Source organism: Centropristis striata, chromosome 16 (assembly GCF_030273125.1).
Source record: "Centropristis striata isolate RG_2023a ecotype Rhode Island chromosome 16, C.striata_1.0, whole genome shotgun sequence".
NCBI classification, from domain to species: domain Eukaryota; kingdom Metazoa; phylum Chordata; class Actinopteri; order Perciformes; family Serranidae; genus Centropristis; species Centropristis striata.
Window position 1 is genome coordinate 22,871,199 of NC_081532.1, and position 121,896 is coordinate 22,993,094.

The window sequence follows — 121,896 nt, forward strand, 5'->3', positions numbered from 1 at the left end:
TTCTTCCTCTCTGCAATCATCAATGGCATTCTCCCCCTGACCCACTCCTCTCTCAGACAAACAAAAGACCCCGCATTCCAGTGTAGCCTGACCGGCCAACCAGCCAGCCATCCAGCCACGGTCCAACCACATCACTCTCCCCGCTGGACCAAGTTTCACCAGAGGGGTGGGCTTGAGTTGTGTCTGAGGATACTTCCAATGCATCCTTAAAAAGCCCTTCACATACAGCTCTCCCATTGTTATTTTATCACGTCATCATATGACTATTGCAGCTCTAGATATTTAAACTCACCACTTTGTTCTTTAAGTTAATTTTACACACATTTCTACAAATTTTTGCTAAATATTTGGTAGCTGTGTAAAGCTTTGGGTTTGAAAAAGTATATGAAATGAAAAAAATGGTGAGTTTGAACAATATTTAGCTGCATGGTAGCCCATAAAGTTTAAATAATTTTGTTTTTCAGACACAATCCTCTGTTTATTCCTATTTAAATGCATCTGTAATGACTTTGAAGGAGATTGATTTAATAAAGTTTTGAGAAGATATACACTTTATCAGTCAAGAATAACTCACAATGTCATAATCATTGCATGGAAAGACGTAAAAAATATTTTATTCTGACTATGAGCAACAGTTTAGATTGATCTATCACAACAAACCTTACACCATTTGAATAAAAAGAGCATATTTGCCCTTATATTTCTTCTTGGTTTGTGATTTTGTTATTTTTTACACTTTCTTTATACTGTATTGTAGCATTATATATATATATATGACCTTTGTCAAATATACTTCAGTAAAGTGTCTAAAAGGGTAAAATATATTAAGATTTGGAGCTCTATAAAAAAAACAGAATTATTTAGGTTTTCCTTCTTGAATCCATTACACGATGCCGCAAACTCTCATTAAATCTTTAAATCCTGAATATTTGGGACTGAATGCAAAGCTGCATAACAGGTGGGTAATGCATCCTGGAAAATAATGTTTTGTAGCAACATTGCACCGCAGTTGCCAGGAGATGCCGTATTGGTCAGACCCCCCACCACTTCCTCCCTGGCCCCCCTGCCCTTCTGTGTCTAATTGTTGCTGCTGCATGTTATCTATTCTCCTTCAACAGCCCATTAGCTTCTGTTGTGTTTGTTCGACTCTGAAGAGGTACTGCAAGCGGACAAAAAAAGAGATCAGATGTGTCTGTGACAGGAAAGACATTATTACTTCTTTTTGGCTCTTTGATGTTGCTTTGAACCTGCAGAACAACAGGGTCGGGAGGAGGAGGAGGAGGAGGAGGAGGAGGAGGAGGAGGAGGAGGAGGAGATGGAGGAGGAGGAGGAGGAGGAGGAGGAGGAGGAGGAGATGGAGGAGGAGGAGGAGGAGGAGGAGGAGGAGGAGGCCACTGAATATCAGCAGCAGAAAATATAGGATCCCCTCACTCGGCTCCGCTTTGTATGACAGGAACAGCTTGGCAAGGCTGACACATAGTAGCAGCAAGGAACACATTACAGTGTAAGTGACAAAGAGGGGAAATGACAACAGAGGAGGCAGAGAGACAGAGGGCAGAGGCCAATAAGTTTTTCATCGCAGAGGGAACGTTGGCAGCTGTCCCTGCCGTCCTGTTCTTGTGACATTATTTATCAGTTATTGCGCAACCTTTTCACAAGCACTGTCTTGCATTTTTATATAATTTGTAGATACACTTGTGGCAAAGCTGATAAAGAAGACATTAAATGTCTCACAAATCACAAATATAACTGCATATAGAGCAGGTTTATAGGAATAGTTTTAATTTGGTTTGAAGAGAGTTTTTATAAACATTTAATGTGATTTTAAAACATATTAAACCAAGTCAAATGAAGGCTTCTTTTGGTATTCTGACATCCTTTGAGTCTGACTGAGCTGGCCTGTCTGTACCTGCTCCAAACTGGTTTAACTCCTACCTCTCTGGCTATAACAGGCAGTTATCATGTTTTATCCTTTTGCAGTTTCATCAGGATGTGTTCCATGTTCTTTCACATCTGTCCTGATACTATGTAACTTTATGGTTGCTGTATCTCCTAATTGATGCTACTTATGACATTTTCTATTTGGCTCTGCAAATAACACTTGACACACTGGCTTAAGGTCGTTATGACAGGCCTAGCACCTGCACACCTGCACGGTTCACCTCTTCACAGGCTCCAGAGCCACATTATTACATCACTTTGTCAGTATATGTCTCCACTCTCTCAGCAAACATAATAACAACAATGGTAGACTACATCATCTCTTTACAAATGTTGCTCCTGGCAATGTGAGCCTACATTGGCATCCAAATATGACATGTCCAACACATTGGTGCTGCTCGTCTTGATCACTATGGACGAAGATTACGTTCTTATTAACAAAAACAACAATGTTGGACTTGAACGCAAGCCTGTATCAGTCATATTGCAGTTAAACAAATAAAATAAAAATGAATGATACACGTTTTATTTGGTCTTGTTGGTCACTATAACCAGAGGCTCCTGAGCCACAACATAACTGGTTCGTGGTTCAAGACCCTCAAAGAGTTGGTGCAGCTCTGGAACCAGTTTTCCTGGCCGAGAGCAGAGCAGGCCCTGGAAGCGCCTTGGTTAAAGGGTATATGTGCTCCACCCGGACAGCCCAAGTCAAATAGACACTTGTCATTTGGATAACATCAGCATACATAGTACCCAGAAATGATCACTGCATAACTTTGTATGACAAAAACACAAAGAGAATAAAAAAATTCTAATTTCATTGAATTGTTTTCATACTTTATTTTTTATTTCATGTAGAATAAGCATATTGTTTCCATTGTACATTAATTATTTTTACCAAAAACAGTGGAAAAAAAACCTTGATGGAGATGCCTTTTTGAGTAGTTTTATAGCCTTTTTTGGGTTTATTCTATAGTGGCAGAGATACAGAGGCGAAGACATGCAGGAAGCCCCAAGCTGGATTTGAACCTGGGCCCACAAGGACTGTGCTTTAATAGTATGCACTCTACTCATGAGCCGGCAATGGCATCATTTTTAATTAAGCATAAGTTCTTTTTTTAAACATATTTCTGAGGTGGCAATTTGAGTCACTTGCAAGGGGCCCATTCTCCGCCCAGTGCATAGTTGGAGGACCCACACCATCCAAAGAGCCGCAGTACTATTTTTTTCTTCATCGGTGGATGCAGCATTTATAATGGAGACTGATCTATCAATAGGCTCAGTTTTTGTTGTGATTACACTCCATCCGCTAATGAAGACCTTACAGCTCCAGAAAAAACGTGGTCATGTCTCAATCAGGATAAAATTGATGTGCTGAGGTGCCAAAACAGAAATAATGGTTGCAAAAAGTGCATTGAGTAGGATTTACCCCCGGCCACAAAGTAATAACTCTAAAGGTTACGTTTCAGTCTGAACTTTACTTCATGGCTGATGTGCCTTTTTTGTAAATGTCAATGGCCCTTTCCACCTCACAACAACTCACAGCAACTGAGTGCAAGAATCTCTTTTTTTTTAACATGACTACCATAGTTATTTTCCAATCAGATGTCTTCAAAAAATTAGCCATAAATCAACAACCTGAAGCCTGCTGCTGAAGTGCTGACAATTAAATACACACCCACACTTCTTACAATGTTCATCTGTTAGTTTTTTAAATGATTTTGTAATAAAAATTATTGTATTCATGCTAGAATTCATAGTTTTAGCCTGGCATCTGTCTGGAATATTTCACTTTTTTACTTTGTTGTTTGTCTTATTCTTCACTTTTAGGTTTGATTTGTCATTCTTCAAAAAAAGATAGACACAAATAAATCTTTAAAGGCAGAGAGCACAAAATTGACATTATGCAGCGCCCCTGACTGAGACACACTATATATATATATATATATATACCTTTAGATAATTCCACTTTCTACGCTGTTTTAAGGTGATTATTTGTTTATTTAAACATAGAGTATTCTATGCATTCTATGTTTGTTTGTTTTTTTGTATAAATTGAGGCTGAATTTTGCTGCTTGGAGTAGCAACTTACTTTTACATGATTAAGGACTTTTGATAACATGTTGTTATAATATAATTTTAAGGTTCTTAATGCTGATTCATCAGTTGATGGTTAATTCATTTTGATAATAAGTGCTCACTGGTTTCAGGTTTTCTTAGGGAAGTAAAGTGAATTTGGGGTTTTATAACAATTTATGAGATATATACATTCACTGAATTTTTGTTTATCATTAAAATAAGAACCAATACACCAGCAACTTGCTAAAAAAACAAGACTGTAATCTGCAGATGAATCTATAATAAAACTGCTAAAGCTCATTGTACAGCAGGTGGAGAACAGATTTCTCTCATAAGATAAACTAAGAATGTATTTAAAATGTAAATTTGCATTTTTTTTAAAAATACATTATATCCTTACATAAATATATAAAGATTATAAAAACACCTACATGGCTGATATTGAACGTTTTTGAACCTTCACTTTTAATCATGTTAGCACATTTACACCTCACACCTTAATTTATTGTCACCTGCTTACTTGTACAATAATAGTTTTTTAAGTCCCTATATTTTCTAAAGTTTGTATATTTTCATAATCTTGTATATCCTGGTCCTTGGTCCTTGAGTGGATCATGTGTGACTTCTGTCAGAAAAAGTAACAAAATTGTGATTCCATCAGAATAACTGTACATGTGTCATTTAAAATCTTATTCAAAATAAACAATTTGCACTGAAGGAGGATTTATTTTTCCTTGACAAATAGCATGTTTTTATAGCAAATGTATCTGGATTCCAATAACTATTTGTCATAGAAATCATTCCAGAATTGATTTAGCCAGGGGACAAAAACAAACAAACTAATATCTAATATGCCTGTATATTTGTAGATATAAAAATGTGACATTTCATGAATATACCTTTACTCTACATGTGTCATTTGAAATATCACAAAAATAAACCATTTGCACTGCAGGAGGATTTATTTTTTAGGATGTACAGAATTTTAGGAATTTTATGATCTAAAAATGCATTGAAGAATAGTACATATAGCTGCTGTAAAAAGGAACCCCCTTTAGGCTCGGGCTAAACCCCGAATGTTCGCAACATTTGGCTGTGCCCCTGTTGCCTTTTTCTTTCTATTCATTGGTGGAGGAACTGTAGTGAAACCAAATTTCTCTCTGGGGATAAATTAAGTATTTCTTGTACTTTTCATTGAAGGTGTGTTAAATATTATCCTACTCATCTGGCCCTGACCCCATCGATTCAAAAATTAAGTATATAGTATTTTATGCTAAAATGCATTAATTTATATTTATATATATATTTAAGTTCCCTGTAAAGGACCAACCTTAAATTTGATAAATTCCCAGTTCATTCCCTGTTTATGCCGGCATCAAATTCAAAACCCTATCTGTTGCTTATAAAACAGCAACTGGCACAGCTCAGCACACAGACTCTTCTCCTCTGTAGTTTCCTGGTGGTTGAACCAACTTCCAAATTCCATCCAATCCTCTGAATCCCTCTCAATTTGTAAGAAGAGACTGAAAACCCAACTCTTTACTGAACACCGTCACACATAATCAACACACAAAATAATAGAAAATTAAAATTAAAAAATTAAATAATAATAATAAGAGCATTAAAAACACTTTTCGCACTGTCCTCACACACTACCTAAAAGCACTTACGCACTTACACGGAATGTAACTAAGTACATTTACTCAAGTACTGTACTTCAGTAAAATTTTGAGGTACTATTACTTTACATGATTCCACATATGCAACTTTATACTTCTACTCCACCACATTTTAGAGGAACATATTGTACTTTTTACTCCACTACATTTAGCTGACAGCTTTAGTTACTTTTCAGGTCCAGATTTAACATAAAAATGTGATCAATTTAAAAATGACTATGCATGTTTATAAATTAAACCACAACAGTATATTAAGAAATTCAAATTACCCCTACCTGGATAACATTAAAACACTGCTTACATAAAAGCACCAAATAATAATACAATAATATATTTGTAAAATATTTGCCAATCTAAGTGGGTCCATTCTGCATAACAAGTACTTTTACTTTTTATACCTTAAGTACATTTTGATGCTGGCACTTTTAATCTTTTACTTCAGTAAGTTTTGAATTCAGGACTCTACTTGTAGTGGAGTAATTTCACATATGGTATTAGTACTTTTACATAAGTAAGGGATCTGAATACTACTTCCACAACTGATCTTTACTTGTGTTGTATTAACTCTTAAATGTACGCTTTGGATAGAAGCATCTGCTAAATGACATTGGAGAATTGGAGAATTATTCTCATAAATTCCTGTTAATTCCCATGGAAAGTTTCTTACTTTAATAAATATAATAACCCTAATAATAATTCTAATGAGGATCCCCTTGGAACATGACAGGGTCCTCTGCAGGACCCAGGACCCCGTTTTGGAAACCACCAGCACAGATAAAACAACGCAGAGACCATGCAGCAAGACCATGCAGCCCCGAATAAGCCCCTATAGCAGGGATGGGCAACTGGAGGCCGGGGGCCGCATACGGCTCGTACCCTCACTCAAAGTGGCCCTCAGTACAACTACATGCATTTGAGCATGAAATCTTAAAAGTGTAAAAATACACAAAGTTACTGCACTGCTAACATATTTAAAATGTCAGTTTCATCATATCTGGTTAAGTGCACGGTCTTCTATATGGCCCTGTGGTAGTGTCGATGAAAACTGTGGCCCCCTCCAGCATTTAAGTTGCCCATCCCTGCCCTATAGAAACACTCCAGTTTTTTTTTTCAATGGGACGGCTGACAGCACCACCACTCCTCCTGTGAGTGAGTGTGGAGACATAAAATTTGTCGGCGCTAGGACCCGGGAGAGCGGGCTGCCACAGAGGCATTGCAGACAGCGCGTTAGGGAGGAGGTGTAGTGGAAGAAAGGCAAAGAAACGGAGTAAATGAGAGCACTTTTGTCCACATTGTTGAAGGACTTATCAACTTAATATACCGCCGAAACAGCTCACTGTAATGAGACGGACACATTGTTGAATCCCTTTCCAGGTAAATGTCCGCGTTTCCTTCGCATGGTTAACTACAAGAGGTCGACAGCTAGACAGGGTAGGTCCCCATTGTACTTATGGGATGCGGTTATTCTCACCCAAGCTGCCCTGCTAGGCCCCATATCCTTTCTATCGCTACATGCAAACCTGAAATGAGCTACTTTCCTGACTTCAGAAGTTACCTAGCTGTAAAGTCAAGCGGCTTATAAACGCCTAGTAGTACGTACTGTGTTTTTCTACAAGCAAACAGCGATCCTCTCTTCAGTTAACCATTCATTTTTTTTGACAATGACCACTTTTGAAGACACAGCCCTCAGGCCAAAATATCTGCAGTCATGTTACTTTAGACGGTTCACCTCGGCGAGAAAGTTGTTTTCGCTTGTACTTTGTGACCCGGGAGGCAAATGAAAACAAATGAGCTCAACGAGAGAGCAGCTCATTCATTGTTAAGAGCTACCACTGCGTTTGTTTACTTCTTTGAACGAGAAATGTAAGGCCCAGACACTGGTTTAGTCGTTAGCTTTGCTAGCTTGTTGCTGTTCTGTGGTTAACATTGGTGCATTCACGTTCAGTGATTCAAAGTAGTACATCTTTGTTGTGACTAGATGCCACCTCGTAGAGCTTCTCAAAATGGGGCCCAATGACCTTTTGGCTCCACACAAGGGAAGGTATAATATATATAATATAGTTATATTCTTATTTTCTTCCCTTGTAATCAGTATAATTGCTTAATGTATGTGGGTGGCTGGTTTGGTGGTAGGTTTTACTGTTTCACTATTATCATCCCACCTACAATGATGCATTTCTTTACTAAATCAGCAGGAATCTTGTCAGTAAGGTACATTTTTAAAGAGTCTGGGATGTCAAAATGAAAAGTTAAAGGACACAAAAGATGCAAACATCACTTTTTAAATTTTTTTTTACTGATGTTGCTTTTGCTTTTTTGGCTTCCAGATGTTACATGTCTGGAATAAGAGAACCTTGTTCTCGGGCATGTTGTGCCCGTAACGCCTTTAGTGTCAAAATGTTTTTGTTTTTTTTAACCAGTCATGAGACTACGTCTGTCCAGTGTGTGTATGCAGGGGGACTTGGCATGTGACCGGGGGAAGACGCAACAAGCTGGCGTAATGATGCAGTCAGTGACTACTTGGCTCTCCCTGTTCTATTTAGAAAATACCAGTCACCTCCCACCCAATCCCCTTTGCAGCCCTGTTGACGCAAATGTGCCACCAGTTGCATGCAGAATCTGAGGAATGTTGTTTGAAATTTTGCCTCTGTACATGGACGTTCTTGTTGTGGCTGCCTGCTCCACAGGAGCTGAGATGTATTATCACGAAAAGGCTTCTAATAATGCCGGTAGATCATCGTCGGCATTACACAATGATATCTGTGTCACGAAACTAAGAAGCCGGACATACTTTTTGTGTCATTTGTGTTGTTTGTTAGTTGCTCACATCAATTGACAAAAAAACATTTTCGGTTTATAAAAGAGTATTCTTTTAAAGGATGGAATGAGTATTTATTTGAATAAACCAAGTTTTGTAATATATTTATAATTTAGTCCACAGCTTGTCTGAATAGCATGAATACAAATACATTTTCAACGTGAGTCATAGAGGGGGTTGCTGTTTGTGTCATCACAGGATTAATAGCAGCGAATCGACTCCGCTTTCAAGATTACAGTAGCTGTGGTTCAGTTACACATACCCACAATATTCTTATCATTAGTGATGTGTTTTCAGGGAACTTGAAAGAGGAACTTGGCACGGTGTAGTAGATCACACTAGTACTGGTTCCACTCTGGCATTTGATCGCAAACCAAGTGACTGCTACAAAAGATTTTCCAGCCAACAGGTGAGCGTATTTGATATATCTCATTACGTTGCTTCATTTTGAACATTTGAGTGTGATGTTTTATCTCTGTAAAGAGCTGCTGACTCCATTGTTTACTCAAGCGACAGCAGAAAATAGAGCAGAAACAGACTTGAATCTATCGATCTGTGATGAAGGAAGTAGTGTGGTGATGTCGGCCTGATTTTATGCTTCCTGCTGTAAATGCGCTGGACTGGTCTGTGTGGCCCAGTGACAGGCTCAGTGTGTGGCATCTTTTTTGCAGCAGACACTGATTTGCATTGAATGGGATGGCCCCTGGTGCCAGAGCCAGAAAGATGAATGATTGAAAGCCGCACTGACAGCAGGGCAGGCAGGCAGGCAGGCAAGCAGGCGGTGGCCCAGAGGCCTGAGGACCATGTGACCCGCTGTCAGGGTACTGGGTTCATTCAGTGGCTGCTGGCTGCAGCGCTGGCAGCAGCCCAGCTTTTCCACACAGGCCGCAGTAGCAACAGGTCGCTCCCATTAAAACAGCAGCGCTCTGTTGTGGCTCCAGAGCCGGTCTTGTGCATGTGTTGCTTTTTTGGCTGCGGTGTGTGCGCTCAAGTTTGTTTGTGTGATGTATCCCAATGTGTATATAATGTGTGCGTGCCTGTGTCACAGAGTACACACTAAAATGCCGGAGAGATCCAACGGTTTGTGTGATCCCGAGTTTGAATAGCACTCAGTGTGCTTTTTTTCAAATCCCTCTCCAAGATCCTCCCAACATCGACTGTGTGACACAAGCACCACAACCCTAGTGCAATAAACAAAAACACTGAGCAAAAATAAACTGCGCTCTCACAAACTCACTTGTGCTCATTGATGGAAGCGAGCAGAATGGCAGTAAAAGGCGTGTTGATCGCACATTCACTGACAGATGTATTCGAGCCTGGGGCTGCACTGATATGACTCGAAGTCTGTCAATAGTCACATCCACTTCCTGTTGTTGTCCTCCACCAGTAAACTGGATGAGGCTGCTCAAACAGAGCTCTCTTTTGATGGCCTTAGTCTGACGGAGCAGCAGCAGGCAAATTGATTTCAGTTGATGGTCAGGGATTGCCTGGTGCAGTATGTGACATTTGTGTGAACAAGCATGGCAAGTGATCATTCTTTTGCTTCTGCCCTGCATTCAAAGCTGTCTTTATGTTTATAAAAAAAAGTACTGAATGAATCAAAAGGTCAAGTGTTTTTGGTTATGATATCCTGCAGGTTTTTTAGTGTGTGCTGTTGATGAATAAGTCTGTGGTGGGATTCAGCAGTGTTTGGTTAATCTGATGACTGTCGCTGTCTTTTTCATTCTTCTATCATACATGCTAAGATTATTGTTGTAGCTTGAGCCTTTACCCATAATTGGTTTTAATGCTGCACGTTGCTCATACATCTTTCTGAGGAGCCTTTCACATATTTTTTCTGTGTAAGTGTGACAGCAGTTTTTTTTGTCCATGTGTGAAAAGGTGTTTGTTTTGTTGGTTAGACGTGCACCTTCACCTCACTATTTATTTTTTTCAACTTGATGTACATTTAGAAGCTGTTTTGCCGCTTTTAATCATACCACATGATCTCCAGGAGCAGATAAGAGTTTGCCTAGTTGTGATGGAGTTGAAGGGAGGAAATTATCTTTTTTTTTTTTTTGGTGATGTAAAATCAAGATGATTATTTTACAATTTAAAAAAACCCATTTCAAAGTCAATTTTGTAGCCGTTCTGGAACATTTGATCATCTCATGTTCATCATGTGATTTGATATTTGCATGTCAACTGTATTTTTTGTGTTTTTAAATAAATAAATAAACAAATCTGGTTGGGTTACACCTAGGGAAATTTGCATTTAGCACATGCACTGAGTGACCACAAATCTGAACTGTATTTTGAATTTAATTTAATTTTATTTAATTTTATTTCTTATGCACAAGTTCAGTTTAGATTACACTATGAAATAATGAAAATTAGCACATTTTGACTAAAAAGGGACATTATTAATTATTAATAACCATTATTTGATTGAATACAGGTAAACAACAGGAAAGGCGTAGTGCATTTGCTGGAATGCAATCCAGGAACCTATTGACTAAAGTCAGGAGACAATTTTACTTTTTATTAGCTATTTTCCAAAAAGATGTATCTGCATTCATCTGCAGATATTGGATCGTAGAGATGAGCTGAAATGTCTTCTGGAACTAGAACAACATCAGCACTGTGTCTTCAGTTGCTAATCAGGCTTTAAACAATGACAAGTGGAAGTCTTTGTTGTCCATCGTCAGATGACAATTTAGTAGCCGGAAATATTTATATATACCATTAAATCAACATCAGACCGATAGCCAGTTGGTTCAGAGATTTGTGGTTGATTACCTTGGTGTCCTTTGGTTGCTTTTTGGTATTTTTTTTAATGACAATTCAAAATGATCATAAATGTATAAAACAGTGAATTTATTGATCAATGTCTAATCTTTTTTCAAATAAATAGTAATTAACCCGAAAGTTACGTTTTTAAAAAAGTCAACAAAAATGAACTGTTTTTCGTAGAAAGAAACTGTAAAAACGACATTATCGCCGAAATTTGAACTTACCGACAGTCCTTGAACGTGTCATTGGTTTAGAAAGTTTCTGTTAGTATCAGTAAACAAAACGAAGCTTAAAATTGTGATATTTCTGTCAAAATCACATTATCCCATATGTCTCATTTAAAACGTCTCCAAAATATACCGTTTGAATAACTAGATCCTTTGAAAAACATTACATTCATCTCCTCAGTGACACTTAACAAGACTCCTTAAGCTTTGAGCCCTGTTGCTACCTGCTTCTTACAGGATAAAAATCCAACAAATGAGATAAAATATGATTGAAAGCATACCATTGGCTGAACACTCAAATGCCCATGCAACTGTAAAATAAGTTTTAAAATCCCTCATTGAGGCATCCTGTGTTTATGAGAATTGTTTATGTCATTATTTTTCTTATTCACTATTCGTGAGAAGAAAAACTATCAGGAATGGTTATGTGTGAACAGCATGGAATTTTCCAATGGGGGGAGACTTCATTGCGGTGCCAAAAACCACGGCCATGCACAGATATTTGAACCGTGCAGTGTTGCAGGTTCTACATGTGACTGCTCTGTGGTTTAAGCATATCCTTCACTAACTGGGTCATAAAACACTTGAATCCTCTCGATTCCACCGCCTCTCCTCCTCTACTATGTTGACCTGAGGGTTAATATTCAGACAAGTGGAAAAAAATCTTTTACCTCAATATGGGGCTAAATTTTTACTCTTCTTTTGACTAATAGGTAACCACCATTGAGAAGGCGGCTGTAAACCCCGGGACCTCGTCTCCAGGCTCCTGCACAGAGCTGAGTGAAGGAAACTTGGGAAACAAAGCTGTGTCTCTCCCTGTGGGAAACCTGGATCCTCCACCCTGCCCACCAACATGACCAATGTGGTGATTGTCAAGGAGGGGTGGCTGCATAAAAGAGGTAAATGCACAGACAAGTCTGTACTATTTAGCTTAAGTTATTATCCATTTTGATAGCCGCTTTGATTCAAATGTAAACACACTTGAACTTTTGCTGTGCTAAAAGTTGAATAGGATAGTCACTGTTTGAACCTCATTATTTATGTGCTACGGTGTCTTTTTGTGGGGGTTTTTTACAGTGTAGTATAGGTGTCATCATAAAATGTACTTGAAGACAAATTTGCGCAAACATGCTGGTTAATCAACAAGAAAAGTACATAAAATATGCAAAGACCCTCAAATATGTTAGTTATGCACAAATGCAAAAAAATAAATTCAGTTTTTTTATTTAAACTGCAAAGCAAATACTTGGTTTCATGGAATACATGCAGAAGACATTTTTAATTACTTGGTGATGTGCAGCATAAATTGTCCACACTTTAAATAATAAATTTTTACTCCAATGGTTCAAATATTTCACAAATCCGCATTACCTTCATTCCTGATGTGCTTAGATTAGCAGAAGTTTACTGTAGTACATTATTGACCGATTTCTTTTCTAAATGCTGCAAAAATGTCTTTATCTGAATGACATACGTGCACAGTGATTGATCATTACATAACTGTATTTAACCAGGCTGAACCCCAGATCTAATGTAAAGAACCATCCAGTTGCAGAGTCCCCAGTGGGCCCCATTTAGCTGCTCTGACAGTGCTGTGTGGCGTGGCACAGCTCAATGTGGGGTGTGAGTCCTGTTGTTTGGACGAAGAGGCATTCCTCACATACCTGCTGGCTTTGAGCAGCTTTATGTGTGCATACTAACTCTGCCTTCAAACTGCGGCTGCCTCACAGAGCCCACTCCATCACTGATGCCGCCTCCACCACCAACAGGAGCAAAATAGGATGAGGAACTTCTCCAAAACCACTGGAGGCTCCCAGGCCTCGTGCCAAGAAAGCAGGCTTTTACTGGAAAATGGGGAAAGACTCAGACTCAGGGGATAAGGTGATGGGAGCAGGTCACTCGGAGAGTTCCTATCAACTCTTTGGGGGGGAACAGTGTGCTGCTGTGGTGTGTTAGCCCATGCTCCCCCTCCTCAAGGCTTGGGCTAAGAGCATAACAAGCTGCTGTTTTAGGAAAGGGTCAGCCTGGTTCGGCTCAGTTGGTCTTAGGAAGACACACCCTGGTCCTTCCAGTAAATGAAAGGATAAAACATTATTAGTGTTTCATTTGTGTTCAGTCCAATGCTGCAAAGTTAGGAAGTAGTTGACAAAAATGTATTTTTATCCAAGTTACAATAAGCAAAGTCAATGTAATTGATGAGATTTGTGATACGTGTCAGAGGCTTTGTTTTTGTGTCTATCTTTCGGGAAAAAACGAGAACAGGAACCTCCCTTCTTTGGAAGGGAACATGTGAAATTGCATTTGTTAGGCATGACATTCAACGGTTTGTCTTCATCATTCTCTAAATTTGTATACTCATCTATTTCCTGTTTTTTTTTATTTTTATTTTTTTACTTTTTCTGTATATTATTTATGCCACAAAACTAGTACGTCATTTTTTCCCCACACCAACAGCAGTGCTGATAAGAATGGAAGATTCTGATCAAGAGCCAGTGTAAAATATAACTAAGAGTAGTCAAATAGTGACTGGTAGAAAAACAGTCTGGATGCGTGGCAGTGGTGCGCTCATGCGCACACACAGAGTTATAGCACCCTTTTAGTTGTTTCTCACACACACACACACACACACACACACACACACACTAAACAAACAACCCTTCAGGAATAGTGAGTTGGCATGCTGTCGCAGCCCAGCAGCTGTGCCCTGTGAAATGTCACCCAGAGCCTCTGTGTTTTGATTGGAGGGCGTCCACCTGCCTCCTTGACAGGAAGGCTTTTAGTGTCGCGTCACTGTCATGCAGTCTTTGCCCCAGAGCCACGGCACAGAAGGTGAACCTGCAGTAGCCCTGTCTTGCTGTCCATCACCTCAGCCAGGCACCCCCCACTCAACCACTATCATCCAGCTTTGCACCTTGAGCGGAGCTTTTCTTGTGTGGTGGCGCCACCCAAGTGACTCACATCTCCATGTGGGCGTAATAATAAATGGCTTATACTGCTTTCCAAGTGTGTTCAGCATGCTCATTACTCCCATGTGTGCACTCAAAACACCAATTTAATGTTTTACAAAAGATAGCCCTCCATATTTCCTTCACCATTTTGTGTGTGTTCCGCGGACACAGTCAAACTCCAAACTACATTTGTATTGGACTTAACAAAAGCAGGTACAGTTAAAGCGTGGCCTTTTCTTCCACTAATGCCTGTTTAATGGTGCTACATGATGAATGGATTTCATGGTGGGCCAGTCACATGCACAGCACAGAACAGCAGCTCCGGCTAAACACATCCATGTCACTCACTCACTCTCGCTCTTTGATTCCTGTCTGATTAGTCATGTTCAGCATGCACATGTGAACTGTTTGGAGGCTCCTGAATGAAAGTAGAGCAAGCATTGTGCCTTAGTACCCTTTACGCCCCCCCCAAAGCTAATGGAGCTAATCTGTCATTAAAGCTGCAAATTTCTCAGCCTTGGAGTGCTCTGTGCATTTGTTCCAGACAGGCTGCACTCAGTGAAATGATCTCATACTGAAGGATACACCTTCATACCTTCTCCTTAAGCCTTGCACTGCAGTAATGTGTCTGGATTGTGGACGCTGCCTGGGATGCGTTGTTGTGACTGTTATCTTGGTTGTCTGTTTTGGAAGGACAGTTTTGGAATGCAAGACAATGCAGCCGAGTAGGACGCAAGTTGGTGTGTACGTACGTCTGGACATGCATATGCAAATGTGTGAGTGTATGGACAGTGTGAAGCATATTTATTCAGAAGTTACACTGCCAGCAGGACATTACACCGTGCCCTTATGCACAGACCGCATTGCAAGTATAGGCTAGCAGAAACACTGTAACTTTGTTGTTACTATCATAACCAGTTGTTATGCGTCCCCAAATGGTACTTCCCTTTTAGATCCTTCACAGAGTGCACCCACACACTTAGAATGTGCCTACGGCCTCTAGTGGCCACAGAGACCGAGCAGCATGTTATTTCTTTTTGCAAGTGTGTTTTTCCAAAGTTTCCATCAAAGCCAGAGCATCATCAGACATCAAAGAGGCAGATTGTGGGTTCCCTAGTTTCCAGGGAAGTGCTGCGGCCAAGAACCCAGTGAAGCTCAACAGAACAGCGCTCACTTGTCCTCCCCTCTTCCCTGGCCCTTGTTTGTTTGACTCATTTGCTCCCTGACAAGTATAAAGAGCCGGCCCCTTCGTTAGGCTAACGAAGGCCACAACAACTGTTGGATTTGGGTAGCACGCTCAGCTGGCTCCGACTCATGAGAGTGGGAGGTGTGGGCTGAGGGAGGGAGGAAAGGCAGAGGGCACACCAGCGGATATAGCGAGGGAAACATAAAGGGGCAGGCAGAGTGAGAGAGACAGAAGTTGAGCAGCGTCTTTGTGATGTTCCCAGAACATTGCTCAGTGACCCAGTCGGCCTCAGGAGAGTGGATGGATGTTGTGTGCGACATGCCACAGAGACCCTCTCGTGGTTTCATTTGGAGCTCATCAGCTGGTCATGCGGCTGAAGGACACCCATGAACTGCTCCTCCAAGTGAGGCAATGTTGGTGGTCCAGGAAAGTGCATGAGACACAGATTGGGAATGAGAGAGGAGAAAAGCATGCATGGCTTTTGTGAACCAGCAGACACAGTAGTCTGTGTAGATGAAACATTTTTTTCATCTTTTGAATATCTGTGCCTCGTGCATCTGGTGAACAGGCGTCCAACGATTCAGCCAGCATTTTCCACATTTGTTTTAGCTTTCTTTCTGTATTAGTGATCTCAGTAAGGGAATGTGGTGTTTCCTGCACAGTTAAATGCTCTTCAAAGGAGCAGGCCCACCTGATTAAGAATGTCTCATGATGCTGAAATGCTGACTGTCTCAGGACTTTGACCGGCTGCCAGCTCTGCTGCTGGGCTCACCCAGGCCCCTACACATCCCCTCATTATTGCTGTCATGGGCCACACACTGCTGCAGCACATGCACAAACACACGCATTATGTACTGCAGAGCTGGAGCGATAGCTAATCCAATCTGTAAATAGTTTCACCTATATTGTGAGGCTTTTACACATAAAAAAACAAGTATTTGGAGGATATAAAATTACTGATTCCTTTTTGATAGATGGACGCTAAACATTAAACACCAGATGTGCAAGTATTCAAACCAACAAATAATACAACTTATTAAACTCCATTCAGCCATTGTTTCAGAGGTTTTGCAGATATCAGTGGTAGAATGATTTCAATCACTTATATAGCAATTGTCAATTAAAATGGAAAATATATAGTATTAAACAAGAAGGTATTTATTGTTATTTTTATATTGTGAACCTGGGCTGCACAATTCATCAACCTTTTATCCAAAATTGTAATATGGACTAGTGCAATATCCATTTGTTAAAGCAATATTGGGCAACATAAAAAATTTAACAAATCATACAGCTCCAACACTGACCAACAAATTAACATCAGAGCTGATGAAAGAGATCAGGTTTAGGCTGGATAAAGATTTATATGCAGGAAGGTCAAAGCCTGATTTTCTCTACAATATTTATTATAACCACTGAATAATCATGAAAGGACTTTGAGTGTGAAAGACAAATCATAGAATCTAGGTGAGAAATACAAGGGAACTGTGAGTAAACTAGGAGATTTGTACGTTGTCTAAAATGTAATTAACATAATGAGCGAATTGAAAGCTGTACAAAGATGACATTTAAACTGAGAAACCTTTTTGTTAGTGTAAACTCAGATTTCTGAATTATTTTTCTTAACTTTTTTGTTGGAATTGCTATTGTATTCCTTTTTAAAAAGTTTTTGCATAACTCAACTTTGTTGATTAAATACTCCGACACAAGCCAGGAGTGGAAATTGAAGTGCCAGCCCCATCTCTGAGTGGAGTCCCTGTAGGCAGGGTCCAGCAGCAGAGGGTGTCACACCGGGAAGCCAGCGCTCTGGCCGGGTGTCTGGCCGTCAGCGCGGACCCCCTGCTCTGGGTAATGGGAAGCAGTCTTCCTGTTAAATGTGGTGGAGAGAAGTAAATTACTGGGGTGCAGCTGTTTGCAGACAAGCTGGCTGGGATGGTGGGGGAGACCAGGAGGCTGAGGGAGGTGGCACCTCCACCGCTCGCCTCCTCAGCGGCAAGCCCGCTGTGTGCTTACTTTGCTGTGCAGAGTCCGCCTGCTCGCCACAACTGTGGCACTCTGTCTCTGTTACTCTCTTCCCCTTTTTGTCTCTGTTGTTTCCTCTCTTTCCTCCTAACTGTTCCTCCTCTTGTTCTCTTCCTTTCTCACTCCCACATTCTTCCTCTTCTCCTTGTCTCTTTTTGACTCACATCTTTTGTCTCTGCCTCTGTCCGCCCCCACAACCAGCTCCCCCCACCAACCCCCGCTTCCAGCGCACACTCCTCACCCACAGCCCCACCATCCTGTTGCTAGGATAATGACCCTGCTGACAACTCAGACCCATGGCGGAAGCAGCTCTGGACCAGCGAAAAGCTCCCAGTCTGTGACATCAATCACATCACTGGCACCTCTCTCTAGTTTAGAGAGGGAAGAGGAGACGGAGAGATAAAGGGGATGCTCAGCTGTCTGCAGACTAAGAGTTGACTGTATGCTCAGATATGTTTTCATATCCTCCATGTCAGCTTATTGTGCTACTCAGAACATATTTTACAAGTTATTAAGAGGCCATACAGGAAGGTTGACCATACCTTTCCAAGGAAATTGGTCTTTGCACAGCTGGAGACTACCTGTCTCCAGATAAATTGATCCTCTGAAGGAACTCCTTGGTTGTTTTAGGGTGTTTGATCTTACACTGGTCATTGAGAGTTCATTGGCACCAATTTGCTCTAAATAATGTGTGTTTATTTGTTTGCCATGCAGTAACCTAGTTAACTAATCCATGGACTGCTTGTTTACCCAGGGAGAGGGGGCAAATCTCAGCGCCAGTGTGGCAGGGGGGAACTTCCCACAGTGTCTCTATGGTAATCAGCAGGTGTCACTCACCACGGAGAAGAAGTGAGGGCTTTCTTACGAGCGTGAGAAAGAGGGGCAGCCTCCATCGCACCCCCTCCACCATCCCCCGTGCTTTTTTTTTCCTGTTAGGGTAGCAGCGGCAACTGCAGTGACAGAGAGAAAGAGAGAGGGATAAGGGGACGAGACAGAGAGGGCTACATTGGAGGCCAGGGTGGCCCTTCCCCGCAACCTGTTGATGCTGCTGCCAAAGCCCTGGCAATGGAGTCCCCCATCCAGCTGCATGGGAGAGAGAGGGGCCAACAAAAGAGGTTTGGAGTGGAGGGGGATGTCAGGAAGACCTAAAGAGAAGGGGTGGGGAAATGTAGGAGCCCAAACTCCTGGACAGTTTAGGATGGCATTTGAGCCTGGCACTGCCTTATATGGTCACAGCTGAGAGGGGCAAATGGGTGTCCGGGGCAGCACGAGAAGCCCAGCTCAGAGCTCTGCAGCTCAGAGCAGCGGATGGTGTGGGGCGGAGTTTGTGGTTGCTGGGGCTCTGTGGTGACCCCTACATCAGCGAGCCCCCTCTCCTCTGGAGCAGGCAGCCCGTGGCTCATTGAGATGCAGGGCACAGGGTGGCAGGCCGCAGCTGCAGCCTACAGGCAGAACCCGGCAGAAAAGGGCCGAAGGGATGGCGGGGGCGGCTGAGGAAAAACCAACAAAAGGCGAAGCCCGCTCCCCCCACCACTCGCTTTGGAGTTCTAATTCCCTAATCCTCAACCTCCGCCTACCCCCCCTTCCCATCCGATTCTCACCACTCAAACACATACACATGCACAGTTCATGCAGTTACCACTGGCTCCCTTCCTCCCATCCCCAAGCCATGAATGGCCAGACGGGGACAAAACCCAACAGCAGCCCCCTCAGGAAGTCCAACCACTGGGTGTGGGCACTGAGAGGCGCATTTTGTCTAACCCTCCCTTGGTTCCTCTCTCTCTCTCTCTCTGCGTGCGTGCGTGCGTGCGTGCGTGTGTGTGTGTGTGTGTGTGTGTGTTCAAGTTCAACCACATGTCGTGTGTGTGTGCATGGTTTATCTAGTACCAGATGACTAAGATGGGCCTCTCTGTTAAAATTATTCCTGAAATTTTATTAAAATCCTTCAAAATAGAAAGAAACCAGATAGAACAGGAGAGAGAAATTAATGACGTGCAACATAGCTGTTAGTTTGGACACATTGTTAAGACACTGTGGCCTCTTCTTTTGGGGGCCACACGATGAATGCTGCATGATGTGTCTTATTAAAAGCCAACAAGCCACAGCAGCTGGGACCTCAGCATTCCTGTTGTTGTAACATAGAGACGGATAGAACAGGACGCTCCTTGGAAACAGCTACTAACCTCTGTCACTCTCTCTCCCCCTTTCTGTCTAAAGCCTTCCACATTTTTTCCTTTTATGTATTGACCCTTCAATGAGCCTTCCTTGCCAGCCTTTACTGTTAAAGCCTCTTAACACAAAGTTGATTTGCCAGTGGTGTGAGAGCCGATAGAAACCATGGGTGTAAATTTAAATCTGTGTGCTCTGTGTTTTTCTTGCAAGTCTGGACGATTTTCCAGGTGAAATCTTTAGATTTTCAAAGTTGCACGCAGACCTCTAGCATCTGAAATATAATATTTTTTTGTAAAGATGTTTAACCCTCTGAACCACATCGTCTATTGTAGAAACAAACTGTAAAAACAGGCAATATTGTCAAGATTTGAACTTACTGTCAGATCTTGAATGGATCATACAAAAATGAAAGTTTCCATTAGAAAAAGTTACCAAGACGAAGCTGAAAATGATGTGATATTTCTGTTAAAATCACTACTCTCTATATCTCATTTAAAACTGTTAAAAAATATTCATTTCCACACTCCTCAGGGCAACTAGGAAGGTATGACTGATTCTGCTGAGACGAACAGTCACATGACAAATATTCACTGTAAATCAGACAGAACTGCAGGTTGTTTACACAGAGCAGAGAGGAGGGTACAGTAGAGGAGAGCTGGAAGTAGACGGTGTAAAAATGCAAATAATTCAATATGTATAGCATATTGGGACCCACACTTTTCCCCCCAATATTCATGACACTTGTGGGCACTTGGAAAAGTGTTGTGTATATATAAATGTATTATTTTATTTGTTCCATTTTTAAACAATAATTTATCAGATATTTCTTTTTAATGATTTATGTAATTATAATGTATTTAATTGTTATAATATATTATTCTGCACAAAAGATATGTTTGAGTTGCTCACACTAGCCATTATTGTGCTGATTCCATAGAGCTGCAGGACTTATTAAATTATATACATTTTATATATTGCAGTGAATTACAAGGCCACAGTGAGTAAAATGTAAAAAGAGCAAAAAACGCCCTGAAATGGCTTGGGATTTTAGGCAAAAGCGGGTTATTTTCAGATTACAATCTAGTACGTATGGCCATACAGTGCTTATGTTTTGTCACATACACATGCATAAGTGAACAGGATGATGCTCCATCATGTACAGCTGTGGCACTACCTTGTGTGTGTTGGGGGTATGGAGGGCGTGGCAGTGGCAGGCTGGAGCTGTCCACATGCGGGGCCATGCAGCAGTTGGCAAATAAAGATGAATTCTGTTGTGTTTGGCAGCGGTTCTCCGTTCATTATTTTCCACTTTGCCCAGCGCGCATCCCAGACCTCAGCAGCTGCTTGTCATGTAAAGACACTCTATCAGGCCCTGACAGCTCCTCCCATGCACACACACAGTACGCATGGCTCATACACACTTCGCTTGAGCTCACACCCCCCCAACACAGTCCTACATATGTGGGGAACATATGTAGTGATCTGTCTCACTACCACTCCGCTCAGCACAACTCTTTGCACACTGCGTAGCTTTCTCATCCCCCTCTAGTTCTCTCATCTCTCATCTGGTGTCAAATCCTTCCCCTAATTTGGTGGAGTTCAGCCACATGTCTGCTGTCACACTTGACTTTTATTAGAAAAGCTTTGATTCTGGCACGCAGATAGTTAGTGGATTTTATACTTTGCAGCAAAGTGTGTTTGTGTGTCTCGACAGTTACAGTCAAACTTGACACTCGAAGGAGGTTTTATCTTATTTAGGTTGTGGTCAGTCTGTCTGTTGGCCGGTTTCCTGTTTTGGAGAGCATGTTGACATCAAAAGAGGAGTTAGTTTACACCAGTGGTGATGAACTGACTTAAAAGCAGAAGGCTCCCCTGTGTTGTTATGAGGCCCATTGTCTTTTGTCAGCAGTCTGCTGTTTCTTACTGTACAAAGGATGTAAATGAAGTGAACTCATATAAAATATTGAAAGCAGGGATAAAATTCAGTCAATAGAGGTTGGTCTTGATTTTTTTATACAATAATAATATAATGTAATGCTGTTTCCACTTTACTTTCCTAACAGCTGTCGGTTTCACTTTCTTGTCATGTCGGTGCTTAAGAAAGGCCACAGTGTGGAAAGTAGAACTGAATAAAAGTAGAAGGGGAAATGGGTGTAAATAGGAAGCTGACAGAGGTCATCTTTGTTGTTTTATTCTCTGAGTGCAGACTGTTTGCGGGGGGTTGTGCTGCAGAGTGGCATAGACACACACAGACAACCGGATATAGCTGCTTCCACTGTTGTCATGTGACTAGGTTTGTGGTCACAGACAAGGAAGTTGCAGTGTCCTCCTGTCTAGAAAGAGCTTGTACTAGTCCAGGATGTACGTTGCTGATGTGGAGTTGCTACATTTTCTTTGGTGTAGCATCTCTTTGATTCCGATACACAAACAATTCAGCTTTCTTACATCCACCTGTGAAAAGAGATGGAAAAAAAACAAGCAATGTCAAACCTCAAAAAATCTGTAACTTTGATCACTTTGTGTCTGTGCCCTGCATCAGAGGTGTGTTATTCTGCCAGAAGATGTCATACATTTAAATTTTAATCTGCTTTTAAGATACATTTTCACAACACATTATTAAGGTCTTGGTCCCTTTTTAACTATATATCCTAACTGGATGGAGGATTTTAATCATGCAATATCTGCATCCTAAGTTATCAGAGAAACGAACAAGAAAAAAATGCTTCATTCAGTGTTTTTTCCTGGCTTTATTCAACTGGTCCATTTGTTGGACAGGAGGAGACCACTGCAGATAATTTGGTTCCCTGAAGACTGAACTTTAACTTTAACTGTATGAAACACTGACGGCAATGGCGGCATCTTTTTTCTCTCACTGTTTTAATTGCAGCACTCCACACTAACTTTTATAAGTGATTGCCAGGCGGGCAAGAAGGCATCAGCTTTCAGTTGCCCTTGGCCTTTCAGCACTGAAGACTTTGATTGTGATTCCCTCAAGACACTAAAATCAGCTTAACCATTTATATGTACTTGAAAGATGACCTTACGTCTGTCTGGATTCCCCTTAATCCAACTGTTTTTTGCTCTTTTTACATTTTACTCACTGTGGCCTTGTTATTCACTGCAATATGTAAGTCTTGTGAACAACTCAAAAATGTTTTTTGGGCATAATAAAACAGTTATATAATGACATATATAATAGAAAAAGTTGAATTTCTCTGATAAACAATTTTAAAAAATGGAATAAAATGGAATTTATAGATATAACACTTTTCCAAGTGTCATGTATATTGGAAATATTTTAAAAATTGGGTCTCCACATGCTATACATGTTAAATATTTGCATTTTACATATTTCCCCTCAGATTTTCAGTGAATATTTGTCATGTGACCTTTCGTCTCAGCAGAATCAATCATGGCTTCAGAGTGTCGTTGAGGAGCAGAATTTAATGTTTTTATCAGGATCTAGTTATTCCAATTACTTTATTTTTGGCAACTTTTTAAATGAGACATGTAGGATAAAGTGAATCTGAGAGAAATATCATAATTTTAAGCTTAGTTTTGGTGACTTTTCCCTCACTGAAACTTCCGTACCAGATGATCTGTTCAAGGACTGTTGGACAGTTCAAATTTTGCGGACAATGCCTGTTTTTACAGTTCCTTTCTACGATAATTGTTTTTTTGTGATCTTTTAAAGAAAACATTTTTCATTTTAGGTTTGGGGTCAAGCTAAATCCCCTCACATACAGCTGAAAAGACTGCACATTTCTGTTTGTTAAAATGTGCTTGTGGTATATGTGTAAAAAAGGGAAATTGTTGCACATTTAACAGAAATGTGCAGCTACAGTATGACAACAGCTGTTTGATTAATCTCACAAAGTGTTTAGACCCTAAGTGTCACATTCCTTCATGAGCTTGTTTACTACTTTGTGTGTTTTGTGTGACCTCGCCCCAGTGACCATGTAGACTTGTCATAATGTCCTTAATATCACTGTTGCATAATTCAAGAAAGTGACAGCTGTTTAGAGAGTCTAGTGATGAGAAGGGTGAACTGGCATTGTCCTCTTCCCGACATCCATGTGACTGAAGACACCTCTCTGTGGGAGAATGTCTCGCTGACACACGCCATGCAATGCGCTGCTGCGTCACGTATGACCAACCATGCTACTTCTGTTGGGTGCTGTGCGTCAGTGGAGCTGGCAGGAAAAAGTTCCAAGCCTTCCAAACTGGAAGCTGTTGTCGTCTGTTAGCACACAAATACCTTTTCATTGCTCTTAGGGCAATGTGTACACACAGATGTATTTACACACAAGCACATACATGCGTACACAAAAACACCTGTTTCTACCCATCAGGATCTGAGTGCTATCGTGCACACAAGTCTGGAAGTGATTTGCTGCATTCCTGCTGCCAAACCAAAACTTCCAAAGTAAAAGTTTAGTCCCCCCACTGGCGAGATGAGCATGTACCTTCATCTGGTGTCATGGTGTCAGGTAGGGGGCTCATTATGCTGTCTCTGCATCGTGCACATACTGTCCTCACAGTGGGCTGGCATGGACTACAGCTGGGGGATATAGGTCAGCCAAAACCTGACCACAGAACGAGGCACCAGCTGCGGCCCAGCTGAGGAAAACAAGGATCGTTACGGAGGGCTCGGGAGATTTTGGCCGCAGTGAGAAAGATTTAGGCAACTTATATTAGTGTTGAACTAACAGCTGATACTTGTATGGCAACTAAGGATTGTTTTCATTGTCAGTTAATCCCTTGATTGTTTTTATTAGTTGTGTGCAGTGGTGGAAGAAGTATTCAGATCCATACTTAAGTATGCGTACGGAAACCACACTGTGAAATTACTCCAGTACAAGTAAAAGTCCTGCATTCAAAACTTGGTAGTATCAGCATCAAAATGTACTTAAAGTATCAAAAGTAAAAGTACTCGTTATGCAGAATGTCCTCACTCATATTCTTTTATATCTTTCAATATATTAGTGCGTGCATTTATGTAAGCAGCGTTGTCATTTTTTATCAAGATAGGTCTGATTTGTATACTTGATATATGTTTATGGGGTTTAATTTTAAAAAATGTCTCATTATTTTAAATGGATCATGTTTTTTTTTTGTTAAATCTTGACCTGAAAGTAACTAATCGTGGCAGCTAAATGTAGTGGAATAAAAAGTACAATATTTCTCTCAAAAATGTAGTGGAGTAGAAGTATAAAGTTACATAAAATGGAAATACTCAAGTACAGTCCAAGTACCCCAAAATTGTACTTAAGTACAGTACTTTGGTAAATATACTTGGTTACATTCCACCACTAGTTGTATAAAACCTGAAAACAAAACATCAGGAAATGGGTGGGAATGTCAAAAAGTGTTTCCTGAATTCACATTTAATAAGAAAATTTTGCATTTTGTTTCCCTTACAAAATTACTCAAACTGATTATCAAAATAGTTGATGATTAATTTGCTAGTTGACAGCTAATTGATTAGTCTTTGCAGCTCCAGGCCACATGCTTTCTTAAATGGCACCTTTATGCTGAAGTAAGGGAGTCCGAGTCTCTTGAATGCCTGTGATATATAACGTTATGCACGTGGATTCTCCGGAGACCAGCGTACACGTGTGGAAGACTGATGTGGAAGCTGACTGGTGACGCTACTACTTTAAAACAGACAAACGACTTATCACGCTAATTGTGTTAGATTGAAATGGGTGTGAGGGAAATCCACCATCGGATTCCTGCGTGTGTGTGTTTTAATTAGGACAGCACATCCAGGACGAGCGGCTTTGTTGGAAAAAGGCGACAAGAATGGCAATCTGAAGTCAAACTCATTTCTAAATGAGCTATGTTCGGTGTGAAAACACTTACTCTGCAGAAAAGCAGATGAAAAATCTCCTCCTGTGCCATGATAAAAAATGTAATAACATATTGGACATCTGCTGTGGATTGAAGACTAAAGTATACCGTACAGATGTTTCCTCTACAGTGGTGATTGGTGCCACCACCTTGCCAGTTGCAGTAAATCAGGTGGGTTTTTTTACACTTGGATGTTTGCATTGGGGTTAATGGCTTGATGCTCTGCTGGAAGAGGATGTACAGAAGACTGTGTCTTCAAAGCTTCATCCTGCTGTATGTGGTCAACTACAACGCTTTTCTAAAGTGTCCTTTTCCTTTCCTCCTCAACATTTATGTTGACAGAGAAAAGCCATATGGAGAATGTCCTCTTAGTTTGCTGCTCATGTCAACACTTTCTTGAAAAAAATGTAGAAAATAAGCACGAAGAGGAAGTTCATAATCTTGTTGTGTCAAAAGTGACACAAATTATTGTCCTTATATATTTTATAAGGACTTACACTTTGATCTGTGCTGTCTCAGACATGATCTGTTACCAGTTTCATTAGTCAGAAGTGTTTGAAGGAGGGCAACAGAAGCTCATATTGACAGATCTCCTACCTCTCCCCGACAGACACACACACACCCCCTCTCTCCCACTCTTCTGTGTTAGAGGAAATGGGGCAATTAAGGACAGCTTGCTACAGCTCTGCATGGGGTTAATATGCAGCTCCGTAATTAAAAATAAATTACACTTTTCCTGTATAAATATTCAAGTCCGTATCCACTGTGCCACTGCCTTGTTATGGTATGTAAGCTATTTTTTTCGCCGTCTGCACAACATCTGGCGCGACATTTCCTGAAGCATCACCGGAATAAATTGAGTTTTGTCTGCCTACGAGAGATTCATTTGGGTGATGCTATTGTGTCGAAGTGATTGGGATGCGCACTCAATGTTTGAGGTTATGGGTGTTGTCCAGAAAATTGGAATTGTGGAAAGTTTTTTTTTTTTATTTGAAAATTCGATTTGAGGCTTTGGCAAACATGATACTGGTGTTACAAAGTGATAGGGGAAGAGAGAGAAGAGTGGTTGTGAATAATAAACAATGAACTTAAAAAAAAGATACTCCACCCAGATCTTATGGAGAACAACTGAAGCCTTTTTGCGGTTCAGATGCTGTGCAAAAATGTATAAATTTGCCTCAATTTATGCCAGTTGCAGCAGTGCTGGTCGAAGCTGGAGCCCACTTGTCATCTTTTCTTGAGGTCAGCAGATTGAGGTGACATTACGCTATATTCAGACTGGATCGGATGGTATGGCGAAAACTCCAATAATCCTGTTTATTTGCATGCAGCAGTCGGAGCCTTGGGGGATGTTGGGGAAAAAAATGCAGCAGGAAATTTGAAATCAAGACTTGGTGAGACAGTACAGGAAACATCCCTGACTTGATGCCATCGGGAGGGGGCAGAAAAAAACGTTGGCACTAGGAACTTTAAAGAAACAAACGGCTACGAACTGTTACACACTTACCCCCACTGCCAAAGAGTTAAGAGTAACAGCCGACTTTATGGAGTGATCCTGTGGGAATTTTATGCCGCATTCCCTGAAACAAGTTGTCTTCAATTGCGGTTAGAAATGTCAAGATCATGAAAACACTTGGACAGCAACATTAGTTGTGAAATCTTAGATTGTAGGGTTAAAATTTACACCATGGCTTCAAAAAAGTGGGCCATTTAAATGACAATCCCACACCACCGCACAACCCTACGGCTACCCTAACTGAACTGTAAAGGGCTAAATTATGAAAAGAGGAAGAATGTGAGAAGTAAAAATATATATTTGTTTCTGGTGCATTGATTTTGATACTTTATGATATAACCCTCTCAACCCCAAGCCGTTTCAGGGCATTGTTGGTTTTTTTTTTTACATTTTACTCACTGTGGCCTTATATTTCCCTGCAATATATATATAATATATTAAATTAATTAATTACATTATATATAAAGTCCTGTAGCTCTATGGAATCAGCACAATCATGGCTAGAAGTGGGAACAACTCAAACTCAAACTTGGAATTAAATGGGATTTATATATTTGTGTCCACAAGTGTCATGAATAACATGCTATACATATTGATCTATTTACATTTTTACAACTTCTCCTGTCCTCTCCTCTCTGCTCTGTGTAAACAGATTTTAAGTGAATATTTGTCACGTGAGCGTCCGTCTCAGCAGAATCAATCATAGCTTCACTGTGTCGCTGAGGAGCAGAATTTACTGTTGTTAACAGGATCTTGATATTCCAAACGGTTTGATGTTTTTCAATGAGACATGTAGAATTAACTTTTTTAGAACAGAAACTTTTGTATCCTGTTATATATGTCCAAGAACTGTTGGAAAGTTCAAATTCTGACTGATTCTGAAATTCAATTCTGAAATGCCTGTTTTTACTATTTCTTTATATGATAAATGGTGTATTTCTTTTTCCCCCCCTTTTATTAATTAAAACAAAACACAACATAAATCACCAATGGACAAACACAGTAAAACAAAAAAATAAATAATAAATGGTGTATTTTTGTCGATCCTCAAAAAAAAAACATATTGGAGAGGTAAACTGTCCATATAGAAGTGAATTGTTAAATCTCTCGAGGAGGCTTTTAATTATGCAGGATGTTAATTGTAAGTTGTGTGTCTTAAATAGACAAATAACCTTTGTGAACATTGTTGATAGCCCAAATTTTAATTAATCAGGCCAAGGAAACGGTAGGAGGACAGAAAAGTTTTTCTGCAGTCTATATTGTAAGTGACTGTTGGAAAGGGGACAGCCGGGCAGGGGAAAGGGTCCTGACTCCTACTAAAACCACCATTTGTCCCGCAGCTGACCTACACTAAAAGAAAGACTGTGACAAGGCGGTCATTTTTAGGGAGCACTAGTGAACAGCATAGTAATTAGACAGCAGGAAATGCTGTTGCACCTCTGGGAATTAAAAGGGAAAGAGGAAGGACAACACTGTTTCTGTCATTAATCATGAAAACACAATGTAAACAAAATGGGTGTGCATTGGTCGGCATTTAGAGAAAGCATGTATAACGTTTCTCAATTAAGAAACCCTGTACTTACTCCTTTTTTAAATTCTCTTTTCAGGAGAATACATCAAGACCTGGAGGCCAAGGTATTTTCTTCTAAAGAGTGATGGTACATTCATTGGCTACAAAGAGCGACCACAAGATGTTGACCAGCTGGAAACCCCCTTAAATAACTTCTCTGTCGCACGTGAGTATTTACTTTAGAGAGAAACCACTGCATTTTTCCCCCTCTGTTTCTTGGCAGTTCTTACCTTTTTTGTGTTTGCTGCTTTCTTGTTTGTACTTGCATTGTTGTAACAAATATGTTCACATACTTTTAAAAAAATTATTGTGGCTTTCTTAATCCACCCGTGAAAAATTCATCATTAACAGGAAGGGAAAAAAAGCACTCTCTAATAAAATGATTATGAATAGAGACATTAGCAAATTGGCTGTAGTATCATGTCAGCAGCTTCACTGCAAGTATCCTTCAATAGGGGCACTGCTCCAGGGCTGAACATGCCTCTCTGGCTCCTGACATTAATACATCGGATGCCATTCTTTTTCTCTGTGTGTGTCTCCCCCCAACTCTCGCTTTTTATAATCTGACAGAAAACAACAACAAAAAACAAAAAAATGCCCAGAGCAGCCCAGCACACTCCGTCTTCACATCAGAGAAAGTTGCTGTGGTAAGCTGTGCAGATGACAGAACACAGCAATTAGACGACATACTGTTTGTTTAACAAAATGTTTCCTCTCCGACACTCTTGAGTTATCGTGGCCATTAGCCGCCTGATTTCAAGTATTTATCTGCGTGCCGCTCTGAGGCTCTGTCTCCATCAGCAGTGGCTTTTGGTTTTTGTCACCACTGCGACCCCGCCGCAGAGGACACATGGTGCGTCGCTGCTGACGGGGCTGCTGCAGCTGGATTACATATTCAGCCTGATGGCAGCCATGTTGGATCTCAGTGGTGGTCCACTCCCCTGTCCTCCATCTATCAGACAGAGGCCATTTTGTGTCACGTTCTGACATATTTGCTGACATGTTTCATTTGGGAACAGATGTTAATGTGAAGGAGGTGCAGATGGAAACCTTTTTTTTTTTTTTTTTTCTTTTTAATTCAGTTATTAGACTGTTGTGAATAATTGTTTTAGCAAAGTGCTTACAAGACAATTATTTGCTGCAAAAGTGTGAGAATTGAGCGAAATAGAGGGATTATTTGTTTTTTTTTAACAAGTTTTGGGCTGTTTTGTCCGTTTATCAATCCGTTTTCATTCTGCCTGTATTGCCACCAAAATATGTTTACAATGCTATGTTGGTGTCATTTTTTTCAGCACAACCTCAACTATATGACCTTATAATAATTTTTTATTATTATTTTGAATTACTGGATCAACATTTTGAACCTCCCCCAAAAATATTTAAAATCAGATTTTTTAAAGTTATATACATATACATATAAGAGATAAAATGAGAACATCTAGTTCTCTATTTTTTTACTAAATATATTTGACCTTATCTTTTTTAAAGAAACATTTTATAAATATGAAAGACAGGTGTCATCCAGTGATCTGTTGATTATTAAGTCTTGATACATGAACAATGGACAATGGCATTACCGTCAGCGATGATTAGAGGGAAATAAATATTGTAATCAAAAATGTAATCAAACTGTTTTTGTTTAATTTAAATTCTAATTGAATCTGGGCTGTGATGAATCCCTAATTTATAAACAAAACAATTCATCAATTAATCAAGAAAACAATTGGCAGATAAATCAATAGTAAAGACAGTTGTTTATACAAAATTTGCTCTGGTCCGACCAATAAAAAAACCCCTGATATATTAATTCATTCTAAGGAGTTCTGGGTAAAAATATAATCCAAATTATTAATCAAAGAGCATATTAGCCAATATGAAGTTTAAAGGGCCAAACAAGTTAAGGATCAGAGTTGTTTTCCTTCACCAAAGTGCACCTGTTCTTTTCCAAATTGGCCGACAGTGTCAGTTAGGGTGGCGATAAAGATAAATGGCTATAACTGTGGGTCTGTCTCTCCCCTCTGCTCCCCTACACAACTGCCCTTCTCGCCGTCTCCCTCCCTCCCTCCCTGGCTGTGGTCAGAGTGCCAGCTGATGAAGACGGAACGGCCCAAGCCCAACACATTCATCATCCGCTGCCTGCAGTGGACCACTGTCATCGAGCGCACCTTCCACGTGGAGACCCCCGAGGAGAGGCAAGCGAGTAGCACACACCTCTCGGCTCACAGAGCAGTAAAAAAACAAATAATTTACATGCAGAAAATTTGCCCCTGTTGCTGGAAAGCAGTTAACGGCTCTGCTCTTCTAAGATGTGGAAGCACGCAAACATACACATTTAATCATTGCTATGCTATTGCTTGGCAGAACTCACACTTGAAATTGCCTTCCTGTTGATAAGAAGACAATTACATGATTGGGCTGCTGGGCTTGCATGATGGTAAATGGACTGATGTAATCTTTTTGCTGCCTGTGCCTTCCTCAGGGAAGAATGGACTAAAGCCATCCAAGCAGTGGCTGAAGGGCTGCAGAAACAAGAGGAGGAGATGATGGACTCCTCTCCAGACCCCATGGACATGGAGGTGTACCTGACCAAACCCAGACAGAAAGTGGTACGGTCCTTTTTACACTGCTATGTATCTTCTTCTCTCTGCTGTACACTTGAGACTTGTCACTTGTCTCAGCCCACCGTGCAACGTATGTTTTCTTTATGAGGTCGCCCAAAATACACTGTTTATCGTAGAAAGAAACTGTAAAAACAGACATTTTTGTTGAAACTTTCCGACAGAATTATTATGAAAGTTTCTGTTTGGAAAAAGTTACAAAAACCAAGCTTAAAATTGTGATATTTTTGTCAAAATCACTTTATCCTACACGTCTCATTTAAAACGTTGCCAAAAATAAACTAAATTTAAAAATATATAAATTTGTAATAACTAGATCCTGTGAAAAATGTTAAATTCTTCTCCTTATGTGAATGATTGATTTTGCTGAGACGAACGGCCACGTGACAAATATTCACTGAAAATCTTTTTACACAGAGCAGAGAGGAGCGGACAGGAGAGGTTGTAAAAATGCAAAGAGTTCAATAAATAATGTGGAAGATAATTGGTTCTCCACTTGCTATACGTATTGGACACGTGTGGGCACTTGGAAAAGTGTTGTATGTTTGAATTCCAATTATTCCAATTTTTAAAGACTAATTTAGCAAAGAAATTAAACTTAAACTTTTTTTTTAATGATTTATGTAATTATAACTGTTATTCTGCACAAAAGACATTTTTGAGTTGTTCCCACTTCTAGACATGATTGTGCTGATTCCATAGAGCTGCAAGACTTCTATATTTCATAAATATATTATATATTGCAGGGAAAGACCACTTTGAGTAAAATGTAAAAAGAGCCCTGAAATGAATTGTTTGGGTTCAGAGGATTTTGGCTGCATCCACATGAATACATTTATTAGAACATTTTAAAATGCTTCTCCAGCATTTCTGAGCCTCTAAAACGGATTCTTTTGGAATCACTGCTGACTACTGTCAGCCTGCTCTAATATGTTAAAACACTTGTGATATCGTATTTATTTTAAAAACGCTGTTTAAAAATTAAAACATACAAGTGTGGATGTAGCCTAAGTCAACCACCCTGAGTATATTATGGTCTTCTAACTTGACCATTACTCTGCACCTCCACCCGGCTCTGACTTTTTCACGTTAGGTCACCTCTCCACAGCTACTTTCCCAACATCAGCCGTGGGTGGCTTAGCACCAGATAGTGTGTCTGCCAGGTTTCACGACCCACACATGTGTCATGACAGAAAGGTCTGAGGCTACCGGATTGGATGTCCACCACACAACCATTTTCAACATTCTCCTCCGCGACTGGGTCAGAGGTTAACTGAGACATAACCACATATAGGCTGAACCATTAGAGGAGTGGAAATTGCATCGTGGGTGAAATAGTGCCTTAAATGCTTCTATGTTGTTGTCAGTGGGATTGTGTGCCCTGGCTAGTTAGAGCACAAGTTTGTTAATGCTTCTGTTTGTAACCGGACACGACTTTCTCCCCTCTGGCTCTCCAGACTATGCACGACTTTGAATACCTCAAACTCCTGGGAAAAGGCACTTTTGGCAAAGTTATCCTGGTAAAGGAGAAGGCCACAGGACGCTACTACGCCATGAAGATCCTGAAGAAGGAGGTGATCGTAGCAAAAGTGAGTGGATGCCAACAAGCAAGTATAGGAGAGAAAAGACACTGTGGGGAGGGCAGTGGAGCAATGACTGATACCTAAATGGTGAGCCATTGTGAGAGTTGCACAAACACTCTTTGTGGCTTTTTTTTTCAGGATGAAGTGGCGCACACACTCACAGAGAACAGAGTCCTCCAGAATTCAAAGCATCCGTTCTTGACAGTAAGGAGCCCCTCCATATACCTAAACCAAACCTTATTTTAACTCGCAGAGATCCTCGGGAGCCTCTTCACTCCAACCCAGCAGCATCCATTCAGAAAAAAGCGGCATTTTTTACCAGGAATGTTTTGAAGAGCTGTTCTTACAAAGGCTGCAGTCGAGCTGAGTCTTTTATAGCAGCACTGTTGGACGTTCCTTTTTGTATCAGTTAACTCTTTCTCTGTAAGTCTGAGGTGGGTTGAAGTGAAAAGCTCCTCCAACATGTAAGGTCTAAGTGGTGGGTTGAAGCAACACATAATGTGATGTGCTCAGTGCAATGAATGGAACCGATGTTTTTGCCACACAACACACTGGATAAAGGTTTTTTTATTTGTAACTGAAGGGTCAAAACTACATTGTGATGCTTCATGTTATTATCAGATGTTTAAATGCCAGCTTCCTCTTGAATTAGCCGGTAACGTCACCAAGTTCTGCTTTGAGCGTTCTTGTTCTGTGTCTGCAGGGACTGAAATACTCCTTCCAGACACATGACCGGCTGTGCTTTGTCATGGAGTATGCAAATGGTGGCGAGGTAAAACATTTTAACCATCACTAAATCTGCACATTTAAATTAATCTTATTATACTTTCTGAGCATTTTTCTTATCAACTTTCTCTTCTTTTGTCCTCTTTCTTGTCATTGTCAATTTCCCCTGTCCCCCTCAGCTTTTCTTCCATCTGTCAAGAGACCGTGTATTCTCAGAAGAGCGGGCACGGTTCTATGGCGCAGAGATTGTGTCAGCGCTGGACTACCTGCATGCTGAAAGGAACGTGGTCTATCGCGATCTAAAGGTAGGTGGAAACACATCCTCTTTCATTCTTGCTGTCGGTCTCTCTTCTGTCTGTCTCTTTCACCCCCCCTTCATTTCTCCCCTGGCAGGATATAAATAGGGTTTGCCTCTATCGAGAGCAGTGGCAGTGGCCAGGGCTTATTGATCTGCCTCCCCCAGATCAGTCTCCAGACCTCACTGCAGCTGGAGGGAGGCTCGGTCCATACGCTTACTGCAGCTAGACAGAAATAACCACCAGCCCTCTTTGAAACACATCGCAACTGCCTCCCGTTATAGCATGCGCTCAGTGTTCTCAGTGGGTGATTTCTGATCTCTGGTCCGATTGATGTCATTTTACATCCTGGCAGTACAACAGTGTTGGTTAACAAAGAGAAAAATGCTCAACATCATGAAGTAAAGAAGTTTTATCTGCTCCTTTTTTGAATGATCAAAAACTGCACAAAAGAAAATATATTATCAGAGACAGATGCTGCAGACTGAGGACATGTTTAGGAGAGCTGTCGGGGTAATCAGTGATGCAGTGTTGCAGGGCATATGTAGCCCCACTACTTCCAGCTGATAAAACTATACCAGCCAGGTCAGCACAGCACTCCCTCCCTCCCTCCCTCCCTCTTTCTCTCCCTGGGGTTTATGAGGCAGGCTCCCAGCCTGCTAGGGTTCTCCTGAAAATGCCAGGGTAGCAGGATTGGAGGATGTGCTGACTCTGGCTAGGCGCTGCTGGCCACGTGTGAGCTACAGTTGCCAGGTGACTTTAACAGAGAGAGAGAGAGGGAGAGAGCTCTGATATTAAAAGGCAAAGCAGCCTCAAGTCATGACACTGCATGATGCACACCCGTAGGGTCAATTTACCTGTACATGTAGTCACTGTGTACATCCGTCCAGCATGTTTAAGGGAATTTTTAACTTTGTTTTTATACTTTGCGGCAATGGAAAAGTTGGTGTGTTGAAAAAGAGATGCTGTGATAAAGGCAGACAGGAACAGATATGTTGTTTGTGTTGAAAGATACCACAGAGATGCTGATTTAAGGTCGCTTTCACAACCCAAAGTTTTGTCCATTTTAATCAAACTCTGGTGCGATTAAATCCTTGTTACGGTTCATTTAGTTGCTTGTGAACGATCCAATCACACTCTGGTGCGGACCAAAACAACCAGTCTGAGAACACTTGCAGAGGCGGGTCGTAGGGCAGTTCTATTGCACTGTAAACTTAATCAGACCAGAATCTGACTAATTAAAGTAAATAACCAGAGCAATAATTTGTCATTGCAGAATTATCAATATATTGCTCAAAATAACGATAATTTTTATAAGAAGCAGATCGTGGTAGGAGCATCAAGACTCGCCTTCTCTAATTATACAGCTGTCTGATCGCAGCGCATCAGCTGTGGAAATAATGGATCAACACATTATTGACGACCCGAAGCCTCAATAGGTACTTGTTGTGAGTGTTTCTCTCCAGATTAGCAGATTAGGCCGGTATAATCTAACGGACTCATTTTTTTCTCGGTTCCAAATTGCTTTGTTTATGTCCTTGTTTATATTTTTCACAGCCAACTTTTCAACCAATAAGAAATGATGGTGCAAATAGATTTCCAGCCCTCCACCTTCGTACATGCCCCTATTCAAATCTTTTTTATTTATTTGGTCCGCTTACATTTCTGCACTGTGAAAGCAAACCAGAGTAAATGCAAAACAAACCAAATGTATCAATTTCACTCTGATTCGCACAAACCAAAAGGACTTGGGTTGTGAAAGCGACCTAATTTAAGGTAGTGGGCCTTTATGCATCTGTCAGATAAAATCTCTATGTACACATGGATTAAGTGACCAATTCAGTCATGAGTTAATTTTTTATTTTAAAAGACAGAAACGGACACAAATGAAAACTTGGGTGCTTTGCAACAATTAAAGTGATCAAAGTTATTGATTATTAATTGATAATTTTAGCTTGCAAAAAAATAGTTAATGCAAAAAAGCAGTGGTTGAGAGAAACACTCAATACTTGCACAAAAATTCAATGGAAACATAACTGATGCCTGTATTTTTGTACATTTATGAATTAATATTCCTGTCACCTCCCAGACGTATTTGCTTGTTAACTCTTCTTAACTGTGAGTCATTTTACAGTGATGCTAACGTCTGTCCTATTTCTGTCAGCTGGAAAACCTTATGCTGGACAAAGACGGACACATAAAGATCACGGATTTTGGCTTGTGTAAGGAGGGGATCAAAGATGGAGCCACCATGAAAACTTTCTGCGGGACACCAGAATACCTAGCACCTGAGGTAACCCCTAATACTGACTTCTCCCTTTCTTGCAGCAGAGTCAGTTTCATGGAGGCACATACAGATACAAATAAAAAGGAAGAACGAACATGAAGTAACCTTTCAGGTCACTTTTGAGCTGCCGGAAAAACTTCAAAGTCTCTGAATTATTACAGTGGGGTGAATACTGTTCTTTGAGATAAATATCTGACATTTTAGAGACCTAAAAATTAATTTAGTAAAGAATCGTTAGTTATCTAACAAAGGACTTTGAATTGGTTGAGGTCAAACCACTCAATGACTCTTCAAGGACACATGCTTGTCCTCACCTCACCTCACCTAGTGTTATAAGATAAACAAAAACAAAGTGAGATTATTTTGAGAAGCTTCCAGCGTGTGTGGTTGGACATCATTTGGTGAGAAGCATGCGGAAGAAAGGCCAGCTGTCCCAAAATGCCTTTCTAATCTCCAGCTGAAGTCTGCAAGTTAAGAGTGTGTGCCGTGTGCCCAGGGCAGGGCAGCCGGCGCTCATATTTGCTGTATGTGGAGGGGTGTGGCTTCTCCCTATTGCGTGCAGGTATGACAAGTGTTGGAGTGGGCAGTGTAACCCGATATTGCATTGTGAGTGTGTTTGCACTCGCCCCCTTCGCCTGTTGCCGTAAAAGTGTTTTCCGGGAGAAGGGTGTCTATGTTGACACAGTTGCCGTATCGTTGTTTTTAGCCTCCATTTGGAATTTTCTGCTTGGTAAGAGGAGGAGGAGGGGTGATCGGCTGGCAGCAACTCAGGAAACGTGAGCTTTCGCCCCTGGGGGAAAAAAAGGATCCACATTGGCTACAGCTGTTGTGTGGCACCATGGGAGCCACAGCCCCACTGCTGCCCCGGATGCCTCACCTGAGCTGGGCATGATATTCCACAATGCCTCCTAGAATATATCTTATTTTCATCATGCAGACTAAACCTGTGTCCTAACATCAGCACCAGGCCAATGCTGCTTTTTACTCCTGCACACCTGGACAAACATAAAAAAAATGTTTATTTTCTACACTTCTATAAACCTTTTTTATAGAGTCCCCCCATCTGTCCATCTTAATCTCGCTCTCTCTCTCTCTCCCTCTCTCTCCCTCTCTCTCCCTCTCTCTCCCTCTCTCTCCCTCTCTCTCCCTCTCTCTCGCTCCGCTCCGCCACAGAGCAGCACAGTGTGTGACAGCTCCAGCTCTCGGCAGGGAAAGAGAGAGAGGGCAAGAGAGAGCCGGGAGACATCAGGGGGCGTTACCATGGCAACAGGGTCGCTGGCGAGTGTCTCTATGGAGTGCGGGCCAGGCAGTGTTACAGGTTGTTCTGCAGTAAACAATGACCTTGTTGTGTGTGCTGCACAGGAATGCTGTAACGTCTGGGAATATTCCACCCAGAGCAGGCGGGAGGGAGAGGGAGGAGAGACCCAATCTGCCTGGCCAGTTTGTCTCTGGAGTCAGGAGTGGGACAAACTCACTCTGTCACATTTATTAAGTAGTTACACCAAGAAAACCATTATTGGCGGAGGGAATTGGCTTTTGGGGAATAGGGTTTAATTCCGCCTCTGAAACTGATCTGGATTCATGAGGTTTGGAGATTAATCGCTGTCAGTGCAGAACTTTGTGCACACAAAAACAAGTGCAGTATACAGCTCAGGAGCAGCAGCAAGTGTTTGTGCTTTTATCTGCTCTCTCCTCCCTTTCTCCTCCCCCTGTCTGTGCTCCTTTGGGGCAGTGTAACAGTATTAGTTTGGGGCTGGGGCCCAAGCAGGCAGGCAGTCCTGGTTACGTATATGAGGGATGAGCTTGGCTCCTGCGCTCCTGGCAGCTTCACAGCTGTGGCGCTCTTCTACATATATGGGGCAGCTGCGGGCCCAGCTGTCGCACGGTGTGAATCACACGACAGCGGCGCTGGAAATAGAGACGGCCCAGTAATCCTAGCCCCGCACCGGCTTCACGTTTCTCCCCCTGCCCTCCCAGTCCTCCTCCTCGATGCTCACCACTCACCACAGCGCCAGCCGGAGTGCCCACAGACACATGAGCGGCTGCGTGCGCACACACACACACACACACACACACACACACACAAACACACATAGTAGTTTTGTTCCTTTTACGGACACATCCGTCCATCTGTTTTCCAGGACCCTCTCTTTCTCGGCCTGTCCACCGTTGTGTCCATATCTAATTCTATTAATCCGCCCACGTTTTTTAACCGAAGTTTCTATTCTTAGGTGTGAACTGCACAGCATCACGCTGCTCGAGGTTTAGGAGAACAGACTGTTCTCCTTGTCTTGATTTCACCTTCAACATCCGCCTGGCGAGGTAGAATCCAGTACATGTCCCCAGAGACCTTGGAACAACTCTGCTCAGCAGCACATTAGTCATGCAACAGGTTGCGCTGTTCAGCGAGCACAACACTGGAGGAGTTTGTCTCATTAAGAACTGTTGCAAAAAGTCATCCTATGGAATTAATAAGACTAAATATTTCCCTCTCTCTGCTTATGTTCAATGAGCAGTTTGTTTGTAGGACTGGTCCGTGTTTGTTGCTACACATTTGCTTATTTAAGCGACCCACACCTCTGCTGCTTGTTGATCTGTGTGTGTGTGTGTGTGCGCGCTTGTGTGTGCGCGCATGTGTGTTTGTGTTTGTGTGGACGGCCCTGCGGTGATTAAATATGCAGGGCTCCAGGGGAAACTCTATCCTTGCTCCTAATGTGAGATGTGAGTCAGTGCTGGCTGGGGCTGCCTCAGAAGCCCAGGCCAAGGGGGAGAGCAGGTGATTTTGGTGGGGGTGGGGTGATGGGGGGACAGTTGCTTTAGGGTCAGTACGTCCAGCCTAAAGAGCTGCTGTCTTCACAGTACAGATAGACTTTTTACATTTTATAAAAAAATACCTGTGAACTATACCCCCTCCCCAAGTTGCAGAAATGGCTCAAGAGCATCCCAACAGCTGCATGAATTAAACTGTCACGCCCTCCTTGTCCCCAAGGTGCTCGAAGACAACGACTACGGCCGTGCTGTTGACTGGTGGGGTCTCGGGGTGGTGATGTACGAGATGATGTGCGGCAGACTGCCCTTCTACAACCAGGACCACGAGAAACTGTTCGAGCTCATCCTGATGGAAGACATCCGCTTCCCCCGGACACTCGGCCCCGAGGCTCGCTCACTGCTCTCCGGCCTTCTCAAGAAAGAACCGATGCAGAGGTGAGGATTGTTTATAATACAGAAGCAGAAGAAATATTTCTGATACGTGCTCACAAGCTTTTCTTATGATAAAATTACTGGAAAAATTAAAAAAATGTATTAGACATAGCAAAAACAAATATCAGTGTGACCAGTTTGCATATTTATTAACCTCTTTCAGACTGCTGTTTCAAGCTGTGATATTAACACCTCTGTGATGTTTCACCTTTAATCTAAATGCACCAGCGGCGTAATGTGGGGACCAAATGATCCCGGCTCTGTTACTACCTCTGAAGGCGGCGGTACAGAGCTGGGATCATTGGGTCCCTACAATTACGCCTCTGGTACATTTAGATTAAAGGTGAAACGTCACACAGGGGTTAAATTGGCGGGATCAATGTGAACTGGCAAAGTCTGGCAGAAAATATATGATGTATGTTATTTGTGCGATAAGAAAGTAAAGTAATAAAGTAATAGAAAAGGAAGTGGAGCGTATCTTCAGAAACACGCTTGAGTCCAATAGTGATCGAATCATGTTAAACAAAATGCAGATCTACTGTAGAATCTCTTTAGCAAGGAACAGCATGACGGGCAGTTCTTCGTCCATCATTGTTTTGAATGCACTCTCCGCTACCGCCACTTACTATTCCCCCTCTTGTCACTGCTCTGTTACACACCACAACCACCGTCTCCTCACACTTCTTTCTGCAATGCAGGATTTCAATGTGAATGGACACCAATACTCAGTATGAATGTCTAAGGCCTAAGGCGAAGTGACTGCACAGCTTGTTACGGCACTTTTGTGGCTCTTTACATTTCTGTCGTAACACATCCTGATTTGCCCTTTTGTCCTCATCTTCCAGGTTAGGTGGAGGGCCGGACGACGCCAAGGAAATCATGCAGCACAAATTCTTTGCAGGAATCGAGTGGCAAGATGTTTATGAGAAGAAGGTGGGTGTGTAAATTGTTCATGTTGTTTAGTTTCTCCCTAATTTCCTTGCGTTTGTCAACACTGTAAGGACAGCCAGCTCAGATAAGCATCGCTGCCCCGGGGATCAATAAAGTTACGTCACTTGAAGCATAACCACCATGTAGAAAAGATGGAGATTGTCATCAGGAGGACAACTGTTTCCAAGCTGACTGACGCCGCCGCTGATGTGCCGATATGTTTGTATCTCTTCTCCTCTCCAACAGCTGGTCCCGCCGTTTAAGCCCCAAGTTACCTCGGAGACGGACACACGATATTTTGACGAGGAGTTCACAGCACAGACCATCACTATTACGCCACCCGGACAAGGTAGCGCCAAACACGCATCCAGTACAGTTAATATGACTTCAGATCATCAGGCTGTTCCTTATTGTGCAGCTTTAGTGTTTGAATGTGGCGGTCAGGCAGATATGAGCTGTGTACTGTGTGAGAAGATGAACAGCCATCTAAGTTGGCTAATATATTTCCCTCCACATGAGGGATTATGCTTTCAATTAGGTTACTGAATCAGTAATCCTTGACAAAAGGGTAAACTAGTGAATTGGCTTACCCTAAAATGATTGAACCTGACATTGAAAATGAAAGGAAACAGTGACAAAGATTATCTTGAGTAGTTTTATCCTCTGTACAGAATTTTGAGCTGCATTCTTATAGTGAAGCTTCAGTTAGCTTTGAGTGTTCATAAATGTGAGTAAGGAAACCATTCTGTTGGAATAGAAAGCTCTCTTGATGAGAGGAGTGTCCCCTCTCCTGGAGAGCCGGTGCAACTAAAACAGAGTGTCATGCCTCACAAAGTTATCAAATGAAGTGTGTGTGTGAATTACAGCAAATGTATAAAAGCAGCTTGGCTACTTAGTTTATAATAGTAAAATAATAGATTCACAGTATATAGGATTATTGGGACTATACATACATACAAGCATGCATGCATGTCTGGTTGCAGTAGGTAATATCTAAAATCCTCTGTCACACTTCTGTAGTTTTATATCATATACTGGTGTATTGTACATGAACTGTGTACCAAAATCATGCTGCTCTATGGAATCAGCAAAATCATGGCTGAAGTGGTAACAACTCAATGTATTTTGTGCAGAATAACACAGATATAATCAATTCTAATAATTTGCATAAAATGGAATTAATATATACAACACTTCCAAGTCCTCACATGTGTCATGAATATTGGAAAAAAGGTTCCACATATTATGTATATTGAACTATTTGCATTTTCTGCAATCTCTACTTGCAGCCTGTCCTGTCCTCTCCTCTCTGCTCTGTGTAAACGGCTAGCAGTTATGTCTGATTTAATATTTGTCAATCAATCATGGCTTCATAGTGTCGCTGAGGATCGCAGAATAAAATGGATCTAGTTATTCCAAACAGTTTATTTTTGGCGATTTTAAATGAGACATGTAGAATAAAGTTATTTAGACAGAAAAATCTGAATTTTAAGCTTCGTTTTGGTTACATTTTCTAACAGAAACTTCAATAACCTATGATCCATTCAAGGACTGTTGGAAAGTTCAAATTTCAACCATAGTTTTCACAGTTTCTTGCTATGGTAAAGGGTGTAATTTTGGTGGTCCTTTAAGGAAAACACAAGTGATGATGAGGGTTAAAGCAGGAGATATTGGCTCATGGTGTATATTGTCATATCACCCACCCCTATATTACACAAGAATTGATAAGCACTCCTCTGCCTTCTCTCCTCAGATGACAGTATGGAGTCATTCGACAGCGAGCGGAGGCCCCACTTCCCCCAGTTCTCCTACTCTGCCAGTGGGACGGCCTAAACGACTCTCATACATTCCTCTGGTCCCACCATCTCCCCTCACCCCACCCGACTGCACTCTCAAAAAAAGACCGGGGCCATGGCCCTGTCCTCCCAGCATTGTCTGCAAGATGCCATTTGGTGGATGTAACATTTCCAATCTGCAAGTTGTGTTTTCCAGGAAGGAGGAAATTCAAGACAAAACAAAGATAACTGTGTGTTGTTCTGTGAGGCCTTTGAAGACTGACCACGGAGAGAGAGCGTTAACACTACCCTGCATCTCCTCGTCCTTATGTTGTATACTGAGCAGGCATCCATACATCATAATGAACAGGGGAAATGTAGTCATGTTATGCACAAATTAGGCCACTGATGTGAATTTTGCATTGAAAATATACAAGTGAATATGAATTAACCATTTCAAATAGAACTAGGCATAGTGTGGACCAAAAAGATCACGTGAGCAGAGAGTGTGTTGTTTGTTAATGAGTGGGTCAATAATCTGTGTTTTCCTCTCTTTAAGACTTCTGAACAATTCAAAATACCATTCAGACTTCAAGACGTTTTGGGCTTCAAAAGTGAATGTATCAAATAAAGTCAATCTTTCTGCATTTAACACATGGCTGAGACTGAAATACCATCTCCTGGAGAGGATTTTAAAAAATCAATTTTCTACTACCCTGATGCAGAACTGACACCAATCATTGTGCTGTATTACCACAATAAGTCTAAATTAATTGTACAATACAGTGTGATGTGAGGAACGGCAGCAAAACATGCAGCGCAATTAATCATTAAGGGCCTGCAGTGGATTCCTCTTGACTGTTTGCACATCAGAGTCACTGAAAGACCCCCAGTTTCCTGTCCAGGATAATAAATAGCTCCTCCACCCCCCCTGAAGTAAGTGCTTATAGTTCCTGATGCCTTCCTATCTCGATGCTGTGCTGCAGACACCTCCTGGTTTCCCTCTGATCAGGGTCAGTCACTGCTGACCCATCAGAAACTCTTCTCTCCTCTGGGTTTTTCCTCCATGTACAGTACAGTATTGGGTGTTTTTTACACCCGGTGCATTCACTGCAGCCTCAATGAGGTCACTTTAACATAATACACTTCTAGGAATACTCTGCAGACAAACTGGGCTTCAGGGGAAACACACACACACATACAAAGTCTTCTTTGATTTGCTACTTTAGGGGACTTCAATCCCTTCACAAGTTATTTATGAGACCAGCAATGACTAAAATGAGTTTTACTGTGCCAATGACATGCACTTTGCTGCCCCAAAATGATTGTATTTGGACTCTTATTTGTACTTCATGGTTGGTAAAGACTCAATTAGCGTATTTTATAATGTAAATTCAAATGTTGTGGATACAAATAAAACAAGAATTACTTGTTTGAATGATCACTCCCCTTTTTACAGATGGCTGAGGCTGAAACTCTTATTTCAAGTTTTGTAAAAGCGCTTCAGTATTTTTTTTTTTTTTAAGATGACCGATAATCATTTTGCATTATACGTTATTGAATGTAATGGTTTTTATGATATTGTTTTCACTTCAATCGTTTGCAAACCTTTTGTTCAGTTTTTGAATCTGATTGTTACTTATTCCTATGCACGCTCACCCTTTTTGCTGTCACCTTCTGAAAATAGGGAAATTCATTTTATACTTTTTATTTTTTATTTAAACTTTTTTGTACCTGCCCTCCCATATTCCTGAGACTGAGGACACCAGCTTTAGTAAACAAATAATATAAACTTTGTACACTGTTTTTACTTGTTTCTTTTCAAAATTGATGAAATAAAAGGTCTTAACAAAACAAAACCCAGACTTTTGTTGTGAAAATCTTACTGCACTGGCATCAAAGGCATACAAATGAACTCAAGAAATGACTAATCAATTTCATATTTGGTTAAATAAACAAATAATATACATTTTGTGCGCTTGCTATACTGTTTCTTTTCAAAATTGATGAAATAAAAGGTCTTAACAAAACAACTTATTGTGAAAATTATATTGATTACTGTATCTAAACATTTGCATTGGTAATGTACATAATTGAGAAATATTTTTTCATCTTTTCCTACTGCACTTATATGTATTTTTCACATAAATATCCTTCCCAGTCAACTGATTATGTTCTTTATCTTTCATTCCTTTTTTTCCCCTCCCCGTTTTCTTTAACCTGCACTTACATGGTTACTTCAGTTTTATAAACATTTGCCACATAAATTTAATATTGCATATGACTATTTATAAGTTCCTTTTAGTTGCACTGAGGAAATAAGTGCATTAGGAGCAGGGTATTTGTTCATCTAAACCTCATTGTGATCACACCCTACAGATAAAACCCAGCTAAGTGTGTGAGACAAATGCTCCAGCACACAGCGGCTCTGTCTGTGTCTTGGCCGTGTTCTCTGCCTCTGCAGGACTGCTCAGGTCCACCTCTGGGGCTCTGCAGCTGGTCGGAGACGAGAGAGATGCTCCCCCCGGGGCCTCGGGCAGATGGTACAGTCTCTGGAGCAGATGTTGACAGCCAGAGCTCACAGTCTGTCTTTTGGCCAGCTGCAATGCACAGCGCCACACAGCACGACCGAGGCTTGGCCCAGTGTGGCGCTCACCTGACAACCATCCCTCACCTGACTCGAGCTGCACTGCCCAACAGCAGCAGCAGAGTCTGGGCTGCAGCTCCGCCACAGGCCTCCCCTGGGTGATGTAGTGTTGTGCTGTGTGAAGAAAGTGTCACTCACACTGAGTGCAAGCCAGAGCTCCTCTCTGCTTTGTACTGGAGACAAAATGTTTCCTCTAACATGTCAAAATATGGAGCCAATGGAGGCTCGCATTGATGTGCATTAATGTATATTGAGCAGTATTGATTAGGAGGTGATAAAGTGAATGTAAAAGCCACTAGCACATATTGATTTTGCCTTTTCGAATCTATAAAATGATTTCCTCTGAGTATAAGAATCAAGATAAAGGTTAAAAGTAAAAGACCATTGAGGAAAAAAATGATGTGTATTTGGAATATGACTCAAACAAAGTCAACACAAATGATCAGCTTTGGACTTCTTAAAGCTTAAAGACTGATGTTTGAAAAGTGTAGAACCACCACTGGGATTTGTTTACATGTCTTGGATTTGGAGAGGTTGTCTATATTCTGAACTCATTGATTTATTGATTTGGATAAGGAAAAACTCACCCAAACAAACAATAACAGGGGAAAAATGGAAGAAATCTCAGAAGAGAATAGATGAAAATAGTAAGAAGAGTATAGAGGGGGGAAGCAATAATAGATTGTAAACATACATATATAAAGAAGATAGATCCAATAAAAGAGGGCTTGTTTTTGCATTGCACCTGGTCATATATAAAGCTCAATATATTCTGACATCATGAGAAACTTTGCATTGGATCTGCAAATTTGTTTAATCATTAGCGGGCATTGAATTTTTTTTTAGAAATAGGTTTGTGCACTGCAAGGAAATGGTGACATAGAAGACTGATTCCCATCTACCAATAGCCAGATGTTAAAAAGATCACGTAAACTCCCAGAAATGAATGCAACACTTTACTAAAGATCTGGCAGCTGTACTTGAATTTATGCTTGAATATAATACTTGAAATATTACTATTTTATTATTTAATTACACTATTAGTCATCAGAGCAAGCCATGATTGTTTATTTTTTGCATCTATATATCATACTTATTTAGATATTATTTATTTTATTTCAGACATGACACAACACCAAATTCTTTTTTTTTAAAACCCACCGAAAATGAAAAAAAGGATTAAGTTTAATTAATTAACTCCTACCTGCTATATATTTGTTTCCTATTTGCTTCAAACGTAATGCTCATGTACAACCGTAACCTATAATATTTATGTATCTTTTTTGCTTTGAACATTGTTTTCACAGTCTGAATTCTACTAAATCAATCAATTTCAAGGTACGCGTCTTGGCAAACGGTATGTTTCTATGCTCATTATATCCAACAATTTCATTATTTACACCTGTGCTTTTCCTACTCGTATTTGTTTTCATATGAGAATGTGGCAGAGTTCAGGGCCCTTGCAAACAGGTTCGACCCGTTGACTTCAAGCCCCTTAACATCAACACTGAGAGCAGGTGAAGTGGAGGGAAAACTTGTACAAACTTAGAATAACTTTTAGCTTTTTTAAATTAATTTTTAACCAGAATGGTATTATCTGTTTTATTTGAAAAGGACAGCAGACATAGTAGTAGCTAAAGTATTTTTTAAAAGTATTTTATACACATGTTTATGCATATATCTTTTCACTTCAAATAAATGTATCTCTATTTTTCCATACTTCTATTTTATTTCTATTTGTACATATTTTTAAAATGACCTTAGTCTTGCATTTGTGTTCTATATTGTTGTATATTTAGTGTAGCACACTTTTTTATAATTATCTTTATTTTATTTACAGACCTACTTATCTCTATTTCTAATTATATTTCTATTTCTATTTCTATGACAGCAGGAACTGTAACAAAGCAATTTCCCCCCAGGGATCAATAGATCTTTATCACTTCAATTTTACACAAATTAAATCTTCTTTTCTCTTTATTGCTTACTGCCAACATCAGGTTGTGTTGAAATCAATTAATGAATGATGATGCTTGATTTAAGTTGCCCTTAACATCCTGCATTAATAAAAAAAAAAAAAAAAGGAAGTTTTACTGAGATCAGTGCCTAAATTGGAACTAGAGCGCCATCTTGCGGGTATAAGACCTATTTTTTTTAAGTATTTATTAGGGATTAATATTTCATATGGACACATAATCACCACAGGTTTTATTTTATCATAATTAAAAGCAGATGATTACATAAACTAACATGCTTCTTGATGAATTTGATGTGGTGTATGATAGTTTAATGGAATACAATTATTGGCGCCACATACACAATTTTTAAACAACAATGCATTTTTTGAAATCCAGCCTATTCGCTGAAGCAGCAGTTGCAATAAATAGTTTAGCTCGTTGCCACAGAAAAGCAATAATTTCATTTTACTTGATGATGATATATTTTCCTTTCTGTGTTCTGGACCGAGCCGGCCAGCATGGGACACAAAATAAACAAAGAACTGTGGCCGTGAATAGGAGCAAAGATCGTCAATCGTTACGATGAATCACCTGATGGCTAAAACTCCATACCTGTCTGTCAAAATCCGTACGCATGCGCTCTACACCTGCAGTTTTATTTTGCAAAGATGAGACTTCATTTATCCCGCAGTACAGAAATGTTGATCATCACAGCAGATGTAGATACAAACGGGGAGTAACAAAGAATGTTCAAGCAGCTTAGCTTTTTCTAGTTTAATTATACTATATTAAATACGCTAAATAATACCAATATTTCATTATCGTATAAAGCTAATATTCTTCCACCACTGGTTAGAATATTGTAAGAATCGTGTGAAAGTTGGTTTCATATACAGGACATTTGCTGATGTTGGTGCATAAGAACAAACAAAGTTGTAGAATATAGATATGGATTAAGGCAAGTACTTAGTAAGTACAGCTTAAAAAGAAGAAATGAAGAATAGAAAAAAATAAATATATATATTTATATATATAAATAAACATAAACAGTAGAAGCAACATGCACAAATGTGGAGTTATACTATAATAATAATAATAACAATAACAACAATAATAACAAGTATAATAATAGTAATTATTATTATCATTATAACTATATAAAATATTGTATAATGCTTCACGTACTTTTTCTCATTGAATTACACTTATTATACTAATAATATAATATATTTTTATTTATTTATTAAGAAATAAACAAAAAAAGAACAGTGGATTACTTATTAGGAGCCACAATATGAGAACAAGACACTAGACACTTCTAGACAACAAAGACTCAGAAACATATTTACAAATTAGATGTAATGTAAACACAAATAACATACATAGAATAATATAAGGGACAACCACAACAACAACAATGAAAACGACGATACCACAGTACAAAGCCAAACAAACAAAAAGAAAAGAAAAAAAAAAGAAACATGAATTTAGCCCAAACAGAAATATAGAGAGACTGGTAGTATACACAGATTCCTGGATAAAAAGAGAATCATATGGAAAGTTCACTAAATTCAAAGTAACCCTTTAGACCAATTGAGTATGGTTTCAGGTCTAGCATTATTAATTCTGGCTGTTGACCTCTCAAGAAGACAGACATCAAAAAACAATAAAAGCCAGGTTCTCTTGAAATTCGTGACAGGTTCAAACCAGTTCTTAATGATGGTTTTCTTGGCAGCCGTAGAAGCTGCTAGAATTATTATTTTCTGCTGAAATGTAATAATAATAATAATAATAATAATAATAATAATAATAATAATAATAATAATAATAATACTTTACTTAGTTCTCCAATTGAATTGTACTATATGAAATACGATAAATATTAGGCCTTTATTTGTGCGTCTTTTTTTTCTTCTGTTTTTCTGCCCTCGGAAAGCAGTCAGAGTGAGAGCTCCTCCTGCCGCTCACCTCTCAGTCGGACTCGTAAAGCGTTTGACTGACTTGTCAGCTACGTCACCGTATGTCGGCAGAAGAGGCGTTGGAGGAGAGTTTCGGCCGGTTGTCATTCCCAGAGGAAGAAGAAGAAGAAGAAGAGGGTGTGATCGACATTTACCTGTCCAGCCTTACCTGGTGTTCTCTCGCTGTACATGTCGGCCGTCGAGTACCAACTGTTATAGGGCATTAAACACTGGCTTCACTTCGTAGTAAGACGGAGAAGGCTTTAAAGGTACGTCCTTGTTGGGAGCAAATAATTGGAAAAAGCTTGTTTCGGTGTAACAGTTAGCTCACTAACGTTAGCCAAGCAAGCTCACTGTCACCGACAAACAGTCCGCGGTGAAAGAGTATTACTGCTACCATTACGATACATTAAATAGGCTGTAATTCAAGGTATTATCTGGCTAATATGTATGTGGCAGTAATGTTTAGTTAAGCCAAGGTTACAGGAAGTGAAAACCTGAGCACTGGACGTTTAAACTGTTCGCTATCAGAGGCGCCACTTGCAACAGGTTTCCCAGCATGCCTCATTTAACAGACGTTGTTTTTTAAAAGTCTATGCCTGCTTTTTTAGCATCAATTTATTTATTTATTGTCATTTCACTGAGTATGTTCATACACAGAAGTAACAATAATCAGTTTTCTAATATTTTATATTGTCCATGCCTAAAAAAAATAAGCAGACACACAGTTAAGGAATGTTTTAAAGCTTCTAATTGTAAAACACAAACCTAAGATTTTAAGCCCAAAGCTAAAGCTCCAATTTGTGGCTGCTATATGTACTATTTTACCAGTCATTTGAGATATCTTAGTATAATAATGCCTAAAATTCTGTATATCCTTCTGGGAAAATAATGCTTTTTGTCAAGGGATAAAAATAAAAAAAATCTTCAATTGCAAATGGTTTATTTTGGTGACATTTTAAATGTGACATGTAGAGCAAAAGTTATTCTGAAGAAATGTCACAATTTACAGCTTCTATTTTGTTACTTTTTCTGACAGAAGTCACACAATCCATTCAACGACCTTTTGGAAAGTTGAAAGTCAGATAATAATGCCTTTTTATGTAAGTTTTGTGTATTTTTTATTTTTATTATCCAAGAAAACATACTTTTCAAAAAGATGAGGTAAGGTTTTGACAAATATTTGGGGCTGGAGCTCCAGGTGACTCGTGTGAACATGGTGAATATCCTCTATTGACACATGGAAACCTGTCTGTCTCTAACCTGGCTGACTCACCAACACACCAAAAATATGTTCACACTGGTTATTTAATTGCATTATCTCAATGGTAACACAGCACAACATGGAATCCCTTTGTTAAACAGGTCTAACTTAGGTGGTGATAACTTCCCCTCAGTAATCTCTACACACTTTCAAAACAACAACTTTTTTCTTTTAGGACATTGTTCAGGGACACAGGTATAGAATTATGCTCACACCTCCTGAATGCCATCCATTCAGCTCTCAGATGTTTTTGAATGAAATCATTTTTCTTTGAATGTTTTTTTATTGTTGTTTTTCTCTCCCCAGGATGCTAAGCGGATCCTGACTCGTGGCGCCAACATGAGTGTGACATCATGGTTCCTGGTCAGCAGCTCTGGCACACGCCACCGCTTGCCACGGGAGATGATCTTTGTTGGCAGGGATGACTGCGAACTAATGCTGCAGGTTTGTGACTTTGTGTGTGTGTGTGTGTGTGTGTGTGTGTGTGTGTGTGTGTGTGTGAGAGACAACGCTGTAGAAGCATTTGTGTTTACACTGCAAACAGCAGAAGAGTGTCACATGAACTCGGACTGCTCTTCACTGGAGTCTGTCAAAAAGCATTTTAATGCTCTTCACTAATGTCTGACAGCGCAGCTAGTCACAGAAATGTGTGAAACACCAGTGGGAGGCTCCCCACACGCTTCATGTGTGTGCATTTCTGCGTGTGTAACCTGGTGACAGAGCCTCCACACAAAGTTGCCCCTGACACTCTTTCAAACAATGACTTAAATTGCAGCTAAAGCATTCCGCTGCGTTGTTTTTCTGTGCAGCGTCTGTTATAAACACAGTTTCTTTGTGGTTTCTGTATAATACTCTCCCTCCCTTTTTCTCTTTACCCTGCATTTAGGCCACTGAAAGAGGAATGTTGCCTCAGAAGCAGTTGTTTATACTTTCCTTAGTGCGTTATGCTCAAAAGAACCCTGCCAACCACAGACGTCAGTTAAAATGAAAAGTTAGTCATGTCCCCATTTAGGCGTCGCCGGATCCGAGGAAAAAAAAACCTCAGCTTCTCCCAGTCTGAAATGATGCAGACTTTTCTGTTTCTCCACTCTGGACCGCTTCCTGACTTGGCACACAGTCACTCTCTGCTCCAGTCTGTCTTTATTAACCCTTTCATCCTTTGTTTCTCTGTTTGTAGCGCAATGCATTTTTCCCTTTCAGACCACAGTTGAATCTCTGTAACATGAGAATCCAGTTTGGCGTGAAAGGCAGAGAATGAGTGTAGGTGAAGATACCACACAGCACAGCCGGGGGCCTCAATTGAATGTTTGGACTTTCCATGACAACTGGTGTCTAATCAATGTCTGTGTCTCCATGACCAGTATTTAGACCATAAGTCCTCTACAATATTAGTGACTGCATTTGTTTTTCTAGTTCAGTGGTGCAGTAATTGTTTCCAAGCGCCAGAGCAAACATTTTCTCTGTGTTAAGAGGGGCAAAGTGGAATGTAACCAGGATGGTGGTAATTTTGCAAATGAGTTTGGCAGTCGCCTTCAATCTGTTTTTGTGATGAGGAGGCCCAGAGTGCCTAATGAGCAAACAAGAGATGGTGAGCCAGTCTGAATCACAGTACAGTACCTGCTGAATGGCATGTAGACCATGTGCACGCACACCTGAGCTGCACAAACAGGCTTCGGTAGATGCTTTTAAGTGTATTTGTGCACCCTAAGTTTTTTAAGGCTTGTTTGTCTTGCATGTGAGGGATCTGACTCTGCTCAAATGCTACTTTTTCATCCAGTCACAGGCCATAATTAAGGATCATAGCATTGTATGAATGTTAATGATTGATAATGTTCTTTATCAATAAGTCTAATTATTTTCTTGATTAATCATTAAGTCTATATAAAGTAAAGAAAATGGTGATGCAGTTTCCCAGACCTGAATCCAATACTACTGCATGTATAATTATAATAATAAATATATATGACTCTTTCAATAGTTGTTGGCACACAAAATAGGATTTTCCACAACTAGCATGTAGTGCTGCTGATACATTAATAGTGACTGAAAACATACCAACACGCAGCTCATTTTCTTCTCTTTTTTTGTTTCATCTGTATAATAAACATGTGGTATTGACAAAGTATCAACAGTACTTTTGCCAACCTTTATATAGTATTAATTTGTTACATTGCAGAAACTGATCATGCTTTGTGCTTTTGCTTGAAAAATAACAAATATCAAAATATTTCCCAGTTCATTTCCTGACGATTGTTACAGCATTAATGGCTTCTTTGCTTTTCTTTCACTGTAGTCTCGCAGCGTGGACAAACAGCACGCAGTGATCAACTACGACCCGAACACAGACGAGCACATGGTGAAGGACCTGGGCAGCCTGAACGGGGTGAGTGAGTCCATCTCTAGTGTCAGGCTACCTGTCTGCAGCCATTCCCACAGCAGCACAAAACACCTCTCTGTGTGAGCCAGAGGGGGACGAACAGTGGTAATGAGGAGACTGGATTTTCCTGCTGGCCTGGAACCCCCTTTTTTTCTCCTCCCATTCTTTCTGTCTCACTCTGCAGCCCCTCATCTCCTCTCTCTCTTCACCGCTCTGTTGCCACTTCACTGCACCATTATCCCGATGAAATCCAGAGTTGAGCAGTGGGAGAAACCGTTCATTGTTCTCAGAGTGTTTCTTTCGGCCTCGGTAACTGCAGCCAAACTAATCAGAGCAGAACAGCAGCAAGGACCTGTAACTGAATCCAACATTGCTGTGCTTTCCCCCCCAATTCAATACATTAGTCTGTAGAGGATAAGACCTGCTCCTTCATTCTCCTGTCTGCACACTTCCATCATTATCTTTCTTTATGTTTAGTGATCTGATGATAAACTCTGGAATCCCTGTCTCATCACTTCAGGCCTAATTGATCAACAAACAAAATACCCTTGCATGTATCTACCTCCACTTGGCCATTAAACATTCTACACAAGCCTAGACAGACATTGCATAACAACATAATCTCATCAGAGTTTTAATGTGCTGCTGGATTAACTTTTAACGGGAAAATCGCCAATTGCAAAGCACGTTACAGTATCGGAGTGCGTGCTGCAAAGTATTAGAGAGCCTGTCACCTGTGAGTCAACACGTTTACCTCATTAATTGCCAGTGAACGTTATTTGAACTTGCTGTTTCTTTATTTTGCAGACGTTTGTGAATGACCTCAGGATCCCCGACCAGACGTACATCACCCTCAAGCTCTCTGATGTCATTCGCTTCGGCTATGATATCCTTTTTAATATAATTCTTGCAAATTTGTGTTTGGTGAACTTTGTGTCAGTTCTTCTTCTTCTGTTGGAGCCGTTTAAGTTGGTAATTAACTGCCCATGCTGAAATAAGCCAGCTGTTTCAGTTACAGATTTTTTACATTTTTATTTTCCCTCTGTGGTCTTTCGCTCCATCGGCATGTTAATCCCCTGTGGTTTTTCAGTCAGGGGTTTTAGATTATAGTCCACTGTGAACACAAAATCTCCTGCACCCTTTGACCTCAGGAGCAGAAAACTCATGAATGAGAGTGAGTGAGACATCAAGGGGGGCAGCTGTTTTAGGAATGTATGAACAGTGTGTAGTATGTGATCTTGCACATTTTTAAGAAGTGGTTTGCTAAAGATATGAGCTTGTTTGAACTGCGAGAGCTCTGTACTGCTTATCTGTGTTCCTCCATCTTGCAAGCAGTAGATCCTAGTACTTTTACCCTTCTTAGGGGCAAAGCTAGGCAAAAAATTCTCACTTTATATATACCATACACTATAGGTAGCAGATTTGTATTCTTAGTCCTTGTGTCAACACATATCTTACTGACAATTTGTCCTTGAGTAAATGGACAAAATGTAGGTATGTTTGTGTACTTTAACTCCTCTTGCACATGCACATGTATATATCCTGGAGAGGAGTCAACACAAGGTCCCAGAGGAAGCACTTAAAGTGAGTAAACTGACTTGAATTTTCACTTTGGCAAATATCCAGAGTTCAGAAAGGATTACGAACACAATATGCAGCTTTTCTATCAGTGGTGTCAAATGTGATGTAATGTTTGTGACCTTAGTTGGTCAGGTTTCTGTGCCAGCAGTTGTCAGTCAACTTGATGAGCTCAGTGCTTCGAAACAAATTGGATAACTGGTGTTGGAACGGAACTTGTTTACTCCTCTATTACTTACAGTAGCTCTGCTATCTGTAAATTGGCTGTCCCTGCAATGTGTCACCTGTGTAACTTCCACGTGCAGCTTCTATAGCCTCACCTTAACAAACACAGCCCAGCTAAATGCTGGCTACAGTTAGAGCAAATGAAAGACGGCCAAAAGCCCATACAGCTTTGCTGCTGATCGCCATTAACCTGAATGTAACACGCAATGAGTAATTGGTATACAAATGGTCATTTAAATGGTTTAAGTATTCCTGTTACGGGAAAAAAAAGACAAAAAATGAAACATTTAAAGTGTAAACACTAAATGTACCTGTTGAAAGTGCTATTTTTTTGTAAATGTAAGTCATGTGTTCATCCTTTATAATGAGAAATATGAGATAACACTGAGCAGAAGTCCTTAGTGGCTGTTATTCCTTATACTTTGTATGTCTGAGGACCGTTACATCTGTCCTGATTGTTGGCACAAGATTTCTCACATCCTGCTTCCCCTCCTGTCTCTTTGTGCAGCATGAGAAGTACACCAGCCAGTTGCAGCTTAGTATAAAAGTTCTGCAGGCCAAGGCAAAGGAAAAACAGCAGCTCCAGAGCTCAGAGAAGAGCAAAGGATCTGTTTCCAAACTGCAGGACCGGGCTGAGCGAAGAGCCCAGTCTCTCACAGGTAAACACGCCTGTCTGTCAACACATAGTCCATCACAGCAAATATTAGCAGGAAGCCAGCAGGCTTTCTGAATATAGAAGTAGGGTAATTGTTCTTTCAGCCTGTGAGGAAGTGTTTGAACTGAAGTGGATTTGAATGTCATGCGAGGGAGAGGAAGTTTCTGTGTCTCCATGTGCTGCATGACTTTGACTGTAGATCACTTGATAAGGCGGTTGTGGCTTCTTTTACTAGGAGCTTTCCTGGTGTTAGATTAGGCTGCCACGTGAGCTGAGGGGCAACAGTTCTATGGTGTCGGTAGATCTTGACATCCCAGAGTTGGCAGAATGAGTGTAGAGGAGTGCAGAATGAGAGCTTGCCAGACGAGTGCATGGGTGAAGGGTTAAGGACAAGCAGTCTTATCTCTGACAGCCATTCCTGACCGCTGACAAGCGGTGGGGTGCTGCCAAACACACCGATGATGGTTCAGCATGTGTTGTAGAAGAATTAGAAAGGTGTGCAGCTTTATGGTGCCAAGTTGGCACTTCTGTTTGTGGATTTGTAGCTGCTTGTACTTGCAGTTGCTTCCATGCCCTCTGCCCTGAGCTGCACAGAGTAAATCCTGTTGTACAGTATGGGCAACAGGGAAACAGTCAGAGAATTGTTGGTTCAAGAGAAGCGCTTTGTGAATGAAGCTCATTCACACCAACAAACCCTATTCCAGCTGCTGTTGATTTAGCAATTCTCGTGCCTTCTGCTCCATAATTGCCCCCTGTGAGCTCAGAAGGAAATCCACAACTCGGGCTTGAAATATGACTTTTCCAGCACTAGGCTCATATCCCACAGTGGCCTTACAAATAAGTCATTGATTCATGAATTTTAAGCCAACCGCAGTGGTCCTGCAAACCTTTTGTTGAACACGCTAATTATATCCGTGTTTACTAGGGGTTGTGCCGTTACTGTCTGCAGTGTGACCGCAGCCATGACCCAGTCCACCAGAGAGATAACATAGCTAGTCTCCTCTGTCTCAGTAAATGTACAGTCACAAGAAGATAAGGATAGGATGTCATGGTATGTTACAGAAAATAAAGCTGCACTTGTGTTACACTCAGATATACACGTGTGGGGAAAAAAAAATTATATATATATATATATATATATATATATATATATTCGTCACTGTGACAAATAAAGTCCTGTCAGTAGCTGCACAACCAGACTGCATATCTCTGTTGACATTCTCTTTGGTTTGACTGTAAACTTTGATATAATGTAGTTTTTTGTTGTTGTTTAGTCTGTATTGAATGTTTCAGTCTGGATTCTCTGTACAGTGCTGCCAGAGCTGTGTATATCTGTTTTTCTGTGTGCTTCTGATTGTTTTCCCCTGCAGCTATACAGGATGTGGAGTGTGTCCAATCCTCCAGCTGTCTGCAGGGCAGGACACTCCACTTGTACAGTGTGTGACTTATTTAGGCCTGTTCTACAGTGCCAAGACCCGAGGCTACTTAGTATTTATTAGAGGGGCATGAAATGGACAGTTCATCTTCCCTGATGTTGAACACATCAGCACTACGAGATATAAATTGTCCTGATGTTTGATCCCTTTTGTTGCGACTTGCTGTGCTTTCCAAGTTGCCATGTAGTAAGATGATCCAAAAAATTAGTTATCCTCGACAAATCCTTCAACTTTATCTGGAGTTAAAACAACACCATTATTATACAATATTACTTTTTCAACATTATCTGCAATATTACTTATTCAACATAATGTGTGATATCACTTATTCAACATTATGTGCAATATAACTTATTCAACATAATGTGCAATGTTACTTTTTTCAATATTACTTTTTTGTTATAATGTGCAATATTATTCAGCAAAATGTGCAACATGACTTTTCAATATTATGTGCAAAATTATTATTTTTTTCATAATGTGTTTCATAATATGTCATAATGTACTTTTTAAACATAATGTGCAGTATTACTTTTTCAATATTATGTGCAATATTACTTATAGTATGTGCAATATTGCTTTTTTTTAACTTGTTTTTATACACATTTATTACTCTGTTTATTTTATGTTGTCATTTTGCGCTATCTCAGGCATGAGAATTTCCTGCAGGCTTAAAAACTTTTAAAAACTGTGACTCAGTCCACTTGAGCTGTGATACTCACTCATGTTTTCTTTAGCTAAAAGGAGAGAATTGGGTAAGGGGAAAGGAATTAGTAACATGCCCCTCCGCTTCCCTCCTCGCTGTGTTGACGTCTTATTGTGCGTGTCCAAGGCAACAGTGGTGAAGTGCCGCTGATGCTTAGAATTGTGAAGCCTCCACATTAAAATCCAAAGAGCTTGTTCAGCCTATGTATCGGGCCAACAAGCAGCGTCTGGATTATCTGATTAGTGCCATATAGGCTGACTGGCATCATGTGTGGACGGGCAAGCCGGTGGCTAAACACCAGTTCAGAATCAGGGAAATAACACTCATCCCCTCATTATATACAAAGGTCAGTGTGTAAACAATGGATGTCACTGTCTACAGGAAGCCTCACTCTGGTCCCAATCTTTATGCTATATCTTGCATTATATATCTTTTTTTTTTTTTTTTTTTTTTTTTTTTGAAGATTAGGATTAGCCTCGCCCCGGTTCACAGGAGAAGGATTATGTTTTGGTGGTTTGCGTGATACAGTTTCTATCACAGCTGGACCCTTACTACCCCCTCTGTATCATGGGAATGTGTTGTAAAAAGCCAAACAACTGCGGGCATTGTAACACTATGTCCTTCTGTACTCTAATGTTGCAACAATTTGTTGTTGTTAGACCTAACACAGACACAACAAGGTTTTATCATGTGACTAATGTATTGCCTTATAAATACAAGAGGCTTTATACGTTTGTTCTTTCTTTCTCTGGGTCTCTCTCTTGCCACAGTTTATTCATGTGCCTAATGATTTGTGTTTGTCTGTGTTTATGCTTGTGTTTGTGCGTTTGCCTGTTAGCTGCCACAGATTCGCCGATATCCAAGCCGACTCCTCTTTATGGCCAACCATCCTGGTGGGGGGAGGATGAGGACGCAGCCAACAGAAAAAAGAACAGAGGTGGAAAATCTCCAGAACAGGAGTCTCCAGGTCAGAGAATGTATCCGATACAGACTTAATCATATTATTTATACTGATGTGTTTGTATTTTTTAAAGCAAAACATAATTTTGTACTAAGTACTAAGTACTGTAAGTTATCTACGAATTAGATCCTGATTTGTAATGACATGTTTTTCTGTGACACTGCTATCTGACACCTTTGTGGGTCACTGAGAGATGGATGGTGTGAAGCCCAAAGGCAGGTCTCTGGCCGCCAGTTGTGGACTGTTAGCCAGGCCGCACAGTGCCAGGCCAGTGGGCAGAGCCTGTCTGCCTCGTGATGGATTATGACCCTCTAAGCTTCTGGGGGGGGGGGTGATTGTTTGTCTCATGGTGCCTGGGCTGAAACAGATTACTCCCGCTCAGCTACCCTCCGTTGGACCCTGAGCTCCTAAAGTGATATTTGGCCACATCCAACTGGCACCCAAAGACCAACTGCCGTTTTTGTTTTCTCAGTCCAACTGCTGGAATCTTTGTATTATTTGTAGCTCCCACTTTCAGAGATTGTGGGACATTGACAGCCCAATCATGTAAAATCAGTTTATTTAGCATTGTTCACCTCTGAAGTTTGACTTACTAAGCTGTTATTGTGAGCAGGAATGCACAGTATGGTATTTGTCAGTTCATTCAATCAATAACATTTTTCTCGTAGCTGATACAGTTGTAAAATAATGGATAATTTCACATTTTTGTACTTTAAAAAGACATTGAACAGAGATGTCACTGTATTAAATACCTAATACAAAAACATCCATTTCCTGTTATCATCTGATAATTAAGCTTAAAGAGGAACCAAAAAAAACATAAATGTTATGAATAAATTATATTGATTCTATACTCATTTAATCACATTGTGTATTTCAGTATGTAGAACCATTACTGATGCTGTCCTTTCACAACTTTTCATTTTCAACAGAGCATTCTAAAGACCTGTCTAGATTTGAGGTCAACGGTTCTCTGTCCGACAGTCATGCCAAGTCCATCTTCTCTTACCGCCGGGAGCCCAGCTACTTTGAGATCCCAACAAAGGAATTACATCAGCGACCTGCCAAGAAACCCGAGTTGCAGGTTCACGAGGTCCCTACAAAGGACACTCCAGATCCCACTGAGGATGTCTCCTACACCCCCACGCCTCCTGTGGTCCAAAGCCACGCCTCCTTCACCATCGAATTTGATGAATGCACGCCAGGTAAAATGAAGATAAAGGACCACGTGACCAAGTTTTCCTTCCGCCAGCAGCAGCAGCAGCAGCAGCAGCAGAAGCAACCTTCCATAGAGCTCGTAACCACACCCACTGAAGTGATGTCAGCAGAAAGCAAAGTTGCTGATTGGCTGGTCCAAAGCAATGCAAGCATGATGAGCAGGAGGAGATCACAGGTGGAAGACATGTATAGCACAAACAGTGACCCGTCACTTCTGAAGAGCACCAATAGTGAGTATACAGATGGGGTTGGATCATTGTGTGTAAAACTCCATCTTCCGATTGAACCCAATAAGAATCGTCAATAGTCGATTCCAGCATAATAACAATGGTGGTCTACATCATCTCTTTTCATATGTTGCTCTTGGCTTTGCGAGCATACATTGGCATCCAAACACGACTGGTATAACACATTTGTGGGGATAATGGATAAAGGGGATAAGGTCCACTAGGTCTAACTAGCTACCTAGCACAGACTACCTGTTATTGATTACATTGCAAACAACAAATCAAATATGATGTAAGCAGTTTGTGGTTTGAGACTAGCAAAGAGTTGGTGCTGATCTGGAAACAGTTTTCTTGATCAAGAGCCAGTTCTTTGGCTGTCAAAATGCAAAGAACTGGTTCAAGATTACACTCCAGCTCCGAACCAGCCCTCCAACTGCCTTGGTCGAAAAAGGGGTTTACTATATGTTCAGCTTAAAATTCTCAGATCGTCCAAAAAATCATCAAAGCATCAACAGCTAGATGCACATTGCCAGTTGATTCAAACTATCGTAGATGATCAATTCAATTGATTATTAAAGTCTGTTGATTTTTACCAACTCCGGCTTTGATTGCAGAAATGTGCTAACTTGTGGTCTTTCCATCAGCAAACCACCATGAAGATGGCAATCAGAGTGATTCAGGGGATCCTGAAATCAATGGAAGTGATTTCCTCCAATCAGAACCTCAGATTGGGTCCCAGGTTTCTCCACAACCTTTAAGAGCTTCCCCGCCACAACGATTCACCTCTCCCGACTCTGAGGAGCCCTTGTCCTACTCTCCGCCAGAATCTCAGTCCCTATCCAGTCTTGGGAAGTCTGAGCCTCACCAAGCCTTTGTCATTGAATTCTTTGATGATAACCCAAGAAAGAAGCGCTCCCAGTCCTTCACCAATAACTCATCTCCACCTGAGCCCTCGGGCCTCAGGGTCCAGCTGGACAAGGTGAGAAAAAGCTCAAGCCCAAATGGGGAGAGACATGTCCCATGTCCAGCCTCCACCACACCCCCAACCCAACGATACACTGTCCCCCTGAAGGGCCCTGCTTCCACAGGCTTCCAAAGAGCTGGTTCTCTGCGAAGGGAGAAGACAGAGGATCGGATCAGCACCAGCTTTTCCTCTCGCTCTTCTTCATCGGTGTCTGTGAGGCCCTTTAGTAGTGTGGGCCGAAGGTCCAAACTTGCCCAGGAATTTACTGCAGAATTTCTCAAACAATCAAAGCAGTCCACCTCTGCCAGCTGGGAGAAAAATACATCCAGTCCCCCTACAGCAGCTAAAACGGAGATAGCGGGTGTATCCCAGACTAGTCCCTCTCCAAATAAAGCTCCCTACCAGCCACAGACCTCCTCTCCGATCCACCAGCCTGTTCCCCTCAAGGCTCCAGTGATGCCCATGGCGTCTCAGAGTGGGGAGGTCAAGAGCCCCCATGTCGGCCCCAGGAACGAAGAGGAGGACAGTCTGAGTGACGCAGGAACCTACACCATTGAAGCAGACATTCAAGACAGAGAGCTAGAAGAGGCAAGGAGCAAGATTGACCAGGCAAGTTTCTGTCCATTTATAGAAATTTGACAATATGTTGCTTAAAGGGATAGTTCGGATCTTTTGAAACGGGCTTGAATGAAGTACTTACTCATAGTCAGTGTATTTCCTTCAGTGGATGGTGAACGGCAGTTTAGAGAAGCAGGTAAGATTACAGGCGCAGAGTCTGTTTTTTAATATTTTTCTTTCTGCCACTTTAAAAATGTTTACGATGCCATATTTTTCAGCACAATCTCACCTATATGACCTGATAATTAATTTTTTCATTTTGACTTACTGGATCAACAAAAAACACATGCAACTGTGAGCACAGGTTGCAAATTTAACGTATTGCTAAAATGAGGCCACTAGTTCTATATTTTTATACTACTATTTTTATTTTTTATAATATATATTGACCTTATCCCCGGTTTCACTTGGCCTATCATCATCAAACAAAAACTGGCATGGAGTTTCAAGTCAGTACTTTTAAAGGGAAGTTTGCGGCAGGGCTCCATGTTGCTTTGTTTTAACTTTGTGACATCATGAAGAAATAATGCACAGGCACTTTCGTGGACTCCAGAGGTTTAAGCAGGGGCAGCGGCAAAACACATGTCATCCACTTACAAAAAAATTCTGTTCTGTATATTTAGTGCCAACCGTAATCTGCTGTAGGTAATAAACTAACTATGACAAGTACCTCATACAACCCCACATTAATACATTTGAACTATCCTTTTAAAGGAAAAAAGTTGACTTTGCAATCACCAGTGTCCTCTTTCTCTTGGGCGAAAGTCCCACTTAAAATCAGCCGTTGACATTGGCAGTCCCACTTTCTCCTTTCCTGCACTTATTAGCTTGCTTTTTTCCTGACAGGTGTTTGGTGTTTTTGAGAGCCCAGATCGAACCAACCAGAGTGAAGCAGAACCCTCATCAGCATTTAGCCCTCTTATTGTTGAGAGCAGGGAGCAGCATAGGCAGAGTAGCTGTGGGGAGGTGAAGCCAGCTCCAGAACAGGGACAGAGTCTGGTGAAGGTAAACCTTCCTGCTCAGGTTGTGAACAATGATTGGGTGTAATAATTAGTAGTTTTATAACCAATTCTAAATATTTAAATTGACAAATCAGCATGGATTGCTGTCTTAATTTGCCGTCTTGGGGTTTCCTCTGTTTTCTGGTGCATCTCTGTATTGATTTCTAGATTTGTCTCATCTTGCCTCACAAGCTCTGGGTTCTTCATTGATTTTCTTTCTAACCAGATATAAGAAAAATCATGTTTTTATTACAGTTGAACTGCACACTTACTCATGAAACAGATGCTTTGTGGAATCTTCTGCTGTTTGACATATCGACTTTGTCCTACTGAGGAAATCATTTCAAACTGTGCTGTTTTCATTTTGTTTCATATATCTTTTTTTTTTTTTTTTTTTTTTTTTTTTTTTTTTTTTTTTTAAAGATATTGAATAAGTTGTATGTTATCTCATGCAGGGCCAGTCAGCAGGTGCAGTGTTACAGGGGGCTCCAAAGTGGATGTCTTGCTGGGCCAGCTTGGCAGACAGCTACACAGAATCTGGCCCTTCGTCTGGCCTCTTTGACATTCCTACGCAGATGGAGCTGTCAGGAGGGGGTAAGCCACCTGACGAGACACGACTCCATTTGAAATGATAATGAGACACCCTGATGAATATGAATGATATTCATCTTCAGTATGTGTGGTTAATATGCATTCAAATTGTTTCACTTTAGCAGGAGGTACAATCATCCACAAGGCCACGCTCAGCCGACACCACAACAGCACCGACTCGGATGGTTCGAGGGCTCGGCGCGTCCTGCCCCAGGTACCGCCGGGGGAGAAGAGTGACATTCCAACTCCCAGCATTCATGTTCATTATGACCCACATTCAACTTTTGACGTAGTGGAGAATAGCTCGGTGGCCCCGGGGTCTCAGGACAGCCTTCACCGGTTATCAGTGCAGGACGACGTAGAGCCTGACAGCCTGAGTGACGCCAGCAAGTCAGACGATGGTTCCATCATAGAGAAAAGGAGGAGGCCGCTGTCGGATACAGAAGAGAAGAAAAATGTAGACAGACTCTCAGCCAAGTCTACATCATTCTACATCGGGTCAGAGGAATCCCAACCTGAATGTGGGGGGTCAAACTCAAGCACTCCCAAGACTGAAATAAAACACACAACCAAAATGTTCTCAACAGCCACCCTGACCAAACAGAGAGGTAACCAAGACTCTGGAAAAGTCAAGCCCAGTGTCTCGGCTCCTACCTTGAGACAGAGTGCACAGAGTCCAGAGTCCAGAGACGGGACTGTATCCCCATTAATCAGGCAAGAGAGCTTCACCAAGGAGCGGCCTAGCAATGCCAGATTACCCAACATCTCTAGCCTGTCTAGTCAGAGAGGCCCAGATGGGGAATCATTCCAGGCAGCCTGCCATCAGGACACTCACTCTTACCTCAAAGAGACAGAGGATGTTCTGGCTGTTCTGGAGGCCAAACTCCAAGCAGGACAATCGGAAAAAACCCGGTCTCCAATTATGGACTCTCTTTCTGCGGAGTCTGATGTTGATACCTCCAGCACAGTCAGCCAACAAAGCAATAAGACCAGGCCAAACACACTGAGTAAGAAACCTTCTGTTAGTCTCCATAGGGAGAGGTCTTCAGCCAGTATAGCTAGTCAGGACTCAAGTCAACAGTCCGCTTCATCAGAAAAACGGCGCCCTCAGGGAGCAGAGAGCAACAATAAGACTGAGTCTGTCAGGAGGCCGGTTGGACTGAGACGTAGCATTGGGAAACGTGGCTCCACAGACCTAAGTGATGACCCTCAGAGTTTACCTTACTCTGATCAGGAGTCTAACAACCATCAAACCCGCAAAAAATACACAGTGCCCCTTCAGAAAGAGGACGCCAAGACCACTAGAGTGTCCCAGGCCTTGAATCGTGCCAACAGCTTGTCAGCCCCAAGACCCACCAGAACATCCATGCTGCGCCGGGCTCGCCTGGGAGAAGCTTCAGACAACGAGGGCACAGAGACAGAGCGGGCGTCCCAGGAGGCAGGCAATCCCCTGGCTAAGCAACCCCAGGAAACCAAGAAACTCTCCAGGCTGGATATGCTAGCGATGCCTCGCAAGCGGACAAGCTCGTTCAACACACCCAGCGACACCGAGGCCTCTTCCGCACTGCAGGGGACTGGTAGGAGCACAGGATTCTCCAACCGCAGCACAGAGTCCGGAGGCAGCTCCGTTCGAAGGGCCTCTGGTCCGAAGATTGTAGACAAGCTGCAGAAGGCACCGATCAACAAGACACCAATCAATCGTGGACGCTCAAGTAGCGCCAAATATACCAGCAGCACCACAAGTGAGTATAATACAGACACTCATATCTGTTTCAAGGAGTTTAAAGTACAACTTACTCCATATGTTGTTTCCATGGTGTAGGAAAGTTCAATAATAACAGTTACTCTCTTTCAAAGTCAGAAATCAAGTCTGATGTCTTGGGGAGTAAAGTCTGCTGTACAGACCTAGAATGGGGAATTTTGTTCATCTGGAGAATATTTTACTTTCTCATATGCCAATGAGCTTTATTGTAGTGTTTGTAATGACATGTATTCGTTTTCAAAATAGGTGTAGTTTCCCTTTTAATCAACCCTAGTGGTGAATTGGTTTGATACATTCATAGTGGTCAGTTTTCATACTGTATGTTACGGGCATAACATCTGGGTTCTGTATTTCAGCAGCTTTTTTCATAAAAAACTGGTATTTGGGAGGGGAATTGACTCAAGGTTTTCAATAACTCTAACTATTACATATTTTCATGGTGGTGCACTAATAGTTCGGTATCTTCCTGACTGGGAAATTAACTTTTAACCATCTGTGTGGTATTTTGGTACAAATGCACAGGTGGAGAAGAGCAAACAGGAGCATTTGTCGTTGTGCTTGCTCAATTACAAAAGGAGTCTCATACTTTAACACGTTTTTTGACAAAATTGGATTTTCCTTTACCTGCACAGTATTTTCTCATGCAGTTTATGGTCGTCCATGAGGATTCTGAAGGCATAATTCTAGCCATGTACAAAATGATTCATGCTGCCTTTCCTGTGCTACTTTTCTGGTACTCAGCTGTGGAAAACAAGTCCTTATTTAATTTAATAAATGATTAAGTTGTAAATGATTTTGAATCTGGAAATAAATTTAAAAAAAACCAGAGCCATCTTTCTGATAACATTTAGCTGCAGAAATGAGCTCTTCCACAGTAACTTTTCTTATTCTGGGAAGGTCTTTGGTGACGACATCTAACAGGCTTGGTGGTGTTTTTCTTGCCCGTATTCTTTGATGGTATTTCTATTTCTCTCTTGTTTTCCCCAACTTCTCTATTCTCATCTTCCTGTAACTCAAACCAATTCACAACACCAAGGCTCCCGGAGGCGACAAAAAGGCTCTGACTATACCTCTACCTCAGACGAAGAGTACGATTCAAACCAGAGCACTCCTAAACACAAACGCTCCCAACCTTCCTCAGCTTCCAACAGCCCGCGGCATCAGCCTCGGCCTCAGCCGGTGGTCGCCCTGCGCCCGAAACCTCGCAGCAGAGATTCTGAAGAGGAGAACCACGAGGGAGACGCCTATCAAAACTGGTCCAACCACAGTTCAGAGATTGCACGGTAAAGAATATTCTTACAGACACAAAAGATGGTTTCACACGTGTAGTCTGTAGCATTCTTTACTGAATTTACCAATAAGGCCTCAATTCAACAAAAAATAATAAAGATATTCTTATTACTCTCTTTCTGCCCTGCTAGGTTGAGTCAAGACCTGGCTAAAGATCTGGCTATCTTGGCCAGAGAGATCCATGATGTGGCAGGTGATGGTGAACCACAAAACCCAGAAGGCGAGAGCAGTGCACCTGTCTCCACAGTGACCACTCATGAACAGGTACAACAAACATTATTCTCAGGGCATTTGTTGTTTAATCTAACACAAAAAAGCATCAAACCTCTACGGACTGACTAAACCTTAAGATGACTTAAAAAGAGGAAACGTGTGTCAGTGCTTTTGTAGCAGTTTGTATGTGGTACATTGTTCTACTTTGACTCTGCAGATCTGTTGCAGTGATGTCTTTTTAAAATTTATAAAAATGCATCAAAATCGTTTTTTATTTGGCATTTAAAAGGTAAAATCGCTTAAATGAATTCATGAATTTTTTTAAGCTATGATCTCGACTGATGTTCCTTAACCGCTTATCCGCACTCGAGTCGCGGGGGCTGGAGCCGATCCCAGCTGACATTGGGCGAGAAGCAGGGTACACCCTGGACACAATCGACACTTCCCCGATGGCTCTCCCATCCCTTCACTCTGGTCTGCTTCTCGCCCCCCCGTCACCCCCACCTCCCGTACTGTCAACCTCAACAACCTTTGTTTCCCCCCCCCTGCTCCCCCATCCATCTCCCTCGCACTACTGAACTGTCGCTCCCTCTCCAATAAATCACCTGTTATTTCTGAACTACTACTGGACAACAACATTGGCTTGCTTTTCCTCTGTGAAACATGGCAACAGCCCCTGGAATTCTACGCTCTCAATCAAGCCACTCCCTCCAACTACAGTTACATCGCCAAGCCCCGCCTCTCCGGGCGAGGGGGAGGTGTTGCCGTTCTTCATAAACAATCACTACACATCACTGAACTGAACCTCAACCTCCCACCTATCTTATCCTTTGAATATCTTGCCTTCTCCCTCCCCAACTCCATTACCTCTGTTCTCATTTACCGCCCCCCTAAACCACACCCCCTTTTTCTCTCGGAACTCTCGGAACTCCTCACCATTGTATCCGCTCTTTCCCCCCGCCTCCTACTCACCGGTGACTTCAACATCCACATTGACCAGCCCAATGCTCCACTGACATCTGACTTCCTCTCTCTCCTGGACTGTTTTCATCTCACCCAACACATCAACTTCCCCACTCACCCCAAAGGCCACACCCTGGACATTGTCTGCTCCTCCTTCCCACTCATAATCAACCCCCATCCTCTCCCCTTCCCACTCTCTGATCATCTCTGTATCCTCTTCTCCGCCCCTCTACCCTCACCCCATAACCCCCAAAAGCGCACCATCTCCTACCGCAACATCAAAGCAGTAAACCCACTCACGTTCTCCCAGCTCATATCCTCTGCTCTTCCCCTTGATTCTGCACCCTCTTCCCCTGACGACTACACCATCATGCTCAACACGATCCTCTCTGACTCCCTTGACTCCTTAGCCCCCTGGAAAACTTCCTCTGTCTCATTCACCAACTCTGCCCCCTGGTACACACCGGAACTCCGCACCATGAAACAAACCGGCCGCCAACTTGAACGTCTCTTCAAATGAACCCACCTCACTGTCCACGCCGAAGCTCTCAAACTACACACTTCCTCCTATCGTGACGCTCTCCATGCTGCCAAATCCGCCCACTACTCATCCCTCATCAACAGCACCAACCGGAACCCCCGCATCCTGTTCTCCACTGTCAACAAACTGCTCCAGCCACCGGCCATCAATCCACCCTCCTCCCCGGACCTCTGTAACTCTTTCCTCCTTGCCTTCAACAACAAAATCTCCGAAATCAACAGCTCTCTGACTGCCACCGTCAGTAACTCCCCCTCCACCACCTCTCCTCCCCTACCACTCCCGCCCCCCCCTCCCTGACCTCCCCCCCTTCCCTCCTCTCACTGCTCTCTCCCCTGTCGACTCCTCCTACATCCTGGACATCATAACCGCATCCAAGACAACCACCTGCTCCCTTGACCCCCTCCCAACGGCCCTAACCAAGGCCTGCCTCCCTGTCCTCTTCCCTCACCTCACCACCCTCCTCAACCAGTCCTTGTCCCTTGGTCATTTTCCCACTGTCTACAAACTCTCCTCCATCAGCCCTATCCTCAAAAAGCCCACCCTGGACCCAGCCAACCTCTCTAACTACCACCCTATGTCCAACCTCCCGTTCCTCTCCAAAACCCTGGAACGCATCGTCGCCGCTCAACTACACACCCACCTCCAGTCCAACAATCTCTACGAATCCCTCCAGTCTGGATTCCGCCCACTTCACAGCACCGAAACCACCCTTGTCAAAGTCATCAACGATCTCCTCACCTCTGCAGACTCTGCGCCATCTCGGTGTTGAGGGCACTGCACACGACTGGCTCACCTCCTACCTCACCAACAGGCAACAGTTCGTCTCCCTCTCTGGCCACACTTCCTCTCTCTCTCCAGTCACACAGGGGGTCCCTCAAGGCTCAGTCCTCGGACCCCTCCTCTTCATCTGCTACCTTTTCCCCCTTGGTCACATCATCCGCAAACTCAACCTGGACTTCCACTGTTACGCCGACGACACCCAGATCTACATCAGCACCAAACCCACCCAAAACCCCCCCCTCACCCACATCGAAACCTGCATCTCGACAATAAAATCTTGGCTGACACACAACTTTCTCAAACTCAACAGTGACAAAACTGAGCTCCTCCTCATAGGCACCAAATCCACCCTCAAAAATACCGGACCCATCTCACTCACCATCGACACCTCCACCATCACTCCCTCCCCCCTGGCACGCAATCTTGGTGTTATCCTGGACCCCACCCTCTCCTTTGATCCTCATGTCCGCTCCACCGTCAAGACCTCCTACTTTCACCTCCGCCGCATCGCCAAAATCAGACACTGCCTCTCTCCCCCTGCTGCCGAATCCCTCATCCACGCCTTCATCTCCTCCCGCCTCGACTACTGTAACTCCCTCCTCACTGGCATCACTTCACGTTCCCTCCACAAACTCCAACTGGTCCAAAACTCTGCTGCCCGCCTCCTTACCCACACCCGGTCCCGCCAACACATCACTCCTGTTCTCCACTCTCTCCACTGGCTCCCCATCAAACAGCGCATCAACTTCAAGATTCTCCTCCTCACCTTCAAAGCCCTCCACCATCTGGCTCCCCCTTACCTGTCTGACCTCCTCATCCCCCACTGCCCCACCCGTGCCCTCCAATCCTCCTCCACTCTCTCACTGACAGTACCACCATCTAAACTCAAATCCTTTGGCGACAGAGCCTTCTCCCGAACTGCACCCCGACTCTGGAACTCTCTTCCCCAAACTGTCCGCGACTCACCTTCACTCTCCACATTCAAGTCCCGTTTGAAAACCTACCTCTTCTCCCAAGCTTTTGACCTCCCCTACCCATAACCAGTTTCTTGTCTTGCTCCCCACCACCCTGCTCGTTTTTTGTTGTCCCCCCCCCCCCCCCCCCCCCTAAGTGACCTAAGTGCATGTTTTTGGACTGTGGAAGGAAGCCGGAGTACTCGGTGAGAACCCACGCTGACATAGGGAGAACATGAGGACTCCACACAGAAGAGCCGCAGGCGGGAGGCGAACCGGCGACCCTCTTGCTGTGAGGCGTGAGCGCTAATCACCATGTGTAGCCCCTATTAACTAATTGAAAGTTAAAAATTATATTACTATATACAGTATTTTAGAGCAATTTTAGAAAGGAGACATCTTTGTTTTTGTTTTTTGTATCCTTTAAACCTAACACTGCACAAAAATAAAAATGCGTCAAAATCAATGCAGTTTTGGAAAGTTTTTCTGAAAAAAAAGTGGACAAATAAAGGTGGACAAGTGGAAGTTTTTTTCCGCTGTTTTTCCCCCTTAACGGTGGCATTACATAAACAAACACAGTTGGTTAAAAGATTTGACTAGATGAAAGTGGAAAATAATATTATGGAATTATTATTAATTAATATGGAATTTCTGTCTCACCTTTTTGAACTGAGGCATAAGGACTAATACATCAGCATACAGAGATCGTCTGTCTTATATCGTAAAACTAATTTCTGACATGTGTTTTGTTGCAGCTGGTTCATCGTATTCCAGAGGCGGGATTAAACTACCAGAGAGTCCCACCAAGTTCTGCATCTATGAGGGAACCTGACCAGAGCTCAAGTGACCAAGAACAAGTGTCTAGACCGCGAGCTCGCAGCAGAGATGACGTATGACACAATGTGCAGCTTCACCTTATTCATAGAAACTCTACCATGCCAGCACTGTGGGATCATTACAAGTTGTTGGGGTTTGTTTTTGTCAGATCATTGTGGACAATCTGATGCTGAATCCAGTGTCTCAGATCACCATGGCCATCAGAGAAAACACTGAGCAACTTGCTGACAAAATGAAGTAAGATGTTACTCCTTACTTATTTTCTACTTACAGTAGTGTTCAAAATAATAGCAGTCCAATGTGACTAACCAGATTAATCCAGGTTTTTAGTATATTTTTTATTGCTACATGGCAAACAAGGTACCAGTAGGTGCAATAGATTCTCTGAAAACCAACAAGACCCAGCATTCGTGATAGGCATGCTCTTAAGGCTGTGCAATTGGCCAATTAGTTGAAAGGGGGGTGTTCAAAAATATAGCAGTGTGGCATTCAATCATTGAGATCATCAATTTTGTGAAAAAACAGGTGTGAATCAGGTGGCCTCTATTTAAGGATGAAGCCAGCACTTGTGGAACATGTATTTCTCTTTGAAAGCCTGAGGAAAATCGGTCGTTCAGAAGAACAGCGTACTTTGATTAATAAGTTGATTGGAGAGGGGAAAACTTATAAAGAGGTGCAAACAATTATAGGCTGTTCAGTTAATATGATCTCCAATGCTTTAAAATGGAGAGAAAAACCAGAGACATATGGCAGAAAAGGGAAGACAACCATCAGAATGGCAGAATGGCAAAGGCTCAGCCAATGATCAGCTCTAGGATGATCAAAGACAGTCTGGAGTTACCTGTAAGTGCTGTGACAGTTAGAAGACGTCTGTGTGAAGCTAATCTATTCACAAGAATCCCCCACAAAGACCCTCTGTTAAAAAAAGGCATGTGCAGAAGAGGTTACAATCTGCCAAAGAACGCATCAACTGGCCTAAAGAGAAATGGAGGAACATTTTGTGGACTGATGAGAGTAAAATTGTTCTTTTTGGGTCCAAGGGCCGCAGACAGTTTGTGAGACGACCCCCAAACTCAGAATTCAAGCCACAGTGCACAGTGACGACAGTGAAGCACGGTGGTGCAAGCATCATGATATGGGCATGTTTCTCCTACTATAGTGTTGGGCCTATTTATCACATACCAGGGGTCATGGATCAGTTTGCATTTGTCAAAATACTTGAAGAGGTCATGTTGCTTTATGCTGAAGAGGACCCACATGCCATGCCTTGCCATGTAGCAATAAAAATTTTTACTAAAAACCTGGATTAATCTGGTTAGTCACATTGGACTGCTATTATTTTGAACACTACTGTACTTTATTCCTTAATTTAATATGGATTTGATGTAAATCTTTATTGGTCTGACAACTTGGGACTGAAAGGACTGGGATGTAATCTTCTGGATGGATTAGATACCGATAAAATGGTGAGATGTGGCCACAAGTTGTTGTCTTTCTTTTATCAAAGAAGTATACTGTATTTTGGTATTCCTTGATTAGATATACAGAGCTTAACAAATTATTAGACCAAAGGTTTGTGCCACAGCTGTCCTAAATTAACAGTATAAGTAATTTATAAAAAAAATGTGTATGTTTCTGTAATGGTTAACACACCAGTATGTAGAAGCTCTTTAACCGAAATTATGTTTTTAATGCTAAAATATAAATATTTATCAATTAATTTTCAAATTTACTGTTTTCCAAAAAAAGTGTAAAATAGTAAAGCCATTATTATTTCTTGATTTAAGATGTCAAATTATAGTTATTTACTTGCATTCCTGAACAGAAAAATGAGTTTTAGTGGTTAAATGTTCTGCTTGATTAATTTCTGACTTCTTAGAGAAGCCAAGTGAGCTGGCTCAAATCTTTAAATAACAACAACATTTTAGTTTTAAACAAGCTTTTGAAAGGGTTCTAAAATATTGATGTCCTTTTTAAGGAACACTAAGAATCCAACTTTCTAACCACTGAATCTGACATGATGCACGCAGGGTACTGTTCCAGGACAGGATGGATATCTGGGAAGAAATTGAGGCCAAGGTTAATTCCGACAATGATGTCCCTGTTGTCAAAACCTCCAACAAGGTTGGTGATTTATGTCTGTCAGTGTTAAAGTTAAATGTTTGCCACTTAAAGCTTTTTGCTTAAGCTAAGTCGGATGTGCATAATTTCAGGAAATCACGTCAATCTTGAAGGAACTCCGGAGAGTTCAACGACAACTTGAGGGTGAGTCAACCTGACCCTAAACAAAATGAATACAAATGGCATAAATAACTACATAGAAAATGAGCTAAAAAAGACTATTTATTATTTCCCCCAGTCATTAACACAGTCATGGAGCCCAGTGGGCAGCCAGAAGCATTCAGGGCCTCTGTGGTCTCCTCCTCATCTGGCACCCGGCCCTCCAGACCTCCTGCCTCACGAGACTGGAGAACAACCCACTCTGTCTCCAAACGCGGCGGCGGCCCGAGGCCCAGTGAGAGCGTGAGGAGAGCAGCTGTGACGCCGGACGATCTCAGAACAGGTTATTTGGTTTGAGGTGTGAAGTGATCAGAGCCAGGTGTCCAACCATCGTACACACAATGAAACCAAGAGGGAGGGAAGTGAGACTGTAGCCTCCCGTACATCCAAACCTACACACTACTGCACTATGAGCACTACACACCTTCACAGTGACACCTGAACTAAACACTCGTAGAGGCCTACATAAGAGGTGAAGATTTAAGGAAGTACCAAAAATACTTCAATAAACCTCACCTCCAAACTATACTTGATTCTCTGTGTTAGAGGCCGACCTCTTTATTTGCCAATGATATGACCAACATTGCTGATTTTAAAAAGCTCATTGTATTTACATGTTTATTTGAAAACCAGCCTGAGCATAATCATCTCAGGGAAAACTACTAATATATATATATATATATATATATATATATATATAAGATGTCTATGTTTAGTGACAAATCACATTTATGAGGAAATATGGTTTTGTTTTGGCTGGAAAGAACTGCAGTAACAGCAGCAGATCTCAGCGTATCCTCAGTAAACCCACTGCTTTCCCTTTATATATTCCCCTCCGTGTTCTTGTCTGTTTTTTCTCTTGGTGGACCAGATTTATCGAAGAATGTAAAAAGTATTTATTAGGGCTCTTTTGTGAGCCGAGACAACATGACTTTCAGTGAGTTGGTAGACTCTAGTGTCAGACCAATTCATGTTATATTACACAGTTGCTACCAGCCAATTTCTTGAGTATTTATTCTGTTAACATTTCCCAGTGGAGCAACTCTGCCCAGGCGCTCCTAAGTAGATGGACACTATATATTTTGTCCAGCCGGAGATGAAAATCTCTCTGGAATGCGTGGCCTCAGTTAAGTCACCTGGCAGCCATGAACTCAAGTGGCTATAAAACAAGATTTTTTGAGCATTCCTGGCCTCTGTTGTTGTTTTCCGTGCCTGAAGAGCACAGTCAGTTCTGAGGTTTGGCCAAAGATAATCATAAAACAACTGACAGGAATGAGTCTTCTTTATCACACCATATCTTAACCTCCATATGCTTAAAGGGATAGTTTGTTAATCAGTGTTGAATGATGTTCTTATCCATAGCCAATCAGTGTTTACCTACAGTAGATGACGGTCAAAACATCCCTTGTTTGGAGAAGCAGGCAGGATCACCGGCATGCAAGCTGAGCAATATATAGTTTGTACAATGTATTAAACCATAGACTGTGAGTTTAAATATACTCTAAGTATTTTTCACTTTACCTTGCTGTCAGATGGCACTTTTCCAATGGGGAACCACGCTCTCTTCAAAGCATCCAGACTCCTTTGACAGAAATACTAATCTGCCTTGATCTGTTAGTTTGTTTAAATTATTTTGTGACTTTGGTGAATAGAAACTAAACCTTTAAAAAGTCACACAATGAATGAATGAATGAATGAATAAAATATCTTTATTTCAAACATGTTTTAAAACAAAGCAAATAGGCCTTACGACTAAGTGCAATGATGTAATGATCTTAAAAAAGGAAAGCCTGTGTGAAACCTTGTTGTCAGTCTCAATAAACAAACTCTCCAGGCACTTAAATCTAAATAGTTCATGTTTGATAAAACAACCTAACTGATCATGGCAGAAGACCAGCAAATCCTGTGTTCTGCGGTGTAAACTGTGAGGTACTGTCCTAATAACTGGAACCTGCATCTCAAAACTCACCGATCGCCATCTACTGTAGGTAATAAACTGACTATGGATAAGTACCTCATACAACTACATTACACACAAAAAACTACCTCTTTAAGAGCTGTTGGAGTTGTGGTAAGATGTTATATTTCCTCTCTCTTTAGTCACAAGGTTGTTTTCGCTGGGTCCTCACATGACAGGAGAAGAAATGTAAATTTAGCATTAAAAGTTGACAAAGTCGAGTGTGTGACTGTAAATCTGATTATTTTGTTTGTGTTCTGTATGTAAATATCGAAAGATATCCGTATGGCATACAAAATACCTCTCAATCTTGTCTTTTGCACTAATGTAGTACAACACTATCCCCTCGACCTGATATGCTGCAAACTGAAAGTTACTCTCCTGCAAAAGATTGTAAACATTTGATGCTGTTGAGGTTAAAGCAGGAGATAAGGGCGACCAAGTGCACCAGCAACTTTCTGTTTCCCTCTTCACTGTCCAGATTGTACTTGTGATTTAAAATTTGGAAGTACCTTTAAGTGCCACAGAGCATTTGTGGGACAGTGTTTACAAACTCGCACAAAAATTGAATGTTTGTCCTATTATCTTCACTTGCTAAAAAGTGTTGCTGCTATTCTTCTATGGTATCTTTTTTCTTTTTACTCCCTCTAAAGCTATAGCAGGTTTGAGAGCTGCAATGTAATTCTTGTTTGTCAAATATGTGTCCTTTTTTGATGTTCTATTTCTGTTTCCCCTCCTTTCACCCAGAATGATTTGGTTGTAATCTTGCTGTCTTGTTGGCTGGTATTTATGTTGTGTAATTTGTTAGATGATGATTGCAGGATTTTTCAAATAAATTTCATTAGTAAAGTTGTTGTTTTTTGTCATGACTTTTGATTCACTCCCTGGTCTTTTTTTTTTTAATTCCTGAGAAATGAAAGTAAAAACAGGAACTGGGCTGTGTTATGTTTAGCAGCAGAGATATCGATGCGGCTCAGTTTCTGGTGACAGCTGGAGGGGAAGAACCAACTTTGTTGTGAGCTCTTTGTAGTGGAAACATCTACATCTTTGTGTAAGTTGCTTTTGCTTTCAGAAACTTTACCTGAGATTTCAACCATTTAAACTGCTAAATGATGTGCTTGGTGTGTGTTTTTTCTGTCTGAGACCATTTCCTGCTCATGAACATTTATAGGTGAGGACTACTTGAAAAAATGACCTCTACGTACAGCAGCATTCATGACAGTTATTTGCCAAACAAAGCGGTAGGACTACATCAAATCAAACATCAAAGATCAAAGTTTTTCACTCTGATTTGGCTTGATAGTTGATACATGATACTATCTGCACGTTAGCGATCAACCAGCTGTGTGGCGTTAGCTGTGGTTTTGGGCTGTCTGACGGTTCTGGGGATCGTTCTCGCCGTCATTGTGCTGGAAAGACCACCGCCTCCAAAAGACCACGAGACTCTTCCTGAGGAATATGATGGAAGCAATCTCTCTGCAAACCAGTGCAGGTACGAACATAAAAGTAATTATTTACAGTATTCACTTATTCACACTTTATTTGACTTAATCTATACTATAGATACACATATAGGTACATATTGTTTCTACTGATTATATTTTCTGCATTTGTATGCTGACTTTCTATTCCTCATATTTAGGGACCGAGCACTAACAGTGCAAGGACCCTATTGAAATTGGTCCGTTTATTATTATTCTTCTCCTTCCCAAAAGTAAATCGCTAATTTGGAGGCTTTATCATATTCAAAAACTCACCATTTTTGGAATATACATAAATCTCCGCTTAAATTTACATATTCTGGTATTCGCGGGAATGGGCGTGGCAAAATCACTCAACAGCGCCCCCTTGAAAGTCAAGAAAATTCAGCCCCTCGCACAAGAATGTTGTAGAGACACGAAATTTGGTAGATACATGTATCATGGGAAGACGCACCAAAAAGTCTCAAGGACCCATACCCTAAAACGTGCAGGAAGTCGGCCATATTGGATCGAAAATGCAGTTTCCTGCTGTTTTGGGCCATTTCCACGTCGCATACTTTAACGAACTCCTCCTACATATTTCATCCAATTCTCTTCAAACTTGGTCAGTACCATCACAAGGCCTTTGGGATCAAAAGTTGTATAAATCTTTACCGACAGTCACTCTATGTGGGCGTGGCATGGCGGCAAAATATGGCGTCTCGCCATAACACACGAGACTGTATAACTTGACCATACATTGTCCAATTTGTCTCAAATTTCACACATGTGATTAGGGTCCAGCCCAGAACACACCCACGTGTCAATATTGACACACAGTCATAGCGCCCCCTGCTGGCTACAGGAAGTAACATGTTTTACACCTACCACAAGCACAGTGGTAGGAGATACGCCATTTGGTAAGCATAGGGACTGAGCCAGTAGCGCCGCGTCCGACGTGCCCTACCCCGACGTGCCCTTCCCCCGACGGCTCCACTCTGCGAGGGCCCGTTCACTACTGCGCGCAGTCCTAGTTTCTATTTATGCTTCTGTTTTTTAATATTCAAAGTACATAGTTCCTTAATCTATATTTGTATTTAGTACTTGTTTGTGAAAACCTACTTGGCAATAAAAATGATTCTGATACATAAATTAAAACAAAAGTACAGCAACAAAGGACTGAATGCAGCAAATTCAGATAATGCAGTAAACATTTCCAATTCCACTGTATTGATTACAACGTAGGTATTAATAATATATAGGGCGATTTTTTTAAATATAAGTAAAGGAAAAAAGGTAGTAGTAATACAGACAATTTAATAAATACAATAATAAAAATAAATAAATGGAAATGAATGTATGTAATATACAGAGCTTAAGAAATGTATTAGACCACTGGTTTGTATGTAGAAGCTCTCTAACCAAAATTATATTTTTAATGCAAAAATAATTATCATTGTTACCCATGATTTTTTTTTTTTTTTTTTTACTGTTTAACAAAAAACCTGTAGTTTATTTTTCAAAAATAGTAATGCACATTACTATTTCTTGATTAAGTTGTAAAATTATAGTTATTTATTATTACTTTATTTTAATTATTATTTACTTGAATTCCTGAACAGAAAAATGAATAAAAGTTTTAGTGGTTGAATGTTCTGCTTGATTCATTTCTGACTTCTCAGAGAAGCCCAGTGAGCCGGCTCAAATCTGGCTAGAAATAGGTTAATTCAGTTTGTTATTTACTAAATAAATAACAATGTTTTTAAACAAGCTTTTGAAAAATTTCTAAAATATTTGTTTCCTCATTTTTATGACAGATGGTCTAGTAAATGTTAAGCACTGTACATTGACTAAATGGTTAATGATTCTCCAAAATCTGTAATAATTTTCCAGAGAATTCTTTGTTTACCTCGTAGCTTGGTGCTGGTGGAGAGCATCCCTCAACACATGAAATACAAAGACAATGTAACTTTTGGAATCCCTCTCAAAAAAGCCTGGAAAGATCTTCTCTCCATGGCAGCAGAACAAGTGGAAGTGTCCTCTTTCTACTGGACTTTAACTGGGGAAGACATCAACGTGAACTCTTCCTCTGACATACCTGTGAGTTATCAACTCAGACAGAAAGAATATAAACATGAAAACAACAAATATTTGTTAAATATGCTTGTGAGTCTGTCCTCTGCAGGGCAGAGACATCCTAAGAGAACTGGAAGAGTTGCCCTCCAGGAATATATCTGTCAGAGTGGTCACCAGTGTCCCCAGTGTCAGAACGAACTCCACAGATTTAAAGATCTTGAAACAGAAAGGTTTGTAAGATTTGACTTTTCCTTTTTATTCACAGCAGTTTGTTTTTGTATTGCACCCACTCCCCTTAACAACAGTCTCATGTTTGTGCTGTCTGCAGGAGTTCAGGTGAGGAGGGTGAACTTTGGGCGCCTGACAGGTGGCGTACTCCACAGCAAGTTCTGGATTGTTGACAGAAAACACGTGTTTATTGGAAGCGCCAACATGGACTGGAGGGCTCTCACACAGGTAACCACAGGCACCTGGAGTTCACACACTTATTTTAAACTTTAAGATAAGAAATTCAGGCATCCCAGCAGCTTAAGATACAGATAGGGGCTTTGCAAAGAATGTTCAAGCTAATTTGGAGCTAAAACATATTTTTTAAAAATATAAATACAGAAATATACATACATTACATATATTAAACACATTATATACATCAAATAATTACATGGCTGCTATTGAATGTTATTTTTAATATTTTTTTCTTTTCTTTTTTTTCTGAGAGAGTTTTGTATTGCACATATATTAGTGAAAATAGATTGTTGCATGTTAAATACATTGTTGTATGAATGAAAGAATGTATGAATGATTTTATTAGACACATTTTAAAATATACATAATATACATGTCATAGGTAAAGAAATTTTGATTGTATGCTTGCCTCTGGCCCTTGATTCTCGTTGATTAAATCAGCAGTTAAACGGGGACTCTGTCCTGAGTTCACAGATGCCTCATACAAGTTTCTAGGACAAACGGTTCATTAGTTAGTAAAAGGGGGCGTCGCTAATAAAAAGGGGCGGGATAATCAACCACCAATTAAACAGGAACTCTATGCCGAGTAATCTGACACTTTATACAAGTTTCTAGGACAGTTTATTAGTTATGAAAGGGGGCGTGGCTAATCTAAAAGGGCGGGAATTTATTAAATATTGTTATGTAGAACTGGTCAGTGATGAACCATCATCATGCATGGCAAGTTTGAGGCAGATTGGACAATGTATGGTCAAGTTATAAGGTATCATGCTTTATGAAAAAACGCCATGTCCGTTAAATTAGAATGTCTGTCTTGGAGGAGAGGGGGGGGGGGGGGGGGGGATGTGGTAGCTAAGCAACCAGGCGGCCAGGTGGAGTTGACCAATCAGAGCAGAGCAATCAACTGAAATTAACTGCTGGTGGAGACAGTTTTGCCACAGTGAGCAGGCAGAGGTGGACTATATAGAGTATATATAGCCTAGCGTCATATTTGACTCAAAAGTCGCGCGAGCAATAACACATCTGCACGCACATTTATTTCGTGTCACGCGCGCAGATTTCAACTGCCGCGCGCACTTGTTTGGTCTTCGCGCACATATTCAGCAACCCAGTGAAGCAGATTCGCGCGGAGCGAGGGCTTTTGACACATTGGGGGCGGGGCCAAGGCTGACCCCGGGTGCCTGTCAGTTTACTGCTGACAGCTGGTAGCAGCGGCATCATCTAAAGAACAACAACGGTTGTTTCATGACGTTCACGACCACAACTCTACGCTTCATCACTGGTAATAAAAAAGGTTAAAAAAATGCTGTTTCTTGTTTCTAAATGGGTTTGCCGTGTATGGCGGTCGTCTTAATTTACGTCAGTCTTCTCAGACAGCCCACAAACATTGGAATACTTTCTGATCATATCAAGGTTTCTTTTTTTTTTTAAGGGTTAAAGGTTAAAAAGTGCTGTTCCGGCCTTTATTTGTTCATGTAAACAACGCCCCCGGCCATTAGCTATATGAGACCGGCTATTTATTCAGGAAATACGGTAAATAACCATCACAATTAATGATGTAAAATAAAACCAACATAGCAGTCAGAAATACTTAAGAATCAATGAATCAATAAAGGCCTGATCCAAGAACAGGCCGGATCAAAACATTAAAAACATTTGTGGGCTGTCTGAGAAGACTGACATAAATTAAGACGACCGCCATCCTCTGCTTCAGAGACACAGCCTGCACCGCTGGACTGCAGGTCTCTGCTCCGTGTCACGGCAAACCCATGGATCTAACACTTTAACTACTGTGTGATCATTTAGAAACAAGAAAGAGCATTTTTTTTAACCTTTTAAACCAGTGATGAAGCGTAGAGTTGTGGTCGTGAACGTCATGAAACAACCGTTGTTGTTCTTTAGATGATGCCGCCGCTACCAGCTGTCAGCAGTTAACTGAAAAGGCACCCAAGTGGAGGGCTGGAAAATGACCAATCATAAGAGGCCCGGGGTCAGCCTTGGCCCCGCCCCCAATGTGTCAAAAGTCCTAGCTCCGCGCGAGCAGAGCTCCACCGCGAGCGAGCACGGGGGGAATCTGCTTCACTCGGTTGCCGAATATGTGCACACCTGATGATTTCTTACGGCACACTTGTGTGCCGCGGAACAGCGGTTCGGAATCACTGGATTGGAGCACAGTTATGGGGCGAATCTGATTGGCTCCTTGTGTTTTGGCTTGATGTAAATCCGCCGAGTCCGCTGGCGGGACTCCGTCTCTCTGGCTCTTCGCCTGAGGTAAGAAGACATATTTACTGTATATTTCGCTAGCATACTGCCGTTACAATTGTGCCTTATAATGTTAGCATTTTCATATTTGAACTACTGTCGAAAATATGTGCTTTGTGAAATGTAGTTGCAAGTTATTTGAGTTTCATTTGGACGATGTTTGTCATTTTATTTTGCTAATTTATTCGCGGCTACTGGTCTTAGGTCTGAGCTAGCGCTCTCTAGCGAGCTAGCTTTAGCATCATGTCGAAGCAATTTATAAATGGTCCGTCGAGGCAGAATATCTTCACAGTTAGTCCATGTTACAGTTGATGCAGTTGTTACCATGATGCTAACAGTTGTTATAACAGTAGATGTGTCTGGTGTTAGCAAACACTATTGACTCTAAGAGTGCATTGCATGGCCTGACTAATTTTTTTTAACTGTGATATGTAGCTAATTGTATGTGGATTTTGATGGTAGCTTCTTGATAATAGTCCTGTTTTTTGAGAGGATGTTTTGGTATTCTTATGTAATAAGGTGTAATAGTAATACCAATGTCATACTCATCAATGGCTAAATTTGAACATTCGGTATATTTGGATAATATTAAACTGAAACTCATGTCACTTGGTAATGAGAGGTTAAAAAGAAAAGATAATCATGGGGATATACATTTAACCATGGAGTCAGGGCTGTAAAAAAATACTGTAATGATGAACTGGTAGTTTACTTCACCATTTAAGATTTCTATTGTGTCAATGTCAATGTTACTCACTGCTGTTAGCAGACTATTACCCAAACTATTACCATTTCTTTTTTCTAATTTGTTTTTTCTAATCTTTTTTCATGTCAACTTTTAGTGAAACTTATGTTTTGATATTTGGTTATTTGTATAAAATTGGCCAATAATAATGAAAAAAATATGAAAATGAAATATAATTTTTTTTGGTCATGAGTAACCTTAAAAGGTGAAAAAAAAGTTGATAATATTTTTTCTCTACATTTCCTAAAACCATGAGGTCCTTTTTGGGTGCTATACAAATGTATAAAACACGTAAAAATGTATGAAGAAAGTTAAAATTTGTATTATCTATAAAGGATGCAGAGGGGCACATATGCTGAAAATGTTGCTATGTTTCTAGAGGTGCTATGTGTGTATTTAATTCAAATGATTATATTCAGCTTCATACCGATTTTTATGAATAAATGATACATTAATTTAGTTATTTAAAACATTAATAACACATTATTGTTACATTGCTGCAATGCTCACGGTTGTCATCCTGTTCTAGATAAACACTACTTCACCTAAGAGACTTTAGTATCCAGTTCTTCGTTGACCTTCAGCATTCAGTTGTTTGTCTTTCCCTTTTCAGGTAAGCAATTTTAAAAAATTGCTTTTGTAATGTTGAGAAACACTGAAATTATTATTCATAAAGAACTTTCAACCACTGTTCTGTGATGTCATGTATAGTGATATACAAATATATCTGAAGGAGAGGTGTATTTGGGATAATCAATATTATTAATATTATTTATGTATTTATTTATTTTTAAATCAGGGAATGGGGGAAAATAGATTATTAGTACAAAAACTAGTAACTAGTAAAAAAAAAAGTAAAAATTGGTAACAATAATGTTCATTCATTAATTGACGCTTGGTCAAATCCTCATCTAATTAAGTATTGCTGTCTCATTAACATGTTGTATTTATTTATTTTTTGTAGGCTAAAACCTGAGAAGCCATCACCATATTGTTGTTTCATATCAGAGTAAGTATTTCACATTGTGCAGATTGTTCAGCATGTGGTCCTCAATATATAGTATAGAAGTCACTGTATTTTCTGACTTTTCCAGGTTTCCTGTGTCCAGCATCTTCAAGACAGACTAAGCTAACTTTTCATATTTTTTGCACATTTATATTTAGGTTAGGTTAGGAGTAGGTTAGGTTTATAGTAGAGTATTTAGTTTGTATAGTTTAGCTTTTTATGCTGGTCTAGGGACAGTTAAGTTAGCAAATTAATTTAGTTGAAATCACTTACAGTTGCATATTATTGTTATTGTGATATTTTGTGAGTTTTCGTTGTGCAGGCTATTGTATATTGCTGGACCAAGTGAGACGAGGAAGACCACTGCTTCCAAGATGCCGCGCTCAGAAAGTGCGTTGGACAAGTCTCGACCTTGCAGATCCTGCCCCACTTAGCCCAACCACTTCCGACCATTGGGTACCTCAAAGACCTCCGTCAACCAGCCGGCTGTGGATGATGGATAACGCACCCACAACTCCTTCTCCAGTCTGCAAGGTATGGGTTTGTTTTTTTTCCCCATCACAGTGGACACAGACATGGCCTGATAATACAATCTGCTGTCTTAATTACTTCCTTTGAATAATAAAATATTAATTCACAATTGAGTATTTATAATGTATGAATAAATTTGGTATTGTGTGTCATCAGGTTCTGAAAATACAGACACCCCCACAGTCCAGTAACAGCTGGATGACCTCTGGACCCACCTGCCCCCGTTCACCAGTTGAAAAGATAGGCTTTTTAAAAAATTCTTCAATTGTTAATTCTGCACAAAGTGATACACAGAACATTGTATGTATTCCATTTCAACAAACACAAACATGAAATGTATATTTAAATACATGACCTGATGCAAATCATACTAAACATCATCTTTTTTTTTTAAACCAACCATTGCACACACTGGAGAGGTTACATCTTGATGGTAATTTTAAGATTAACAAAACTTTTGTGAGATTTGATATTGTTGTTTCTGGGGAGGGGGCGGAGAGGGTAAGTCTAAAAATTGCATGCAAGAGACCAACACCGGCGTCTCAGGGAAAGCTATCTGTATACACAACTATCAATCTACTTGGTTGCTTAAAAATTTTACAATAGTTTTGCAAATCCTGACCCAGAGAGAAGCACATCAAACAAACAATAAAAGCAATGGTAGATTTTCAAGGCCTTTCAATGACATTAACATTATTTTCAATGACATTGATTTTGCAATTAACATTAGTTTTATGCGCAAGGTCTCAGTGGCAGTTGCCGGTTCACGTGGTCTCAGCGGCAGAGTTACTGGTTTGCATGGTCTCAGAGGCAGAGTTACTGGTTTGCATGGTATCAGCGACAAAGGTATTGGTTCACATGGTCTCAGCGGCAGAGTTACTGGTTCACATGGTCTCAGCGGCAGAGTTACTGGTTCACATGGTCTCAGCGACAGAGTCACCGGTTCACATGGTCTCTCAGCGACATAGTCGCCGGTTCGCATGGTCTCGGTGGCAGTCGCTGGTTCGCATGGTCTCAGTGGCAGTCGCAGGTTTGCATGGTCTCAGTGGCAGTCACCGGTTTACATGGTCTCAGTGGCAGAGTTACTGGTTTGCATGGTCTCAGAGGCAGAGTTACTGGTTTGCATGGTCTCAGCGACAAAGGTACTGGTTCACATGGTCTCAGCGGCAGAGTTACTGGTTCACATGGTCTCAGCGGCAGAGTTACTGGTTCACATGGTCTCAGCGACAGAGTCACCGGTTCACATGGTCTCTCAGCGACATAGTCGCCGGTTCGCATGGTCTTGGTGGCAGTCGCCGGTTCGCATGGTCTCAGTAGCAGTCGCAGGTTCGCATGGTCTCAGTGGCAGTCGCCGGTTCGCATGCTCTCAGTTGCAGAGTTACTGGTTCACATGGTCTCAGCGGCAGAGTTACTGGTTCGCATGGTCTCAGCGACAGAGTCACCGGTTCACATGGTCTCTCAGCGACATAGTCGCCGGTTCGCATGGTCTCGGTGGCAGTCGCCGGTTCGCATGGTCTCAGTAGCAGTCGAAGGTTCGCATGGTCTCGGTGGCGCAGGTTCGCATGGTCTCAGTGGCAGTCACCGGTTTACGTGGTCTCAGCAGCAGAGTTACTGGTTTGCATGGTCTCAGAGGCAGAGTTACTGGTTTGCATGGTATCAGCGACAAAGGTATTGGTTCGCATGGTCTCAGCGGCAGAGTTACTGGTTCACATGGTCTCAGCGGCAGAGTTACTGGTTCACATGGTCTCAGCGACAGAGTCACCGGTTCACATGGTCTCTCAGCGACATAGTCGCCGGTTCGCATGGTCTCGGTGGCAGTCGCCGGTTCGCATGGTCTCAGTGGCAGTCGCAGGTTTGCATGGTCTCAGTGGCAGTCACCGGTTTATGTGGTCTCAGCGGCAGAGTTACTGGTTTGCATGGTCTCAGAGGCAGAGTTACTGGTTTGCATGGTCTCAGCGACAAAGGTACTGGTTCACATGGTCTCAGCGACAAAGGTACTGGTTCACATGGTCTCAACGGCAGAGTTACTGGTTCACATGGTCTCAGCGGCAGAGTTACTGGTTCACATGGTCTTTCAGCGACATAGTCGCTGGTTTGCATGGTCTTGGTGGCAGTCGCCGGTTCGCATGGTCGCAGTAGCAGTCGCAGGTTCGCATGGTCTCAGTGACAAAGCTACTGGTTCACATGGTCTAAGCGGCAGTTGCAGGTTCGCATGGTCTCAGTTGCAGAGGTACTGGTTCGCATGGTCTCAGAGGCAGAGTTACTGGTTTGCATGGTCTCAGCGACAAAGGTACTGGTTCACATGGTCTCAGCGGCAGAGTTACCGGTTTGCATGGTCTCATCGGCAGAGTCACCGGTTCACATGGTCTCTCAGCGACATAGTCGCCGGTTCGCATGGTCTTGGTGGCAGTCGCCGGTTCGCATGGTCTCAGTAGCAGTCGCAGGTTCGCATGGTCTCAGTGGCAGTCACCGGTTTACGTGGTCTCAGCGGCAGAGTTACTGGTTTGCATGGTCTCAGAGGCAGAGTTACTGGTTTGCATGGTATCAGCGACAAAGGTATTGGTTCACATGGTCTCAGCGGCAGAGTTACTGGTTCACATGGTCTCAGTGACAAAGTTACTGGTTCGCATGGTCTCAGTGGCAGTCGCAGGTTCGCATGGTCTCAGTGGCAGTCACCGGTTTACGTGGTCTCAGCGGCAGAGTTACTGGTTTGCATGGTCTCAGAGGCAGAGTTACTGGTTTGCATGGTCTCAGTGACAAAGGTACTGGTTCACATGGTCTCAACGGCAGAGTTACTGGTTCACATGGTCTCAGCGGCAGAGTTACTGGTTCACATGGTCTCAGCGACAGAGTCACCGGTTCACATGGTCTCTCAGCGACATAGTCGCCGGTTCGCATGGTCTTGGTGGCAGTCGCCGGTTCGCATGGTCTCAGTAGCAGTCGCAGGTTCGCATGGTCTCAGTGGCAGTCGCCGGTTCGCATGCTCTCAGTTGCAGAGTTACTGGTTCGCATGGTCTCAGCGGCAGAGTTACTGGTTCGCATGGTCTCAGCGACAGAGTCACTGGTTCACATGGTCTCTCAGCGACATAGTCGCCGGTTCGCATCGTCTCGGTGGCAGTCGCCGGTTCGCATGGTCTCAGTAGCAGTCGAAGGTTCGCATGGTCTCGGTGGCGCAGGTTCGCATGGTCTCAGTGGCAGTCACCGGTTTACGTGGTCTCAGCAGCAGAGTTACTGGTTTGCATGGTCTCAGAGGCAGAGTTACTGGTTTGCATGGTATCAGCGACAAAGGTATTGGTTCGCATGGTCTCAGCGGCAGAGTTACTGGTTCACATGGTCTCAGCGGCAGAGTTACTGGTTCACATGGTCTCAGCGACAGAGTCACCGGTTCACATGGTCTCTCAGCGACATAGTCGCCGGTTCGCATGGTCTCGGTGGCAGTCGCCGGTTCGCATGGTCTCAGTGGCAGTCACCGGTTTATGTGGTCTCAGCGGCAGAGTTACTGGTTTGCATGGTCTCAGAGGCAGAGTTACTGGTTTGCATGGTCTCAGCGACAAAGGTACTGGTTCACATGGTCTCAGCGGCAGAGTTACTGGTTCACATGGTCTCAGCGACAGAGTCACCGGTTCACATGGTCTCTCAGCGACATAGTCACCGGTTCGCATGGTCTCGGTGGCAGTCGCCGGTTCGCATGGTCTCAGTGGCAGTCGCAGGTTCGCATGGTCTCAGTGGCAGTCACCGGTTTACGTGGTCTCAGCGGCAGAGTTACTGGTTTGCATGGTCTCAGAGGCAGAGTTACTGGTTTGCATGGTCTCAGCAACAAAGGTACTGGTTCACATGGTCTCAGCGACAAAGGTACTGGTTCACATGGTCTCAACGGCAGAGTTACTGGTTCACATGGTCTCAGCGGCAGAGTTACTGGTTCACATGGTCTTTCAGCGACATAGTCGCTGGTTTGCATGGTCTTGGTGGCAGTCGCCGGTTCGCATGGTCGCAGTAGCAGTCGCAGGTTCGCATGGTCTCAGTGACAAAGCTACTGGTTCACATGGTCTAAGCGGCAGTTGCAGGTTCGCATGGTCTCAGTTGCAGAGGTACTGGTTCGCATGGTCTCCGAGGCAGAGTTACTGGTTTGCATGGTCTCAGCGACAAAGGTACTGGTTCACATGGTCTCAGCGGCAGAGTTACCGGTTTGCATGGTCTCATCGGCAGAGTCACCGGTTCACATGGTCTCTCAGCGACATAGTCGCCGGTTCGCATGGTCTTGGTGGCAGTCGCCGGTTCGCATGGTCTCAGTAGCAGTCGCAGGTTCGCATGGTCTCAGTGGCAGTCACCGGTTTACGTGGTCTCAGCGGCAGAGTTACTGGTTTGCATGGTCTCAGAGGCAGAGTTACTGGTTTGCATGGTATCAGCGACAAAGGTATTGGTTCACATGGTCTCAGCGACAGAGTCACCGGTTCACATGGTCTCTCAGCGACATAGTCGCCGGTTCGCATGGTCTTGGTGGCAGTCGCCGGTTCGCATGGTCTCAGTAGCAGTCGCAGGTTTGCATGGTCTCAGTGACAAAGTTACTGGTTCACATGGTCTCAGCGGCAGTTGCAGGTTCGCATGGTCTCAGTGGCAGTCACCGGTTTACGTGGTCTCTCAGCGACATAGTCGCCGGTTCGCATGGTCTCGGTGGCAGTCGCCGGTTCGCATGGTCTCAGTAGCAGTCGCAGGTTCGCATGGTCTCAGTGGCAGTCGCCGGTTCGCATGGTCTCAGTTGCAGCTCTGTGCTGAATTGATGCGCCGTGCTCCATCGTCCGTCAAAAATAGAAGCTCTGCGCAAGTTTTGCCAGGGCTGATTGATGACGGTGCGACGACGGACTCACTACGCAGCGGATCTGTATTCGGTGGAACCTCACACAGTGATTATAGTGAATGCGCAATGGCTTCGCCGACGGATCTGCAGCCATTATGCATGCAGTGGAATTTAGGGGTAACAGGATGTAGTCTGGTACTCCCCATCAGGTTATCATTTTGTTGGTGAGTGACTTGGACACCCTCTCTTCTGTAAAGCTCAACCTCTGGAACTCTATGGGAAAGAGCCCATGAAATCCCAGTGTCTTTCTGAAGCTGCAATTTCCCTGCTTTTCTTAATTTCTATTATTAGCAGAGCTGAGCCCAATCAACACCTATATACCAAAGCACTGTTTTCTAGGTCTTGTGTTTTTCGAAGATATCCTGATATTGAATTCTCATTAAACATTCCAGGAAGGAGTTCTCAGAGATATCCTGGTATGAAGACTTGCTAGATGATTTCATCTGACGGAGTTCCAAGATGGCACAGCGGATGGCAGCTTCAAAACATGGATCACCTCGTTCCACGACGCTGGACTGCACTATGAGAGGGCACGAATATCAAGCCTTTGTGGGATCACTATGAACGCCCTAAGGCGAAAAGCTGGCTCCCTGTTCATTTTTGTATTGATCTTAAGATTTTGTTGTTTGTTTTTAAAGCTTTGAATGGACTGACCCCATAGTACATCAAGGACCTCATCCAAATCTATACTCCAGTGCTCAAATTGAGGTCCGAGGGCCAGCTCCAGCCCGTGGTGCCTAGAGCGAGACTTAAAACAAGGGGGGACAGGGCTTTCTCTGTGGTGGGCCCCAGACTTTGGAATGCCCTGCCCCTCCATGTCTCAACAGCCCCCACGGTGGAGTGCTTTAATTCTCGTTTTAAGACCCATTTTTATTCCCTGGCTTTTTAACTTTGCGTGAGTTTTGTGGTCCTCTGTGTCTTTTATTTCTTTTACTACTTCAAACTACGTCTGTTTGATTTTATTGTTTTATTTATAGCATCATTTTAGAGTAATACAGTTATTTTTTATTGCTGATTGTTATATGAAAATGTTTGTTTGATTGTTGATTCTATGTACAGCACTTTGGAGAAGTTTTTGTTGTTTAAATGTGCTATACAAATAAAGTGGATTGGATTGAAGTAAAATCATGTAGAGTGGTTGTCTTACTGCAGTAACCTCCTCAAAGACACTGTGTAGCTTAAGGCTACAAGAAGTTATTTCTTCCTGCAGCCGGCGGATTATCTCAACCATGGGGGACAGAACCCAATGTATATCTTTAAGAGTTTTGAGTGATGCTGTTGTAGCCATTTCATAGTGTCTCTGAGCTGATCTCTAAGCTACTCTGTATTTTGGACCAAAAACTCCTTTGAATTCCGGTATCCATGTTCCTGACATTAATGTCATGTCTGATTTCCATCAGAGGTTGATTTAACTATGGTATATGTTCTTTTTAAATTTTCATGTCCCACACCATTACTTCTAGTTTGTAAACTGAATGTTGCAATTCTTCCAAGGGACAGGAGGTTACAACTGAGCAGTTGGAGAGTCACCATCACATAAATAAATATCAATTAGAGCCATTGTGTTTGAGCGAACCTCTCATTCCCGGGGTCTGAAGAATTCAATATGTTCTTGTGGCTACCACCACGGGGAGCCTGTTGTCCAGGGCAGCTATTCTCAAACTTGGGTCCCAACCCCAATTGGGGTCACGAGATGATTTCTGGGGGTCGCCAAATCATTTTGGAAGTCAGCTCTGTCTCCACTGTCTTTTTTTTTGGTAATTTTGTGTCTTTTCTGGTAATTTTGTGTCTTATTTGGTAATTTTACGTCTTTTTTGGTCATTTTGTGTCTTTTTGTGGTCATTTTGTAGTCAATTTGAGTCCCTTTTTGCTTAATTTTATGTAATTTTTTGGTCATTTTATGTCTTTTTTATGTCTTTTTTTAAATCATTTCATGTCAATGAAATGAAATTCTGGCCTCGAACAGAAAGCATTTTTGGCAAAACCATAATACTTATCATTGATCCGACTTCACTTTGAGCGTCCTGGGTTCTTCCTGAACGTCTACATATGTTTTTTGTGAAGAAAAATCAAGAAATAGCTTTGTTAGAGCGATCTAAAAAAAACTGGCACTCATCTTCACTGCTTGCAGTGAAGATGAGTGAAGTTTTGAATGCATTTTCACTGCTTGCAGTGAAGATGAGTGCCTTGCTGCTAAGCCGTGGCACTTATAATAAAAATAGACCCGGTGAATAGTAGTTAGTGTGCTTTTGCAAGCAAGCACACAAAAAAGCCCATGGAATTACAATTAGTGTGCTTTTGCAAGCAAGCACACAAAATAATAATAATAATACAGAAATATATTATGAATATCTAAAAAATCTGAGTGGGTCTATTCTGCATGACAAATATTATTTTTTTTTTTACTTTTACTTCAGTAAGTTTTGAATGCAGGACTTTAACTTGAGGAATCTGAACACTTTTTCCACCACTGAACCTGTGTAAACGATACCATGAATTACTTCTGTCCGCAGGTGAAGGAACTGGGAGTAGTCGTCTACAACTGCTCCAGTCTGGCGAAGGACCTTTATAAGATTTTCCAGTCCTACTGGGTGATGGGACAGTCCAATAGCTCGCTGCCTCAGCCCTGGCCTGCACAGTTTGACACAGGCATCAACGAGCAGCACCCCCTGCTGGTGAAAAGTGATAACATCTCCAGCAGGCTGTACCTTACAGTGAGTTCCTTAAGTTTCGGTTTTTTTTCTGGATGGATGAGGGGCTGTTGTCTATTTACTCGGAAGTGATCGTACAGTCTTATTTGAAGTGCAGGACTAAAAACAGGGTGTTTGAGGATCTGAGAGCAGCTGGAAGTTTGGTTTTGATTTCTTTTTTTAAACTCTGTTTATACATACAAAGACATACAGAACATGCAGAACATGCCACCCCACAAAAAATAAGTAGATGAATGGATTAAAGAGATACATAAATCAAAATAAAAGTACAGCAAGAAATGGCTAGATGCCTCAAATACCACTGTAATGGTGACAATTTAGGTATCAATAACATAGCTTGGAAGATTTTTTTTCATAAAAGCAACGGCAATACCCTCCCCCCCTTTTATTTATTACATTTTCTTTATTTATCTATTTATTTTCACCGCATTCTAAAAAGCAAAGGAAAGGAAAAAGGGAGAAAAAAGTAATAATATGAGTAATACATTCAAATTAAAATAAAATTGAATTAGATCTAGATAAATAAATAGAAAGAAGAAGTTTTGACATTTTTAAACAAAAAGTTAGATCCCACCTTTTCAGCTAGGCATTTAATTCATGGTGGTTTACAGACATTATCTACATTTTTTTATGCACTTATTAAGTCTTTTTATTGTATCTGTTATTTATATATTTATATCCATATTTTTGATGTTATTAGTCCTTGTTTTGTCATTTCTATTTTTCTATTGTTAGTTTATATTTTATCTTGTATTTTTATTATCATAGCTTTTAAATCAGTTTCATTGTTTTATTTTTGTTTAAAGACTTTTAGTCTTCTTATAAATTGTAAATCAATTTAATTACATTTAAATTGTTTTGTTAAGAGATTATATTTGTATTTTTCTCCATATATATATATATATATATTCTATAAAGTCTACACTTTTTGTCTGTCTTGTTATTGTCAGTTATCTGTGAATTACTTTGAACTGCACTAATCTGTGTGACAGGTCCTATACAAACAAAGTTTAATTGATTGAGGTTTGAGGGTGGCTGAAACTGTAATATATATCAAAGTCCTATAAGATAAGAAGATGTATACAGTGTGGATATTGCATATGAAGATAAATATAGTCTTGGATAACAAAATCTAAAAGAAATTGTTGTTTTTAAATTTTTTTGATTTTCTAAAAAAATATATCTAAAGGAAGTCAGGTTTAATTAATAATTTTTTCAGTTTTTTTAAAATAATTCAATATTTGTATTTCACCCCAGGGTTCTCCACCATCATTCTGCCCTCCATCGAGAACTCAGGACCTGGAGGCGATTCTCTCCATCATCTCGGAGGCAAGACACTATGTCGACGTGGCAGTCATGGAGTACTTCCCCACCACACGCTTTGAAATGCCTCGGAGGTGACCCACTAAACAACCAGATCTCTGCATCACTCTGTTCACCTCCTTTATTCAATTTCTTCATTGTGACCCCTTTTATCGAGCAGATACTGGCCTTTCATTGATGACGCCATCAGGACGGCAGCATTCGAGAGGAGGGTTCGGATCCGGATGCTGATCAGCTGTGGACGGGACTCTGATCCGGCCATGCTGCCCTTCCTTCAGTCTCTAGCTTCAATGGATAGCCCTCACCAGAATATCAGCATCCAAATAGTAAGACAGGGAGAAATAAATGTAGATGCTAGAGCAGGGGTCAGCCACCTTTACTAACAAAAGAGGAAAACTTGTTGTAGTGGAGCAGCAAGCCTTATTTTAAGCCTTACTATGAAAATAAAACAGCATACCAAGTCAATTAGCCAGCCAACATTACTAATAGGTCATAATGAGCATTTATTAATATGAGTTTAGCCATAGTTAACTTGTATTAATCATAAATTAGTATTGAAACAATCCAAAAGAATGACAACTACTGTCCAGGATAACCTCAAAGGTCCTCAAAAATATGCTGAAAGCTAAACATGGCAACCTCTAAAAGCTGCACATTGTTACAATGAAAGAATACGCAAATGATAAATGAAAATTAAAAATGTAAATAAATAACCAGACAGCCATTGCACACAGCCTGAAGAGCCACATGTGCTGTGGGTGAACACAGATCTTTGCCTCTGAATTTCCTTTCTGATGATTGTTTTTTCAGAAAGTGTTCATTGTGCCTGTGGGCAACCAGTCTAATATTCCATACACCAGAGTCAACCACAATAAATACATGGTAACTGATAAAGTCGCCTACATCGGTGAGTGACTGATCATTTCCTCATATTATGATCTTTATCTATCTTTATCTTTAGTTTAAACTCATGTGATGAGCAGTCTGAACTAGGGTTGCAAAGGGTAGAACATTTCCGGTAAAGCTAAATTGGAAACTTTTCATGGGAATTATGGAAATTTATGGGAATTAACATTAACATTTTGTTTTGTCATAAGTAGACATCCATGCAAAATAATACAATTAAAAACATTTCAAGAGATTTATTTGTAAGAAGAACTTTTGTTTACATCTTGTTTGTTTTATTGAACAAAACATTATTTCATTGAACAACAAAACATGAATGTTGAGTTTAGCCAACCAATAATTACCATTAAAAATGTTAAATGAAAAGAACACCTCTCCCTCCAGAGCCAACCTTCAATTTTGTAAATTCCTGTTTATTCCCATGGCAAGTTTTCTACTTTTTCCCAGAAGTTTGCAACCCTAGTCTAAACTGGTTAATAATTGTCTGGATAACATTGTGTTGTTCCTCAGGTACTTCCAACTGGTCAGGCGACTACTTTCTGAGCACAGCTGGAGTGGGTCTGGTGGTTTCCCAGCGTGCTCCTCACCCCTTGTGGAGGACCGAGGCCCTGCAGGGCCAGCTAAGGGCCGTGTTTGACCGAGACTGGCACTCTGAGTTTGCTGTGCATTATGATGACCTGGGGCACCATCCAGACTGTAGACTATCAAGATGACAGAGATTCCTTTACAACAGTTACACATGAATATATATAATTATTAATGTGGGTGTTTGTTGTTGTTGTTGTTGTTGTTGTTTTTTACAATATAATTACATAAATAAACATAATTTCAATAATACATAATAAATCATATTAAATATTAAAATACAAAAGACAAATATTAGAACATGAGGGTTTTGTTTAAAAGATGATTTTATTTTACTGATTTATTTAGACATTTTAACATGCATACATTCCCATGCATATATACTAATAGACTTGCATAAATATGGAAAAAGATTTTAACAAAATAAGTTTGTTTTTGGGTGATATACACTTTCTATTTTCTGCCACATTTCCTCAACTTTATTTCCTTAAAGTTTCAGGGAGAAAATGATTCTTTTATTACAAAAAAAAAAATCATAAACTACTCATACTATCCTCCTATAGATGGAGTGTCCCTTTACATTTCCTTGTAATGGCCTTTTTGGCAGCAGCAACACTGCCAAATAGATATTTTGTTTTCATATTTATGGATGTTGAATGAAGTATTCCAAAATAGATATAAGGCCACTTAAAGGTAACTATTGTCCAATATTTCAAGTATTTTGCCCAGATGGTTTTGATTGATGTTGCTGTTTTTATATTATTGTTGTTCAAATTTGCAGTTTTGTTAGATTGTTCCATTTAATGAAATCAAAAAGCAATTTAGATCATATTTTTGTGGTGAACATTTGCTGAAAGTGAGGATGAGGCGTTTAAAATTGTTTATAAATGAAAATTGTTTATGAATGAAACCCTGACATGAAAGGTTTTCGCTCCACCAGCTTTGATAATGTAATGCTCCTGTAGCACTGACAAACAGTTAAACATTTTTTTATCAGATGTTGGTGGTGATTAGTGCTGAGCTCATTGTTGATGCAAAAGATTATGATTGACTGATGATTATATCACTGACAAAGAAGTAATCTGTATTTACATGCTAAATAAATGTATTGTTACCACAGTTCAACTGTTGAGTGTATGATGGTACAGTCTTCAACTTTAAGATTTGTTTAAAAATGTAATATTTGGTTTGTTGGATTATTATGAAAAATCAACCAAACATTCCTGGAGAGAGCTTGTTTATTACTCCCAAACCAAAGTCTAGACGCTGCTTAAGGAAATTTGGAGAAATCATGCTCATGTTTTCTGGTCTTGTCCTTTTCTGGAAGTGACAACAAAGCCCGGGTTTATTGTCAATACAACATTCACATGATCCCTCTAACAAAGTGCTGGCTTCAGAAAAATGCCCCACTGCTGGCCTATTTACCAACACTGTCAAACACCTGCATTTATTAGAACAAATGATATACTCCCTACATCTTAAAAAAGAATTTGGAGAAAAACGGTGTATTAATTTATCCAATCAGACAGATTTATCAGATTTTTATGCCTAATTTATTGACCATCCCAAGACCTCACATTTGTTTTTGTTTGTTTACTTTTTATACCATGTGAAAAATGTTCATAAATAAAAAGTTGCTAGATACAATCCCCTTAGCCCCTAGGTGAATTATTGAAATCCCCTATTTCTTTTTCAAAGACGGGGAAGATAAAAACAGGTGGTAAAGAGAAAGAGAGAGAGGAGGAAGAAGATGAAGTGACAGCCTTGCAATATTTTTTTCTTTTTCTTGAGTGTGGTCACTTTTGTTAAATAGATGTTTTTTGATATGACTGATTATTATTCAGTATATCCCCTTTATTGTATTTTTGTAAATTAGGTAAATCTATAAAGATCTGTGTATGTGAAAAAGTAGGGTACATTAGCATTGATGTAGCACTGATCATATCACACTGTCACTCTGCATATTGCTTTATGTGTACATACACATATTTACATAGATTGTATAAGTTTTATCCTCGACATTTCAACTTTTTTGCATGGTGTGAAAAATAGTCTTCATTGATTTAGTCTGAAATCATGTCTGGAAATCAAGGTACACTGAAAAAAATACATTTTTGGGCCCTGTAATTATTATTTCAATCATCTATATAAAGTCTACAAAGAAATACGAATTCAGTGCTTTTACTTTAAAATAGCAATTTTTCATGTAGTGCATTACTTAGTGATTGTTTGTTATTATGTGTACTCAGTTTTGTATGTAAATTGAATCATTCGTTCCAAGTAATATTCACTAAACCAGTTCATTGGCTTAATTAGTTGATATTTCCAAGTAAAATGTAATTGAGGGACATCAGTGAATCTGCAATTTACTTGTGTATTTTCATCAAAAAATAGTGGTTATATTAAATAAATATTACTTAGAAACAGCCTGAGTAAAAATTACAAACACTTTCTGTGTGGAAAAACTTTTTTTTAAAGTAAATGTCACTCCAATTGCTTTCAGTGTAGGTGCTTGGGGTCTCTGTGTGTGCTGTTCCCTCCCTGACAGCAGGTGGCGCTGTGATAAAAGCCGTGTGTCCGCAGGGCGGGGCTCCGGCTTGTGTAGTACGTGTGATTCACGGCAGTTAGCTTGCGGCCACTAAGTCGAGGCTAAAGCTGAAGTCAGAAACATGGTGCTGCTTGAAAACGATTCGGTAAGAACCAAAATTAACCTGGTGAATAATGTGATCTGTTAACGTTATTGATTATAGACTAAATTTGACACTGTGTAACATATTCCGTTAGTTAACAGCTTCAACGTTAGCCGAGCTAGTCGTCAACCTGGTTCATGAGCTAACGTTTGATTGAAGCTAACACTCGTTTCGTGTGAGAAATAATGGCAAATATATTGTACTGATTTTGTTCTTTCTAGCACATTAAGAGCATTAAAGAGGCATTTGTAACACAAAGCCTTATAGTTCTGATTTAGTGTCCTGCCTGTCGTTTGATAACGTACGTAGCATGGACATCAATGTAGTCAAACATGGACTAAAGTTAGCACTTTACTGCAGTAACTAACTGAAACATGCTAACACAAAGGTATTTTTTGCATGACAAATCACTTTTAAAAAAAGTTAAGTCGAGTTGAATTTCTCTGATAAATTATAATTTTTTAAAAACTGGAATGAAATTGAATTTATATGTACAACACTTTTCCAAGTGTCTTGAATATTGGGAGGAAAAATTGGTTCTTCACATGCTATAAATATTGAACTATTTGCATTTATACAACCTCTACTTGAAACCCCTCCTGTCCTCTCCTCTCTGCTCTGTGTAAACAGCCTTTCCTGTCCACTCCTCTCTGCTCTGTGTAAACAGCCTCTCCTGTCCTCTCCTCTCTGCTGTCGATATTTGTCACATGACCTTTTCTATCAGCCGAATTTAATGTTTTTAACAGGATCTAGTTATTCAAACCAAAAATAAACAGTTTAGAATGAGACATGTTGAGTGTTTTTGACAGAAATATCAACATTTTAAGCTTGTTTTGGTTACTTTTTTTCCAATGGAAACTTTCGTAACCTATTACTTTGCAGTTTCTTTCTATGATAAACAGTGTATATTTGCTGAATACTCTCAATCCCCTGCAGAATATTGGGGTTCAGATGGTTAATGAGGGCAGAATAAAAAGAATAGAAGCACCCTTCTGTATGAGGTACCACTATTCAGCACCTCTAAAAACAAATCCAGAATTTCCCTAAAGGTGTGAGAACACATCTCTACAACATTTTACTAAAACAAGGATTTGAACCTTTTTAAGGAGGTTGTGTTTTCTGCAGAGGTTTTGAACGAGTGAACAAGAGTGTATAATCTGTGTAGAAAACCTTTTTTTAAGTAATATTTGGCATTCATATTTGTTTTTTCACACCACTGTCCAGTTTCTTACAGAGCTCACACGGCTGTTCCAGAAGTGCAGAACATCTGGCAGTGTTGTCATCACACTAAAGAAATGTAAGTAAATACCTCCAGAGTTTTTGACATTCATCATTCAAGTTTAATCAGGAAGTAAAGCTTGCTAGTTTCCCCTTTCTACATCTAAGCAACTGGAATTGGATGTGTCTCTTGTTTCCAGATGACGGGAGGACCAAGCCAGTGCCCCGAAAGGGTCAGTCAGAGTCATTTGAACCAGCAGACAACAAATGTCTCATCAGAGCATCTGATGGCAAGAAGAAAATCAGCACAGTGGTGAGCTGACTGTGTTTCCTGTTTTTAATTAATTAATTTTTTATTTTTTACAATATAATGCAATTATATCTATATATGTATGGATATAATTGCATTGAGTCATACACTACTATCATACATATGGTAAATATTTAAACAAAAGAAGGGTGTTTTGGGGAGATGTAACCTTTCCAGTTCTGCTATATTTCCTAAAATGTATTTTATGGAGAAATAAATTGAGCAATTTTCTGATATTTTGCTGTTAATGTTTTTTTATTTTTTAGTATAGTATGTCATGAATAAAAAGTCATAGTGTAGTATGTCGTCAAAATTCATGAAAAAGTCATATGTCGTTGAATTTCGCGAAAATTAAATTGTTAATGTTTTTCACATGCTATTAATGCTGAATTCTCATTTCTTGCTATTTCAGGTCAGCACCAAAGAAGTAATCAAGTTTCAGATGGTAGGTTGAACGTAGGTTGAAAGCTTTTTCCCTGAGTCACTGTATGCAGACTCTTGATTGTCTCCCTCGATGTTACTTTAAACTATCTTTTGTTTCACAGCAGTCTATCCTGAATAAATAAGCTGTTTGAACTTAATCCTAAACTCTTTTTTACAGGCATACTCCAACCTCCTTAGAGCTCACATGGATGGACTTAAGAAGAAAGATAAGAAAAGCAAAAGCAAGAAAACCAAAGCCACCCAATGAGCATCAGACTCTTTAACATATGTTACCTAATCAGGCCCGTATGATGTGAGGGAACGGGAAAGGCTCAGCTCACTCGGCCTGTCGCCCCACTCAGCTTTCTTCCCATTCACCACCTGAGGCCTCAGAATCACTGTCCATCCACCTGGTGACTGCTCTGGTATTATGCCACTGTTTGCATGGTAAAGTCCTGGCTCTTCGGTGCCATCTGGAACAAAGAACCTGAGGACTTCTTGTAACTTGTACAGGACGAAGCAACTTTATTGAATCTTCACCATTTCTGGAGGTCATCAACAGCTGTTGTCACCTCTGGAGCCAAATCCATGGAGCCCATTGATTGCCTGCCTTTCATACTATTTAACTGTTAAGAGTCCATATTTATGTTATATTTCTGGCTGATCTGTTCTGCCAGTGTTTTTTCCCCCCGACAACTTGAGAAGAATAATTGGAATATTTTCTTTCTTTCTTTTTTTTTAATTGATCAGATTTGATGTAATTTTTAAACCAGTTTTATTATATTAAGTATGATGCCGGATATAAAAATGTACTTTCTTCTGTTTTTCTTTTGAACCACATTTTCACACCAAGCTGTAAACAGGCCATCTTAAACTGTTAAGCACCAGTAAAGTGAGTAGCTTTAGTTCATGCAGTTAATTAAAATGTGAATAAGGTTTCTGGATGATGACGAGACAAAAACAATTTAAATCGGATTTTATTGAAAGGCATGTTTGATTTATGAATACAGAGATAAAGTATTGGCTGCTGTTCTCATGTAATTTCTGTTAATCACAATTACAAGCAGGTTTAACTACAGCTGATATATTTTGTTAGCCATTTGTATGTCTCTTCGTGCTACCATGGTCCTGATTTCATGGAAGAGGACTGCAGCAGAATTTAAGTTCAGAAATAAAGTGCGTTGTTGAAAGTCACTGCAAGTTGTTTTTTTGTCCTTTTTGATAAAATGGTAAACACAGAGCAGTAAACATGAGTGATATAGAAAAGGAGACAGTAAATACACTATACTATATACATGAACACATTTCTGTGCTGAACTGGTAAAAACAGTCTAAATTGCAGTTGAGAGATGAAGCATCTCATAGCGATGTGTGCCTCTTGTCTGGCCTGTCCTTTGGGGAGACTGCTAGGTGGCACTGCCTGTTGCTCTCCTCCTCGTAGCCCTGCTTCATCAGGCTGGTCACAAACTGGAACATGGTCTGGATCACAAACAACACATTGAACTGGATCAGGGTCCACATACATGAGGAAGTACATGTTTTGGTGTGAGCCACATGTTGACATGACAGAAAAACAACCTAATTTCAACCAGTAGAGAAGGAGGGGCCAAATAAAAGCATAAAGCTGGTCAAAATTGTAAACTTAAATATTGTTTAATTAAATGTAACTATTAAATATGAAATATAACATGAAACTACAGTGTTTCTAAAAGTTCACATAATTAGACACTTATAAAAAGAATACATTTTATCTATTAATATAAATTGTAGATGAATCCATATAGTATTCAACCTACAACTTTTTTATAAGGGTTATATGGTTTATTGATACTGTATGACATTAACAATAGTATACTAATTCATGAAAAAAGGTATAGTGTAGTATAGTATGTCATTTGTTGTCAAAAATAGTAATTTTAAAATGCCCCAAAATGCTTAAAGACTATTATAGTCTGTTGTTACATACTAGTTGTATATTTTGTCCATAAATTACAAAAGACACCATACATTATTGGATGTCCAAAAGTTGGACAAAAATACTAGTTGATTTTTGTCAAAAATTGTCAAATTCTAAATAAAATGCCTAAAACTGATTATAGTCCATTGATCTTACTGTACTTATTGTAAAAAAGAAGAAGAAAAGAAGTAATATATAAGTAAAAATATAAGTAGCTTAACAGTTGGGCTGTGGGCGCCCCCTGGTGGATATTTTGAGTCATCTACTGACCACCTGGGAGCATACAGACCTGTGGTATCATCTGTTGCAGCATATCTATGAAGAAATAAATACTCTTATTCGACTCATATTTAAATTTATGTTCCTTTTATTATTATTTCTGTTGCTTTCTTTACTTATCTTAGATATGTGTTTAGTCACAAATGAATAATGTCTTAATGTAATAATTTAGCTGTACACCAAAGCTACTGAATGAAAGCGTTGTGCCTATTATGCATACATATTGAGTAGAAACAGCAGTATTCAAGTGTCTCTGTATTAATAACACAAGGCATCTTGTAGTGACATGACATGATGTGACAGAGCCATGTTCCATCTCCTCAATATGCTCATGTATGGTTCAGTGAGATGTAAATTCCTCATCAGTCAAGCTCGTGCTGCACTGGTCTCCATCTCGACGTGCTACAAGGGGAATTAAAGAAACTTGCAGAGCTCTGACGCTGATGCAAGCCGCACATAAACAGACGCTATGGCTGACATGCTGAGTGCACACATCAGCTTATTTCACAGGGCATTTACCCAGAATGGCTCTTTTTACATTTTACTCACTGTGGCCTTGTATTTCACTGCAATATGTATATATATATATATATGTATATATTGCAGTGATCCGTAAGTCCTCAGCTCTATGGAATCAGCAAAAATCATGCCTAGAGGTGGGAACAACTCAAAAATGTATATGTGCAGTGTAACACAGTTATAATGACATAAATCATAAGAAAAAGAGGTGAATTTTCTGATCATATTTAAAAAAAAAAAATTGGCTCTCCAGAGTTTATACATATTTAACTTTTTGGATTTTCTCCTGTCCTCTACTCTCTGCTCTGTGTAAACTAATTTTCGGTGAATATTTGTCACGTGCCTCAGTAATGTTTTTGAACAGTTATTCCAAACCACCAACTGCTTCATGTCTCCAACAGAATCTCCCCACTCAGTAACACACCTGCTGAGAAAGCAACTCTTATCATTGGTGACTCCATTCTTCGAAAATGGGGAGCTAGCGAAACCAGCCACCATAGTTAAATTCATCAAAGGGGCCAGAGCGGGCTACATTGAATCATTTTTCAACTACTGGCTAAGGATAAATACAATTAGGGTAAAGTGGTTATTCCTGTCGGCAGTAATGACCCTGATAAATATTTGAATTGCTTCGCTCCCATCAATTTTCCAACAACTAACCTCAATGATTTCTTCATCTAAACTGTCAACCTGTCTCTTAAACCCCATCCCAACAAGGCTGCTCAAAGAGGTTCACACAAGATCTCATCCCGTGGGGTCAAAATGATCATGAGAACGGTGAGAAAAAATCCCAGAACTACATGGAGGGACCCGATGAATGACCTGCAGAGAGCTGGGACCAGAGTAACAAAGGCTACCATCAGTAACACACTACACAGAGAGGGAATACAATCCTGCAGTGCCATTACATGTCCAGGCCCGTCTGAAGTTTGCCAGAGAGCATATGGATGATCCAGAAGAGGATTTGGAGAATATCGCGTGGTCAGATGAAACCAAAATAGAACTTTTTTGGTAAAAACTCAACTCGTCATGTTTGGAGGAAGAAGAATGCTGAGTTGCATCCAAAGAACACTGTACCTACTGTGAAGCATGGGGGTGGAAACATCAAACATTTGGGGCTGTTTTTCTGCCAAGGGGACAGGAGGACTGGAGGACTGATCCGTGTTAAGGGAAGAATGAACAGGGCCACGTATCGTGAAATTCATTCATTCATTACCATTAACCGCTTATCTGCAATCGGGTTGCGGGGGGGCAATTTAGAGTCACCAATTAAACCTAAGTGCATGTTTTTGGACTGAGGGAGGAAGCCGGAGTACCCGGTGAGAACCCACCCTGACACGGGGAGAACATGCAAACTCCACACGGAAGAGCCGCAGGCGGGAGTCGAACCAGCGACCCTCTAGCTGTGAGGCGAGAGCACTAACAACTACACCACCGTGTAGCCTGTATCAGGAAATTTTAAGCCAAAACCTCCTTCCATCAGTGAGAGCACTGAAGATGGAACGTGGCTGGGTCTTCCAGCATGACAATGATTCCAAACACACCGCTCGGGCAACGAAGGAGTGGCTCCGTAAAAAGCATTTCAAGGTCCTGGAGTGGCCTAGCCAGTCTCCAGACTTCAACCCCATAGAAAATCTGTGGAGGGAGTTGAAGGTCTGTGTTGCCCAGTGACAGCCCCAAAACATCACTGATCTAGAGGAGATCTGAAAGGGGGAATCGGCCAAAATACCAGCTACAGTGTGCGCAAACCTGGTGAAGACTTACAGGAAACGTTTGACCTCTGTCATTACCAACAAAGGTTATGTTACAAAGTACTGAGTTGACCAAATACTTATTTTCCACCATAATTTACAAATAAATTCATTAAAAATCCTACAATGTGATTTCCTGGATTTTTTATATTGGATATTTCAGACCTCTCTCATCTCTCAAAGTAGGAGAACTTGCACATTCCCCATTGAGGATGCATTGAGCTCGGATTGGCCCAAGGGTTCCAGTGATACATTTACATAGAGTTGCCTACACAGTATTACCACTTGAACCCAAGCAATGGGTCTGTTAAATTATTACAATATTTGGGAATTATTACATTATCAGGACTTGCGAAATGAAGGCTAACCTGATAATGTAATAACCTCCCATTAATGTTATACTTTATTACATTATTGGTAAAAAAGTTTATTATATTATTGGGAAATGCACTTTATTACATTATCGGGAAGTTATTACATTATCAGGTTTTATTACATTTTCAATGGACTCAAGTGCAGATTTTTATTACATTATAGGGGTTATTACATTATCGGGAATTTATTACATTATCAGGTTCTACAAGGCAAATCGGTGATTTGTGATTCTGGGCTATAAAAAAACAAAATTGACTTGACTTGACATGTAGAATAAAGTGATGTTGACAGAAATATCACAATTTTAAGCTTCTTTTTGGTTACTTTTTTTGAACGGAAACTTTTGTAAACTGTGATCCATTTAAGAATTGTCAGAAAGTTAAAATTTCGATGATAGTGCCTGTTTTTACGGCTTCTTTCTACAATAAAGGGTTTAGTTTTGGCAGCTTTTTAAAAAAAACATACGTAAGTTAACACCCACATAAGGAGACACAGTCCTTACCTTCCACGCATCCTCCAGCTCAGTCGTCCACCTCTCCTTCAGTATCGGCTGCACAGCACAAATGAACTCTGCTCCCACATACTGAAAAATAATAATGAGAGATACTTACTGATGTGCCTTGGTAACTAGGCTGTTATCCAGTTGATGTGTCACTCCATTGTTACTATTGTTGTTTTTTTGTAAGGTGTGTTTCCATTTTGCAGTTTTGGGTCATTTCATTCAGCCTCAGAGTCTCAGTATAATGGTGAGTCTGGTAAAAAACTACAGTATTAGTCTCTATAAGCTGAAGCAGCATCACAAAAACACACTGTGCAGTACTGGTACTTTGGAAGTGTGGCTGTATGAGCACACTTCCAGTTTGGTGAAGCAAGACAGGGGAAGCTAAGCAATGTGCTTCTGAAGGTGCAGCAGAAAAAGTCATTATAACAATATCATCAAAAATTTTATTTTAAAAAAGTCATAATATGGTATTTTGGTTAAATTTAATGAAAAAAAGTCATAGTATAGCGTGTTGTCAATTTTCATCAAAAAAAAAGTTATAGTATAGTATGTCGTTAATTTTCATGAAAAAAGTCATAGTATAGCCAACCGCCATCTACTGTAGGTAATACACTGACAATAGATAAGTACCTGATATAACCTCACTTCAATTAATCCAAACTATTCCCTTGAATACTGTTGGGATCATTGGGGTCTTACACTGTAGTACTTAGGTGGGGCGTTGTAATGATAATGGCCTTTTCCCAGTTCCAGAGCCAGAGCTTCCAGTCTCTCCAGCTGGTCGAGTCTAGCCACACTTTTCTCGATAAAAGACATCACCCTGAAAAAGAAAAAGACACCCAGTCAGAATAGTGTAGTCCAGCAGCTATCCGTGAATTAGCAGTAGGCGACTATCAACCCATGCATCTCCACTGTAGATAAGTGTGACACTTCTCTGTGTTAAAAGGCTGCCTGCTGACATTTGCAAACCCAAATGCAGAGAAAAATAAACAGGACTGATTGCGTATCTTATCAATCTAGCCCATACTTGAGGATGCAAAATTGCACAACATTTAATGTTTTTTTTCCCCTGCACAAAACACAGCTAGATCAATTTTCTTTGTTGCTTTTGCAGGTGTGTCTGCCATCGCTGCAGCATGTGTGTGTGACAGTTTTGAAGATGAATATGGAACAAAGGGTGAGGGTTGGTTGAGCGCTGTCTTGCCTCTGTCTCGCTGCCACTATGGACATTTGTAATAATGTCCCGGAGTGCAGCTGAAGGGGCCGTTTGGCCTTATCATCACTGCGTTTGAGAGCAGCAGGTTCACACTGAGATGCGTAACACATTTTCTGTGTGCAACACTGCTGCAAAGCCACGCTAGCCTCTATACCTTCAGGTCCTCAGGCAGTAATTGGCTGCTTTGGCCTCGTGCATAGAGGGACACAGAGAGGCCTGATGCACCCTGGAAACAACAGACGAGTGGCTGTGATAGATGCTACGAGCTCTTCTCTGCAGCAGAGTGGTGAAGCAACATTATGATGACATGACTACCTGAGGTGTTTTGCTCTGCCACTTATCTCATGATTTGTGTCCAGCGCTGTGCTATGTGCAACAAGGTTTTTATCATGTATTATTAAAAAAGATTAGTCCAGTGAATTCCTCTATTTTTCCATAACAACTACAGTGTGCATTGATCTGCTAATGAGTATCGCCTGCAGCCAAAGCCTGGTCTTCCTCTGTGCCATGTAGCTCCATTGTTGGCCAAAAGCTATTAAAAACACATCAATGAGCCACACTGTTACACATGGTGACATGTTCCTTCAGTAACAATGAACACGGATATTGTAGTTTTATTTTTGAGTATGTCACACACACACTGTCCTGCTGCCACACATAGTCATTAGAGCAGAGATTTACAACCAGTGGGTGCTTCTCCCAATGAGTACACAGGGTATGTGGAGTGGAAAAGCAGAAATTATGTTTAGTGAAAAGAGTATCTGTATATTTGTATTTAGGAGGGGGGAAATAGGATTATAAATTGGTTTAATCTAACAAGGCAAATCACTGTACAAAGCACCAAATGAGTTTTCATCTCTGGCTGAAAATAGTCTCCCTGAAAATGCACCCAACTGTTTAACCCTCTGAACCCCAACAAGCATACATATTTAAGTATTTGCATGTTTCCAGCCTCTCCTGTCCTCTCCACTCAGCTCTGTGTAAACAGATTTTTCAGTGAATATTTGTCACGTGGCCGTTTGTCTCAGCAGAACTAATCATGGCTTCACAGTGACGCTTTTCACAGTTTTTTTCCTACGATAAATGGTGTATTTTTGGCCATCACTTAAAGAAAACGTACATTTCATTTGTATTGTGGGGTTCAGAGGGTTGAGGAAGTTACTAAGCTTTATTTAGTAAAATAAAACTATATAACTGTGTTTAGTTTAGTATTTAGTATGCCAGAAAAAGATAGATACATAGAACATATATCAAATGCCAAAAATACCAGGATGTTCTACTGCATCTGGTGGCATTTTGCAGTGTGCAACCTACAATCATTTGTGCAGCATGTATGAGCAAGTAAAGTTCAAGGTGCAATGTTATGAATTTGCTTTTGTTGTTGTTGTTGTTGTTGTATGCATACCGTATGTAACTGCATGTGCAGTAGTTTGTAAGTTTCTGCAGCAGCAGAATGGACTAAAAGTAAAAAGAATGTGATTGGAAACGCAGCATGTTGGTTTTGGTCTTTTCATGGGATTTGTTGAGAACAAGAACATACAAAATAATGTCAACCATTTTGTGTATTTCTGACAGAAACCAATGAACATACGTCACACTTTGATCTTTTAGTTTGAACAGACTAGAGGGTGCTTCACATCAATCCTGATTCTCCATTGGCTGGTTTGTTCTGTTTTGTTCTGGATATGCTCATGTGTGGTTGGTTGTTGTTGTTTTTTGCTGTTTTTTTTTAGAGGCTGTAGTGGGCTGCATAAATTGGACATCTCTGGGAAGCTGAGACTATTGTGCATTCAATCAGTGAAATTCTATTCATGTGTGATGATGTTAGTCCAGAGCATTTCTTGAGACTTGACCTTCATGTATAAAATTAGCTTCCCTGACTTCTAGGATAATCACAGCTACATGAAACTTTACAGCCACAACCTACATAGACATAAAGCATTCAGAGGATGTACAGCTTTCCTACATAAATTGACAATAAGGGGATTTTCAGCAGTTTAGAGAACAGACAGGCTCGCAGAAAATAGAGAAATCTCAAAATGTCAAACATTTTTAAAACCAAATCACAGCATGGAGTTTCCTGTGTTCTTCCAAAGGTCTTGGTGTATTGATGTAATATTCTAAAGAGTTTTTGACCATTTTTTATCCGTTCTCGAATGCCAAAAAAAAGCCTAATTCAGCACCAAATGAGTGTAACAAATGTCATCAGCCCAAAAATTGCTGCAACAACTTATGGGACATAGTTGAGCTGGAAATGGACTTCGGGGACTAAACATTGATGTTCTGAGCCATTATCAATCAATCAATCAATCAATCAATCAATCAATCAATCAATCAATCAATCAATCAATCAATCAATCAATCAATCAGACTTTATTTGTATTAGCATTTTTCATACAAGAGAGATGCAACACAAAGCACTTTACATAAAAAAGGATAAAATAACAATAATAACTAGAAAATTTCTAAAGAAATTTTGATTGTGTGCTTGCCTCTGGACCGTCATTCTCGTGGCTCAAATCAACAGTCAAACAGGGACTCTGTCCTGAGTTCACAGACACCTCATACAAGTCTGTAGGACAAACGGTTCACAAGTTAGTAAAAGGGGGCGTGGTCACTCAAAGGGGGCGTGGCTTGAATCACCAGTTAAAAAGGGACTCTGTCCTGAGTTCACAGACACCTCATACAAGTATCTAGGAGAAACGGTTCATTAGTTATGAAAGGGGGCGTGGCTAATCAAAAGGGGCGGGGTTATCAATCACCAGTTAAACAGGGACTTCATGCCGAGTAATCTGACACCTTATACAAGTTTCTAGGACAAACGGTTCATTAGTTATGAAAGGGGGCGTGGCTAATCAAAAAGGGCGGGAATTTATGAAATATTGTTATGTATAAGTGGTCAGTGATGAACCATCATCATGCTTGACAAGTTTGAGGAAGATTGGACAATGTATGGTCAAGTTATAAGGTCTCATGTTTTATGAAGAACAACATGTCTGTTCACTTAGAGTAAACTCACAGTTATCAGTTAGAATGTCTGTGTTGGAGGAGGGAGGGGGGAGGGGGGAGGCTTTGGTAGCTAAGCAACCACGTGGCCAGGTGGAGTCGACCAATAAGAGCAGAGCAATCAACTGAAATTAACTGCTGTTGGAGACAGTTCTGTAGACAGAGGTGGACAAACTGAAAATTCTGGCCTCGAACAGAAAGCATTTTTGGCAAAACCATAATACCTATCATTGATCCGACTTCACTTTGAGCGTCCTGAGTTCTTCCTCAACATCTACATATGTTTTTTTTTAAGAAAGATGAAAAAATAGCTTTGTTAGAGCGATTTAAAAAAAATGTTAAATTTGTTTTTTTGAGAAATCTTCCTTCATTTTTAATATGGGAGCCGATGCGGCAGTTGGTGCATTTTGTTTGAGCATCTGTGCGTCCTGCGCCTAAACTATAACTCTGACAGCTTTACCAGAGGATTGTGAGTGAGAGGACAAATTTTCCTACGTTTCTATGTATAAATTATTTCTGTAGAGTGAAATTTGCGGCCTGGAGCGCAGTTTTCAAATTTATTTTTTGACAATTCTTTCTCTCCCTCTACACTCTGTTTGATGACTTCCCCACTCTAGACTCTCCATAGGGTTACATTGGGGGGATTTTTTGACGTGTTTTTTCCCAATAATTTGAAAACCGTTTGTCGAAACCCTTATAAAAGTCATAGCACACTTGTCATGGGCGAGCCGGTCGATTTGATACCTTTTTTGTGTATGTGTGACCAAAACTCTGGGAGGAGTAGTCGACCGAAAAATGACACGGAAGAAACGGAAGAATAACTAGAAAATTCCTAAAGAAATTTTGATTGTGTGCTTGCCTCTGGACCGTGACTCTCGTGGCTTATCAAAAGGGGCACGGATTAAACAGGGACTTTCTGCTGAGTACACTCACACCTCATACAAGTCTCTAGGACAAACGGTTCACTAGTTAGTAAAACGGGCGTGGCTTATCAAAAGGGGCGGGGTTATCAATCACCAGTTAAACAGGGACTCTATGCTGAGTAATCTGACATTTTATACAAGTTTCTAGGACAAACGGTTCATTAGTTAGTAAAAGGGGGCGTGGCTAATAAAAAGGGCGGGAATTAATGAATTATTGTTATGGAGAACTGAAAAGTGATGAATCATCATCATGCATGACAAGTTTGAGGCAGATTGGACAATGTATGGTCAAGTTATAAGGTCTCGTGTTTTATGAAGAAAGCCATGTCTGTTTACTTAGAGTAAACTGACGGTTATCAGTTAGAATGTCTGTGTTGGAGGAGGGGAGGGGCTTTGGTAGCTAAGCAACCACGTAGCCAGGTGGAGTCGACCAATCAGAGCAGAGCAATCAACTGAAATTAACTGACGATGGAGAGAGTTCCGTCTAAGTGAGCAGACAGAGGTCGACAAACTTGAAATTCTGGCCTCGAACAGAAAGCATTTTCGGCGAAACCATAATACCTATCATTGATCTGACTTTACTTTGAGCGTCTTGAGTTCTTCCTGAACATCTCCATATGTTTTTTTTTAAGAAAAATGAAAAAATAGCTTTGTTAGAGCGATTTTAAAAAACTGTTAAATTTTTTTTTTGAGAAATCTTCCTTCATTTTTAATATGGGAGCCGATGCGGCAGTTGGTGCATTTTGTTTGAGCATCTGTGCGTCCTGCGCCTAAACTATAACTCTGACAGCTTTACCAGAGGATTGTGAGTGAGAGGACAAATTTTCCTACGTTTCTATGTATAAATTATTTCTGTAGAGTGAAATTTGCGGCCTGGAGCGCAGTTTTCAAATTTATTTTTTGACAATTCTTTCTCTCCCTCTACACTCTGTTTGATGACTTCCCCACTCTAGACTCTCCATAGGGTTACATTGGGGGGATTTTTTGACGTGTTTTTGCCCAATAATTTGAAAACCGTATGTCGAAACCCTTAGAAAAGTCATAGCACACTTGTCATGGGCGAGCCGGTCGGTTTGATACCTTTTTTGTGTATGTGCGGCAAAAACTCTGGGAGGAGTAGTCGACCGAAAAATGACACGGAAGAAACGGAAGATTAAAAATAATAATAAAAATAGTTACGGTGAATAGTAGTTAGTGTGCTTTTGCAAGCAAGCACACAAAACTAGAAAATTTCTAAAGAAATTTTGATTGTGTGCTTGCCTCTGGACCATCATTCTCGTGGCTCAAATCAACAGTCAAACTGGGACTCTGTCCTGAGTTCACAGACACCTCATACAAGTCTGTAGGACAAACGGTTCACAAGTTAGTAAAAGGGGGCGTGGTCACTCAAAGGGGGCGTGGCTTGAATCAGCAGTTAAACAGGGACTCTGTCCTGAGTTCACAGACACCTCATACAAGTATCTAGGAGAAACGGTTAATTAGTTATGAAAGGGGGCGTGGCTAATCAAAAAGGGCGGGAATTTATGAAACATTGTTATGTATAAGTGGTCAGTGATGAACCATCATCATGCTTGGCAAGTTTGAGGAAGATTGGACAATGTATGGTCAAGTTATAAGGTCTCATGTTTTATGAAGTCTGTTTACTTAGAGTAAACTGACAGTTATCAGTTAGAATGTCTGTGTTGGAGGAGGGAGGGGGGAGGGGGGAGGCTTTGGTAGCTAAGCAACCACGTGGCCAGGTGGAGTCGACCAATAAGAGCAGAGCAATCAACTGAAATTAACTGATGATGGAGACAGTTCCGCAGACAGAGGTGGAAAAACTGAAAATTCTGGCCTCGAACAGAAAGCATTTTTGGCAAAACCATAATACCTATCATTGATCCGACTTCACTTTGAGCGTCCTGAGTTCTTCCTCAACGTCTACATATTTTTTTTTTTAAGAAAAATGAAAAAATAGCTTTGTTAGAGCGAATTCAAAAAACTCTTACATCCCCTTTTTTGAGATATCATCCTGCGTTTTTAATATGGGAGCCAATGAGGCTGTTTTTGGGTTTTGGTGGTGCATCTCTGCATCTCACGCCAAAACTATAACTCTGACAGCTTTACCAGAGGATTGTGAGTGAGAGGACAAATTTTCCTACGTTTCTATGTATAAATTATTTCTGTAGAGTGAAATTTGCGGCCTGGAGTGCAGTTTTCAAATTTATTTTTTGACAATTCGTTCTCTCCCTCTACACTCTGTTTGATGACATCCCCACTCTAGACTCTCCATAGGGTTACATTGGGGGGATTTTTTGACGTGTTTTTGCCCAATAATTTGAAAACCGTTTGTCGAAACCCTTATAAAAGTCATAGCACACTTGTCATGGGCGAGCCGGTCGATTTGATACCTTTTTTGTGTATGTGTGGCCAAAACTCTGGGAGGAGTAGTCGACCGAAAAAAACACGGAAGAAACGGAAGAATAAAAACTAGAAAATTCCTAAAGAAATTTTGATTGTGTGCTTGCCTCTGGACCGTGACTCTCGTGGCTTATCAAAAGGGGCAGGGATTAAACAGGGACTTTCTGCTGAGTGCACTCACACCTCATACAAGTCTCTAGGACAAACGGTTCACTAGTTAGTAAAATGGGCGTGGCTTATCAAAAGGGGCGGGGTTATCAATCACCAGTTAAACAGGGACTCTATGCTGAGTAATCTGACATCTTATACAAGTTTCTAGGACAAACGGTTCATTAGTTAGTAAAAGGGGGCGTGGCTAATAAAAAGGGCGGGAATTTATGAATTATTGTTATGTAGAACTGAAAAGTGATGAACCATCATCATGCATGACAAGTTTGAGGCAGATTGGACAATGTATGGTCAAGTTATAAGGTCTCGTGTTTTATGAAGAAAGCCATGTCTGTTTACTTAGAGTAAACTGACAGTTATCAGTTAGAATGTCTGTGTTGGAGGAGGGGGGGGCTTTGGTAGCTAAGCAACCACGTGGCCAGGTGGAGTCGACCAATCAGAGCAGAGCAATCAACTGAAATTAACTGACGATGGAGACAGTTCCATCAAAGTGAGCAGACAGAGGTCGACAAACTTGAAATTCTGGCCTCGAACAGAAAGCATTTTCGGCAAAACCATAATACCTATCATTGATCCGACTTTACTTTGAGCGTCCTGAGTTCTTCCTGAACATCTCCATATGTTTTTTTTTAAGAAAAATGAAAAAATAGCTTTGTTAGAGCGATTTTAAAAAACTGTTAAATTTTTTTTTTGAGAAATCTTCCTTCATTTTTAACATGGGAGCCGATGCGGCAGTTGGTGCATTTTGTTTGAGCATCTGTGCGTCCTGCGCCCAAACTATAACTCTGACAGCTTTACCAGAGGATTGTGAGTGAGAGGACAAATTTTCCTACGTTTCTATGTATAAATTATTTCTGTAGAGTGAAATTTGCGGCCTGGAGTGCAGTTTTCAAATTTATTTTTTGACAATTCTTTCTCTCCCTCTACACTCTGTTTGATGACTTCCCCACTCTAGACTCTCCATAGGGTTACATTGGGGGGATTTTTTGACGTGTTTTTGCCCAATAATTTGAAAACCGTATGTCGAAACCCTTAGAAAAGTCATAGCACACTTGTCATGGGCGAGCCGGTCGGTTTGATACCTTTTTTGTGTATGTGCGGCAAAAACTCTGGGAGGAGTAGTCGACCGAAAAATGACACGGAAGAAACGGAAGATTAAAAATAACTAGAAAATTCCTAAAGAAATTTTGATTGTGTGCTTGCCTCTGGACCGTGACTCTCGTGGCTTATCAAAAGGGGCGGGGATTAAACAGGGACTTTCTGCTGAGTGCACTCACACCTCATACAAGTCTCTAGGACAAACGGTTCACTAGTTAGTAAAATGGGCGTGGCTTATCAAAAGGGGCGGGGTTATCAATCACCAGTTAAACAGGGACTCTATGCTGAGTAATCTGACATCTTATACAAGTTTCTAGGACAAACGGTTCATTAGTTAGTAAAAGGGGGCGTGGCTAATAAAAAGGGCGGGAATTTATGAATTATTGTTATGTAGAACTGAAAAGTGATGAACCATCATCATGCATGACAAGTTTGAGGCAGATTGGACAATGTATGGTCAAGTTATAAGGTCTCGTGTTTTATGAAGAAAGCCATGTCTGTTTACTTAGAGTAAACTGACAGTTATCAGTTAGAATGTCTGTGTTGGAGGAGGGGGGGGGGGCTTTGGTAGCTAAGCAACCAGGTGGCCAGGTGGAGTCGACCAATCAGAGCAGAGCAATCAACTGAAATTAACTGACGATGGAGACAGTTCCATCAAAGTGAGCAGACAGAGGTCGACAAACTTGAAATTCTGGCCTCGAACAGAAAGCATTTTCGGCAAAACCATAATACCTATCATTGATCCGACTTCACTTTGAGCGTCCTGAGTTCTTCCTGAACATCTCCATATGTTTTTTTTTTAAGAAAAATGAAAAAATAGCTTTGTTAGAGCGATTTTAAAAAACTGTTAAATTTTTTTTTGGAGAAATCTTCCTTCATTTTTAATATGGGAGCCGATGCGGCAGTTGGTGCATTTTGTTTGAGCATCTGTGCGTCCTGCGCCCAAACTATAACTCTGACAGCTTTACCAGAGGATTGTGAGTGAGAGGACAAATTTTCCTACGTTTCTATGTATAAATTATTTCTGTAGAGTTAAATTTGCGGCCTGGAGCGCAGTTTTCAAATTTATTTTTTGACAATTCTTTCTCTCCCTCTACACTCTGTTTGATGACTTCCCCACTCTAGACTCTCCATAGGGTTACATTGGGGGGATTTTTTGACGTGTTTTTGCCCAATAATTTGAAAACCGTATGTCGAAACCCTTAGAAAAGTCATAGCACACTTGTCATGGGCGAGCCGGTCGATTTGATACCTTTTTTGTGTATGTGCGACCAAAACTCTGGGAGGAGTAGTCGGCCGAAAAACAACACGGAAGAAACGGAAGAATAAAAATAATAATAAAAATAAGCCCGGTGAAGAGTAGTTAGTGTGCTTTTGCAAGCAAGCACACAAAATAATAAAAATAGTTACGGTGAATAGTAGTTAGTGTGCTTTTGCAAGCAAGCACACAAAACTAGAAAATTCCTAAAGAAATTTTGATTGTGTGCTTGCCTCTGGACCATCATTCTCGTGGCTCAAATCAACAGTCAAACAGTGACTCTGTCCTGAGTTCACAGACACCTCATACAAGTCTGTAGGACCAACGGTTCACAAGTTAGTAAAAGGGGGCGTGGTCACTCAAAGGGGGCGTGGCTTGAATCAGCAGTTAAACAGGGACTCTGTCCTGAGTTCACAGACACCTCCTACAAGTCTCTAGGACAAACGGTTCATTAGTTATGAAATGGGGCGTGGCTAATCAAAAGGGGCGGGGTTATCAATCACCAGTTAAACAGGGACTTCATGCCGAGTAATCTGACACCTTATACAAGTTTCTAGGACAAACGGTTCATTAGTTATGAAAGGGGGCGTGGCTAATCAAAAAGGGCGGGAATTTATGAAACATTATTATGTATAAGTGGTCAGTGATGAACCATCATCATGCTTGGCAAGTTTGAGGAAGATTGGACAATGTATGGTCAAGTTATTAGGTCTGTTCACTGAGAGTAAACTGACAGTTATCAGTTAGAATGTCTGTGTTGGAGGAGGGAGGGGGGAGGGGGGAGGCTTTGGTAGCTAAGCAACCACGTGGCCAGGTGGAGTCGACCAATAAGAGCAGAGCAATCAAACTGAAATTAACTGACAGTTCCATCACAGTGAGCAGACAGAGGTCGACAAACTGAAAATTCTGGCCTGGAACAGAAAGCATTTTTGACAAAACCATAATACCTATCATTGATCCGACTTCACTTTGAGCGTCCTGAGTTCTTCCTGAACGTCTACATATATTTTTTTTAAAGAAAGATGAAAAAATAGCTTTGTTAGAGCGATTTTAAAAAACTGTTAAATTTTTTTTTTGAGAAATCTTCCTTCATTTTTAATATGGGAGCCGATGCGGCAGTTGGTGCATTTTGTTTGAGCATCTGTGCGTCCTGCGCCAAAACTATAACTCTGACAGCTTTACCAGAGGATTGTGAGTGAGAGGACAAATTTTCCTACGTTTCTATGTATAAATTATTTCTGTAGAGTGAAATTTGCGGCCTGGAGCGCAGTTTTCAAATTTATTTTTTGACAATTTGTTCTCTCCCTCTACACTCTGTTTGATGACATCACCGCTCTAGACTCTCCATAGGGTTACATTGGGGGGATTTTTTGACGTGTTTTTGCCCAATAATTTGAAAACCGTTTGTCGGAACCCTTATAAAAGTCATAGCACACTTGTCATGGGCGAGCCGGTCGATTTGATACCTTTTTTGTGTATGTGCGAGCAAAACTCTGGGAGGAGTAGTCGACCGAAAAATGACACGGAAGAAACGGAAGAATAATAAAAAGTAGAAATAAGCCCGGTGAATAGTAGTTAGTGTGCTTTTGCAAGCAAGCACACAAAATAAGCCCGAGGAATAACAATTAGTGTGCTTTTGCAAGCAAGCACACAAAATAATAAATGAAACAGAAACAAGCAAACACCATCTACCCCACCCACATTCATCCCACCCATCCTATTAAAAACAAAGCACAAACTGAGGAAGCGCCATCTCAACATGGAGCAGTGAGGAAACACTGGAGGCAGGTTAGAAATTAATTAGATAAAAAAATAAGTAAGATAAGATAAGATAAAATAAAATAAGAAAAAAATATATATATAATAAAAAATCTATAAATAAAAATGTAAAAGTCAATAATAACAATGAAAAGTTAAAAATAAATAAATAAAATTAAATTTTTAAAAAAAAAAGCTAGATAAAAAAGATAAAACAATAAATAAATAATTAAGAAATAGAGCATGATAATATATATATATATAAAAGCAAATAAATAAATAAAGAAAAGAGAAGATGTTATAACACTAAGATGCATGAGCTGAAAAAAATTCTAAATAATATCTGAAAATGGTTCAGGTAAAAGCCAAATTAAAAAGATAAGTCTTAAGTTTGCTCTTAAAAAAATACACCTTATACACCTTAATAGGTATACTTACTATTAAATCATTTCAAGTCATACCCCTCAGATCCCCAGCTTTCACATTATGTACACCACTTCTGACCTGCTATCCCCCCCTAAAAATCCACTGCCCACAACCCCCAATACTCTATAAAAGAGAACAGAATTACAAAGGGTTAAGTGCAGATTTGGTGACTGACCGTAGGCCATGTGCCCTGAGCTCCTTGCTGGTCCGCAACCTCTCGAGGTCCTGCACGTCTCGGAACAGGAAGAAGACGTCCTTACATTCGGGATGGGCCTCAAACAACCTGTTGCCAAGACAATAACAGCGCACACTGTCGATTAGTTACCCAGTTAGCATGAAAATAACCCCAAGAGTCAAAGAATTCACAGTGCTGAGTGCAATTAGAGGCTCCTCTGTCATCCTTCAGCCGTTCTCTCACTTTGAACAGAGAGCTGATTGCAACTTTCTGATCTTCCTCTTCTTCCTCTTATCATCACTGCCCTCTGCCCTGGTTTTCACACCCAACAGCTGCAATCAGTAGCAGACTATGGTGGATCTGCATACTTTCATATCCACCTGGAGTTGTGTTCAGTGACTTAAGTCTGCATGATGTGTAAATTGCAAAAGAAAATGTTTGCTGGTGACTAACTGGTACATGAACATTAGGTCTGCATTTGTTGTTGTGATTTTTAAAAAAATGTAATGTGTTTGCCAAAATAAGGTTTGGTATGATTTACATAAAGGTAAAATTATTAAATGACGTGGGCGTGAGAGTATATGTTCTCTTGTGCAATCCACACTGACTCTGTTTTCCGTCACATTAAGTGAAGATTTTTTCTGCATATACAGCTGTTTAAATGACACAAATATCCTGCTGTGTTTTGAGGTTATTAACCTCATGTTAATTGATCAATCAAGGCCATCTGTGAGCAGGAGCTGAGTGACAAAGGCTGGCTAAACTGGCTGACTGACAGCAGAAATGTGCTGATTTACTGTCGGCCTTATGGGAAGAAATCAACAATGTTTGTATATATTGATTGATTGATTTTATATCCCTTCCCACTGTAGCAAGTGAGGAATCTACGTGTAGTGAAACAGGAAAACAAACAGACCGGGAGCACTGATCAAGAAGAAGAAGAAGAAGATTACTTTATTAATCCCACAATGGGGAAATTCAACCTCTGCATTTAACCCATCCTTTTTTACACACAAGTGAACACACCATGCAAGGAGCAGTGGGCAGCACATTACTGCGCCTGGGGAGCTGTGCAGGGGGGTTAGGTGCCTTGCTCAAGGGCACTTCAGTCCTAGACCTGTCAGTACCGGGAACATAGATGTGATTAATATGTTCAAAACACAAAAAGACGGGTATTTGTGTGATTTAAACAGCTGTCTATGCAAAAAATTATTCACTAAATAGACAAAAATAGACTTAATGACACTAACCCTAACCCAAAAATAGTAGGGGGTCTCTGTAAGACGCGCGACTATAGTGATAGGGGGAGGAGCACGGACATCCAGAGCTCGGAGTAGAGCCATTGCTCCTTCATGTCCAAAGGAGCCAGCTGAGGTGGTTCGGGCCTCCAGGATGCCGCCTTTTAGAGATGTTCCGGGCACGTCCAGCAGGTAAGACCCAGAACATGCTGAAGGGATTATATCTCACGCCTGGACTATGAAAGACTCGGGGTAGCTGGAAAACATTGCTGGGGAGAAGAACGTCTGGAATACACGGTCGCCCAAAAAGTTGGAATAAAAATGTTTTCACCTCGTTCCATGAAATGATTGTGACAATGTGATTTATTCTTGACAGATAAAGTGCATATTTTCTCAAAGCTTTATTAATCAATCTCTTCATCATATCACAGTAAAAATTAAACCACAATTAACAGATGATTGTGTGTGAAAACAACACTATTCCAGCTTTATGGGCGAACGTGTGCTTTGCTTAATCTGCTTTCCCCGCGACCCGGCCATGGATAAGCAGAAGAAAATGCATCGATGTATTTGGACATTTAATGATTGGAAATACAGGACTAACTTAACATTTTTTGCTTGTAGCAATAAAGCAATTGATGGAATAGTGTGTGCTCGTTTTAACATTTAACTTACTTGACAACAATTTCATCATTTTTAAATGCAGAAATCACCAAAATAAAATAAGTAATTTTAACCGATTCTGTTTTCAATCAAGCAACTGGTTTAAAAAACAACCCAAATTAAGAGTTCATGAATAAATGCACTACAAGTCTGAAACGTGTCACCCTTGATAGATAGATTGATGAATAGAGGTTGTTAGGGAAGTGATAGGTCTCTCTAATGGAGGATAGCTCCTTTGACAAGCACATGATAATACATAGAGGTCTATTGAAATGCAATATATTAACAAGACAAAACCAAACGTGAGTCATTGAGGCCTCCAGACGTTCCTGAAATCCCTGACAAAAAAACCCTGCATGTTTTTATATGTCTATAATACAACACTTCAGTCTTTGTGCAACCCCATAGTTTGACTCACAAGACAACTAATCAACTAACTAATCCTCTGAACTGTGTGAACTGAAAGGTATTTTTTATTTAGACCATAGCAAAAAATACACAGCTTATCAAAGACAGAAACTGTAAACACAGGCATTATCATCATAAGCTGCATTTTCTGACAGACAAGGTCAGTCACTTTATTCTTCATGTCTCATATCAAATGTGACCAAAAATAGTGTGTGTAATTACTAGATCCTCTTAAAAACATTAAATTCTGCTCCTCAGCGACACTGTAAAGCCATGATTGATTCTGCTGAGACAAACGGACATGTGACAAATATTCACTGAAAATCAGTTTACACAGAGCAGAGAGGAGAGGACAGGAGAGGCTGGAAAAAAATCTAAAAATTCAATTTTATTCAAATAATAATAGAAGGAGAAATATAAGAGAAATTTAACTCGTTTTTAAAAAATTATATTACAGTGAAATACAAGGCGACACTGAGTAAAATGTAAAAAAACAACCAACAACAACAAAAAAAGCCCTGAAACGGCTTGTTAAATGGAAGGTTAAGGTATAATTTAACTTTTTTACAACTGGAAGTGGAAAGCTTCTCTTATAGTTTCATTAAAAAAACAACAACAACAACAACAATATTCTCGATTGAAAGGCTCCATCATGCTTGCTCTCCGCTGTAAGTGGTTTCTCACTATTCAAATCTACTTCTTACCGGTTTCACTGATTTGAGAGAAGGAGAAAGTGGCTGATCTTTTTTCCCCCTTGTCACTATCAACAAAGCAGCAGCCAGTAGAGAGCTGTTCTTTTTCTGGTGTTCATGCAAGTGTGCAGAGCATATGCAGACAATGCAGTAAATGGAATTTTAATTGAGGGCTGTTCAGGGGTTGCATTGATAACTATTTTCATAAATAGAGCCAATCTTTAAAGTTGAATAAATTTGTCTATTAACTAAAGAGCAAGACAATGAAAAGCAGGTGCTTCATATTTGCTGTTTTACTGTAACAACTACTGTTCAGTCATGAGATATTAGCCCTGACAGCCCGGGAGGCCCTTGGGTGGCGCTGACCCACAACAAGAGGCCCATGAACATGCTATGGTGAATCTCTTCACCCGTTGAGTTCAGCCAGCGGACACATGGCAATTATTACACTTCTAGCCATGTGCATGTTGACTGTACGTCCAGCAGTTTTTATCATCACTGCACACTTTGTTTTATTTCCCTTTTCCCGGATGCATCACGCTAATTGATAAAATGCATTTCCCTGATGTCTTTAATTGCACAGCGTTGTGGCGGGCAGAGGCTGTTTATTATTATGTAATGTGGTTAAGACATGATAAGAAGTGATAAGAGGGGAGGAGGGGTATTCTGCTCTGAGCCTTGAATGAAAAGCTGGGGGTCAAAAGGCAGAGAAGAGGGGGAAGTGGTGGAGGTGGGAAGGATGCTTGATGCTCGCTCTCTGGCTTGTATAAAAAGGTCAGGCATCACGCAGACCTTCTGCACACCTCTTTGTCTCCTGGAGCCACAGGTCAGAACATGGTGCAGAGGTTTCACTTAGGAGGTTAAACTGAAAAGTTGCTCCTTTGCTGTCCAGGGAAAGGGTCCATTGAACACACATTATGGACTTTTCTTTTTTCTCTTTAAGTTGCAAGATCCTTAATGTTTAGGCTACATTTAGTTTGCGCTAGAACTCAATTATGGCAAATGGTAAATGGAGTGCACTTATATAGTGCTCTTATCCAAAGCGCGTTACACTACACACTATGCTCATTCACCCATTGACACACACATTCATACTGGTGGCCAAGGCTACCAGGGCACACTGGTGCCACCTGCCACCATTGGGAATTCATTCACACCCCGATGAACGCAGCATCGGGAGCAATTTGGGGTTCAGTATCTTGCTCAAGGATACTTTGACATGTAGGCTGCCATGGTCAGGGATCGAACCACCAACCCTCCAATCACTGGATGAACACTCTACCAACTGAGCAGCAGCTGCCTCACATATTTTTCCCCACATACCTCTATATTGCAACAATATCGATGACCTTTTAAAAAAAAATGTTTAAATAAATAATCATCAGTGATGTGGCTAAAAGCTACAAAAGTCTGGTTTATTCAGAAAATGACATCACTTTACTGTAATGCAACTTTTAAAACAGTCTCATAAAATAATATGAATATAATATTGATATATTTACTGCATTTAACTAATTGTTAGAATCCAGTCTTAACCCTCTCAACCCCAGAAATGTATGTTTTCTTTAGCAGATCACCAAAAGTACAATGTTTATCGTAGAAAGAAACAGGCATTATCGTCTGTTTCCGTTAGAAAAAGTAACCAAAACAAAGCTTGAAATTGTAATATTTCTGTCAAAATCCCTTCATTCTACACGTCTTATTTATAACGTCACCAAAAGTAAACTGTTTGGAATAACTAGATCCTGTTAAAAACATTAAATTCCGCTCCTCAGCTACACTGTGAAGCCATGATTGATTCTGCTGAGACGAATGGTTACGTGACAAATATTCACTGAAAATCTGTTTACACAGAGCAGAGAGGAGAGGACAGGAAAGGCTGTTTACACAGAGCTGAGAGAAGAGGGCAGGAGAGGCTGGAAAAATGCAAATAGTTAAATATGAATAACATGTGGAGAACCAATTAATTTTTTCCAATATTCATGACAGCTGTAGGCAAGTGTTGTATATATAAATTCAAATTTATTCCATTTTTTTTTTTAAATGTATCCGAGAAATTCAACTTGCATTTTTTCTTATTCTATGAATTGTGTCATTATAACAGTGTTATTCTGCACAAAAGACATTTTTAGTTGTTCAAACTTCTAGCCATCCTTGTGCTGATTGCAAAGAGGTGCTGGACTTATATATTTTATATATTTTTTATATAGGCCTATTGCAGTGAAAAACAAGTACAATATAAAAAAGCAACAACAACAAAAACACGCCCTTTAACGGCTTGTTGGGTTTCATAGTGTTAAATACTAATAAAATCAAATGTCTGCAGGGATCAGAGTTCATAAAGGCAACTAATAATTCATAAAGGCAACTGATATTAAATATGAATTCAATGACACTAACATTCCTGACCTTATGCTAGCTTTAATCGAAATATTCTAATCAGCACACTAGACAAGATGATCGAGTTATTTGACATGAAACCAACAGTGGAAAAGTCCAGAAAAGGCTTACCTGACAAACGTAATAATCCCAATTCTGGCTATATCGTCCCGGATAACTTTCCACGAGTCCTTGATCATCTGAATCTGATCCTGACTGGGACGAACAGCAGCAGCAGCATCTGTAGTCCTCTCTCCAAACTCTGCTTTTGCTGCCAGACCTGATATTGCACAGCCCATTCTTCGTGGAAAAGAAAAGACGATTATGTTGTTTGTTTGTTTGTTGTTGTTTTTTGCGCCAATCCAGAGCAAAGAAAGAAAGCGAGGGTTAATTGATTTTGTGGTGTCAGAGGAAATGTGGGACCTGTTTCAAGTGCGCGACTACAACTGCGTCTTGAACGACACGCCTCTGGTCGGTACCAGTTTACTGTCAAGTCTGTAAATCTGCAGACGAAATGCAACTTCCGGTAAATGGTTAAAAAATAAAAACCCCGGTATTAGTACTAATACCACACTGTGAAATTACTCCACTTCAAGTAAAAGTCCTACATTCAAAACTTACTAAAGTCAAAGTAAAAAAAGTATCAAAATGTACTTAAAGTATCAAGTAAAACTACTTTTTATGCAGAATGGACCCAATCAGATTGTTATATATATTCTACATATATTATTGAATTAATATTATTGATGCATTTATGTAAGCAGCCTTTTTACTACTTAATATACTGTTATGTGGTTTATTTTATTATATTTTATTTTTAAATTAATTAAAAAACCTGTCTAATATCTTTAAATAGATCATGTTAAATCTCAACCTGAAAAGTAATGAAAGCTGTCACCTAAATGTAGTGGAGAAAAAGTACATACATAAAATGGAAATACTCAAGTAAAGTACATCAAAAATTATACTTAAGTCCAGTACTT

General features: G+C 40.7%; 6 protein-coding genes and 1 long non-coding RNA gene across 13 annotated transcripts; 6 read left to right on the forward strand and 1 right to left on the reverse strand.

The window, feature by feature from the left end:
• The first annotated feature begins 6,919 nt into the window (after positions 1-6,919).
• Positions 6,920-42,969, forward strand: akt1 (v-akt murine thymoma viral oncogene homolog 1). 4 transcript variants are annotated; one of them, XM_059353169.1, is made up of 15 exons: positions 6,920-7,127; positions 8,812-8,923; positions 12,227-12,412; positions 28,818-28,946; positions 30,861-30,972; positions 31,260-31,386; positions 32,856-32,987; positions 33,120-33,185; positions 33,685-33,753; positions 33,887-34,012; positions 36,168-36,296; positions 39,280-39,494; positions 40,337-40,424; positions 40,668-40,770; positions 42,175-42,969. In XM_059353169.1, the coding sequence occupies exons 3-15, from the start codon at positions 12,367-12,369 to the stop codon at positions 42,252-42,254; spliced, it is 1,422 nt and encodes a 473-aa protein (XP_059209152.1). In that variant the 5' UTR covers positions 6,920-7,127; positions 8,812-8,923; positions 12,227-12,366; the 3' UTR covers positions 42,255-42,969. The 4 variants fall into 4 exon arrangements, with proteins under 4 accessions (XP_059209152.1, XP_059209150.1, XP_059209153.1 ...); XM_059353167.1 differs by having other exon boundaries at positions 6,920-7,070; XM_059353170.1 differs by lacking the exon at positions 8,812-8,923.
• A 5,852-nt stretch (positions 42,970-48,821) lies between these two features.
• On the forward strand, positions 48,822-75,010 carry cep170ba (centrosomal protein 170Ba). Of its 2 annotated transcripts, none has more exons than XM_059352709.1 (19): positions 48,822-49,028; positions 50,330-50,467; positions 52,317-52,406; positions 53,208-53,286; positions 53,926-53,984; positions 54,712-54,862; positions 57,839-57,967; positions 58,894-59,409; positions 60,051-60,979; positions 61,835-61,993; positions 62,445-62,583; positions 62,703-64,322; positions 65,379-65,625; positions 65,764-65,896; positions 69,838-69,972; positions 70,068-70,156; positions 71,950-72,043; positions 72,133-72,184; positions 72,279-75,010. In XM_059352709.1, the coding sequence occupies exons 2-19, from the start codon at positions 50,363-50,365 to the stop codon at positions 72,494-72,496; spliced, it is 4,944 nt and encodes a 1,647-aa protein (XP_059208692.1). In that variant the 5' UTR covers positions 48,822-49,028; positions 50,330-50,362; the 3' UTR covers positions 72,497-75,010. The 2 variants fall into 2 exon arrangements, with proteins under 2 accessions (XP_059208692.1, XP_059208693.1); XM_059352710.1 differs by having other exon boundaries at positions 62,706-64,322.
• Positions 75,011-75,087: 77 nt separating this feature from the next.
• LOC131987834 (5'-3' exonuclease PLD4) lies at positions 75,088-94,206 on the forward strand. 3 transcript variants are annotated; one of them, XM_059352711.1, is made up of 11 exons: positions 75,088-75,207; positions 75,328-75,397; positions 75,488-75,648; positions 77,533-77,716; positions 77,802-77,922; positions 78,021-78,148; positions 90,070-90,270; positions 91,525-91,664; positions 91,751-91,916; positions 92,401-92,497; positions 93,007-94,206. In XM_059352711.1, exons 2-11 carry the CDS (start codon positions 75,347-75,349, stop codon positions 93,207-93,209), a joined length of 1,452 nt encoding a protein of 483 aa, XP_059208694.1. In that variant the 5' UTR covers positions 75,088-75,207; positions 75,328-75,346; the 3' UTR covers positions 93,210-94,206. The 3 variants fall into 3 exon arrangements, with proteins under 3 accessions (XP_059208694.1, XP_059208696.1, XP_059208695.1); XM_059352713.1 differs by lacking the exon at positions 92,401-92,497 and having other exon boundaries at positions 93,007-93,183; XM_059352712.1 differs by lacking the exon at positions 75,088-75,207 and having other exon boundaries at positions 75,310-75,397.
• On the forward strand, positions 80,218-85,462 carry LOC131987837 (uncharacterized). Its single transcript, XR_009395831.1, has 5 exons — positions 80,218-80,428; positions 81,694-81,777; positions 82,129-82,173; positions 82,259-82,704; positions 82,858-85,462. It is a non-coding gene; the product is annotated as an uncharacterized LOC131987837 (long non-coding RNA).
• Positions 85,753-89,191, forward strand: LOC131987836 (foot protein 1 variant 2-like). The gene is made up of 2 exons (XM_059352714.1): positions 85,753-87,357; positions 87,414-89,191. Exon 1 carries the CDS (start codon positions 85,772-85,774, stop codon positions 86,696-86,698), a length of 927 nt encoding a protein of 308 aa, XP_059208697.1. The 5' UTR covers positions 85,753-85,771; the 3' UTR covers positions 86,699-87,357; positions 87,414-89,191.
• A 1,460-nt stretch (positions 94,207-95,666) lies between the features above and the next one.
• On the forward strand, positions 95,667-98,916 carry srp14 (signal recognition particle 14). The gene is made up of 5 exons (XM_059353955.1): positions 95,667-95,774; positions 96,996-97,068; positions 97,190-97,302; positions 97,712-97,744; positions 97,901-98,916. Exons 1-5 carry the CDS (start codon positions 95,751-95,753, stop codon positions 97,988-97,990), a joined length of 333 nt encoding a protein of 110 aa, XP_059209938.1. The 5' UTR covers positions 95,667-95,750; the 3' UTR covers positions 97,991-98,916.
• Positions 98,683-121,228, reverse strand: xgb (x globin). The gene is made up of 5 exons (XM_059353954.1): positions 121,046-121,228; positions 115,534-115,641; positions 103,805-103,925; positions 103,106-103,186; positions 98,683-99,201 (listed from the first exon to the last, which is right to left on the reverse strand). The coding sequence occupies exons 1-5, from the start codon at positions 121,210-121,212 to the stop codon at positions 99,082-99,084; spliced, it is 597 nt and encodes a 198-aa protein (XP_059209937.1). The 5' UTR covers positions 121,213-121,228; the 3' UTR covers positions 98,683-99,081.
• Between the last annotated feature and the right edge of the window lie 668 nt (positions 121,229-121,896).

Coding starts and splice junctions, on each gene's coding strand:
- srp14 (XM_059353955.1), top strand. CDS start 95,751: ATGGTGCTGCTTGAAAACGATTCG. Junction 97,069..97,189: donor TGTCATCACACTAAAGAAAT/GTAAGTAAATAC, acceptor TCTTGTTTCCAG/ATGACGGGAGGACCAAGCCA. Junction 97,303..97,711: donor AGAAGAAAATCAGCACAGTG/GTGAGCTGACTG, acceptor TTGCTATTTCAG/GTCAGCACCAAAGAAGTAAT.
- cep170ba (XM_059352709.1), top strand. CDS start 50,363: ATGAGTGTGACATCATGGTTCCTGGTCAGCAGCTCTGGCACACGCCAC. Junction 61,994..62,444: donor AGGGACAGAGTCTGGTGAAG/GTAAACCTTCCT, acceptor TATCTCATGCAG/GGCCAGTCAGCAGGTGCAGT. Junction 70,157..71,949: donor CAACTTGCTGACAAAATGAA/GTAAGATGTTAC, acceptor TGATGCACGCAG/GGTACTGTTCCAGGACAGGA.
- xgb (XM_059353954.1), bottom strand. CDS start 121,212: ATGGGCTGTGCAATATCAGGTCTGGCAGCAAAAGCAGAGTTTGGAGAG. Junction 103,187..103,804: donor CCCCACCTAAGTACTACAGT/GTAAGACCCCAA, acceptor ATTATTTTTCAG/TATGTGGGAGCAGAGTTCAT. Junction 99,202..103,105: donor AGCTGGAGGATGCGTGGAAG/GTAAGGACTGTG, acceptor TTTGTGATCCAG/ACCATGTTCCAGTTTGTGAC.
- akt1 (XM_059353169.1), top strand. CDS start 12,367: ATGACCAATGTGGTGATTGTCAAGGAGGGGTGGCTGCATAAAAGAG. Junction 12,413..28,817: donor GGGGTGGCTGCATAAAAGAG/GTAAATGCACAG, acceptor TTCTCTTTTCAG/GAGAATACATCAAGACCTGG. Junction 34,013..36,167: donor TGGTCTATCGCGATCTAAAG/GTAGGTGGAAAC, acceptor TATTTCTGTCAG/CTGGAAAACCTTATGCTGGA.
- LOC131987836 (XM_059352714.1), top strand. CDS start 85,772: ATGGTCTCTCAGCGACATAGTCGCCGGTTCGCATCGTCTCGGTGGCAG.
- LOC131987834 (XM_059352711.1), top strand. CDS start 75,347: ATGACCTCTACGTACAGCAGCATTCATGACAGTTATTTGCCAAACAAA. Junction 91,665..91,750: donor CGCTTTGAAATGCCTCGGAG/GTGACCCACTAA, acceptor TTTATCGAGCAG/ATACTGGCCTTTCATTGATG. Junction 91,917..92,400: donor AGAATATCAGCATCCAAATA/GTAAGACAGGGA, acceptor TTGTTTTTTCAG/AAAGTGTTCATTGTGCCTGT.